We start from the raw sequence: 137,824 nt of genomic DNA on the forward strand, positions 1-137,824 counted from the left end.
CTGCCCGTCAAAGTTGCTGCTACATCATTTTTATTATTTTTTATGATGTGCAGCATAAGCAAGAACAGTTTGCTGGAAATTGGGGGTGGGGGTGGGGGGGCAGTAGTTCACATTTGTAGGTGGTCTTTCAAGCCACCAAAAAGAGGCACAAACGGTGACAAAGATACGCGAAATTATTCAAAGCAGAACAACAGCAAACTGCAAGAAAATTTAAATGAAAATGTAACAAGGAGACTCAAATCAATTACAAAGAGAGTAGAAATTACTAGAGAGAGAAATAAAATAAACGCAAACACACTGTTTCAAAAAATGTCAAAACGATCATAGATCAAAATATCGCCTAAAAGAGTCTAACAGACACACAACAGCCATAGACAATCAAAGTATCGCGTCTCTTTCAGATTGAATGTGCTTGTGTATTCGGGCGTGGGGCCCTTTGCACGTCTGTGCACAGGGTCATGCTGTTAGTTTTAGTCTCTGTTTACCAGCAGCTTCTTCTAAAGCAATTGTGGTGATTTAAAATGGCTTTATGTCCACTCTCAGATGTATGATTTTGTCAGACCAGGGACTGAGTCAATGGTTTTTTTCTTTTCTTTTCTTTTTTTTCGTTCAAAGGTATCACATGTCACCACTGGGCCATGCGTCTTACAGTCGGGGAAGTAGAGGCACTTCCTTCTTCCCACCTCACTGGTCGTGCTGAAACTAGTCACTTTAACAGAGCGCCTGACATTAGTAGCAATGGGGAACCTGAAGCCCGTCAGAGCCTGTTTCCTCTGACTTTCCAGCTTGTTTGTGGCGTTTCACAGCGGCGGGTAATGTCACCAGGTTTGACAGAGTAAGCCACTCCATTTTAGTGCGTAAAAGTGATCGGTGTACGACTCGATCTGCCACAATGGCTGCGACGTAGAGCAACTTTGGATCTACGGTTTGATGATCGACAGTGCCGCAAACTTTTCCAGACTTGAAGGAGACGCCGAGAGGACGCAAACATGAAGAAGCAGTTTAACCGCATGAAGCAACTCGCCAACCAGACTGTTGGAAGGTGGGTGTTAGATTTGTGACCGAATACTCCTGCAGGTTTATGTCATACTGTTGTCTCCCTTAATTTGTATGTTTTATTGTCATCTGTGTTCTTGTTGTGGGCGGCGTCGGAAGGGCTGGGCCATGTTTTGTTATAGGAAATACCTGAAGAGATTTCCTTTTAGGAAATCTGAGCATTTGTTTCCAATTTAGTAGTTTCAGAAATATAGTAACCTTGTGTATTGTATTTTTTTTTCAACATCAGGGAGGCCAAGAAAGCAATAGATGCTCCTCTACATGTAGCTTTAAAACTGATGGGTTATTTAAATGATCCAGAGTTGCAGTGCAGTGGTAACTCCATTAGATTTCTACAGCTAAACACCCTGATTAATCTGGCATTAATCTTATTTTTCAGAGTCAATGTTTATTCTGTTGACTCTATATCCATCAGATTTATTTTGATACTGAAGAAAAAAGTTTTCTGTTATAATGAAATGACTGAAGTATATTTTCTGTTGGCCACCTATCTAACTGCAATGGCTCCAACTGGAGTCGTTTCCTAATTTTCTTATCTGGGATCAGCACTTTTGAGCTATTTAATGAATTTGAACGTCTGATCTATCTCACTGCCCACTTTTGACTACACTATCTAGATGTTATGCACTTGTGGAATTGCTGTGGAATTTCTTAAGATGTAAGCTTGGACGTATGATGGCATAAACGATAAGATCGTCCTCTGCCCTTCCCTCCTCTCCCTTCATCTTCGTTCCCACGGGGCCGTCCAGCCCTGCTCTCCATCAGCAGCCACCACAGAGACAATGTCTTTGAGGATCACTTTATCAGTGAATCGATCTACAGTCCTCACAGGGTTTCTTTAAAATGCCTTTCTGACCGATACCCTGTGGGTTCTAGTCGTGGATTGCTCTGTGACATTGTTCCACAGGTTGTGCAAGAGCAGTAAAAGTCAACAGAGCAGCTTGACAGCTTGGTTTCTGAAAAGCAAATGTGTTTGCAAACACGCTGACACCCTGGATTATAGCTGGATAGCGTTTAACATGCCAGAAATGCTCAGGTGTCATTTATGGCATTGCTGAAATAACATGAGAGTTAGAAGAGCTTGGCTTTTAAATATATATATATATATATATTCAACAAATAATGCTGTCAAGAAGCGACTGGTTCAGTAACATGTTTGTCCATGTCTGTACTGGTTAGCGTCTTTATGTATAATAAACCGTAAACCATTGTCATTGAGTACATGTAAATGGGATCTGACGACAAATACACTTAATGCAGCAGGGGCCAAATAAAGTATAAGCTGCTTTCAACAGAGAAGATCTGGTGGACAAAGTAGAGCAGGCCAGTTTGTGATGATTTGCTGTTCTGTTTGGCCCGTGAAGGGAAGGGCAGATAGGGATTTTGTGGAGTAAGCATTTCCACAATTGTTGACGGGGAGGCAGCCACAGAGGAGTGCTTTCACAAAAAAAGGAAGCCAGTTTGATTTGCATGGGATTAATATGAGGAAGCAGCTTGAATCACATACAGTTGCATTGTGGTAAAAGACTGCAGGGTAGTAGCACTCACAAATCTGTTCACTTTTGGAGAACCGTGGAGTAAAAAGATCTTCACAGAACCATTTCACTAAAAACCTCAACAATGATGTAAAACATGATAATATGAACAGGCTGTGGTTGATTGATTTTCATACAAGTTAAGTCTGTAATCTGCACACAATGTACACACTGATTTTGTGCTTTTTTGAACATATGCTATTTGTACTGTAAGTTTCTTTCAGCTTGTGGTTCTCCAGCATTGAGGGAGTCTATTCTAAGAACAAAAGCTGCTGGCCAGAGCCAAACCATACTCCAGTCAAATCAATGCTAATTCACTATTGATAAGACTCTAATGATTGCTCATGTATCTTTTACCTTCAGAGGCGAGCCACTAAAGCCTGACATGTAATGCAATCATGAGGATCACTATGATGGTTTTCTGATAGCAGATCATATATCTAAAGTCAAAACAAACTGCTCATTTCAACTATTGTGTAATGTGTTTACTATATTTCACTTATTCAGTACAGATTGAGTCCTTCGCATCCATTTTTCTACCCCCCAAAATCCTGTGTTGCTCAGATCATGCCTGAAACCAGCCGTTCAGTATTGTTTCTTATAATTTGTTCTAATGATGAAACGCAGTTCCTGTAACAATAGCATATGTTAGACAGTTTCTTTAAGAAACAAAACCAAAAAAGAGTCCACAGCTGTCCAAACACAAATTGAAATTTATTTAAAGTCCATATCCAACAATTATTAATCTGCTAAAAAAAAGTCTTTCTACGCTATACGCTCTTTAGCAATATTGTTGCGATTAAGGCATTTAAATGTTTGACCCAGAGTGTTATTTTCAAGAAGAGGAAAGCTAGATTGTACCAACTTGCAGGCAATTGGACGTATGGGAGAGGATTCACTTTCTACTGCTTTCAACAAGATTAGAGATTCACCAGTTGGTCCTCACAGCTTTCTGTGCCTTTGCAGCTCCCGTGGCTGTCCTGGTCACTTATGACTGAGAGCCGTGGCACCTTTTTCAGCCTTGCTTTTCCTGTTTTCCCCACCTAGCTTGTGCTAACTTCTCCTCTCGCTTGCTCCTCATTTAATTTGTTCCTCATAGCATGTGCAAAAGCTCACAAGTTGTCTGGATTGATTCTTTGAATGTTTTACGTGGAACATTCAGGCTGTCTCGCTGTTCTGAGACTTATAGGTGCTTCTCTGCAAATTCAAAGCAAAAGTCTTCAGCTATAGCATTGATGGCTGATTTAGCAGGACAACTTGCTAAATTTTCAATGGAATAAATCTGAGATAGCAATAATGGATTTTGACCAGATTTTGATGGCAGCTTGGCTTCAGCATATTGACAGAAAACTAATTGGCCATCTAAAGATTCTTGGCACCATGCAAGTGATCTGAGCCTCCAAAAACAGTGTTTTCGTTACGTTAAAATGGCTATTTTTGTATGTACAGATGGCACAGGTCCTTTTTTCGCAGTCCAACATATTACACTTCCACTTCTCTGCAATAGCCCCGGACGGACAAACAAAACATGGACTTAATTTGCCATTTATTGACCGAATACTGTATCAGCTCGTTCAATATTTAATCCTTCAATAGTTTTCATGCCCAGTTCTGGTTGTATCTTTCAAGTAAGTTTGACTTGTTCTCATGTGGAGTGCTGTTCAGTGCAGTTCTCAGTAAAACATTTCTGCACAATCACAAAAGCAAGAGTCTCTACTTTTCACCATTGCAAAGCTACGAAATAGTCTGCTGTCAGTTTAGCCTTTGACCAGCTGAATTAAAATCTCCCCTCATGGTCTGCAGACTACACCCTGGGGCGTTTTCGATTAACTGTGAGGATATTTCAGGCATGAGTGAGGTAAGCCTGTGCTGTATGTGAACTGTGCAACAAGAATACCTTATTCCTGAGGCTTGTGATGGTATTAGGTAATAACTCATGCGTGGGAGAGGGTTAATTGATCCCTCTGAGATAGTGTGGACCTGAGCTGGGAGACAGACAGAAGAGATCTACTGGGATTTATGTGTGGAGACACGATGCATGTGTGCAATGGTGTATTTGTTACATATTGATGATACAGTTGGATATCGAGTGTAATTACTTAATTTTTTTCAGCTCACTTGCTCAGCAAGATTCAAAACAAAGAACTGAAAAAAAGAGTGACCAACCTCTATTTTTTTTACTTCTGATGTTTGTGGGCTGACGTTGGCATTTAGTCAACATTTCCTTGAAGCTTTGAGGTGATGTCATGGCAGAATGTTCCTGCAAAGTCTGTCACAGCTGTGTTGTGTGTCTCCACATCAGGAGGCATCTTGGCAACTCTGACCCTGACACACACACACAGATAAACACACACCTTTCCCTGTTGCCATAACAAATGAGGTGCAGGCAGATGACTCAAGGAGAAGTGTGTTTTCAGACAGAGGGGAGGAATCTCACAGGTTCAGCAAGGCCATTCGTACACACATGTTGACTGTGTGTTTACAAATGCTACTCGGTATCTCATAATGCTCATGTGCATCCTGTCAAGTATATGTAAAGGTAAAACTTTATTCTGCATTTCAGTTTGCTGCAGGCACACAGAGCAAATTGCATATAGGTTTGGTTGGATAAACTGAACTGCTGTGCTCCGAAGCTGAAGCTTCTTTCACTGCAAGTGTAACATTAGATGTGCACAAGTTAATTTGGCTTCCAGAAAATAGTCGATAATTGGATGAAAATACAACAGTAAATGGACTTTGTACATACACACAAAAAAAGAAGCATTTCACCACACAAACGTTACAAAACACCCGCACTGTCACAGAATATAGTAGCAGGTTAGTTTGAAGCTCTACAGGCTGTATGCACAGTCTGTCACTTTCATATGCTGGCTGCTTTATAAGGGTGTATGATGAATATATGTTGAAGATGTGTTTTTCATTGTTTTCAGCTTTTGACTGTTTGCCTTTCTGTTTCTCTTCACAGGGCCGAGAAAACTGAGGTCCTGAGTGATGACCTCCTTCAGGTAAATATCACATGCTGGTGTTCATTCTGTATGACATAAATTGTGTGATTATCTGACTGAATTCATTGCAGTGGTGTTGAAATTATATCGAAAGCTGGTACTTTCCTAAAAACAGAAAATGACCGACAATGATTCCCATAATTCCGGTGCGAGCTGTGTGGAGTTGCTCGTGCCCGTGGGACAGTGTAAACACAAGGCCAAATGTCACCACATGCTTTTTGGAAATGCAGGCATTTTAATGATATTTGAGAAGTGTTCACCATGCTATTTCTCTTTTTTGTCATCACGGTTGTAAATTAAATGTGTTTGGAAAGCTGCAACCTGAAAACATTCTGTCTACCTCTTTGTACCACCTACTTGTGAGAAGTAAGGGACATTTTTGCATTTCACTGTAAAATTCTTCTTATAAAAATCGCTGACGTAAGAGCTGACTGTGGTTTTACTCCCCTAGCAGCTAAAGTTGTGTCTGCCTGAAACTGCGCAAACTGCACGGTTCTAATTCTGTCACTCGCAAAGGGTGTCTTCAGCAGAGTTTACACCAGCTTATACGAAACTAATCTGCATGGAAACAGTTCCTTTAAAGCACATTTGTCGGGTGATAGAATACGAAAGTTACCAAAAGGGCTTACAAGATCTTCTCAAAAGCTCTGTTAAAGCCATCATGTCTTTGCAGCTTGTTGCTGCCAAGTCTCTGCAGGCTTGGTGTAAAACTGCTGGCATAAAAACATTACTGGTTAGTTTTTCATTCAGTCATGCCTCGCCAGCTCAAGGTTGGCATTGCAGGAGAAGTGCCTCATGGTTTTCCTCTCAAAGCGAACTCTGGCTGTGTTCTGTTATCATAAAATTACTGTGGATGCACACTGAAGAGTGTGACTGTGTGTATGTGCATGTTGGTGGGGGATGGGAACACTTTGCCTTGTGAAACTGTGAGATCACTTTTAGTAAAAGTGTGTGAATAAATATGACGAGCACGAAGAAAGACGGAGCACGTTTGGAGAACAAGGGAACTTTTGTGGAAGGAGCGTAAAGGTAAACGAGTGAAAGGAAAAACTCCTGCAGGCTTCACAGAGGTCAAAGTTTTATGACCCGCAGCAGTGAACTATGAACCTGGTGTGGGGTACGCTCAGTAATGCACCACACACCAGCAGGCTAAGCAGAAATATCTCGTACTGAACATGAACAAATGCATATAGACTCTTATTTTTAGACTTCTCTTTAACAGTTTTTTTTTTTTTTTTTTTTTTTTTTAACCATAAGCACATATCAGAAACAGACACAGCCCTTCCCCAGAATGCATTTACTCTTCTTTGGTGCTGAACGACAGGAACTTTGTGCTGCTTTAGACATTCCTTAAGCTCCAGCTCCCAGTGAGGAATGTGATTGTCAGGAGGTCAGCGTTGTGAAAGCGGTTTGGATATTTTTTGGCAACTTGAGCCTGTCAGAATCTGTGTTTTTTAAAAACGACAAAAGGACATCAGATACTCAGTCACATGCGGCTAATAGTCAGTTTTCACATCTGCTGCCTGACAACGGTCATCTTTGTCAAATGTGTAGTTGACTGATTCATAGACGAGTGAATCATTATCAGCATTGTGATTTAATCACACTGCCTGGAAAAGTTTTTCTCCCTCTTTCCAAACATAAGCTGAGGAAGAATAATTTTTCCTAACCCCCTCCCCACAAGCCCCTACAGCCCCCTTGTGGGAACAGTCCAACTTGAAATTTGACACTATGATTTCCATTCTGTCACAGTAATCTTTTCTCTTCCATTTTCCATAGTGCTTTGCATTGGGTAAAGTATTTATCTTGTTTGGGCACGTCCTCACTCAGTGCGAGAGTTTAGAAGGCTGTCAGACGAGATTGTATCTGTGCCTGCCTGGTCTCACACTGCAGAGACTTAGGCTGGAACTGGTTCCATATCTCAGTATTTGAATACAAATGACGATAAGATGGACCGGTATTATGGTAGGTATAATCGGTTATATCTGTTGCTGTGTATTATCAGTGGACCAGCTGAAGCGAAACTTCCAAGTCTTCTTCAACTGTTCGATGAGATAAGACTTAAATCACATGTGTACGTATGTGAAATATGAAGCAGCTTCTAAACTTAGTATTAAAACCTGAACTGGGAGAAATGGTTTGAAAGTTACGTGGTGGATGTAGCCAGTGCAGAAGTTTCCTTCCGTTTTCATTCTTTTTGCTAAGCTAAGCAGCTGTGGAAATGGCAAAAACTGCAGTTCTTTAGTTGGCCACTTAGAGGTGCTTTCAAAGGCGAATTAGTCAGCACATTTACACAAAACTAGTAAAAAACTTAGCAAAGATTAGTCACATGGGATAATGGCATATTGATGTGAAACAGTAAAGTGTACAGTATTTACAAAATATACAGAGCTCTAAAGGCGTCGGATTCATCTCTTGACATGGTATCAACTTGCTTGTCAACCAGAAGAATGCTACCAACCAAAAATGATTGAATGGTTTGGGTGAGAGGTGAATTCTTTTGTCACAACCTGAAGGACATACTGTTCTCATGTTCTTGATCATCAATCACTTGCACATCACTCATGGCTCTAAAAGTCCAAGACTGCAGCTGCCAAATAACAAACTCAAGTCAAACTAAAAGTTCATCATCCAGTGTGACGCCACACAGTCTGTGTATTGGCTTTATATTTAAAGCTCCAGTGAAAGACCAGCAAAGAGCTGCTCACAGCAAATTTAGAATTTCCTGTAAAAACAGAAGCTACGAGGCCTCCCCTTCTCAACAAGTCCAGTCTGTTCTGATTTGGCCTACTCAGGGTTTGCCTACAATTTCATATCAGCTCTTCTAAAGAGTCAAATTTTAGGAAAGTTTTCAATGACAAACTCTAAAATATGACTAAGAATAGCTACAGTAGTACCTTATTTCTAAGGGCGAGGTATTCAAGTTTAGAATGATCCAAGGCAGGTCACATAAAACACCAATTCATGGCTTTTAGGGAAAATATTAGTAGCAAGGGTTTGCATCTAGAGTTGTCTATTTTCCAACTTGTTGCAAGTATTTCTTACGGTAAACATTACTACATTTGAATCCTGTTTCTGCTTCATCATCATTTAGTCAGACGGTTAGCAGTCCTGCCAACAAGGCCAGCCCTCTAGTTTTGTTGCTGCCAGTTGCCCAGCTATTCAGTCAGTGGGAGCAACTCCAAGCCAGAAAACAAAACCCACCCATCCGCACGGTTCCTGTGTGACTCACTGAACATTCCATATTTTTGACTGTCGCAGGTCAGAGGTCGTCGGCTTGCTGTTCACTTTTTCTTTTTACTGCTGTCTTGGGGAAAAAAAAAAGAAGTTTGCAATAAGTGGCTGGTAAACCTTTGGACAGCGCTGCAACAGGGGAGTGGAAGGGATAGTCTGTTCTGTTCATTTTCACATGTACGTGTGTGTGTGTGTGTGTGTGTGGGCTTATTATCAGGGAGTTTTCTCTTATTTTTTTCTCTCTTTTCTACTATTTGGCCACTGTTGGTCAGGGTGTTCCTCTCTGTCTGTGCTGGTGTTTGTGTGTATCAGTCTCAGTTTATTAAATTGAGGTAAATTCTCAGAGAAAAGTCATGTGAGCACAATTAAATGTGCAGTTTGAGATTTGAAACTAAGACTTCAGATCATTAAACTCTTGCTTTTTTCTTTTCTTTTTTCTTTGGTTGTTGATAAGGGCTTCACCCATTTTGTGCCCTTCTTTTGTTGAGGTACCATTGATGTTTATCTGATTTGCAGAAAAATTGTTAGCTAGTGGTCTTAGAAAACAAACAAAAACAAAGCTTTGTTTCATAGCACTTTCTGCTTCTGAGTGTTCCCACACTTCCCTCGAAATACAATATTTCTATGATGTGCAGTCAAAAATAATATAGGATTTTGCTGTTTTTGTTAACACATCAAAATATTAAATGATGATACAAATACATTATGGGGGGGCTCCAATACCATATGAGATCATATTTCCAGTCAGCATCTTTATGTGGAAATGGAAAAAGTAGTGTTAAATTCCTTAAATAATCTTTTCCACCTTGTGGCCTGGGCGTAATGGCAAATCTGAAAAAGCTGTGACTAAATGACATTTGTATCAATCAAATCACAGTGTTGCTAAGGAGAGGCAGAGGAGCGTGTTACAACTTTGACAACTTGTTGTTGCTGTAGATTGTGTGCATCAACACATGCTTTATGTATTCTGTGTGTCTCCTGAGAGTCTTCTGTTGTACCCTCGGGGGGAAAAAGGAAAAAAAGAATTCACTTTCTACAGACATTAACTGAGATTGTCAAGTGTATCCAGTCCTCAGCTGTACCGCCCACACTGCAGGCACTCAGGCCTCCTTCTCTCCTTCTTGGCACATAGTGTTGGAAAGCCGCTTCCAGTCGAGCCATCACCAGATAGTGCGACGCTTCCATGTATTAATCAGAGTTAGGGATCAGCCAAAAGGAGGAAGCCAAATCCAGCTGTGGTGTGGCATGAGGGAGAAACGTCTATCCAGTGATGCGAAGGGAACAGTGAATTAGTAACGATAAAAGCGAAGGAAGAAGATGGGATCATATAGCGAATGAGCTCAGACTTCAGGGCATAGCTGGATGTTTACACTGAAGCAGGAAGCGGAAGTTCATACTTCGCTTCACAGACAGGCAGCTAGTTTGGTACAAAAACAAGAAATATTTGAAGAAATTTGACTTTATAGCGTTTGTGATACCATAAATGTCTTACTTCATTCACAATTTTGTTTTCAAATATGGCACATGCTATTTCCTACAGTCTGAGCACAACAATGTTATTGCATTCTTTCAAGTAGCCTGACGATACATTCTGCAGTTTACCCTTGATGATGATTACTTTTTTAGTTGCTTGGTTTTTAAAAAGCAGATGTTTCTTGGGATTTGATATAATCAGCAAATTTAGCACATACAACTCTTCTATTAAACTATATTATTCTGTGGAAGATAGGCCCTGGTATTGTAATCTATACTGCATAGCTTGTAGTTAAAGGGTTAGGACATGCAAAAGCACCAGGAAAATCTCCTTAATACCTGCCTAAGAAGTATAACCTGAAGACCAGGGCTGCAGTCAAAATGACTTGTGAATTTTCCTTGGCTGTATCTCATATCTCCTGTAAGAAAAAGTGTTCCCTCTGGTCAGTAAAGACCACAATCCATCAGTCTGTGTTGACACAGACTCTTTCCATCTGTCTGTCTGAGCTGCCTCTGCTGGACAGAACTAGACAAAGGGTGCCTCCACCCAGGGAGTGGGAGGGTATTTCAGGGACCGCTTTTAAGTGCTTCTCATCGTATCTTTCTGGAGGGTCTTTTTCAGTAAATGTTTGTATTTTTCAATTAGCCCCTGAACCTGTGTCATGTTATTTATTAAGTACATTTAAAGGTGTATCCTATCACTGTCACTCGGATGTTATTCATTTAGATTTTTTTTTTTAAACCTGGTGAAGTTTAAGAGACATCTGTCCCTCTGAGCCTCATGCAGTCTGTAAAAGATTATATGGCCAACAGCTTTATTGAACTAAACACCAAAAACACTGAGGTGCTTGTTTCAGTTCCAGCTGGTTTTGGCCACAAGTTGATAAAGATTCTTGATTTAATGCCAGCTTAAGGGAAAACCATCTTTGTGTAATCTTGGAGTTTGTATGAATCAGGATTTGAGACTGGGTCCGCAGACTGGGTCAAAATAGTTTAGTTCTCTCCTGTTTTTAGCAGCTGAACTAAACTCAGGCCTGTTGTATCCCTCCTCACTGAAATGATTATCTATAATTTTGTTTCATCTTGTCTGGATTATTGTAATTATTTTTTCTCTTGCCAATTCTCTCTTCACAATGCATCTCTGCACTGCCTACAACTGCTCCAGAATGCAGCTCCCAGGCTGCCGACAAAGACATCCAAAAGGTCCCGTGTAACACCAGTTTTGATTTCTTTTCATTGGCTCCCCATCAGGTTGAGAATCTAGCATTCAGAGCATTGCATGGCCAAGCCCTTTTTCATTTGTCAGACTTGCTGAAACCGAACAACAGCTGTAGAAACCTCAGGGTCCTCTGATCAGGGGTTGTTGGTTGTAGCTCGATCACAGCTCAGAACAAAAGTGCTTTTGAGATTGTAGCTCCCAAACTTTGGAACTCTCTCCTATTAAACTTAAGATCTGTGAACAATGTGGATACCTTTAAGAAGCAGCTCGAGACTCATTTGGTTGAACTGGCTTTTGTTAAATCGTGGTTTGATTGCCTTTTATTTTGATTGTCTTGTTTTATGTGTTTATCTCAACCTCTCTTTTTATTTTTGTTATTATGAAGCACTTTGTGACAGTTGCTCTTGAAAAGTGCTATGTAAATACACTTTCCTTTCCTTTACTACATCCTTCACCATCTTTCAATAACAAAAGCAGGATGATAAGATTGCATATGAGTGTGCATCTGTGTTTTGATTTGTAGCCCTCACCTGGGTGGTTTCCGTTGAACAGGAAGATGGAACAGTCATTACGCTGCTTCCTTTGTTCCAGTTTAAATCAGTTAACTGACTGCCATTGATGGCATGTCATTTTGGTTTGACTTTTAAAACATTTTGTGTCTCATTTGGATACACAGATCGAGAGGAGAATGGAGCTGGTGCGCTTGGTGTCGCACAATACGCAAAAGCGGCTGGTGTCCTGTCTGCAGGGTCAGCTGGGCACAGACACGGAGAAGAGACATGTAAGAAAAAACTTTTTTTTTTAACTGACCTTTGACTTGGTCTGCTTTACCCTGACTTTGCCATCCCATTATATTGGCGACAGGCCACATTTTGCTGTATGTCACTCAGAGAGGCTCCTGTCACATATAGCTTGTGCACAAATTAAAACACGATGACTCAAGCTGTCAGTATTACCGTAGTTAGGAGCTGGCATCTTGTGTTGTGAACACGTAGCATATTTTCTTGAGAGACTCAGTGGAAAGATATTCAGCCCTGGCCTCCTGCCAGCGTGACAGTCCCTGCTTAGCAGCCCCAGTCCACACAGCCAGTACATTTGACACAACTCTAAAGGAAACACTGTTCTGTTGCATTGCCACACTTTTCTGTTCTTTTTCACATAAATCTTCCTGACATTGTTTGACTCCCCTGCATTTACTACTGTATTTTTCTTCAACCAAATCGGTCCTATTCAAATCATGTTTTCTTAAGATGCTGACATTTCACTTACCGGTCTTGTTGCAGAAAAAGCTGCCATTGACGGCGCTGTCCCAGACCATGGTGGAGGGAGGCGGTCAGCTGGGAGACGAGAGTCTGATCGGGTGAGGGTTCATTACACACAGAGGCTGATATCGGCGGGATTTATCAGCAACCCGTATTACATTTATTTGAATATGCAAATCTGAAAAACAAAAAAATCCCATTCACCCTGGTTAACACAAAACAAGCTCTTCTTTGTTTGTGTGGTTTATTTATCTTTTTTGTGTTTTGATTTTATTCGCTTTGAGAGAAGTAGTGTTAACTGTCATATTTGCATACATTTGTGTGCGTGTGTGTGTCTGTGTGCGTGTGTGTGTGTGTGTGCAGCAAAATGATGGACGTATGTGGGGAGGCAGAAAACCGGTTAGCCACAGAACTGATGCAACATGAATTACAGCTCGAGAGAGATATTCTGGAGCCTCTCAATCAACTAGCAGAGGTAAAATCCCACGCTATCACTCTTCGAATTCCCTCATGACCTGCATGCAGCTGTATTAAAGTATATATATTTATATATTTGTATATATACAATAATTTGTAATGATTATAATAATCAAATTAAGCATTTCCAAGTCCTGTCTTGGATCTGTTTATGTGCATACTGTCTTTGATGGCCTTCAACATTAAATAATTTTTTTCAAACATTCTGTTTAATTCATATTGACAAAATGTTCTCATGGGAAAGTTGATCCCAGTGTTGAGATGCATGTCAGTCTGATGATCCTCGCCGATTCTCCCACAGGTAGAGATCCCCAATATCCTTAAACAGAGAAAGCATCTTGCAAAGCTGGTTCTTGACTATGACTCAGCAAAGACAAGGTACTTTTCCAGGCTAAAGATAATGCAGATTTTATCAAGCCTTGTGATAGGTTTGTCCTTTTCACTGTGTGAAGATTAATATAGATTATTTCTTGCTTTTTCCTATAAATGTTCTTGAATGTATGGCCTCCAGGTGGTACCAGGCAACAAAGTCCAGCAACCAGGCTATGGCAGCTAAAGTTGATTCGCTCAAAGACGAGATGGATGAAGCTCTCAATAGAGTAGAGATATGCAAGGTACTTGAAAAGAAAATATCTCTCCTTCAGTGCACAGTTTTTAAATTTTTTATTTTTTTTAGTAACTAGTCAAAGTACAGGTGGAATACAACAGAGTAGCAATTACAGTAATTTAATATACTATATATACATACTTTAATGGAAGCATGTCTAAACTAATAGCCACACATTCCAGTGTGGACCTCTGCTTAATGTCAGGATCGTGTTTGATTAACTGGCTGAACAAAATAAGCCTTGTGGCAGGAATGGATCAGTACAGTCATGCCAGGCACATTATTAGAACGATGTAATGAAAGGGCATTGCTTTCCCATCTGGACTTCATCTGTGTTTTAATGAGGATTTTATTGGCAATGCACAGCAGATAGGTTAAGGTGTGCCATCATCTTTGCTGTGATTTTATCCTGCAGGACCAGCTCTCTGCAGACATGTACAACTTCGCTTCAAAAGAGGGAGAATACGCACGCTACTATGTCATGGTGAGTTCACTTTAGTTTACACATCAAAATGTGATTCAAATGTGGTCAGTGTTTCATAAATGTATATATTTTTTTGTATGTGGTCTGTGCTAATGCTCGTGTGCTCATGCCAGCTATTAGAGGCCCAGGCAGATTACCACAAGAGGTCTCTGGCTGCTCTGGAGGCAACTCTACCATCCATCCAAATACAACAAGGTGAAGAACAGACATTTGTTAACTGTGCAAACATTACTCTATAATACAGAGAGAACTCTGATGCTCAGAATGCAGGCGGGTTTGTCATTTCTTGCTGCCTTGCATATGTCGTGGTTATCAGTGCTGAAAAGTCCAAAATAATCAGTTCAGCTGAGTAAAGACAAACAATTTCACACTATGGTTGTATTTAAAAAAAATCCACAGTACAGTAGTGTCTCAAGGTATTGTTTTCCAATCTTGCTTTGTATCTAATTTCAGTTGCTCAGCAGCTTAGAGCTTCGTTCATATTGAGTAATATTATTTTTGAATTGTTGGACTATTTAGCCCACACCGCAATTTGGAAGCAGTAGAAAGTCTTGAACGTTTTCTCACAAGTTGGTACACTGAACATACTGAAGTCAATGGGTCGATTCTGCTCTTGTGCGTGCAAACAATTATAAGGATATAATTAGGTGGCTTGTACAAGATGTGGCTCGACACTGTACATGTAACCGTACCGACTGTAACAAGAGCTGAGAATGACACCTTAAAAAGGATTTATTTCGGGGAAAACCCAGGGAAAACCGGTTTCCTGGTGACTCTTTATATCTATGCATGAGCATGACAAAGAAAGGAAAAGTATCACAACAGAGAAATAGAATGAAATGAGAGATCACGTAAAAATAATCCAGCCATCCAAGTCTGACTAATACTCACAAAAGATGACCACTGTTACTTACCGTTTTAAAATGTAGACATATTTGTAACACATGTGAGTACTAAGACAGCTCACGGATGAAACTCCGTTCTTCTAGACTCCTGGATGGAGAAGCCAGCATTTGGCACGGCCCTGGACGAGCACCTGAAGAGGAGCAACCGTGAGATCGCTCTGCCCATAGAGGCCTGCGTCATGATGCTGCTGGAGACCGGCATGAAGGAGGAGGTATGGATGTGTGAGTGGGAGTGTTGCCTGGAAGAAAAAAGGGGAGAAATCTTTCCAAAGTAGGGCAAAGTTGATGGTTAATTGACCAGAATCTGCATATAAATTTGTGCATAGAAAAATACTCCTCCCTGTTTGAGTTGGAAGGATATGTGGGTCATGTGGAAAGCTTTCTAGAAATGATGCAGCTTACAGTTTGGAAACATCTGTGGCCAAGTTGTGGTCAGCGGCCTGCGGGCATTAAAACTCTGTGTGTGTGTAGACATCTGTTACCTATTAACGTGTTCACTGTTGAACTCTTTAAATGTAACAGAATCAACTGGACTTCCTATGGTGTGGGATTTAAGGCATTTTTATAAAAGGAAACAAAACTCTTCTGCTTTGTGTCTGACTAGTGCTTCTCTTGAAAGAGGATGAGCACCTATTGGTACCAGAACAATTCCTATCTTAACTCTACCAGACACTTCTCCTTTCCTGTTACCAACCCAGACTCACTTCTTTCATTCTAGGTTATGAACCAGTTTAGTTGTGTTTAGTTACTGAAGAGTATTCATTCTCTGTATCTTCCTTCCAGGGTCTCTTTCGGATAGCTGCCGGAGCTTCAAAACTGAAGAAGCTGAAAGCAGCGCTGGACTGCTCCACCTCGCAGCTCGAAGAGTTCTACTCTGATCCCCACGCCGTCGCTGGTACGGCCTCCTCTGCAAATTCAGGAAATGTGAACCCATCTGCTCCAGATCTTTTTCTCATAGTATTTTTTTTTCTTTTAACACAGGAGCCCTGAAGTCCTACCTGAGGGAACTTCCTGAACCGCTAATGACCTTTAGTATGTATGAAGAGTGGATACAGGCCTCCAAGTAAGACGGCACACACACAGATGTGACTTTTAATATTTGGCAAAAAGACACACTCTCACAGAGCTACTATAGTTTAAATGCATGCGTAAAGTAGTATATACAGACAGGCCGTGGTTCTAATGTAATAGGCAAATGTTGCTTATATATATGTATGTATATATATATCAGTGTGTGTGTGTTTGTGTTTTCAGTGTGGCTGACCCTGACACAAGGCTTCAGGCTTTGTGGGTGACGTGTAACAATTTGCCAAAGTCTCACAAAGCCAACTTCAGGTATGAGCACCTTCAGATATTTTACTGAAGTGAATTTTGTGTATGTTTAAAAGATGATGCAATACACAATTTTGCTGAAACAGCAGAAGTCTAAGCTTTGTTTCTAAAAGTACATCAACAGAACTGAATGTGAGGAGATTGTCCTAGTTCCTCTTTTTGACTTGGATAATGCCAGTATGTCGGATATAATGTTGGTCTCTTAAGGCCAGTTCATGATTCTGTTTCAACATGCACAGGCTGACAGGCACTTTGGGGTTCTATTATCACCACACTTTGGGTTTGTGTCGCTCTGTAATGTCAGCACATTCCACTTTCATGCAATAGAAAGGGAAAAAAAAAGTGCCATGTGAAAACGGCAACAAAAGAAGAAGAGATGAAATAATGTAAAAAAATAACGAGTAGGAAAGGAGTGTATAATGGCCAATTTCCACACACAAACTCTCCTCAAAACAAGTCAAGTATGTACTAATCAAACTGGGGTTTGATTAGTGGCATGTTTGCAGTGCAAACATTTGTTTCTGCCAAGAGGCAGTTATTGATGAAATGTATGTTTTAAGGAAGTTTGCCAACGGACAGATGCAGAAAGCATGAAGTGGCCCATAGATGCCTCATTAGAGTGTTCCCCTTGGTCAGCACGGGAGTCATGAAATAAATCTGAGGAATGAAATATGATTCCTGAATATGATTCCTGAATATGAATGAATATGAAAAAAAGAGTTGTTTTTTTCCCACTTGTGAAATCCTTGAGGTTTTTCTGTGAGAATAAAAACAAAACAAAGCTTCATCTAAATCAATCTGAGAGTGAGAAGTTTTGCCAGTTTAAATGCTCAGAAATCACATCCAGACAATAGCTTTAAAGTTCCACTGTGTTGGATGCAGTGTCGTCATGTGGCCACATTGCAGACTGCAACCAACTGTACGTGTATAAAATGTACACAAGCTCACCCTACCTGTCCAAGGGTGTAGTATGCTGTAGAAAACCTGAAAAGCCCACTCTCAGATGAATGTTTGTGGTGGAGGGTTAGGAGGAGGACTGCAGATGTTAATTGCTTGCTTGAGGGTTAATAACTCAACAATTCTAATTTGCTTGCAGTGAAATTTCTACTTATTTTCTACCAAAAGAAAAAAGAACAAAAAGAACTTAATTAGCTTGTGATACAAATCAGTTTCTTGGACTTTTTAAGGCAACCTGAGTCTATGTCGCAGGTATCTGGTGAAGTTCCTGGCTAAACTGGCTCAGGACAGTGACGTCAATAAAATGACTCCCAGCAACATTGCCATAGTCTTAGGGCCCAACCTGCTCTGGGCAAAGACCGAAGGGTGAGTAAACTGTATATTATGCCTCATACCTATATTGCTCACTTGAATGCAAAGTGAATGGGCTAATTAAGCTGGTCGATCCTCTTCTTCTTCTTGACTATCTTGTTTTGCTTTTATACGCAGGACGCTGGCAGAGATGGCTGCAGCTACATCAGTCCACGTCGTAGCCATCATTGAGCCCATAATCCAACATGCAGATTGGTTCTTCCCTGATGGTAAAACATGTTTGTTGTATTTCTAATAATTCAACTTCTCTCTGTCTTATCCAAAATAAGTCTTATTCTGGAGCATAACTTTATTTGTAGTGCACTGAACATGTTTAGTAGGCTGCTCCCTAAAGATAAAAGCTTAAACTTCTATCGTGTTCTTCTATTTTTTTTGTTGTTGTTGCTTTTTGTCCATTGCATGCAGCTGAAACAAATTATTAGCAGTATTTTACACTGACTGTTAACTAGAAAACAATGATTTCCTCTTACTTTAGTCTCCCAACTGCCCTGCCTTTCTCTAACAACATATGTAATACATCATCTCATCCTTTCTGTGTTGCCAGTGGGCATTCTGGTAAATGTTGAGAACCATGTGGCATTTTGAGGAAGTGCAGTGTTTTGGCTTGCTAATACTATAACTGAGCCCTAAACGCATCAATGCAAGTGAGGGTGGTCACCAGTGGGTGGACTTCATAGCTTGTGTTTCATTGCTAACCCTTTTCATATTTAGCACTGTCAATTGTTATAAATCAATTTTAACTTTACCATTTTCCCTCTCCTCCAGAGGTGGAGTTCAATGTTTCAGGCATGTTTTCCATGCCTTCTCATCCACCCACCCCAGACCCCGAACACGGCCTGGACAGGAAACGCCCCAGCAGCCTGGGGCAGGACGGGGACAGTCACACTCCCCGTAAAGACAGGTACCTGTCTCGCCCCAACCTCAGCCTCAGCCTGCCCCTCACCCTCCCATCCCGCCCCAAGACACTAAGCAGGCAGGAGTCGCGGGGACCAGCTGTGTCAGCCCTTTATGTAGTGGCCAACGAGTCCATCACAGTCACTGAAACACCCACTGAAGATCTGCCCAGTCCAGACTTCAAAGCTTTGCCATAGTCTAATGTAGCTTTCTTTCATTTACTCCCTAATGAGGGAAAGATGGGAGGATGTTATGTGTGATTTTTGTGCACTAAATTATGTTTTACATGGGGGATTTTATCATAAGCTAATCAACTATGTTTTACTCAAGGTCGGTACAGAGCATGAAAAATATTTCTCTTTCAGATATCTTCATGAAACACAAACCACTTTTATTATTGTTGGGACACCATTTTGTCTATTTCTTTATGTTACTGTTGTGTACTATTATGTTATCTCCTTAATGTCCAATTAAAGCTAAGGCTACACTGTAGGTTGCTGGTTTTATGTTTTGTGTGGCCTTCCTGTGTTGCATTTTGTTTGTATGGTGTGGCATCTGTTTCTTTATTCCTGCAGTGACATTGCAGTCCAAAGTTGCTCTCTTTAGAAGGTGACTGTCATGTGGTTTTATGTCTTGTTTGGGTTCTTCTTTCTGGGCTGGTTTCACTTAACTCCGGAAGTGCCGTCTCTCTCTGTCTGTCGCAGCGTCTGTCACTGCTCTCGCTCTTCTTCAGTCTCTCTCGGTCTCCCGCTCCATCAGTCTGTTCAATGGCGTGTGGTTTGCCCTCCTGAACTCTCTCCCCTCTCCCCCACTTTATAGCCCTGTTAACAAACAGCCGGAGCCCCTTCCACGCAGAGGCAACACTGTAAAAAAAAAGCAGACACCACTAACCTCACCCACCTTCCAACCCCTTCTATCCCCTCTGGAAGCCGGGCGTCCCAGCCAACTTGAGCCACAGCCACAGGTTTTGTCCCCGGCTACAGAGGTGGAGCAGCCTGACCTGACTGTTGCTGGTATTGGTGGTGGTGCTCTTGGGGGTGGGGTCCAGGTAGCCACAGTGCAGCCTCAGGTTGTAACCCAGCTCAGCGCAGAGGACAGCAGGTAAGGAGCGAGCTGAGGTAGCAACAATACTCCCACCGTCTGCTCGCAGCCAATCAACCAATCCGGAGCCCACCCACCTTTTTATATGTGTTGTGTGTTTTATTGGTTTTAAATTTACAGCTCTCATTCTGGATGTTGAGAATGACACTCATAATATGCACAACATTAAGTTTGGCTTCATTAATTGAAAATGTATTGCAATGATAATCTTTAAATGTTCTGTCCGTGCAACTTTAACTCTTTCTTCTACTAGTGATGATCAACTAAGCCCAATGTTTTTTTAAAGATGTGCCGTCCCTCCTTTTTGCCTGCATATCAGTCTGTTTGTCTGGTTGTTTGACTACTTTGTGGACTTGTTTGATTTCTGCATGCAACGCCTTACTGAAAATTCCTGATTTTGCATCTTTTTCTTGTCTTTACATCGCTCTTTTTTTTTAATTCATTCTTCTTGTGATTAACTTAACTGTGATTGGTCCTTGAATTAAAAGTTGTTTGTTCTATAAGTGATGCATGAGTTTTTAAACCCGTGCAGCTGTTACTCGTTGAATGTAAAGGACAAATGATGTGGTTTAACGTTTGGACTTGTTGTATTTTCACAGCCCAGCCCGTGAGCTCATGTCCACCCCCCCTCCACAGAGGAACGGGTCAGTTCATCTTACAGTAGGAACCCCGCACTCTCAGGGTGGGTCAAGAGGTCCTAGTCCACATATGAGCCGCAGAGGTGAGAACTTATACTTTCCTATTCCAGTTCTTGACTATCAAGTTATGTTTTAGATGACGTCTTTTTTTGATGTTCTGCTTTTAAGGCACCAAAAAGCAGGCACCAGCTCCCCCCAAACTGGCCAGCCCCTTCACCTCTCAGTCCAGTAACACCCAGACACCTGGCTCTCCCCATTACCCCCCCATCATGCCTCGTCGTCATGCCAGCAGAGAGAGCATCCAAGCCCCGAGCCATCCGCCGCCACAGCCTCCTCAATCCCACAACGTCCAGGGGGAGCCAGAGCCATCTCCTCCAAGCACTCCCACCCCTCCTGACACTCCGCCTCATGATGGCTCACACTCCAACTTGCTCCCCTCACACCACTCTGGATCTCTGCCTCGTCCCTCTAAGCCGACTCCAAAGCCACGTCTGCGACCCAACATGCCGCCGCCCCCACAGCCTGCAGCAGATGACGCTGGTAATGGCATCTGCAGCTCTGCCTCCAAGATCATAACAGGTAAACCGCTCTTTCTGTTGGTTTATATATGTTGGTATGTAAGATAAGCAGGAATTAGGAGCAGTTTTGTGTTTTAATAGTAACAGTAATGCAGCAGTAAATCAACGAAAGTTAGTTTCTGTGTGCCGTCAGAAAAATATTTGAAGAGAATTTACAGGGATTTATTTTTTTCATCATGTCCAATAGTTCAGTGTAACAAATTGTATATTTAAAAAGCCACTCAAGTGAAGATTCAGTGTTGTGTTGTATATTTTAGTGTTCGTTGGTTATCATTATTTTTTTGCCGGCATTTCTGATAAAAAAGGATCTTTCAGTTCAAGCTTCTAGGAAGGGGAACATTTCATCTCAAGGATGTGCGACTATTTGTCAAAACCTGGTTTCCTTTCGATGGCATTTCAACAACTGAAATCACTTTCTGCTTATCTGCTGACACAGTCTTCACTTCAGCATTGAGGGATTTGAGCTTCCTCTCAGGGCCTTGCTGTATTTAGCTCTCTGGCTTTCTGGTTTCACTGTCTCGTACTGTATCACACACTATATGAAGCTATGGTGATCTGAAGCATGACAGGAAATGTGTAAATATTGCAGATGTCTGAGCTGCCGGCCTGCCTCTAAGATGAGCTTTGCAAGGCAGGTAATGGTAAGGATCTGACTGGCTGGTGCATTCGCCTTGCTTCTATGTTCTGTGCATGTTTGTGTGTCGTCTTTGATGGGAAAACAAATAGTTCTCCTTTTAGTGTGTAACTGTTCGTTTACACATGTCCTTTACATGCTGTTTTTTGTATGTATAATGACATGTGCTTGTGTGTTACTTATGCCTAACACGCTTGTGTTTAAGTGAAATGGCTTTCGGCTACTAACCTTTTTGCTGTGAAAACTCACATTTGACAAAATACTGTGAACAAGTCTGTGTAAAAAGAAAAAAAAAACAGTTGTTGCATTTAAAAAAAAAATAACACACCAAGGAAACTCTCCTCTAAGAATGTACACAAATTGCATTGACATGATTCAATACTGAGAGCAATCCTTGGTGTCTTACCAAGTGTGGAAAGGTGGCACGTGTGTTTGCTCCCCAGTTTGCAGTGTTGTACGTGCAGCTTTGTGTTTTTTTGCTTATTTATTTGTTTGTTTGCTGACTGGTTCCCCTAACTGTCATGTGCAGATGGAGGTTTGGTTTTGAAGGGGATTGGAAGAGCTTTCATCCCCCAGGTGACTGAGAACCGAGAAGAGGTGGGCTCTGCTGGTCAAGAGCCCGCCTCCATCCCAGAACCTCACATCCGGACGGAGAGCACTGCTCTGTGAAGACACGCACAGCTGGCCCAGATTTAAATGTTTAACCTCAAATATCAGACAGGTAACTCGCACTGCATCGGTTCACTCTAGATGCCAGGTTGCTCTCCGGGGGGGAAAAATACGGCTGCCTTTTCACCTGTTTATACTGACCCAAACCAGAAGCCTTGTCTTAGAGCAGTGGCTGAAACCACCACTTTAAACCACAGCCAACACTTCATACTGAACTTTTTTTTTGCTCTTTTTAAACTTCTGCGTATTTCAAGACTGGACTGCAGAGCCTTGTTAGACTCGAGGCTAAAGGGACCTTAACATAGCAGCTGAACTCAAAGAGTGCTGGAGTTTGTTTTTTTTTCTCTCTCCCATTACATTTTTAATCTCACCTTTGATGCTAAAGATTACAATTATAGGAATTATTTCAGAGACAGAAATCTGAGTCTGTCTTTTGGAATGTTTTACTTTAGACCCTTTTAATTTGCTTTTCTTGTTCCTCAATTGTGTAAAGATTTGAGCCACTTCTATATATCCTTATTTCACGTTCCTTCACTTTCCAAAGCATCAGTTTCAGCTGGTTAAAAGTGATGTTCAAGAAGGACCCAAAGAATGACTATAGGCCAACGAAAATTAAGAGCTTTTCAGCACATTGTGGTTGCTAAAGACCAAATATTTTGGCGAGAGTGCAATATCCTCCAGTGGTGTCCCATCCACAGCATGTAAACTTGATACTTTTTTACATCATTATATTTTGTGGTTCAGTGGAGTGGAATTTAATTGTTTTTCAAGTGGATTTTATCTGATTTCCTATGAGATAATCTACGAGCTGAAATCTGTCTCTGATGCTCAAAGACTTGCTTTTATAATTCAAAGGGAGTATATTTCCTACAAATTTGATGATCAGTCCCCCTCAAAGCTCTGACCAAATGCAACAAAACTATTCAAATAATCTTGAATAAGTGAATAATTCTTACTAAAAGTTTTGTCCTTTTTTTTCTTCTTTTTATTCTCAGCATTTTTATGGTGGTTCTTCTGCACATAATGCATCATACAATGCATCATTACCCTTAATAATTAAAGATTGTTCGACAGTGTTTCATGTTGTTTTTCATTCGAGTTTTTTGTCATTTTGTTCAAATGTTCAAACTAAGCTGTATAAAATGATCCTTTTCAGTTGGTCATTGTCAGTTTGAAATTGTTTTGGGCTATGATGTAAAAACAAAAAATAAAAAAACAAAAAAACCTGCATAAAAGTTTCTATCACCATTTTATTTTCCCATGTGTGACCAAAAGATGATAAAAGACTTGATTTCATAAAGGACTTAAGATAAAACTGTTCACAATTTAAGTGCATTTTTCATAGAATTCATTTTACAAATAAAACATCGTCAGCAACTTTTTACAAACAATATTGTCACTGTATGGACATGTTTAAGATTTAAGACTGACTAGATTGCAGCATTCAAATCTGTATACAATATTATTCACAACCCATATATCAGGGTGCTGCCACCCTTTCAGGCCCAGTAGCCAATGATGAAGGCAGTCGCTGAGAGGCAAATGATGAGGTTAATGTCCACCACTCGTCGTAGACTCGGCTTTTCTTCCAGACTACAAATAGCCTGCTCAGGTGCAGGAAGAGCCACATGATCGCTGTCTTCCTCCCTCTTTCTCTCCATCCCACACAGCCAGTAGAAGACAGTCATAAATCTGGACTGACCGTGAGCACTGGATACAGACGACACCGAGTCTAGAGAGTTCAAGGAGAAAGAGAAAACGCGTTTTAATAATTCAGATTTGTGTTCACCAGTAACCCTGACAAATGGCCAAAGAGGAAAGAGTCATTAGACGTAGGGCAGAGTCCCACCGCTCCTGTGATGACAAGCTTGTCCTCTGCTGCTCTCTTGCTCTCTTCCTGCCGCAGTTGTCTCATTCCTTTGAGTAGTAATCACGTCCAAGTTTGTGCTTCTTTGGTCCACTTTAGGTTTCACTGGGTCAAACCTTGTAAACCATGTAAGACGACTTATCTGCTCAAAAGAAGAGGAAAACAAACATGGAAAGTTACAAAAAGGTGTTAAATAGACATCGCAGGAGTATAACTGAAGTCTGCATTGCATTCATCTTTATGCATCATTGACACCTAGTGTTGCTGGAGGGTGGCAGTTTGAAGCACTTAAAGCAAATCTGTTTGATTAAATCTGAGTGAAAAGTAAGTGAGCCAACAGAGATTGGGTCTGACAGTGGCCTCACCTGCTCCGGAGTAGGCTCCTCAGTAGCCAGGCTGACTACAACCACCACAATTAGGGTGATGATGGACAGCAACATGGAGAAGTAGAGGTAATGGACATATTTCAGAACTGTAGGTCTATCATCCTCTTCATAACACAGGGGAGCAGGGTAAATGAAGTCCAACAACATGCGTATGCAGCCCACTGTGAGGCCAATAGCTAGCCCCCAGAATGCACCCTACAGGACAGAGAATCCCACATTAAATCATGTCCAAGAACTGAATTTACTGAAGTAATTGTTCAGTCACAAGTGCACTGTCGATGAGCCGCCTTACCTTCTCATTAGTCCTCTTCCAGAAGCACCCCAGGAGGAAGATGATGGAGACGGGCGGCTGCAAGTAGGTGCTGATAGACTGGATGTAGATGAAGAGCTGGCCACCCTGACTGGCCTGGACAACGGGAATCCACAGCACTGACACCACCACCAACACGAGCACAAACATCCTGCAGAGAAACATTAAGTCTTTGAGATGCTAAATAGGGCAGTTTAGTTCTGCACAGACATGCAATGCTGAACTAAAAGTAAAATCTTTATGGCACTTTGCTTTTATGTCAGCAACCAGTTTCTAGAGGTCAGACAAAATCTGGAGAAACCGTTGCTTTGGAACATGGGAGAGAAGGCTTATAAATTGGATGAGCATGACAAAAAAAATAATATATAGCAAGCAATTATAATGCCAGGCACGATGATTTTTCAAATGTAAACAGTACAAGTGGGAATAGAATATTAGTCACTGTATAATCTTTAACTTGAGAACTGTGGAAAAAGGCAAAAGCAAAGTTGCTTTCTCTAAAAGTCCTTTCAGCTCTCCTCCAAAAATATAAAACTTTCCTTTTCTTTTATCATTTAGTGCTTCAGTGCCAGTCACATGTTTTGGGCTCTGCCTACACATGTTCACATACCTGCCCACAAGCATGAGCTCCCACTCAGAAGGACGGGATCGGAAACTCTTCCATAAGTCCATGGTGAAAATGGTGCTGGCACTGTTGAAGATGGACGTCAGAGATGACATGAGAGCAGCAATCATCACAGCCATCATTAGACCCCGCAGTCCTGGGAGGAATGACACAGATTTTCATGAAAGAGACACTATGTATGTCTGCGTAAGAGCATATGGCCAGACGGAGGATGTAGCAGCAGAAAAAGTCTCTTACCTACAGGCAGCAGCTCCATGACCAGTTTGACATAGGCGATATCGGAACAACCCACTGGGTTGCCACAAATCTGTTTGCACTTGTCTGGGTCTGCACACGCCACTTCATCTAATCACAATATTTCACAATGAAAAGGCATTAGTGTAACTGAAATATCTGCAATCTCTCTTTCTCTGTCATCTATTTTTCCTAAATTTTTAACATGTCAAAGGTCAAAATAACAATATTGCCTTAAGGCAGTCATATGTTATCAAGTATTCAGGACCGATGGGTAATTCCTGTAGTAGGCCTGAATTTCAAAACAGAGCAACGAAACCAAAAGTTCTGCAGTTTCATAAAATATGGTAAATGTCGTGTTTTCTGACATGTCATTGTCTTTATACTTCAGCTCCACATTTCGTGTTAAAAACATACATTGTACATACAGTGTACCTGTGTAGAGAATCCTGCTGATCATGCCGGGGAGCATGATGGCAAAGAAAGGCAGGATCTTGATGTATGCAGCCAGCAGGGAGCCACCTTTTGCGTGGGTCAGGTTCTTGGCAGCCAGAGAGCGCTGCACAATGACCTGCAGAGAATCCCAACCAAAACTCTCAGTGGGCTGTGGTTTATAAGTAGTTTAGAATATTCAGAATTGTGTAATTACTTATTAAAGAGAGCATTTATCATGAATCAGAATGGAAATAATCATACAGGTTACTGTTATCTCTCAGGTATCAGGGGTGAAGGTTTTGGTTGCTGAGATTACTGTAGATGCAATTTCTGAACTGATAACACAAGGAAATGACAGTAAAACTACCCATTCTTCCTGTCTCAAACTCTCAGAGGAGCAAAACATGCCAAGTTAGCATGCCGAGGATTTTATAAATTAGCTCTTTTCTGTCTAGGCTCAGAGAAAATTGTAGATTAACAAAAAAAAGCAAAGATTCCCTGAATTTTCACAAATAAAGCCAATAAAAATATTCGTTTTTCAACTGTCTTCACTTCAGAAATCATGATAAGCATCATTTAAATACCCTTGGATGCACCTTTCAATTAATCTTTTTTTTTTTTTCTTTTCAAATATGGACAGCCTGTTTTATAAAGAATTATGTGTTGATACATAAAACCTTAAAAGTTTAATTTTCACTCGTATAGTTTAACAGGTGTGTCACAAATGATTTACTCTAGTACCTGATCAGAGCACCAGTACCACATGGAGGGGATGGACATGCCAATGATAACCCCGGGCCAAGGCAAGTCAGAATTCACCGGGTCTCTGAATATATGGAAGGCATCATCTCGAGGGATGCCACAGGTCGAGTTAAGCACACGTAATGAGGGAATGGCATTGCCGTATCCTTCCATCAGAGCATTCCATCCTCCTACCTCCGCAAAGCCTGAATGTGGGGACAATATGGTCCGGTAAACTGGAACAAGAAGCACTTGTGATGGGAGGGCAAGATGCTCAGTGCCATATGACTTACTGAAGCCCATGAGGATGAGAGCTCCCACTAGCATGATAGCAGTCTGAGCTGCATCAGTGTAGATGACTGCGGCCAGACCACCTAGGACACAAAATACAGTACATAATGTACTTTCAACAGCTGGTGAAACTCAGAAAAAGCAACGTGGAGGACTCCTATGTCTTACATGTTTGTTTTTGTTTCCTTTTTTCTAAGAGGAGAATGCAAATGTTGTGTTTTGTCATTTTATTTCATTTCACTGTGTAAAGAACAGGTTTTTAAAACGGCTATGGAAGGTGAAAACAAATCACCTGCCACAGTGTAGAGAGCAGTGACTGACAGGAGCAGCACCACAGCCAGGTAGATGTTCATTTGCAGGGCAAGCTGAATGAACAATGCACCTGCATACATGTCCACCTGGCCAGAAGCACACAACAGAGAAGTGAATCCCGCACGCTTTTCATTCCCATGACCTATAAAATCACAAGAGAATTGCCGGGGGTTGTGACATACCGATATTTTTGTAAAGATGTAAATGAATAAGTATAAGACAGCTATAAATAACTGGGTTCTTCTTCCACCGAATCGCCTCTGCAAATATTCCGGCATGGTCGTCACCTATAGAGGAGTGAGAGCAGGTGTTGAATTAGCAAAGCCAGTTCTCACATGCAACTGTGGGATGGATTTGTGCAGACAACGCACCCCAGAGGAAATATAAATGGGCAGGAAGAGCCATCCCAGAAGCAGCACCATCAGCATCCCCTATTTTCCAACACAAAACAACATGTTGAAAAGGATTAGTTTCTCATATCAAACTTTTTTGTTTTTTTATTAATTCATTTTCTTCAATCTTACATTCCATTCATATGCAATTGCCCCAATTCCTGCAGCAGCTCCTGAGCCTGCTAGACCGATGAAATGCCCACTGCCAATGTTGCTGGCAAAGAGTGAAGCTCCCACCTAAATATAGATATAGGAGTCAAATCTGGATTAATTTAGCATGTCAACATTGCACTGATTACATCTTGCTATAATCAAAGTGACTATTAAATTGCCTAACAATTGGACAACATGGCTGATTTAAAGCACTTGAAATCTTGTTTTGATCAGGAAATCAGTCTTTGTGAAGATATGCCCTCCTCCCATGATGCCGTTTCACTTACTGGCCACCAGGTCATACTTTTCCCAGCCAAAAAGTATCCATCCACAGTGCTGCGTTTCGTCTTCCACATAGACTGGTAAAATTATAGGAAATGTTAGAGAATCTATTACAGATAGAAGTGAAGGGGAAAAAAAAGTATCTGTTTTCAGATAATCATGTCTGACTGTAAAAAATAACAGTGTTGAAGAATTTTCTAAACATAACAGACAATGACTGTCTGTGCAAAGACACAACCCATTATTCATTATCTTTCATTTTTGCTTTTCCCTTTTGGTCAGTAACACACTACAAAAATCTATTTTCTTTTTTCCTTTTCAAACTGCTTTTCAATTCAATTAAGTTCAATTTCACTTCCGGTTCAATATCGCTTGGGGGGTAATTTATGTTTTACAGTTACAGAAGAGTTTAAAAAATTTTCGAGCTCAAAGGTTGCGAACGTTTGTGTTTTTAAACAGAGTTTGTGCAGTGGATTACGGCTCTTTTGCTGCTGTGTTCATCCTAAACATCCGAAAATCTTTGCTGCATTGTTTGTCTTACATGTGCTGCACGACTGACCGCAGCATGCGGTGTTGCGTTTTTTTTCTCCTGAAACTTTATGCTAAAGGGTGTTTCTGTTGCTGTTATATAACTAGAAATAATCAGCAAAGTTAGTTTATTTGCATACATTTCCAAAGTTAGAGTTTTTTTTTTATTGGTTGTGGGGGCAAAAAGAAGAAATGCTGAACCAAATAAGCTACTAAGTTGGATAGTATGCTCTTTTGCTCTTTATGCACTGTCAGTATGATTGCATCACCACTTCCATTTGAATTTAATAGAATCGGCACAAAAAAATTATATTCCGGTAGCCTGAAGAGAAAATACATTTTAGAATGATCGATGCAGGATAACAAACACCAAGTAGGCAGTTGTGGAAAGGAAGGCTGCAAAGGGGTTTGCTGAAAAGGTGGAATTCATCTTTAATAAAACCAGTATGATTAAGACTAATCATGTCCCTGCTGAACAACAAATAGTGGCATTTGTTGAAAGCACATATGGAAAAAGACATAGGTGCACTAAAGTGTGTGCAGTATAGCTGCCATTTCCTCGCAGTTCATAGAGACATCAAAGCAGTCTTTCGTTTACTTCCGTTTTCTTTTCTTTTAACTATTTCTTCCAACAAGAAAGAGCTTCTTATTGTAAAAAAAACAAAGAAAACAATAGTACTGCTCTTCTTACCCAGAAACCAACTGCCAGCACCAAAAGAAAGTAGACTACCAGCACCACTATGTCCACAGTGGCCAGGGTATTACTGCCCCCTGAAACTGGCAACTGAGTTGGCGGCACATTGGTGCTCGGTGTTCCTTGGTGGCCATCTGCAAAGTTGAAGGTCATCTGGAATCCAAGAAGTTTTACAAAGTCTGTCTTGTGCAGATATGCAGATTACAGTAGAAATTGTGTTAGTTGAACTACAAATAGCTGATTTTAATCCAAACTATATTCTATAGTTTCAGCATTACTGTTTGCTAGATATTCATCTGTGTATGATACTTAATTACAATCTTTCATTTGTTACTTCCTAATTTTTGGTTACTTTGTCCGACCTTTAAAACTTGTAAGCCAATACTTACTATAGGTATAAACTCACTTTCCAAGAAAATCTTTTGAATGTTTTTTAAAATGCAACAAAAAAAATGTTTTTTTTTTTTTTATTTTCTTGAAGCTTTATTCAACAAGTGCAAGTATAACATGAGTTTTTGTCCATGTACTGACCAACTTCATTATATTTGATGCCAGCAACTCACTCTAAACAAGTTGGAACTCTCTTCCAGAGAAAGGTACACTTCTCTGGAAGCTTCCAGAATTACCAGAATATTTGGTGAGGGTGTCAGGATTGGATATAAAAGACGCATTCACCAAAGATTTTGTCTTTTTCAAGCAAGGATGGGTCATGTCTTGTCACTTTGTGTCCAACTTGATCAGATAATCAACAGGAAGTTCCAAAAAAACATTTATAAATGCAAAATTGAAAAGACTTTTAGTCTTTTAGCATCTACATTGCATAATATTGGAAAAATATTCAGTGAGTCTCTGGAAATTTCAGTCTGTAAAGGACAGAAATAATTGTTGCATGCAAGAGACGTTGAAGCTCTCAGTGGTTCTGCATGAGAAACCAACAAGCCACCCTGATAAATATAACTACAAAGGCATGGGGATACCACTGTAAATCTTTTTTATTCAACACAGTCTGCTGCTGCACCTTGAAAGGTAACCTAAAACTCAGTTCCACAAGCAAGAAGCCACAAATCAAATCTGTGCAGAGATGCTGCCAAGTTCAGTGGTTACAAGCTCCTTTCAGATGGAGAGAAAGACAATTGAGACATTTTCTGTGGTCAGATGAGTCCACATGTCAGCTGTTATTGGGGAAAACAGAGATTTACTCTACATACCAAAGAATCAGAGGCTATTTCATCATGAGTGGAGTCATATTCCTCTTTCAAAACTCTAACATTTACCATTTCCAGCTCATAAATTATAAAAAAAATTGTAATTATGAGGAAGTGTGATGTCACATACTGGTCTGGTTAACTTAACTGTTCCAACTTTTGAGCTCGTTGCAAGAATCAAAGTATAAATTTGTTTAGATTTTCTATATACACAGTGGTTCAGCAAAGACACTGAAAAGCATTTCCTTTGTACTGGCGTCTGTTAAATAAACAAATTAAAGACTTAGGTTTTGTTAAATTATTTGAAAACCTTTCAAAACACATGAAAATGGTGTTTGTACTATGATTAAAATAAAAAGTTGACTGCAATGGAGTTCTGAATACAGCAATCACTGACTAGATGACCACTGAGTTACCTATTACTGGTTTACATCAGTTGAGTTACACTCATTATTGGATGGGACCAGAAAAACAAACAAAGGAAAAAAATCTCCTTTACTATTATCGGAAAAGACAACTGTAAAGTTGCAACTGTAATTGCCAAATCAGCAGTAACAGCTACGACCTCGTCTCTCGCTTTCTTCGGCTTTGTGTTGGGTCGTATCATTGTGTAAAACAGACTCACCTTTCAGCTAGATGTCACTCCCTTTATCGTTCCAGTTGGGCTGCCTCGAGCTGACTTCTCTGGTCCAAACAATACAGCATGTCACAAATTACCTAAAGACGATCTCAGGAATCTGACGTTTATCTGGAATCTTTTTCCCCACACCAAGAGATCAAACTCCACTCTTCATGTGTGTACTACAAGGTTTAGTTAAAATGTGCGAGAGATTTATTACCCTTTAAGGGGAGGCGTTGTCCTGCTGCCAGCAAAATAGTTAAATGATTGCTGAATGAGGAACAAATTCACCCAATCTATGCAGAGGACCTGGGCAGAGATGAGCTCAAATTAAAGCAGAGTAAGTGGAACCCCTGCATGACAGCGCGTTCATGTCGGGAACAGAAAGATACAGACGGGGTCTTATCTCACAAAGACAATTCATCTCAGTTTTCACAGCAGCAGGACAGATAAACATGTCGGAGCAATAGCAGGAGTGTCAACAGCAGTTGTAAAGGCATACAACGTGTACACAAGTGCCTTTGATGTGATGCAACATCAACAGATTTCACAGCAGTGCACTCTATGCAGTGTTGGACAAATAATTTCCAGATGTCCTAAAAAAAAACACAAATGCACGAAGCAGAGGCAGACCTCATATAACTATATTTGTCAGCATTAAGTTACAATACAAAATACAGACTTGACACTTTATAGGCCTTAAATAAAGAATATTGCTTTAACGTTTCCATTCTGTAATCTAAGCAGAAAAAAAAACAACTTATACCTTTAGAAAACAGAGCTTAAACTGGTTGCACACATTGATCTTACAATAATTTGCCTTAAAAATAGCACTTGAAGCTTTGTTGTTTTTACAAAGCACTGGCCTATCTGAGAAGCTGTATAATCAGTTGTTTGGATATTACAATAAATCTGCTACACCATAAACTTAAGGATATTGCTGACCTCTCAGTGATTTAACTCTAAATTCAGTCCAGACAACACGTTAAATAAAATAAATACCAGGTAACACATTATAGCTATCAAAGTGTTTCATGTTTCGTAGCGTATATATATTCTTTACACTCTCTCTCTCATTATGTACAGTGCACACACAACACGTCTCTGTTCCACATTAAAGAGTGAAATATCTAACAGTGGAATGCCGCTTGCTGTTCACATATTGCACAGTGCCCCCTGTAAGATCCACTGGATCACACTGCAATCTGTTAGTAGTGTCTTAATGACTAGAGCCAAATGAGAATGAAAAAAAACAATGCACACTGAAAACGTTGTATATGTACAAACTGGTAGTATTGTAAGTTAAGTGTCACACGAGAACACAGATTGGGAACCGAAGCATATGCACAATGCATGGAGGGGAAAGTCTGTTAAAGTCTTGAGGAAAACAAGTGACGCTTAGTTAAGAATCTATGTTACATTCAATGTGGTGGGTGCTTGGCAAAAATACAGAACATGTAAACTATTCGAAAAACAGATTTCATGGTTTCAGATGAACCACATTTAATTATATATCTATTTTGGGACAAAATGTATAACTCTATGTCTTAGTTGCACATATGCCACAAAGATTTTCTTATATAATTGTCATACCACGCTACACAGGTGCTTAGAGAAATATACCTTAAACTACTGGATGCTACTGAGTAACTATCTTTCAAACAGTCAAGATATCTTGAAAACCAGTGATGTTAATGATTGGTTTTCAATGCAGGATTATACATACAATACAACACTGTCAGTATTGCACATAGAATATGTGAGTCTGTGTTTGTGCTTCTTGTGCATTGTGTGTTATCATGTGTGTGATACTGTTGCACTGAATGTTGTCGTCCTCGTATTTAAATGCGTGTTACCAGGCCAGTGGGGAGGCCAATCTCGGACTCCTAGGGCTCCTTGGGTTTTCTGCAGCTTGTTGATCACCGAGAGCTCTCTGTGGTGAAGAAAAGAAAAGAAAACTGTAATTAATCAATTATATTATTTTGTTGCATGTGTCAAATCATTTTTAGTGCAAATTCTGTGGATTTGGCATTGATTTTGATTTCAATAACAGACAAACAGATCTGGAAACTATTTATCAGTAATAAAAGGGGAACAAATACTTGCAACAACAGCTTTTAAAAAATCTTCATGATATCGTATCAATGACAAACTTTTATGCTTTTTAAGTAAAGCTAAACTGCTCGGCTTGGAGACTCACAGATTGCTTTCTTGCTGCTTCCTTGATGTAGTGCAGGGTGGGCTCAGTACATTGCTTTTTAAAAACAAAACTCTGGCTCTGGTATGAAGCAATGAGGCAGTCACTACACTCTACCACATTGCACCTGCTTATCTGTAACCATTTAGGTTATGTTACAAGTGGTCAGGGGAAAGAAAGTGTGTTTTATTTTGTTTTGGACAACATGCATAGTTTTAACTGCACAAATGTACAGTCATCATCTGAGTAACAAATGGTTGCATGTCAGTTACTCACCTCAAACTTGTTCGTGAACTCGGCAAAGATGCAGAAGAAAGCCTCGGTGTTGGTGGATTTGCTGTCCTCGCCAAAGAAAGAGGCAGTTTTGCTGAATTCTTCCATTGCTCTCTGTTGGAGAGATTCCAGGGACTGGACTGCTGGATGACTGTTCTCCAGGAAGTTCTGATCAGCTCGAAGTCAAGGGACAAAAAGCTTTAATCATATCCGGTACAACATATTTCTCTGTGCTCTCTTCCTTTCTCCAGCTGTTTCTGAAGGATACGCTCATGACGACAGCAAAGCGATCCTCGGCAGTCGCCGGCATCTTTTGACAGGCAGAGCGGATATCCTGGATGTTTGTATGGAGGTCATTTAGATCTGATGTGATAGTCCTCTGATTCACTATAGACGTGGGAGAGTTTGTGCGTGTGAAACAGGAAAGCAAAGGGAAGAGGAGAAGAACGTTTCAAACCAGAAACAAATGGGAGAAACATGAAAGCAGCTACTACAACTTAAATGAGTACATTCTAAAGTATTCCTAAGGTTTGGTACGAGAAATAAAAAATACATCTTTTACCTTTTGCTGCAAGAGGAACCATGGTAAGATCTTTGGAAAAATCCAACACATCGGGAAAGTGTTGACACAACGACTTGACCAGTATATGCAGGAATGTCGACTTCCCGTCAACGGTTTTTGTTGTGCTCAGCTGCACGGGATACAGTTGAGTTAATGAATGAAAGAACGACAGAAATAAAAAAACATGCAAATATTTGGTAATCTGACAGATATCTAGAGGTGCATAACATACAGTACCTCTGTCAGAAAGTTGATTTTGAAGCCTGTTGTCTTGTTGGTTTTAGGCTGGCTGTTATTCAAATAGTTCCCCATTGCCAAAACAAACTATAGAAAGTCAAAAACCAAGACAAAAAAACAAGACATAGCATTCAGGTGGTTTAGTCCTATTTCAATTCATAGAAAAGACTGAACAGTTCTCCGTTTTACATTTCTGATAACAAACACAACCTCGTCACTGCGGTATGAGAGTATTGTGACAGAAAATACTTTTACATCTCCAATGAATTTTAGAAATTTTCACACAGCACAGAATATATATTTTGTCTTATCAATTTCCTCACAGGGCAGCAGGTTACCTCCAGTATCTTAGCAAGCTTCTTGCTGGTCCTCAGCTCCATGGAGGCCTTGTAGATGCAATCGTACGCTCCCCTCAGCTCTTCAGTCTTCTCCTGAAGAGAACACTTGAAGAGGAGGCTCTGCAGACGCGTCTTGTACTCTGGTATTGATAACATCTGATAGAAATGTGCAATGACATAGATCTCAGGTCACCCACGTAATGATTTGTACACATGTACAAATGAACAAAAACTAACCCCTTCACTACCATGGCTGTACCTGCAACACAAACTGGTCTGGTTCACTGAGTTTGCTGGGCTCTTGTCTGTACTCTTCATACTTTTTCACCTCCTCTGCATCGGGGGCATACAGCAGCAACTGTTTGATGTGAGATGGCTCCAGTCTATCTGTGGTCATGTTCATCAATAACTGACGGAGTTCCCCAGAAGACAGCTTCAGGTGGGCTATCAGGATGGCTAGTAGTTCAGCAAACAAAAAAAGCTAATTATTGGATAGAAAAATGCTCATGGCTGTGGTTATTATGGTCACCTTGATATTTCAATAGCTAATAAAAGTTTGAACATAATAAAAGCTACGTAGAACAATGAATTATGAAATAATTATACTCACAGGCATTGTAAGCCTTCTTATGGGACAATATTTCTACAACGTCTTTCTTCTTAAAGGGTTCTAGCTGGGGAGATGGCTCTGGAGCAGGCACTAAAAATGGGACCAGCCTTAGTTAAATGCCAAATGTCATCGGGATTTGTGCAAGGACATGGACAAACAAAGACAGATACACATTTACCCAACTGTGTACAGGTCCTCAGCCACTCGTTTATTTTTGTAGTGCAAGAAAAACAGGAAATAGGTCCAGCAATTTATTTAAATAAGCAAACATGAATATCAGTATATCAGGCAAAAACAGTTTGTACAACTCTAACAAGCTGAAAAGTAAATATTTGGTATGAGCACCTTTACTCTTCAACACAGCCTGAACCCTTTTAGACTATCTTTCTTGTAATATCCTTAAGTAGTCTTCAGGAATAGTTCTCCAATTTTCTCGAAGGACTTTCTAAAGCTCTTCTTTGGATGTTGGCTGCCTTGTGTCCTGTTCTCTGTCATGATGATCCCAACACTGCATCAATAATGTTGAGGTCAGAGTTCGGGTGAGGAGCACTCCATCCCTCCTTAAGACCCGTTGCCACCTATTTTCATTTGAGTTCTTGTGTCATTTGGCACACCTCAGCCTTTTCTCCCTGTTTCCCTTCCTCAAGAATGGCTTCTTGGCAGCCACCCTTCCATGGAGACCATTTCTGATGAGGCTTCAGTGAACAGAAGATGGATCAACTGCAGGTCCAGTTGCATCTCTCAGGTCCTGTGTCAGGTCTTTGCTGAATTTGTGTCTTTTTTCAAGTACATCCCTTTCAGATAGTGTCCATCCACTGTAGATAGGTTTTTAGACCTGACACCATGTCTTTTGTCCAGTTTCCCAAAAATATTCTATGAACATGCTTCACACAATGCTAAATTTCCAAAGCTATTTGGCAAACACCTTGTTGCATCGAAAACACTCTTTTATGAGTGTCAAACTGCGATACTGCATTTTATTGATGCAACTGAAGAAAATGGAGTAAATACTGTGTCTTTGTGACAGGATGCTGGTTAAAAAGTGCCAAAAGATACAATTAAAAACAGGTTATTTGCTAAGTTGTGTGTTATGTGTAGACACAATACTGGTTCATCTCTTGAGTTAGTTGCCTATCCTTCAATAATTCATAGGTACGTGTTAAGTGGTTTAAAAAAAATTAAAAAAAAACAACAACACATTCCTCTTTTCTGAAAATTAGTGAAAAAGGAGTCAATGTCCAAAGATTAACTTTGAAAAACCTGTAGAAAGCCTGGAGAACCATTGATGAAGACCATTTAAAAAATAATACAGTTTTACATTGATTATATGAAACAAAAAGCAAAGAGTAAAATGGCAGACTAAACTTAGTCCCCCGAATTGTATACGAGAAATACACTGCACTCAGGGTAAGAATGGATTCTGTGATTGGTACCTCTCAAATCAACTGCTGATTAAAGTTTTTGTCATATACTGCATGGACAGGACTTAGATTAACCCAAAACATATTGTAAATATGTACTCACTGGAGCTCTTCTGTGTCCCGAAGTGAAGCTCCAGATCCAAATACTTCACCATGTCATGCAGTTTGTCATAGTCAGAATTTGCACCCAGCTACAAAAAGACATGCAAAATTAAAAAAAAAAAAAAAAAAAAGTTAAATTTTTATAGTCTTACATATCTTTTATTTGAAATCTGTTGCACCTCTGGAAGCCTTAGTCTCACATGTCTGAATTCCACACAACCTCACCTGTCCCCATATAGTTCCTTCTGAGTTTTCCACCTGCTCCCAGCGCAGCCGCTTCACGCTCATGTGATTGGAGTCCATCCTGGACAGACTGGGTCTTGGCAGTGGTGGAGGGGAGGAGGGGGGTGGGAGGGGTGGAGGTGGAGGTAGCTCGAGATGTTCTGTAGGATCAGAGAGAGAGTGAGGGAGGGACTGGGGCTGACCCTGGTTTTGGGATTGCTTGTGGTGGGCCTGGGATTGCGGCTGGTTTTGGGACTGCAGCAGGTGGTGTGACGGCTGCGAATGTGGACGAGCCGTTTGGGTGGAGGACTGGACCTGGTGCTGCGGTTGGGGGTGTTGGGGAAGAGGCTGGAAGCTGGAGAGGGTGGGCTGGTGTGGTTGAAGGGGTTGAAAAGTGGAAAGAAGTGGCTGGGGCCTGTGGGGCTGCTGAGGAGGATGGATGACATGGATCTGGTGCTGGTAATCCTGAGGAGGGGGCTGTGGGGTCATGTGGTGGATGTGGTGGATCTGAGGTGTGCTGGAATGGTGGTGGGTCTGCTGTATAGAGTGTGGTCTCTGGGGAGAGGGTTTGGTGGGCTGGGGGTGATGGGTTTGATGGATCTGCTGCTCGTGGTGCCTCCCCTGCAGTGACACTTCAGTCTGATGATGACCTTTAAGACTTCTGCGGCTCTGATGGGAGTGACTGTCCCGGTTTAGCTGAACTGGGAGGGAGGCAGGCTCTTGCTGGACTTGATGCAGAATCTCTGTGGAGGAGTGATGGGGCTTGGGTTGATGCATCTGATGGACTTGATGGAGAAGCTCCGTGGATGAGTGATGAGACTTGGGTGGGTGCATTTGATGGAGCAGCTCAGTTGATGAATGGTGAGGTTGTCCCCGATGCATCTGGTGAGCTTGATTGAGCAGTTCGGTTGAAGAATGATGGGCCTTAGATTTGTGCATTTGGTGGAGCATTTCTGATGATGAGTAGTGGGCTTGGACTTGCTGCATCTGCTGGAGCATCTCAGCAGAAGCGTGGTGAGCCTGGGATTGTTGCATCTGCTGGAGCATCTCAGTAGAAGCATGGTGGGCCTGGGACTGCTGCAACTGGTGGAGCATCTCAGCAGAGGAATGGTGGGCAGGGGCTTGGTGCATCTGGTGGAGCATCTCTGTTGAGGAATGGTGGGGTTGGGGTCTAACGCCTTTATGACTTTGGTAGATGCCCTCAGTGTATTGACCTTGTTGGCTTGGGTGGACTGTTGGTTGGGGTGATGGCTGGCGTGGGGGTGGGGCTGAACGAGACAGCCGTCGGTGATGATGACTCTGGTGGGCCTGTTGCTGCTGTGCTTGGTGCATCATATAAAGAGGGTGGTTAGCATGGGTGGAGTCTGGGGAGGGAAGTGGGGGTAAGGACTGGTGTAGTTGTTGGAGAGGCAGAGGTGAATGGGCTTTTTGCTGTGTTGGCTGGGCAGGCATTGATTGATGGCTTTGGTAGATCTGCTGCATCTGTTGCTCTTGATACGCTTGTTGCTCCTCGTAGGCTTTTTGCTCCTCGTAAGCTTTACGCTCCTCATAGGCTTTACGCTCCTCATAGGCTTTACGCTCCTCATAGGCTTTTTGTTCCTGGTAGGCTTGAAGCTCTTCAAATGCTTTTTGTTCCTTGTAGGCTTGACGCTGCTCGTATGCTTTTTGCTCCTGGTAGGCCTGCTCATACGCTTGTCTGTCTTGGTAAGCTTGCTGCTCCTGGTATATTTGTTGCTCCTCAAAAGCTTTCTGCTCCTCGTATGCTTTCTGCTCCTCATAAGCCTGTCTCTCTTTGAAGATTTTCTCCTGATAGGCCTGTTGCTCTTGGAAAAGTTGTTGTTCCTCGTAGGCTTTTTGCTCTTCATATGCCTGCCTCTCCTTGTATGCTTGTTGCTCCTCATAAGTCTGTCTTCCCTGGTAGGCTTGTTCTTGGTATGCTTTCAGCTCTTGTATGGTAGCATGGACCTGAAGATCCTCTCTTGTAGGGAGGACTTTATGTAATGAGTGGCGCTTAGGTGGTGGATTACTGCGAGGAGGAGGTGGCGGAGGAGGGCCGGATTTACGGCGAATGGGAACATATGCCCTCGGTGAGTGCTCAGGGGTGTAGGTCAGTGGTTGTTGCTGTTGTTGAGGTTGCGTCTGTGCAGGTGGTGGAGGGGGAGGAGGCGGGTCATTGAACTGAACAGGTGGGGGTGGAGGAGGGGTCATGGGGGGAGGAGGGATATGATCAGAGGAGGAGGAATAGGTGAGGGAAGAGGCGTTCTCTTCTCCGCTGCTGCTTTGGACATCACTTGGGCTGCTGAGCTCTGGAGCCACAAATCCTCCATTTTCGTCATCATCCACCCCCAGCTCATCTTCATTATCCTCATCGTCCTCATCTGGGAAGCCCATCTGCACAACATCCTGGCATTAACACCAATTACACTTCATTAGATCTTTAATGTCAGATTGGAATGTTAGGAAAACTTAAGATACTAAACTGGAAACACTTTATGTCACCAATGGTCATTTCAAACTTTAAATCATGTCTTAATGGGATGTTTCTTTTGAAAAAAAAAAACCTCAGAGCATGCAGACACAAAAGCACTGTTTTTCAATCATCCTTCTCAATCATCTAATATGAATATTAAGTAGAGTGTGGCTCTCTGCAGATGCACTGTCCACTGGAGTATTTCCATTCTTGCTTCGTATTTCTTGATGTTCAAGAGGTTTCTGTGTTGCAACCCTGGGACACGTAGGTAATATTGAACTCAATCTTTCTTGTTGAGAATCTCAATAAAGAATTTACCTGGCAGCAGATTTTAATGGCGTTTCAAATGTTGGTGGGAATGATGCTCTTCCTTTTAGATCTGAATCGCACATTGTGTTTTTAAACACCATTAAAGATCACAATGAAAAAATACAAAACTTAATTAAGAAAAAACTGACATTCCTCACTAAGTATCAGCTTCTAAATCTGCTTTTGTTCTCCTACAAAGCTTCCACTGGTGGACAAGAGGGAATTAGCCCACTGTCACAAGAACCTATGGAATCATGGGTATGTTGATTTTAGTAATATGACAAAAATCAGGCTTTATTTGGACATTTGCATGGTTATGCACTATTGTTACAAACTGTTTGAAACCTAATTGTAATCTGCATTGTTCATCTGTTTTTTCATAGAAACAACTGTGACTGTCATATATTTAGCAGAATACTGTTAGGTGACAAAAAGCAGTTTGATTTTAGATTTTTACTGTGTTACGTTGACTCTACCTCTTCATAGTCATTTTCAGGTGTCAAGAAGTCATCAACGATGGCCACCCTCTGTCCCAGCTGCTCGCTCAGTGCATCCAGAAAGCGATCCGTGTCTTCTGAACGAGGAGGTTTGGAGAAGGTGTAACGCCGCTTGCTGCTGCGGTGGACAGGTGGGCTAGATGGGAAGTCTGGTTCAAGAGGTGAGGGAGGCGGGCTGTCCAGGCTGATGTACGGGTTAGACTCCCCACTAGTCTGGCTTGTTAACCCAGATGGGTAGAACTGGGCCAGAGGTGGACTGGGCAGAGGATCCGGCCAAGACGAATGGGGTGAGGGCCCTTTACGGTTACCTAAGACAAAGAACGGACACGTACAGCAGCTACACACTGAGAGCTAAATCTCAGCTTTATTCATTTCTTGGAGTGTCTAACAAATATTGCTTCAAGTTAAAAGAGTGTTTATGGTTTATATCCGTTCACACAAATTCCAGTAATTAACTGGCAATAACAGTAATCTATTTTTGATTCAAGGCTGTTTTTAATTGTGTGTTTTCAAGTTCCACCTCCACCATCACCAGGTGGTTATGTGCATCTGTGTTTGAGAATAAAAAATGTGTCATTGTGAATTTCCCCACTGTGGAACTAAAAAAGGCTCATCTTACCTTATCTTAAAATCCCTGCTTTTCTGTGCGTTTATGTACAGCATATTTCATAGAAATACAGTTTTAAATACAGTTACACAGAACTGAGTCAAAAATGGTTTATGTTTATCATTCATGAATTATTTTACAATCTGAATTTCCTTATTTTTCTTTTTAACATACCACTACAAATACACACACAATCACTGATGCACACAATAGATTAAATAGAAACTCGTTTTACACAGCATATAATCGTAACTGACTTTAATTGCAGCTGCTATGGATTTATTGAAACTTTCAGCTACCTGTGTTGCCGTGTACTGTAGGAGAGGCAGTGCGTGAAGGAGGTTCCAAATCCAGCAAACTCTCTGGGGCAGGAGGAGGGCGACTCTTCAGAGACTTGGACCTCTTGGATGAGTACATATTCTCCAGTTCAGCGTACACTGCTGACAGCTTGTATGGTGAAAATATACAAAGAAATCGGAGTGAGTCTTTCTGTCCTAACTGCTGTGATATTTGTATTTTCCCCAAAGATAAGGCCCGGCCACATACATTGGTGAGGTTGTTGGGAGTTTCAGGGAGAGAGGTACCATCTCCTGACTGTCTTTCTCCTGGAGCCAACCTCATCCCTGTCTCATGTGCAGGCTCGGTACGGAGGCCTATGGTGATACACCCATCAGAATGACTTAAACACAACAGAGGCAGCTGATTTAACTAAATTAATTCTAGTTTTTCTTTTCTTTTTTTTTTCATTTATTCTTTTGATATAAGATTAGGCTTAATTGGGGTGATTCTTGCACTGCTTCAGAAAAAAAGAAACTACTGTACTGAGCCTGGGATTTGACTAAAGCTATTTTGGCAACATAGGAATATGTAATACTATAACTTCAGCCATGTAAAAGAGATTGGAGGCCAGAAGAAGAAAACTTATTCTATGTGCTAACAAAACAGGACAAAGATCCCAGTCATAATAAGAATAATATGAGTGCTCATGGATGCAAAGATAATGATAGCGATGAGAATTGAGGGTGCTGTCGAGGTTATAATTAGTGTTGCTACTGATGATGTCAAAGACAATACATTTCAGTACCCATGCCCAAGTGTGTGCCGATGACCAGGTCATCAGAGCTACGCCCCCTCACACTGCTCCTGTACGTGGTCCCCGTCACCCTCATGGAGCTGCTACGACGATGAGGCTCGGGGGCAGATTCAGGCTCCGAAGGAGGGGGAGGTGGTGGTGGTGGTGGAACTGGAACACACACACATACATATTTGCAATGCAGAGCAAGAGGAAAAGGAGTGTGAGGGCCAACAATGGCCGTGTAGACTTAATTTCAGTGATCCCACCGATTTAAGTCACGATTTCAATGATGGCCCATAATATTCTCATGACAGTGTGCATGAGCCACATTGCAAATGCTAATTTCAAGGAATGTTAAAGGAGAGAAGTGTGCACAAACCTGGTGCTTTGTATCCAAGAAAACGGGAGATCTTGTTCTGGCAGTGTTCTTGTTCTTCATACGTCAGCAGCTGGTAAACAAACTGCCAGATCACCTGCTTGGCTGGGGTATCCAGCACCGGGAACACATCCACGATCAGCGTGTCTACATTCCTGTGGCCATGGAAACGCAGGCAAGGTGACAAAGATCACCTCGGTTTCCAGTCAGAGGTCACATGAATAAGTGGAATTTAGGAAAAGTTGAGCTTAAATGTGTGACCAGCCATATACATACTTTTTGATTTGTGTAACTATAACAAGAGTTGCCTGTGCCAAGCAACACTAAATGAGCTTGTGTACCCATCACTTACTGAGCAGGGATTCTTAATGATGTGTTTGTACGTGCTTCAATAACCAAACAGACTTAAATTCTAATTGTCTCCAAGAAATCACATTTAGGCACATATAGGGTGGTTTACACCTCCAGATCACAAAAAGCCCTCTAATGGTCTCGTGGTACCACTGCCAGTCTAATAAATCACTGTCAGTTTGTATAAAATCAATTTGCATTGAGTAGAACAAAATAACACAACACTGATTGTTCCATAATAATCATTTTTATCACTGCTCATCCATCTATGCTGTCTCCACACACTCTCTCCTTCTCTCTTCCCACCCTCCACGACCCACAGCTTACCTGTGCTGAAAGAAGTTCTCCAAAGCCTTGCAGATAGTGTACCTCTCCTGGATTGTCAGCAGGTGCTCCAGTTGTTGTCCAAAGGTGCGACCCTGAACCCTGATACTGGGAGGCAGGATTTCTGCCACCCACTGCAGGGAACTGAGCACTGGCGAGCGGGCACGTTCTGGGGGAACGCTGCCTCCTGGGAGGTCCTGCTCAGCTAACGTAAAAGTAGCTGAACCATCCTCAACTACCAGGGTGGGCATGGCACCACTTCCTTGCAGCATGGACACCACTTTCTCATGAGAGGAGGTCCTGCAGCGAGACACAAGGTACACAAAGGGACATATGCAGACACATACTGACTGCTAACTTAACACAATTCTATCATGAGGCAATAATTAATTTTTTGCTATGATCATGTTTAAACAAGCAACCAAGACATGGCAAGCTCTGTACTCTATGTACTAGACATTACATGTGCAAGTGTGCAAACACTTAAGTCTCTGTGGTACTTCCTTATAGTTCTCTTTTAACTTATTTTTAGAATCAAATCAGGTCCATCTGAAGTTGGATGTCTAACTCCCTTCAGTGATTTTGAGCTCTACAAACACAAAACATCTTCAACAACAAAACTACAGTGACATATTTATGTTTATAGGAAATCTATTTTCTGCATCTTATCTAGTTTCCGCTCATCTGTACAGTTAGTGTGGGTGAGAGCTCAACCTCATATCCAGTCCATTGAGAAAAAGGATCCGGTCTCCTGGTTTTAATCCTGCCTTGTCTGCAGGGCTTCCTGCAGAGCAGAAAACAAGTGAGAGAAGGAGATCTTTAATACAACCTTTGGAGAACTAGAGCGAATTTTGAGCTTTGTAGAGCCAATACTGGGTTTTGTTAACTGTTATTGCAACATATTAAGTGAACATGTATGGGCACAAGCCTTCCTAAGTTACCAGGGATCACAGAGTCAATCCACACTGGAGCGTGGCCTCTCAAAGTGAAGCCAAAACTCATGTTGCCCTTGCATACTCGTACTGTCCTAAAGAGACAGATTTGAGCTGTGATTAATAACAAAGTAATTCCATGCCGTCACAAAATAAAAAAATAAACATGCATTATGATAAAAATCCTTAAAAAAAAAGAAAATAAGTCATTATAAATAAACAGTAATTATGTGTGGTAGAGCTAATTCATTACTAGGCGAATAACTGACAAGTAGCGGAGTCCAAAAGAGGCCACCCAACAGAGCGCCATGTTCAACTTTTTAAGAGTCACATCTTGCTTGAACAACCCTACTAAATATGGACAGTGTATCCCCAGGGAACTGAAGAACATCCTCAGAGCTATAGAAGAGATCGTCACTTCTTAGAGGTGCTTCATCTCCTGTAAGTTTAGGAGGTGGTGACAGGTTGTTTAAAATCATCTTGTGCGTTACATTCATGTGAATATTTCAACATAAAAGTAGAGAAACATCGAACAGTTCATGTTCAGAAACATCACAGAAAAGGAGGAGATTAGGACAACCAGGTTGAGTATCTAAACACATCTTTTTACCACTGGCTTTACCACAAGAGGGTCTATTTCCCACTTAAATCCTGCATGCTGCCGCATCATTTCTTACTGACATACGTGTCTTTTGTACAGTGCTAATAGATTTGATCAAACAAACAGGAGACGTTATTTAGAGGAACACTTTTGTGTTTTGTTCCCATTAAAAAATAACATGCAGATTGGAAATAACAGCTGTGACTCCTGCTGAATGAAGTCTCCTACTCATCTTTTTTGCACATATATGTGAACTGACCTGCTGTCATTAATTGCGTCAAATAAAATTGAGAAACAAAAGAGAAATGACAGATGATTGTCACGTAATACAGACCTGCAGTTAGTGGTGCTGCCACCGGAGTGGCCGGCAATGAGTGAGGTGGTCTTGCGCATGCCTCTGGCAGGAGGGACCACGCCTTCCTCTGCGTGGGTGCGTGGCACTGAGCTGGCACGGGTGGAAACAAGGAGGCGTTCAGGGTGATCCTCGCTCCGGCTGCGGCGAAGGTGGCTACGACTGGGGTCACTGAAGCTCCGCCCTTTCAGCCGGCTCATCAAGCTCTGAGAGACCACCTCGTCAAAACGCTCCCGGTGCTTCTTGGGAATGAAGATTCTGGCAAACATTGTGGAATCAGAGAAAACCTCAAAGTGAGAAGAAAAACTCTGCAGGACAGAAAATGAGGGGCATTTTCTACATCACAGAATTAAAAACGAAACCACAGCAAAGCAGCCTTTCGGTCGTTTCAACCCCAGTGATCCAAATACTTTCTTTATCTTAATCTTTCAAAATATCCATCGTCCACAGCAGCCAAAGAACAGAGGAATTCTTGTTCTGATGATGTATTGCTCAAGCTACAAGATCCACTTAATTGGGTCAAAAATAGTTCAGTCCATGCCGTCTCATGGGAGAGTTGAAGCAGGTAGTAGAGCTGCCTCCAACATTTGTGTGTTTTTAATGACAAAGAAAAGAGATGAGCTCTGTTGTGTGATCACATTTGCAGCTGTAGGTGCAGTATCAGCAGTAACTGTAGAGTGTTCAGTATCAGTGACAGCTCACAGCTAAAAAAAACAAAAAGGAGGGAGCTTAGTGCCAGATCCACCTCTGGGAGAAAGCACTCCACTCCACTCCACTCCCCCCATTAGTGCAGTTTTCCTCTCCAATTATTCACTATGTTTTCTTCCTCTTAAGACAAAACCCTGCTATCAGGTACTCATAAACTGCATTTTAATTTGCGATATTTTGTGTTTTTCAACAGGGCTTTTATGAGCGTGCTCTATCCACTTTCATCTCATCCTCCATTGTGCTGCATGCATGGAGTCCAGAGAGAAAAAAGTAGTGCTAATAGGGACTTAAATTCTGCATCAAACCTATGAAATATGGCTTATACTTCAGAAACCTAACCTCTGAGCCTTGATGTGAAAAAATAGTAATGTTTCCTTCTATGACAGCTTTATTCTTGAAATGATCAAACATCAGCAGGAAACCGAAAGAACGATCAATCCTGTCTGTCTCATGTGACTAACACTCAAACATGACATCTACCACTGTCAAGTCTTAAGACTGCTTGAAATGTTTATTCCCACTAAATTCCCTCTGCTGTATGAAATTTATATTTGGCCAGTTCTTTGCAGGAGGAAGATGAATATACAAAAACGTAACAGAGATGGAATGGAAAAATAATTGTCAGTAACAGTTTTAAGTGCTCACGGGTGAGTCTTTAATAAAATAAAATATAGAGTGCACACCTAACCCAATTTCTTCCAATCTATCTTTTGCATATCTTTCTCTTCATCCCTCCCACAAAATGGCACTGCCTTGATCCTCAACACAACACTATCTCTCTGCCTCCTTGTCCCTTGGGTATTTTCACTGAGCAGAGGAGAAAAACATGCCTTAGTTTTCCAGAATGCCTCCATACAAGCAGAACAACTCCTTATTCAAATGCCACTGTTGAGAATGAGCCTCAGCAGTGCAGCTTGACTTTCAGAGGTGTCACAGCGACTTCACGGGTACATTTGGGAACACTGTAAGAATGCAAAGATCATATCATTCTCAATGTGATGCGATATAAAAAATTCTGAGCAAGAATTGAATTTGAAGGGTGACACATAATCTGAGCTTCCTCCAATCCATGGAAAGTTTTTTTTTCTCTACTGGATATTTCTTACCAAGAAGAAAATTCAGACTCAGCTGAAGTTCATGAGTTTATACGCGCATGCACCCACATGAAGAAGAACCCTGTCCTGAAAGCTAACTCAGACACTTCACGTGAGTCAAGTTTATATGGACGAATATTTCTTCAATCAGACTGAAATCCCTCTGAATAAAGATGTAAATGTAAATTATTGCTAAAGAAGAAACTAGTTTGTTTTCCCAACTTCATTGTTTCGATTATATTGATATTGTATCACACTTCATTTACCAATTAAGACCGGGCAGCGTAAAACATGTCGTTAAGATGTTGAAACTGAAACAGTGGACGTCAAGTTATGTTTAGCTGCAGCCGTGTTTGTACCCAGAGAAAAACTACTCATATACATGCAGCAAAAGACAAATCGATTAGGCGCAAATGTGCTAGTATTTTTCTACCGATCAGATGATCTAAAAGTTTACACAAACCCTGTTGATTTGATTCAAATTTGATTCCGACTGAGTCGGATGGGATCAGTGTGATCTGACCGAGGTGTTTAAATACGACATTTTAATTATCATTACACCATTGTTTTGATTATATGCTGCAAACACAGCTATTGACTTAAGGGAATTTTTTTTAAGGGAATCTTTTCTCTTTTTTTAAGTGGGGTTATGTGAAGTACTTATGGGACTCAGCTATCTGCGGCAGACAGCTGTCAGTTTACCCTCTGTTTAGTTTGGTGAGTCAGAGAGGAATTATCACAGAGAAGTGAAGCTAAAGGCCACTCACAACAGGGCTACAGAAGCTGTTTGAGGAAATGCTATATATAGCGATTTTTACACCACATCCCTTCTGCATCAGACAGTTGGTAGCTGTCACCATTTTTTCAACCACAATCAGTTTATGCATGATGGCTGGTTAATATATTCTGCCTCTGATGAGCTCAGTTTGTCAGGAGTTTAATCCTTTGCAAAGATTAACCGTTTTTTTCGTAGTTGGTATCTTGGGATTAGACAAGCAGAAATCACAACTAGTGACTGGTGACAAAATAAAAATAAATAAATAACTGATGCAAAAATGATGAGATGTAAAATTCACTAAATATAGTAGTTTTTGTTCATGAAAACAAAGCTCCCACGTAATAATTCTCTCTGATTCAAGTCACAAGCCGACTTCAAACCAAAATATCCCTTTAACTGTGTCAAAATTAAACCATCAATAGATGTTAGAATGCACTCTCCAAGTCTTTTAGACTATAAGGCTCCTTTTACTGTAAATTCAGAGTTCGATTTTGCTTATTGTATTTACACTATAGTTTGGAAATATACGGATTTAAATTTCTGCCTGGCTGTCAATTGCGTGCAAAGATTACAAATACCAAAAAGCTGATTATGTTGTCATATCCGTGTGCCAAACAGTATAAAGTTCTGCAGCTCTGCAGTAACGCTACAGTTTGTTACTTCAACAATTTCCGCTGGTTTGGAGTGAAACATAATCATCACAATCAGATAAAGGAAATCTTTAAAAAAAAAAAATGCTGAATCACAGTGAGTATTTCTGCCACCTCACTGATGAGTCTTCCTTGTTAACTGGCCCAAAAGTGGGCGACGTCAGATGGTGCAATGCAATCTATTACAACGTTGAAAATAAGATTGAAATCTTATGTATTGATCTTTTAGACTAACAACTGCATGTGTGAGCTTGTCGTTGCTCAGTTTTGTGTTAATGTGGGTACATGTAAATTAAGAACCAAGGGAGGAAGACTGTATGTAGGTGACAGTGATAAAGTGCTTGGTGGAGCCATGCAGCAAACAGTCCACACTTCCCCAGAGGCCTGAGGGCTGCTCGTCTGTGAAACCGGGCCACCCTGCACAGTTATCTACAGAGCCTGTATTGTATGAAAAAGTGAAGTTGTCTCAACCCACTTAAAGCCATAGTGAGTCAAAAACAAGTGAAAAATGCACATGCTATCGGAGCTGATGAGCTGACAGTATAAGAAACAAAGTGGCAGAAACATATACGAGATACAAACAGTAAAATCTGAGCGATGAGACTGGAAAAGAGAGAAAGCCGAGAATTGGAGCTCTTTCTAGGCCAAGTTCACGCAACTGCTGGGAATGAAGCTGTGTCGTCTGTTGCTTAGAGCTTAAATAGGCCACAAAACTTTCCTGAAGATCATTCATCCCTATGGCTGCTTGGACAACTGGCAGATAGGGAAACATAATGGGGCCATTCACTGTGCACGTCACAATGTTCTGACTCCATTTCATTCTCTGGGTATCTACCGCTGTCATCACCTAAATCACCTTGGTAGCGCCTTGTAACATCAACAAAATACATTTTCTGTTGTAAAATATTGTAACCTGGCAAAAAAGAAATCAGCAAAAAACTTAAGAGCTTTCCTGCAGTAAAGTTAGATGTAGGCCTTGGGTTGCCCTCAATTATAAGGAGGGCGAGAGGCGTCTATAATTGGGTCTGAAGGAGGGGTGGATCAGGGACACAATGCACAGAGGGATGAATGACAACTCCAATCAGCTGGGAAACTCATTGCAAGAACCATTATTATCAGACCCACTTCTGATCAGCCAATTTGACAGCTGGGCTAAGCATGAATTTGCAAAGACAGAGTACAACTTGAGAAAAGGAGGAGTACAAAGAATGGAATCAAATAACAACAAATGATTTAAACAAATAACTATCGTTAGTATCGTTTTCAGAGAGTAGTAATAGAGGACAGTCATAATCAGAGAGTAAATATATTTTCTCACTGAAACCCAGGTGTACAATTATCATCAAAACAAATCTTGATTTACGAAGTTGCACAACACAGCCGTTTCACTACTTCAAACGAAACCCAGAATAAACAACACGAAGTACAGTCAGCACTGCTTAGATTGAAGGAAAAGTGTCATACCGAAAATGTCTGGAAAGGTTCCTATCCCTTCCCATGGCTCTTGGAGGCTTTGAGGAAGTGCTTGAGCTCAGTTAAGCAACGCAAATGCCTCCCATCTAACACGGCGAGTCTCCATCTAGTTTAAACAACTCTCCTGGACAAAAAACAAGAAGAGGAGAAAAAGGAAGGTGTCCTGGATCTCAAAAGTGCTCGCTGCGGGCTCGGAAAGCAGCCAAATGAAGAAAGAGCACACATGAGACAGAAGCAGGGAGCAAACTATAAGAGCAGCTGGGCTTTACATCCCTCCACACCTCCAAAACATCCTCAGGCAGCATCAACAGCTGTTCTCCAACTTCATTTTTGGGGAAGGATTCTTTATTTGTTCCCATCTTCTACTCCTTTACCAGAGATGCAAGGGTCAGGGTCAACACGGGGCAGTCTTCTTGCTCAGTTAAAAGATAATCCTCATCACTGAGTTGTCCATCATTCAGCAGGCTGAGGAGGTAGTAAGTGACAAATCCTCTGGTCCCTCAGAAGAGGAAGAAAAGAATGAGATGAACAGAGGAGTAAGTGAGGAGGGAGTGAGGAGAGAAGTGGAAAAAGGAGGAGAGCCCCAGTGGAATTTCATAGGCAGGTCAGCACAATGAGTGAATGCGAGCAGGAAACGGTAATATGCATACAGGAGTATACAGGAGCTTTGAAAACTGCAGCCCAATCCCAATACTTTCCATTGGCCTTACAATCTCCTATTTACTGGGATATGGTGACCATTTTCCTTTTGGAGTCAAAGAGTAGTAGTCATCTAGCCTTTCAACCAGGGCGTTGGTGGCCATTTGGGTAGTAGATGAACACTACACTTTGACCCCCAAAAGAGAAGGGGCACCTCGACCCAGCAGAAAGGAGCCAAGAGCCAAGTGGTTGGACCAAGGGGAGGAGTTGGGATTGTGTCTAAATTTCTGTGACTTGCATGGTTGCTCTCCAAGTGTCAAACACTTTCCACCTAAAATCCCCAAATGACTTATTAATGATGCAGAAACATTATTATATTGACTTTACTGCATACTTTAAAAGTATGTACACAGACACTTTGTCAGATTGTAATTCAATTCAATTCAATTAATCACAACACAATGAAACGGTTGAAAAAGGTTATAGTTTTCTAAGTTTGTCTCTGAATCCTCTCCAAATGCACAATCTTTTGCATAACTTTCAAGCTCTTGCTGACCCCTGGGCTTCACAGCCATTTAAGAATTGACACCGTCAAGTGCGTCAGAAACCTAAAAGAGAATGTATTCAAAGAAGTAGGCTGCTTAAAAATAGCACACGTCCCGTGGGACGGTGAGGCAAAACGGCAGGAGGGGGACAGAGGCAGACCTGAGCAAGGCGAGGCCCAGCTGGTCAAGTCATGAACAACAAGAAGTTACTAACAAGCTGTTAAGCACACCTCACATCCCTTGATACACGACCTCTAACTATGAGAATGAGGCGGCGCGGGTAGCGAGCTTTAACGATTGTGTGACTGAGGAAGTGACAGTGATTGAGACGGAGGAACTGACAGACCGTGCAGCACAAATAATAAGAGACGAAGAGAAAATAATAGCTGTGATGCTATTATGCGTCAGGCAGACACATTGATTCTCCACATCTTCCACACCATTCTAAGATGAATGGTACCCAGCTCCTGATAAAGCACATCAGTATTCTTCCAGTGTTGTGTCTGATTTCTAAATCTTTTAGCCAGTGTTGATCGTTTAAAAACAGGAAATTGGTATGAACAAATTTAGACTAAGTCTCTTTATGGGTTATAACTTCAACAAGGCTGACAGCTCTAACAGTGAAGTTGCTCTGGGGTACATTAACATTACAACCTCGTTTAGCTTCCTCGCATTCTACCCCAGGATAATTAGCACAATAGATAAAGCACAAGCTAAGTTTATGCAGTTATTAGTCAATGATCAAAGATGAACATAAATGAGTGCATGAGTTCATTAAGCCCCATCGAATTCTCAATTGAGTTTTCACTCAAAACCTCCAGACTAAATTCAGAATATTGTGTCGAGTCATTACGCAGCTGTTCAAATATCTAATAACTATAAATAATAAATTAGGCAGTAACCACACGGAGATTACTTCATTGGGAAACCATGTGCAACATTTTCAAGGCAATCCATTCCAAACTTATAATGAAATATCTAAGCCTTGATCAAAGTGATTAACAGACTATTAGACAACATCTTTACGGCCACAGTGCCCACGAGATGCATAATCAGCCCCAGAACCTGAGTACTGCCAAACCATTTACAGAACAATCTGACGCATGACTTGTGAGCAACCAAGATGCCCAGCTTCCTACAGCTGATTAAAATGATCCCAACATCCTGCTGGAAACATCAAAAATAATTCTCCATTTTCAAGATTTATACTTAATGATAGTAGATGCATACTGCTTATTGAGTCCTCACCTGAGCTAAACACACCAAGATATCTGATGATATCAAGGACTTCTTTAAAGACTGATTTAGATTTTTACAAGGACAGTTGCTCTACTTTCCAACCACCCAATGGGGAGCTAAACAGCAGCAACAACAAAAAAAGACCATTTGTTTTGTTGGTCACAGCTAATGGCTTGTTAACAGACTCATGTGCGGAACAAACATTACAAAGCATTTTTTCAGGTAGTTTTCTAAGGAGGGGGAAAGGTTCCATCAAAGCTATGAAAGTGATGGGATGTAGGAAAGTGAGATGACTGGACAATAGCTCTGTCCTTTAGCTTGAGGAATAACACATTACTCAACAAAAAATTAACCACTGGATCTCTAACTGACTTCTTAAAAGAACTGACTTCTTAAAGCCAACCTTAAATGGACACGGACAACAAAGAAAGCCTTGATAGGAATCTTAATGATCAGTTACGTGCTCGTACTGCTAGATAATGTGAAAACAAACAATGCCAAATTGTTTTTCACTACTCACCTGAGGCAGCAGTTCATAATTTCCTCCAGCATTGAAGTTCAAAGCAAGTTTGAGTGAGAGAAACTGTGCATGGAGATGAAGCATCTGCGTGATTCTGTGGTCGTATGTGTGCCTATCTCAACCACCAGCAGCAAACTGGCTGTAGCAGCTATGAGCTGTATGCAGAGGAGGGAATAAAGAGCATTCAGTGATGAGATCCAGTTGCAAAAAGATGGTGCGTGCATCAAAGAGAGAATCACAGCTGACAGGGAGAAATGGGAAAGAAAGCGATCAATGGGGAGAAAGTCAAAGTGAGATGACAAACAGAGGGGAACTGACAAAAATGTGCTAGTGTGAGCAGTGGTATTGTGTGTTGGGTTTTGGTTTTCTGATCAATGCTGAGGAGGAGGAAATGCAATATGCAACTATTCCCTCGGATATGGTACCTGTGAGGGGAGAAACAGAAAAGCACCCAAGGGAAGGAGCCAGAGACTGATATCAGATCAAACTAGTTTACTTGTGCTCTTGATGTACACCTTTCTTACATTTCACAGTAGGTGTGAAGAGTTGCCTTTGTTGAATACTGAGATTCCCTCAGAGCAAAAAAAGAACCAACAATGAAAGTATGATTGTTTCCCACTGGATGGAGATTAATCTAAACAGTTTTGGATTTGTATGCGTTTCAGAAAAGGTGAACTATTCATTAAGAAACACTGTGGATTACCTGGAACTCGTCACTGGAGTGTTAAAAAAAACAAAAACTACTCGGCATGTTTAGTGAATGTTTTACAGCTAAGTGTGAAACCATTTACCAATGGTTGTAGTACAGCTCGTGTAAAAATGCAGCTCAAAACAAAATGGACAAAGCCAAAATGGAGATCAGGCCACTTTGCTTCCAATAATCTACTTAGTTACTTCCTGTAATACACCTCTTAAATCTACACACTCTTTAAGATTTTTTTAAAAGTCACTTTTTATTGCTCAAGAGCATATATTTGGTTGTCTGACATCATGACCAACTCAAAAACTAAGACATGATACAACCCTGTCCCTTTGTTTGGGACAACATACGACTGATGAAATCTCATTCTGCTGGAAGCGCAGATTGCAGAGTACCGTTATGTCAACTTATAGTGGTATCATAATGTTTTTTCACCTTTATCTCAAACCTTTCGCTTTTTTCGCTTTGCTATCAAAGTGCCAGTAAACTCTCATCAGCAGTTACACTGATCATCCATAGCTTTAAAACCACTGACAGGTCAAATGTGGAACACACACTGAATCAGGAGTGCAACACCAGAACAGTGAAACATTGGCCACAAATACACAGTTCTTAACATAGACTCACAAGGAGATTGTGCCTTAAAAAAGGAACCAATACCAAGTGTCTGCGACCAAACTGCAGACGAGAGAAATTACCAATCAAGTACTGTTAGGTCGGTGTGGTTGTCTTTAGTTTAGTTTACTGCATGTACTAGTTTGCTTTCTTGCATGATAATTAGCATAAAGCTGGAATTGCAGCTTCTCATTAACGTGATACAAACTTGATATGTAAATGGAAGTCTGTCTCTGAGTGTACATGTGAGGAAATGATTGGCTACCTGACACTGTCAATCAGCTGCTGATGCTCCTCTGTGATCAAAATGTCGGGCAGGGCTTCAGCCAGACTCTCCACATCTCTCTCAGAGGCGTATTGCTTTAGCACCTCAAACAGCTGTTCTTTCACATCCTGCTCCTCTCCGAGCACTTCCTCCACCTGAGGGACACATAAAAGGTGAATAATTCAACAAAACAACACTGTAAAAATGCAGCAACTTGGTGAAATCCCCTCAGGATAGAAACGCTCACTTTTTTATTGAACTCCATGGCCTTGTGGGCACGACTTTCCCTGACGCTGTCTCCGCTCTGTGACAGCACCCTCATGCTGCTGCTCAGTCGTTTGGGTCTGCGAGCCATGCTGAGCACACCCAGACGCAGAGGTCGACCCTGCGCCGCTTTGATCATGGCCGCTGCCGTTTCATGATGCTTTACTGGGATGCCATTGACCTCCATGACATAGTCGCCAACTTTGAGACCACTCCGCCCAGCTGGACCACCAGGCATGCATTCCTCAACCATCAGAGGGCTGTCTCCGATGATGGTGAAACCAAAACGACCGTCAGGACCTGGGGTGATATCAATCTAAAGAAGGGGAAATTAATACTGGCCATGGCCACAATATCTTAAAACTTCAATCTTAAAAAGAATATTGGGCGTCAGCAGACCTGTTCAATCCGTGACACCACACCAATGCTGGGGGGTACCGTCTTGAGGGTTTGAGCCAAAGCAATCAGTGCTGGCGTGCTGAGGTTGGTCACATCTTGGCCCTCAATGTCCACCACCTGGTCACCGGGCTGCAAGCCAGCAAGGTAGGCACTACTGCCCTCCACCACAGACAGGATGTAGCTGGGTCCGGTGCCTCCCAGCCGGAAGCCAAACGCCTCTGGCCAATTCTGATTGGTGGCTGGGAGGCCGAGGTCTGAAAGACAGGCGAAAGTTGGGTTCAAAATATTAAGTGATTAACAAGCTTTTTGAAAGACATTAGCACCTTAACAAATCCCAAGGTCACCGAAGGGCAGCAGTGTTACTTTATAAACCTGGATTTTTATGAGGCGAAAAGGGTCCACTGGTTTAAAAATAACCTTCTGTGATGGAGCTCTGGCAAAAGGTTCAATTAACGCACCGTAAAAACAAAAAAAGGTTTAATGCATTTTTTTTTTTTAATTGAACAAATCAGAGGAAAAACTGACCAAAGGAGGTTATATGAGACTGTTAGTATCTAGCCCACATGTTGAACCGCTGGCCTTCCCCTGGCCACTGGCCTCATTCTTCTGCTGCAGAAAATGTCCCACTGGACTCACTTGACTTCATCTCTACAGTCATCTGGATACATCAAAGATCTACAGGATGTAGGCCAATAGAGGGACTGCTGAATGCACTTCATATTTTTGTGTATTAAAGAACTGGTTCATACTGAAAATCTGTCTAAAGTGCTTACAAATCTTAATCTTGTGTTCTAGGCTGTTTAGTTTCTTCTATCTTTCTATCTTCTATCTATCATTAAAAAAAGGCAGAGAACAGTTCAGAGAATGTGCTTTTTATCTATGTCAGATGTACAACAAACAAGTGAAGGATGAGTGACTGGACAACTGGATCACAGTTTGCTTTGAGTCACAAACCCCTTACATTGGAAACAATGTGAAAATGTAGCTGCACAAAGTGTATGCAGCAGTTTTTTCTTTTTGTAACTGATCAGAGGCAGAGAGAGAGAGAGAGAGAAACAAAGGAAAGTACAGGTGGAGAAAGGCTAAATTAAGACATCCCCTACCCCACCCACCCCCCAAAAATCTGACTAAAAAGTGTCAGAAAAAAGAGAATAAAAGCCTGGACTTTTTTGCAAGATTTTGTAAGAAATGTCACGACTGCAAAAAAAAAAAAAAACAATTCGGCGCTCGCTGGAGCACTTATTATATATTCAGGGTGAGGGGAGGCTCAGTGAATAAAACATCATATTCAAAGAATCAAAGAGTCCCAGAACTTGGTGTCAGGCAGTTGAAAGGGATCATCAAACCAAAGGACATTATTGATCTAAAATAGATTGAGAAATCAGTGAAATGGAGCCATGGATCGCGGCTTTGCCTGAGCCGAACACAAACCATTCTGTCAGGACTTCTTTGTGTCCTGCACTCTCCAGTCTGCGACCCAGATAGTTTTCTCTTGCCGATTTTAGCTTCTCTCTGGCAGATGAAACAGTTCAGGAACATCATGTAAAAATGATTAATTCAGAGGAACAGACTTACAGAAATCTTTGGAGGCACTCCGGGTCCCGGACTTGCTCTGGCGCAGGGAGAAGCGGCCCTTTCTGCTCAGAAAACGCCTCATCCTCGCCCGGCTTGCGGCAGGGCACGTTCCAGCCAGCCTATCTTCGCCCCCGGCCTGGGGGTAGAAGCAGCCAAAGAGTGCCCTCGGACACCCTTTTGCTGCTCCTCACCTGAGCTCACCGCCTCCAAAAGCCACCACACCCAGCTAAGCAAATGAAGTGCACTTTGAAAGTCACATCTGTGGGGTGTGAGGGCCAGTGCCTCGCCTGCTCTAAATCTGAGAACCAGCAGTAACGAGAAGAGGGAGGTCAGAGGAGAGGGGAGAGCGTCTGAGAGTCAGGCTCTCCATCCCGGGTGAGGCTGTCCAGCCTCAGCCTCGGTCTAAACCCTATGGCTGAGCGACTAACAGAAAACTGGGACAAACTCACTTGGTCTTGAAATGGTTCATTGCAAGAAAAGGTACTGCGAAGCCCCATTTTTCTATAAATACCTTTCCCTCTCTCTCACTCCCACCCTCTCTCACTGTCTCCCTCTGTTGCTCATGTGGTTGAGGCCCTCAAAGGGCTCAGGAATGACCCAGAAACTGTGTGGTGTACCAGCCAGGGACAGTTCTCTGATTATAGCGTCTGCGGTAACCTCAGTGCTGAAGCACCAGTTACAGAGATGCTGCCTGCAGATCAGCTCAAGGTTACACGCACCACATCCAGCAGTCTTTGAGCTAGGCCAATCAGATGTGGCGCATTTAGTGCAGAGAAGCAAATGCAAGGTTGACGGACTTATTTTTCCTGTGCACCTATTACAGCAAACACAATTAGGCTTCAGCGTTTTACCTGACGGGTGCCTGCTCTCAAAGCTTTTTCATGCTAACCCAATGAGCTCACGACAGATGGAAACTACCAAATGCAAGAACAGAAAATTGAAAACTCTTAGTCACATATGTAAGAAAATAGCATTTATTTGATGCAAAGTGTTTGGGGAGCACATTTCCCCATCTCTCTGGTATTTGTATCATGCTGAAGGATGCATTATGACCGCACAGCTCAGAACTGCAACATTACGTCATGGATGGCCTTACACAGGCAGGGGAGCATGTCTGCCTGTGAAGGGCTTCGCACCACGGATAAAAAGTTTAAAAACGTGACTGCAGCTCAGCCAGACTTCACGGACCTAAAGGGGACAATGCGATTGAATTATGCCATGCTGCGTAGTAAAACACAGGTAGAATTTCCTCTTCTTTTGTCCGCAGAAAACAAAAGTTTAGGCTACGTCAGATCAAGGTAAAAAACAGGCAGAGCTTGTACCTTAAAAAAAAAAAATCTGCTACCATTCAGGCCAAATGTTTAACTGAAACCTAATCTTAAAGTGAATCTAGTCTGCAGGGTTCACATATTGGCTTCGACACTGAACGCACAGATTAGTTTTGGCAAAGAAATCAACAGAAACACATGACGGAGCTAATCCTCATTATTCCATTATGGTAACCATAAACCTCATGAACACTTTGGCCTTAGTTTTGCAGTTAGTTGATGCGCACGTGAAGCTCATAAAAAGTCTACAGTAACTCACTACACAGTTACAGCTGAAGCCACGGCCACTACAGTTCATGGTGACCAAACCCTTTGATCATACAACAACAGTCTGAATCTCCACCTCCTCTGGGGAAGTGATGACATACTCCTCTTGCTGCTGCACCATCTGTATTCCCTCCTCTGCGGCTTCCTCCTCTGTGGTAACCATGGTAACGGTCCCCTCAGCTGCCTCCACGGTACCTGCCGTGGCCAGGAGCGTGCCGTCACTGATGGCGGAGGCCAGCGTCATAGCAACCTGCTCCGTCAGGCTCTCGGGTGTAGCGATGGTGATGGTGTCGCCACAGTCGGAGATGGACGCGCCGTCTTCGTTCACCGCCACATTCTGTACAATAATCTGGTGGCCGCCCGTGCCATGCGACTGGCTGACAATCCGTTGAACGACTTTCACAATCTGGTTTTCCATCTGTGAGGGAGAGATTTTATGGAAGAGTTCAAGGCGGACTTGTAGGATAAGCCAACTATAATGAATTTATGTTCGTATTAAGTTAAGTTCATCAGCCTGCATTTTAGCATCACTGTCAATCTGTAGCTGCTGTAATTTGTACATATTGCCTCCTATGTGCTCAGTCTGTGTGCATACTGACCTCATTTTGGCTGTCCTGAATAAGCGTAACTTCTTCCTGCATTTCCCCCTCAGTCTGGGTCTAAAAGATAAGAGAGAAGCAGAGCGAGTGAATGACTTGGATGTAATTTTCATGTAAAACCCTCAGGAAGAAACAAGACTCTTACATTAAGTAATCTCTGAAAAGTATCAGGATTTAAAGAAGGTATAAAACATTTTTTCACAGCCAATTACCAGTTTTTGATAACTGGAAGCGGGACCGGCCACTTCAGTTTACCACACACAGGGTGTGTTTGAAGCCTTAGATTCAGCGTGTAACATTTACTAGTTTAACCATTTTCAACATTGCGTTTTTAGAGGGTATCATGATTTGGAAACTGTTGATTCATTGTCGAATAACATAAATAAATAAATAAATGTGCATCATATTCCTCTCACAGCAGAAGCCTTAGATTCCGTGTACATCAACACCTCAACTATCCTACTGCAGAAATAACTCCGGCCAGCAGGGGGCGATAACGTCTGCATGAACAACGCATCAAAATAAAAGCAAACAACATCCCGAACATACACAGTGAGCAGATTGTTTGTGCGCTCGGACAATGAAACACAGTTGTGGTTCAATGTAAAGTTACACACAAAGGCAATGAAAGCCCATCACACAGGCGCCATTGTTGTTATGGTTTCCAGCCCGTGCATGAAGTAGGCTGATACGTCCAAAACCTGCTAGTCTCATACATGTGGATACAAAAAGAGAAGTTGTTTTTGGTTTTTTAAATATTCATTCTGGAGGGTGTTTAGAAAAAACAAAAGAAGCCGTTTTTATGGTTAAAAACATATTTTGTATGATGACAGGCTCAGGTGTCACTCTTCAGCCTCATGAGAGCATCTACTAATTACTCTACTTCCAATAGCCAAGGGTTTAAAAGTACTAAAGTACTAAAGTACTGCTTTAAAATGACGTCAGGGCTAAAGATTGTAATTTGGCGACATTAAATTCCAGCAGGTCACAGAGCAGCAACACTCTCCCTACCCAAAAGCTTTAACGAGCTCAAATCTTCTCTTAACCTCGCTCTCCATGTTGCTCCCACCTTGATAATATACTCCTGAGTGTCTGCCACCACTGAGGAGAACTCAACCAAGACAGCGTGAGGATCCTCTGAGATGATGGCTGCTGTGGCGAGGCTGTCCACAGAGGCCTGCTCCTCTGTTACAACACCTTGTTGCTCGCCGGATTCATCCCTTTGGCAACCCCCTGGTGGGAAAACATGTTATTCGTCTGCCCGTATACCTGCGGCATATTTTTGCTGCTTTAATTTTGAGTTCTGTCCATTACCCTGACCTTTAGCACGCATATGCCGATTGAGAGTCCCGTGTTCAGCAAAGCCCCGGCCACACCGTGGGCACTTGAAAGGCTTCTCCCCAGTGTGATGACGGATGTGTCGTACCAGAGAGCCTTTCTCTCTAAAGCCTCTAAAGCAGAACTCACACACGTAGGGTTTCTCATCACCGTGAGTCCGCTGGTGCACTTGTAAGGCATTCTGAGCAAAAGAAATGGCAGAAAAAAAACGCTTTTATAACTTCATATAAATACCAACGCAACAAAAAGACGAATATCTTTAATAACACTGGTCATTTCACCTTGGTCTTGTATCCTTTGTTGCATCTGTTACAGTGGTACGGTCTCTCATCTGAGTGGGCCCTCATGTGTTCACGTACATGTCCAATGGTTTTGTACAGCTTCCCACACTCACCACACTTATATCGCCTCTCACTGACATGCACTTCCATGTGTTTCTTCAGCAGGTAACCAGTAAGAAACTCTTTGTGACACAATGTGCACTTAAAGGGTTTGTAACCTGCGCAAAGAGGAACAGAGAGACGGAGAGCATGAAATGTTTTTCTGGCCCCCCACTCTTTAATGTACCCGCGTATGTGTGCCAAGTGTAAAGTGGTGGCTTACCTAAATGACCTTTGACATGAAAACGGAAATAATTCAAGCCCTTGAATGATCGGTTACAATGTGGACAAGTGTACAGTTTTGTGGATATCCGATCATCACCTATTTCCTTGGGAGGGAGGAAAAGAAGAATATTATCTAATCACCCCTCATTGGTTAAAGAATGCACATGCCAGTCGACTCCCAACACTTTTGCTCTCACCTCCTCCATCTCTACAAACTCTTCTTTAACTTGGATCTCAATGACACTCTGATCAGCATCAGGACGTTCAGAAACCACTTTTTCCATCTCCTCAGATGTCTGCGAGACTTCCTCCACCACCGTTTCCTCTGTCCCCAGAGCAATGCCAGAGTTGATGATGGCCTGGCAGATGAGATTGTCTCCTGCTGCAGCGGCCAGAGCTTCTGCCTGCGACTGTTCGACCACCACCTGGTCAGGGCCAGAGCGACAGTTCAACACGACACTACGGGCTGGAATGACGAGCAAAACTGTACAGGACCCTGAAATGCACGTCCTCACCTGTTGCTCCTCGGTTGTTCTGTCCACCTCCATTGTGAAGTGGACCTGGCTGAGGACCTCTTGGGAATCAGCTTCTACCACACTAACGACAGCAGTCTGAGCCTCCTCCATATCCTGAGCCTCCTCCATCTCCTGAGCCTCCACCATCTCCTGAGCCTCCACCATCTCCTGAGCCTCCACCATCTCCTGAGCCTCCACCATCTCCTGTTCCTCTGGCTGATGCTCCAGGACTACCACCTCTTGTTGGGCCACCACTGAACCTTGTTCAGAGTCAACACCTAAATAATTTGCACAGATTCAATCTTATTTTCTACTTTTAAACCTAGCTTTAACACCACAAAATGTTTTTTCTACATTAAATTGATGCTGGATTGGTAAATATAAAACAATAATTATAATAATATATAATAATTACTACTCAACTGACCTTTCTGTACTCCATCCTTGCTGACAAGGATTTCCTTGTACTGGACAAAACGGATCTTTTCTGTGCAGGGAGTCAGTGCTTTAAGGTGTCTGGTGAGAGCCCCTGACTCTCTGAAGGACTGGCCACACAGGGTACATCTATACGGCCGCTCGTCTGCAAAAGGAAATGAAAAAAGACTTACAATTACGTTTATTTTCTGAGGAAACACCAGACCGACAACTCGAACAGCGCTGTGTAACTTCAGCTCATTCTCAATACCAGTGTGACGACGGTTGTGCCGTATCAGGGAGCCTTTGGTACGGAACGACGTCCCACATAGCTCGCATGAGAAGTTCTTCTGGTCACTGTGAGTTTTCATGTGCGTTCTCAAGATGTTCGTCTGTGGAAAGAAATAGAAATATCCATTGGATGGGCAGGATTAGAGACAAACCATTACAAACAGGTGCCATTTTCTAAATTACCGCACGCACACAAATCAAACGGATTACTCACAGTTTTAAATGTCTTTTCACAAAGGTGACAAATATAACGGCCCTCTTGGTTGACTTTGAACGTCAGCTTGTCACTGTCGGTGTCGTCAGATACGAAACCTTCAGCTCCATCAGACTGATCTGTGACTTTAACTGAGGCCATTTTCTTCCTGCGACCTCGACCCATCAGTCCACTGCTTTCATCTTCGTGAAAAACAGGCCAAATAATGATTTTGTGCAATATGAAAAATAATGATTTTGTGCAATATGAAGCCTTAAAGTAACTATGTCACCAGACGGAAGGTTGGGTATATGTTTTTCAAGGTTTTTCAAAGTTTTATGGATTAAGAAAATAAGAAAAAATAAACAACTGGCAGTTTAAAGTTATTGACTCACCATCAGTGTTCTTCACAAGTTTATTCAATGATGCATCCTCAGCTGATTTCACCTCTGAGGAAGAGCTGGCTGCAGTAACCTGGGGAAATTAAGATATGTATAAATATGTATATATTCTACTTCTAGCAACCATCTGTTTGGAGTGGCTCCTTAATGTAAACCCATAAAGCTTAGCACGTACCTCATGAGTGGCATCCTGACCAGCCTCCCGTGCTTCCAAGCGCTTGCAACTTTGGTGCAGCTTGTGCTGAATGAAAGCGTCAAGCGTTGAGAACTCCGACTGACAGCGTCCACACTTGTGCACATCATCTAAAAGCACAGACACAACACGTATCAGCACGCGCTAACTTCACTTATCAGCATGAGCTAACTTCACTTATTTTCTCGCGTTGCTAACTGCCACCGGTTTACCATACACCTTCCAAAATACCGCAGCCTGCCCACCCGTCCAACTTGGGAGAAACTGCAGCAAAACAGCAAACAAGCTGATGTTGCTAATGGCAGTTAGCCGCTAGCAACAATTCACGATGGAGGAAGTTAGCCAGGCCCAAACACAATAACCGATAAACATTTCAGACTTGTTTTAGCCGGTGGGGGGACTAACCGTCATCTCCCAGTGTGGTTTGAATGGTGATGGTCTCGTTGCCGTTCTTCGTTTGCTCTTTCTCTGTTTCTGCCGTATGATTATTTTCTACATTCATGTCGCTTGACTTCTCCGTCTCTGTCGCAACGCTGCATCGGGGAGGGAAAACATGGCGGATTTACGACCCCGTAGTCATAACAACAAAAGGGCGCGTGCACGTTTGTCTGTCATTGGCAAGGAGTTGGAAACGTGTTGATTAAATTTTGATCATAAATAACGCTACCATTCGGCTCGGTATAGTTAATATCTGATTATCTGGTCACAATCAGTTAATTAAATCAAACAGTGACCATACAAAGACAATTCTTTGGCTTTCCTATCTGCACAACGTTGATGGTTTATAAAGTAGGCTGTATGAAGTTAGACCTACCATCTTCAACATCGGACACTTATTCAGAATGAAAAATAATTGCAACTTTTTCACTGAATTTATTCAAGCATGTCTATATTTACATGATCGTGGCCTCTGAAAGTAGTCACGTGTGAAGAACAGGTTCACACATCTTTTACCCACTTAAGTCGTGAATTTTGCACAACTGATCAACATCAGAGGTCACTCAGAAATGTCAATGTCCAAGTCAAGTTGCTTTAACGTCAATATAGTCCGATCAATTCCATCACATTCAAGTGTCATCCAACTGCAGCTGGAGGGAATAAATAAATGTGGGAGACCTGAGTCACAGTGCCTTTCTCTGCCGGTTTTGGTATTAAGCTGTCTGTTCTTCCTCACAGTGACCCAAGTATAAAAGTATAATTTCAGGAAAGGAAACTTGTCTGTTGTAACATCTACTGCTGTGATGTCTATATAAATTCGTGTTTCGAATGAGCCCGCCTTTTGTTCATGCTCCCATGTGTTGCCTCACTGTAACCCCCCCTCCCCAAAAAAACCCAACTCAGAATATGGGTTTCCATTTTCTATCTTCATGATATAAAGTCTTACGTGCTATTTGGGCCTGTCAGCTTCCACTACTTTAGTTTTGGTTGAATTTTGGGTGTCTCGTGCCAACATTTGAACACATGTTAGGTTTGCGCTTGTGAGGCAAATTATTCACGACACAAGAGTAAACAATGACTTTACGGCAGTAAAAATGGCCTCTCACTTCAGCGGTGTCCTACAACTGACGGATCTAGACGATTTTATCACCCCCTCTCAGGTCGGTTTCTAAAACTACTATGACATGACATTATGTCCAATTAATTCCGGAAGGTCACGGTAAATACCGACGATTGTCTTGTCATATAACAGCAGTTAACAGTGGAAAAGGTCGTACGGTAGCTAGCATACTTTGTAGTGGTTCGTAGTAGTGCTGCTGTGTAATAACCCAAAAAACAACAGTGACATTTAGTGTTTTTGTATGAAAAAAATCCCCACAAAGTGATGCTCATTTGTTAGTTTAGCTGTTAACCTATCACAGGGCGTAAGATATTACTTTACAACTATTCGACGCGTGCCACGGCTAGCTTCTGGCTAACGATGGCGATGATGCAATACCGATGAAATAAGTCTTTACATTTCGGTTGTTGGCAATGTTACTGGCACCCCTGAATACAACAACAGAATCAAGAATTTCCTCAGAGGAAAAAGCACATGAACCAATTAGATAAAAGTACAGATTGGTGTTAAGTGTCCAAAGTTGATCAAATGAAAAAGGAAGGCATTGAATATTCGTTGAATACATTTGTTAGCAATGCCATTTTTTTACCATAACACTTTAGCCTTCTTATATTAGGACAACAACCCAAAGCACACAGCAATGGAACAAAAGCATGATTCAAAAGGAAAGTATTTCATGCTTTTTTTTTTTAGCTGGCCACAACTGAGTCTTGACCTAAATCCCATTGAAAACCTTGAAAAAAGAGCTGAAATCTTCCATCGAAAAAGAACTCGTGAAAAGTTGGTTGCTTGGTTGACGTGTTTTGTGTCTGTTCTTAAGGAATGTGTCAAACCAGTCAAAGTAGAGAAGAAACAAGGGAAATCGGTGGCACGAATACAGATAGAAGATGATGGCAGTTATGTTCAAGTCAACCTGGTGGGTATCAAGGCTTTATCCCTAATCTGTGTGTGAATTATTAAAAAAAAAATATTGCACCACTAAAGAGTCAATCCACCTTGTCTTTGAAGGATGGTGGGAAGCAAAAGCTGGAGAGAGCAAAGATATCGCTGAATGACTGTTTGGCTTGCAGTGGCTGCATCACCTCAGCGGAGAGCGTCCTCATCACGCAGCAGAGTCACGAGGAACTTTTAAAAGTGCTGCAGAGCAACAAGGTTTAAAGATCTCTCAGGACTTCTGTGTGGTGCATCTTGTTGCAGTTGTTTTTTTTCAGCTTCTGTATTGCGAGAGTGTTGATTTTGAGTGCTTCTGCGCATTCACCTTTTACATCATGTGGACTTCTTGCACAGACCGATGAGGCAGAGCAGAAGACGGTGGTTGTGTCGGTGTCACCACAGTCCAGAGCCTCCCTCGCCGCGCGCTATGACCTCAGTAGTAGTGAGACAGGCAGCAGACTCACTTCTTTCTTTAAACGCCTGGGTATGAGCCTTTTTCCTTTCTGTTTTTTGAATCGCAGAACAAAAATATGGGCAGACGCACGCAAACCTCTGACCATTATCGCTGTTTTATGCAGGGGTCCATCATGTGTTTGACACCAGCTTTAGTCGGAGTTTCAGTCTGCTGGAGAGTCAGAGAGAGTTTGTTGAGCGGTTCCAGAGGAGGGAGCAGGACAGCAAGGCCCTGCCCATGCTGACATCTGCCTGTCCAGGTATCTCACAAAAGAAATAAAGGGAAAAAAACCCACTCATGAACACAAAGTAAAATGCATTGTGTGAGAGTGTGCTAACTGTGCCAGGAAGCTTTATTTATCAGCCTCATTTCTCTTCTCTAATATCCTGTCGGAACGCTATAGTCCAGGATTGAATAAAACCAAAATCATTAAACTTTCAAACTTTCCAAAATGTAGAAAAAAGCTGCTTAAGGAAGCTTTCGTTTTATCAACTGCTTGGTTCATTAATTCGTTATTTTGAGCTGTGGAAGTGAAATTACTCTGTTCAATTCAGTCCAGGATGAGTAGAATAAGGTGTTAGTATTTGCAGTTCAGCTGAAGGAGGGACCTTCTTTATACTGAAGGTCGACCATGTAAGTGTTTCAATGTCTGTTCACAGATCATTTTTGGGATGATTACCTCTGTGTGCGTTTGCAGGTTGGATCTGCTATGCAGAGAAGACACACGGGGAGTATATTCTTCCATATATCAGTACCACCCGCTCCCCACAGCAGGTGATGGGTTCTCTAGTTAAAGGCTATTTTGCAGAAAAACAGGTTCGGTTCAAGTTTGTCCTGGAAGGTTCGACTACTACGAATGTCAGTGGATGTATAGTTATTCACAGAGAGAGTCTGAGCTGTGTGTTGTGTGTGTTGGCAGGGGTTGAGTCCACAGCAGATCTACCATGTGGCAGTGATGCCTTGCTTTGATAAGAAACTCGAGGCCTCTCGCTCGGATTTCTTCTTAAACAAAGCTGAGACCCGAGAAGTGGATTGTGTCATCACTTCTGGTACATCAGCTACACTTCGAAATTCTTCTTGTGCGTGTGGATGTCCAGCATTTTCATTCTCATGTACTTTCTTGTCTACTGCAGGAGAGGTTCAGAAAATGCTGGAGGAGGAAAATGTTTCTCTTAATGATGTTGATCCCGTAGCCCTGGATACAATGTCAGTTCTGAACAATTTGAGCTTTTTTTTTTTTTTTTTTGTCAGCAAACTTCACTGAAAAGTTATAAAGTTTTTTTAAATTTTTTTATTCACCCAGGTTCAGCAGTGTGTGTGGGGATCAGTTCCTGAGCCATGCTGGCAGTGGGTCCGGTGGTTACCTCCATCATGTCTTCACTTATGCTGCCAAGCAGCTCTTTGGAGAGGAGGTGAAGGAGCTCACCTACAAGACACTCAGGTGAGTATGCTTCTGTGACAGTGTGTGGTAAAGGGTCATTATACTTCCATGGCCTCTCGAGCTTGAATTCATCATGAATGAAAGGTCATGGGCTGATGAAGTACATTCAAAGCAGTTTAACCTTTCAGTATTAGCCTCTTCTCAAAACACAGTGAAATTGTAATGCCACATGATCTAATCTGCATAGTGGGGCCTGCTTCAGAGGCCTTGTATCTGCAGGGAGAAACTTTTATTAAAACATTAATACAAATGTGTGCCACATCAATAAATTGCAAATTAACTGCACCTGCTCACTGTCTCCTCCTACCTGACGGTTCAGGAACAAAGACTTCCAGGAGGTGAGACTGGAGAAAGATGGCGAAGTCCTGCTTTGCTTTGCCTCAACCTACGGTTTCCGCAACATTCAGAACCTTGTGCAGAAACTCAAGAGGGGAAAGTCGCCGTACCACTTCGTGGAAGTTATGGCCTGTCCATCAGGTAAAGTGACGAATGCTTCCTCACGGAGTGGCAACCGTGTCAGAACCTGTCACAAATGGCGTGCTTCTCGGATCATGCGTACAAATCACGCAGAGGTTTTTCAGCCCCTTTAGGAGTTTCTGCTGTTTTATATGTTTTAGACTCATCCTATAATGGATTCAGTTAACTTTCCTCAATGACAAAGCAGACACACGCTTCTGTTTATTCACTGAGATCGTTTACTTTGTTCAGAATTTTTCAAACACTTGCATTTGAGCTCCGGCTTGATGCTTCTAAAAACTTCTCTGGACTCCACTTGTTCCTACTTGAATTCATTTGACACCATTAAGATTATTTCTGTTAGATTGATGAGAAAAAAAAGACCCAAATCTGTTCTAAGGCAAATATGAGACGACAAAATGTAGAAAACTTTCAATCTGGGGGATAACTGTCTGCGTTGTCCGGAAAATGTTCTGGAAAAAAAACACAGTAGTCATATACTAACTTCTCAGTTTGCATCATTTGAGCAAGTAGTTCAAAGTAAATAGCACGTTTCCCTTGTTAACTCTCAGGATGTCTGAATGGCGGCGGGCAGGTGAAGCCTGAGACCGGTCAGAACCAGAAGGAGTTTCTCCAGAAAGTTGAGCAGCTCTACAAGGCAGAGCGCCCCCTGCTGCCAGAAGATGACGCTCAAGTAGCCGAGTTGTACCAGTCCTGGCTGCTCAGCGTGGGGGAGGAAAGAGCCAAAGAGCTGCTGCACACACAGTACCACGCAGTGGAGAAGATGAGCAACGGCCTCACGATGAAGTGGTGATCGCGTTGCTCGGCAACGTGTTTCGCAGGTTTTCGAACACTTTTCAACAGACCCAGCCGTCCACTTAACTGTGACTGTTTGTGTGTCTTTAAAGAGGCGAGGGTTTTGTTGCCAAAGTCTGCCATATGCCATCGTAACTTTAAAACGCTTTTCCACGGTGTGCCTGCTGAGGTGAGTGAGCAGGCGTGATCAAATTATGTGAACATGAGCGGATAGTTTGCCCTTTTACTGCAGATTGTCTTTGTAAATGGTAAATAATTGTTAGCTAGAATAATACATGCCAAAATGTGATCATTCCTTGTTTATTTAAGGATTAGATATATGTATATATACATTTTGAAAAATAAAAACTTAATTTGTCTGTTATTTTATTTTTCTTTTAACATAAACAGTTTGTCCAGACCATCGATTCAGACCAATACGTTTATTACATCACTTTCATGTGCAGTTATAGGCTCTTGTACAGTGCGAGAGTACACTTTAAGTTGAAAAGCAGCAATTTACATTCACTGTAATGTACACTGCATGTTACAGTTTATAATAAAGTGGATAACGGTCCCATAATACTTATATTATGGGACCATTATGGGAATAAATGAACAAACTGGACTCGACGGTAAATTAGATCTCAAGCTTTTAAGTGCTAAAGTAAAAAAAAGACAGAAACACACATTTATAAGTACTGAAATAGAACATAATCAAAATGAGACACAAATAAATCATGAAGCATTTGATTGTATTGAATGTAATACATTGTGCATAAGAGATTAGCCGTAACATTCAGTTCAGTTATATCTTTTTTCTCTACACAATCAAACCTAATATTTCCATGTTCACATAGGCTTAGTCTTGCTCTTTACACCATATATACAGAAGCATATGGCTCAACCACGACAAAAAGTATTTTTGAAGGGAGTTTTAACAGTTTTTTGGGGGATGTTACCAGCATCCCGAACGTCTGTGCGGGCCTCTGCATGTGGACTATAATGAAAGCAGCTTTACACTGGTCTCATTGTGAAATCATGGTTTCAGAACAATTAAGAGTTAAAGCAATAAATGCTACCCTCTACAATCCTGCGTCTTGCTGCATTCAGTCACTCTTCATGAAAACTGATTAAATCCTCTCAGAAACTAGATGTCAGGGTCTGAGCAGCCCCCACTCCAAAGCCAACATGGCGTGAGGAGGAAGCCTTTCCTTGGGCTTCTTAAACCGGTCCTTCTCCTTCCGCAGGACCCTCATCACCTCTATGGGGTCCGTCTTCCCTGTGAACCTTTGCACTGCTTCCTCTCTGCAGGAATGAGGATTAGAAGAAGGGCAAATGCAAGCTCACCAAATGTGCTTGTTCAAGCCGGCCCCGCCCTGTTACGTTTCACACAAACAAATCAAAACTCACGAGAGGCGAAGAAAAGGGTTATATTCAAATTCCTCCATCAGGGTGGATGGGACTGTGGGTTTGTCATCATCATCTCGTGCCTGTGGACATAAATAAAGTGCTCAAAAAATAAATAAGACTTTTTTGACTTCATACTCTAAATGAAATAATCCTCCCCCCCCCCCCCCCCCCCCCTCACTCCTAATACAACACGGCAACATACAACATACTACAGGGATTTGCAGGTTTATGTAAAGACTTTGCCTCATTTTTTTTTAAATATTCATGTCAGAAGAGCGGTGTCTGAGCTCCAAGGGAAGCTAGATACGCTCTTTAAGATTTTGGTGTTTTGTGTGTTTGTATTGCTCACCCTGGCCCAGCTCAGCATCTCTTTAACCTTTTCATTCTCAGGCTCCACAAGCATGGCAAACTTCAGGTTCTTGATGGTGTACTCATGTCCGCAAAACACTTTCTACAGATGAAGAAAGCCTCGGTTAGAGTACAGATTAGATCACATCACAGCTTCAGTAATGTTGTCACTCAGGATTTAAGATGTTGAAGAGAGCCAGACAGGGCTCAACCCTTTCATTGTATGTGTGTTTCACCACCACTGTGACTCAGAGTTATCGGAGGTCCTGCTGGCAGCTGTTGATCCTGCATGACAAATGTCTCTCTGCGCCTCCCTTACCGTGTCTTGAGGGAGGGAACCAAGCACCTTGGTAAGGTTGTGATACATCTGTTCTGCTGTGCCTTCAATAAACCGCCCACATCCACCGATAAACAGCGTATCCCCTGACAACCAAAAGAAAGGTTCGCAGAGGACAGTGGTCAGTCAACGCCACAGCCAACAATAAGAAAAACTGTCACTGTGCCACTCAAAATGTAGTCATTGATTGATGCAACAGACAAAGACCTGTGAACACAGCAGGGGCGTCAGCGCACTCATCCTCCCAAACAAAGTAGCACATGTGCCCAGAAGTATGGCAAGGAGTAAACAGGCACCTCACATTGATGGAACCAAACTGCAAAGGGAGAAAGGAAAACTTTAAAAAGACAAGAAGGGGAGAACAAATAAACAGTTGTTGTTTTCTTCAAGTTAAGATGTTCAATTTCTGTCACTGTGAGGCCACCTTCAGTTCCTGAGCATCTGTGACTTTATCCGTCAGACCCCCGATCCGGTCATCTCCCCCGTACACCATCAGGCCAGGAACGTCCTTCAGCAGAGCCTCGTTCCCACGGGCGTGGTCCCTGTAAGGAAATAAAGCCAAGCTGCCTGATAAAGTGTGACCTGCCTGGGTGTTAGTGACACATTTAAGAGGCGTCTTATGCCAAAGATTGCTCTTACCAGTGATGGTGTGTTGTGAGAACAGCAGTCAGAGACAAGCCCTCTCTCTTCACTATTTCTAACAACTGAAAAAAAAACAAAAAACACATATTTAACAAACTTTAGAGTTTATAGACCAAATGATCAACCTAAAAACATAGTGCAGATGGCCCATAATGTTGTTGGATAACAACAAAACAACACAAACAGGCAAACAACAAGAAGAACAAGGATGACTGGCTTAGATGACATAAATTTGTCCACAAATGCTGCGTTTTTAACCAAGAACAAACACGAAAATATCTTGTGACAAGTGTGGGTTCAAAAGCAAATGCGTATATAATAATTTTTGTGCGATAGACTGTGGCTGCATTTCAGTTCATTTTCCAAAGTGCAGCCCTTTGACTGCTTCAACTAAATATGGCCTGATAGCATTAAATCCCTCTGTATTTATTCAGTTTTGTGCTTTAAGAATGTGATTTATTTCCGTTACTTGTTTCTTCTTTCATTAACTGTTCTGTTCCATATCAATTTCATTCTTCGTTTTTCTTTAATCTCACTTGTACAAATGACTTTTTCAACACTTCATTATGATTTGTAACATTTGCAAAAAAATAAGAGGTTAAAAAAGAAGTTTCAGTATATCAACTTCCAATGTGAATAGAACACTAATATCTGCCTCTCACCCGGTGCGGTACCGCAGGGTCCACAGCTATGGCCTGTTTGCTCTGCTCCTCTATCACCAGGTACATGTAGTTGTCCTCCAGGATGGAGATCACCTTTACTTTCATGGCACTCACACACGCATGCGCAACACAACGAGCGACGCTTCGGGAAGACTTTTAATTGGTCAACGGAATTGACAATTAGGCACCTGTACGTTAACAAAGCATTGTTAGTACGTAGGCATTGACAGTTAGCTTAGAAAAGCACGCTTTGTTTATTTCAACACTGTGGAGCTGGACGCTTTCTGCAGCTTTGAAATGAAAGATTTTATCTAAAATGATCGATTTCTAAAAAAATAAATAAAATAAAAAAAGTTTACGTACCTCACCTTCGCTGTTGTCCGTGTGTTTCTGCCCGACTGTGATTCAAAATTATTATTCCACATTTCTGCTTTGAGACCGAGAAGTTATCGCGACATCATCGAGGCAAAGTGTCGTTTCACAACACAGGCATTTTAATCGAGCCGGAATCATCCACCTTGGTCATTATCAAGAGAAATATTTGTCATGTTTTACTCTGAAGTCACAAGTATAAACACTAGTGTTTGGTTCAGATGGTCCTTGTTGTGTTAACAATTTTAGTTAAGAATGCAAATTCGAATTTGCTGCAGCACTTTTAACAAACCTATGCAACTAATGCAGTTGTAGTTAGAAGTTCACTTACTTGCCTTGTGAGGACTAATCAACAATTATATTCTTGAAATGATCCACAAATATATTACATGTCAATGAAACACTCAAGTGAAAGCTGACATTTGCTTTTATTTAATAACAATGATGTGTTTTATTGCTTTTAGCAAAGAACGTCATGCAAAGTCCTTTCAAAGACTGAATAAGCATTGGAGCTCTCACAATCTCTAAGATGTAAAGCAAATACACAAACAAGAAGAGCTAACTGTGCTCACCTGATGCTTTTAAATAAAACCAGAAAGAAAAAAAAAAGCAGGTGCGTTGTCTTTTAGCAAAAATGAAAATTAATGACAAGAAGAGACATTCTGATCAGAGTAAAACATCAATACAAATCTTTACAGAATGAAAAATAACCACTTTTTATTATTAAGATTTGATACTCGAGTGGCTCCCTGCTTTGTTAAATGCTAAATCTAATCACTGAACCAAACTGTTCAATACATCAACAAATTATACTAAATAAACTTAAATATTTCCAGAGTTAAAATTCATTTCTCCTTTAAAGCATTTTTTTAAATGGCCATATATTCCTTATTACCATTTCACCAATATGAGCCAAAGACACCAAATACAACAGATATGTTAGAGTCTTATAAACAGCTAAAGCTGGTGGTAAAAGTGTGTACCGTCACTGGGAGTTAATGTGTAAATCTATTTCAAATGGATTGGAGGACGAGTTATCTTCATTAATATTTAATGTGCAGCTTGCAGCGTTGTGAGCACTTGAAAAAGTCAACATGAACACACTGGACTTTACTCCTTAGGGACTCGGAAACTGTCTTTTTCTTTCCGGAGGCTTCTCATGGTTTCAACTGGGTCCGTCTGCTTCACGTGGTCCTGAACAGACTTCTCTCTAAATTAAAACAGCGAAAGAGGACAAGAGGAAGTCAAAACGGCACCACAGCAGTGAGTAGCTCTTGACAAACTACAGACTCCTCTGAGGTGACCAGCGTTCAGTCGACTTGCACGTACTTCACTCTCATAAAGGGATTGAACGTAAATTCGTCTGCCAGAGTGGATGGAATCGTCGGCTCCCCGTTGCTGCACTTCTCCTATGGAAAAAAAAGAAGAAGACACGCGTGCAAGACAGTTCTTATTTTCAATGGTTTTGATTTTTGATCGTCTGATTGCAAAGAAAACCCAAAATACCTTTGCCCACGCCAGCTTCTTCTGAATGACCTCATTCTGGGGTTCCACATGACGTGCAAATTTCAGATTGCTGACGGTGTACTCATGTCCGCAGTAAACACGCTTTAACACAAATAAACACATTCTGTCATAATAGGCCCTCATAATAGGAAAGTATATTTTCCTACTGACTGGTAGAGATTTTCATGAAGACTCTTTCTTTTCTGAGCTATCACAGAAGGGGCGTGTGCGCATTTACCGTTTCAGGAGGTAGGCGTCCCAGAATTTCTATCAAGGCTCTGTACATCTGCTCGGCGGTGCCCTCAAAGAATTTGCCACAGCCAGCCACAAACAGCGTATCACCTGCACGGGAAGACAGAAGAGAGTCCTCGGGGCATGAAAAGCTGTAACACAAGGCGGAGTGCTGACTTCTGTCCCATCATGTTAACGCCATTCGACAAACCTGTGAAAACAGCTGGAGGCTCAGAGCTGTTTTCCTTGGTTACAAAGTAGCAGATGTGACCAGTTGTGTGACAAGGAGTAAACAGGCATTTAACGCTGAGTGATCCAACCTTAAAAAATAAAAAACATGAAACAGCATGAGTCATTTGGGTAATGTTGAATATCTTAATTGTGCAAAAGACCGATGGTCTCACTTTGAAAGTGTTGGAGTGAGACACTTTCTTCGTAATGGCATCGACTCGGTCATCACCTCCATAGACCCTCAGCCCTGGCATTAGCTTCACCATCTTCTCATTCCCACTGGCATGATCCCTGCAACAGAAAAAAAAAAAAAAAAAAGCGGAAAGTTACTGCACTTTGTTTCCATAGAAAAGGTATAAAACTTTCTTAGCGCGCTACACTAGAAATGTAAGTGTTTTAGGTGTGAGTGCTGTCGAGCTCGCTGTATCTGCGGTAGCCAAAGCAGATTTGTGAATGGTAAAACAACAGGCAAGCATACCAATGGTGATGAGTGGTCAGAACTGTTGTGAGTTTAACGCCATGTTTCCTTACAGCTTCCACAACCTGTTGAAAGCACAAAAGAGTCCCAACTGAGGTCGTCCCTCTAAAATGCTCGCTGGTTAGTCGATAAAAATGTAAATGAAAAAAATAAAACAATAATTACTCATTCAAGCTGTTAATCAAGAAAGGTAGAGTTGTTGGTTGCAGGTTTTATATGTGGGGATTTGCAGTTTCTGACTCTCTCAGTCGACTTTGGTTTTTTAGTTTGATAACATGATATATCCAGAAACTACGACTTAATGTATTACCGCCGTTTGTTAAGTCTGTACATCTCAAGCAAATATATAGATGGGGAGAGAAAAGTTTCAAATGAAACCAACAAACTGTCTTCAGACCACCGCGGCACTGAATCGACACGTTTCTGGAACTTTAATGGATCGATGGCGCAGCATTCCCACGTGTCGTTTTCTCATGTCTTGTTGTTTTAATGATGGTGCTGGACGGCAGTGTTGGAAATACGCGCTGCGACTGCAAGGGCCACAATGTGCGATTCACATGCTTTTAAAGCCACTTCGTCAGTTGCATGCACAGTTGAGTTGAGGTGCAGTTACGGCTTCGGGGGATTTTGTCAAATGATGCTGCAGCTATAATAATAATAAAAAAATAAAATTGAATTAAGAAAAAAAAAAAGGGCTGATTTTGAAATGACAATTTGTGAAGCGTTCAACCGTCTGACAAAATAAACAAAGATATGTGAAGGTGAGCTGCTTTAGTAGGAATTCAGTTGAATTATATATACGCTTAGACGTGAATGTTTTCATAAAAATATGCAAAAGATGGAAATTTGGAGCATGTGTGGTGTGCCTATGTCCATTCAAGTCTAATGCAAAGGGCATTATGTGGATGTGTTTATCTGGTTTTGATAAGCTCAATTTCATACAATTTTGGCCATATTAATGCGCCTACCTTCATTCTAAAAGTCTGATTTTGGTCAGACTAAAACAATAATTGTGTTTTTTCTACCTCAAGTGAACATGCCAAGTGACCCTTCAATGACCTATGGATTGATAGAAAATGCCAAGTTGATGTCACGCTCCACTGAATTTTGGGTAACTGGATGTGTGTTAAAGCAGCCTACTGTAAGGATCCAACAAACACCAAGGCTGTATATATATATATATATATATATATATATATATATATATATATATATAAGAAGAGAGAGAGAGAGAGAGAGAGAGAGAGAGAGACTCAACATATCAACCTCCTGGATAATATTTTACTCCAAAACCGCAATAAAAATTCATGTTTACTTAATTTCTACTCAGGATAGCCAATTAAAAACATATCTGAGCATTGGAAGTAAAAGCAAAAGGTATTTTTAACAATATAGGGACCAAAAACCCTCACTGAACACAACACCCTAAAAATCAACATACAAATCACCCGGGGACCAACAATGGCAGGCCTACGTATGAGGAAATCGTTCCTCTGTAGATGGTGCTCTCATCCCAACATCTGTACATTCTCTCCTGGGGTAGAGCTATTTCATCATAGGATGAATGTCATCATTCAAAAGGTGACTTTTCCATAGCGGAGATGTGGACCTAAAGATTGACAGCGAAATGCCACCTACAGCATAACAGAGGAACTGAGGGGCAAGAGAAATGTTTTTCCTTTAATTAATCAGCCATCTGAATCAGCAAAGCATACAAAATATAATGAGTCAAAGTACAAAATTGTTAATCTTGTGTAATCAAATTCAATATTGGAATCGTGATTATTTTAGATTGTTGACCACTTGTAAACGGCATCTTGGTGTTGCAGCTCTTTAGCTAGATTTCTGGGTAATACACAGCGATGTAATACACACAGACCTTAATGGGCTCCACAGGATCAACAATAGCTGCTTCTCTGGAGTCTTCGTCAATCAGTAGGTACATGTAGTTGTCACTAAGTGCTGGGAGAAGTTCGACCCTCATATTAGCTTGTTCCACCAGGTGAGATTTTCTCACTGTGCTGTGAAGGAGAGCGGCTGCCTGGACCTTGACTTCCACAGGTGCTTCAGAAAAGGGATACAAGTCAATGTAAGTATACAAGTCAATATGTGCCCGGCGGAAAAGTAACATGAAGTAAAAACACACTCAGTAAAGCCTATTTTGATTTCGTTCTCCTAACTTCTCCTAAAATGTCATTAACACCATGACACTGAAAAACACAGCACACTGACCGCTGGATGGAAGTGTTTAACCCGCGATCTGATGCGACACTAAAGGTAAACAACGTCAGCTTTTGTGAAACCCGTTTTTCCAGAAACCATCACGCCACTGTTACTTTTCATTGAGCAGATTAAACGCTGGTCAAACAAGTCTGTCACTGAGCATATTGTGCTACAGGTCAGCTGTACTCATCTGACAGCCTTCACGTTAACAACGACACAAACACATCAACATAAACACATCAGCAATATGTCGCTGCTTGACATTGAAGTAACAGGCTAACGTGCTACATATTAGCATGTACACAGAAACGGAGTGGACGTACCAAATTTTAAGACTGCGGCAGTTCCTACTAGAGTGCAGGCACTCCCTATTAGAGACTTGAATAACATAACAGTAGCTAATATCTTATCACGTTAGAATAAACCAGTAAAGTTTGGTTTTAGTTCCGCCTCCGCCCCTTTTTCAACGTAACCCTCCCAGACATTAATAATCGATTCTCGGGTCGTTGATTGTGGACGGTCACTGAAACAGGTGGTTAATTTGAGCAAAAGTTGGCAAAGAATACAAATAAATTAGTATGTTGTAGACAACATTTTGGATTACTTTAGACTGCCATATACAGAGATAATCGTATCTAATTAGACGATATATCCATATTCATTTGACGTCTGAATTCTGAGAATGTCCCTTCAGACTTGCCATAGGTTAACGATCCAGTACCGGTCAGCGGTATCGGTCAAAGTTTAGTCAATCTAGTGCTGACTGCTTCGTTGCGGCTGAAACCACAGACACTAACTCGCGTTATTCCACGATGACGGCACGGAATATATCTCGGTTTTGGGAGTGGGGGAGGAAGATAATTTGCGTAGGGAGAAACTATGCAGACCACGCAAAGGAGCTGAAAAATGCTATCCCCACTGAGCCTCTGTTGTTCCTCAAGCCTCCTTCTGCATATGTAAGAGAGGGATCTCCTATTCTGGTGCCTCTGTACACCAGCAACCTGCACCACGAAGTGGAGTTAGGGGTGGTCATCGGGAAAGGGGGAACAGCCATCCCACAGTCCGCCGCTATGGAGCATGTGGCAGGCTACGCTCTGTGCTTGGACATGACAGCTCGGGACATTCAGGACGAGTGTAAATCCAAGGGTTTACCCTGGACCATGGCCAAAGCTTTCAACACCTCCTGCCCCGTCAGCGAGTTTATCCCCAAAGAGCGCATTGCTGACCCGGGGAACGTCAAGCTGTGGCTCAAAGTGAACGACCAGCTGCGGCAGAGCGGCTGCACCTCTCAGATGATATTCTCCATCCCTTATCTGATCAGCTACATCAGCGACTTCATCAGCCTGGAGGAGGGGGACCTCATTCTGACCGGGACCCCCAAAGGAGTCTCCGCCGTGCAGGAGCACGATGAGCTGCAGGCAGGGATCGAGGACGTTGTTACCATGAGCTTCAAAGTAGACAGACCTGACCACTAGTGACGCCAAAAACACCTAAAAGGAAGACTTGGAGAGACTTGGAGATTCATGGAAAGTCAGCAGGTGGCAGTGAGGTGCCACCAAACAAATATGATTCTTTGCTGCCCCGTTTCAGAGGTTTACCGTTCACCACTTGGTTGTATCGATCCAAATAACCTCTTCATTCTCGCGATCAGTTTTACTGATTTTTACTGATTTTACTTTACAGTAAAATGCAAAAAAAAAAAAAAAAATCATGCACTGTCACTGTTCTGATCACCAGTTGTGGAGATGTATTCACAACTTTTCAATAAAAAGTATGGTACTGTGTTGACTATTATTTTTTTCTTTAAAGCAGAAGTCTAACTTTTAAAATGTTAACAAAAACACCAATAAGGAAAACAAGGATCAAGATGATTAAAAATATGATAATACATATATAAGGCCTATAATCCTCTACATGGGAAATTAATATCAGTATGTTTGAGGCTTGTATCCATATGATTATAAAACCTTCTTTGTAATGTGTGACAGATTTCTCAACACAAACTGTCTCTGACAGTATTTGGATGCTGTTGAATAAACGTACATAAAACCAGAAAACGGGTTTTCAAATATTTTAAACCTATGTTTAACTGAAAATAGCATGAAGACCACGTATTGGGACTCACAACATTGGGAAAATATGCGATATAGTTCAAAATAGTTCAGTACATGTTAATCCCAGATGTGTTGGGGGGCTGTATTCCACGTTTGTATCTGTCCATGCTAGTTAGCCGTTGAAGTCGCATAAAAAAAAACACGAAACTTCCTACATATTTTGTCTGTTTGTGCAGCCCTACAGTTAAATGTTGAAAGTGAGACTTCTACAGTTTTTATGTTCATTTTGTGTTTGGTTTGTCAGTTTTTTTGTCTTATTGAGCCCAAAAATATCTTCTGTAGGTGACAAGCATGCACTGCGGGCAGGACAGTTTAGCACTTGCCATGCCGCTGGAATACATGTAGGATGCGGTTTGGCGGTGCCTTGCTGAAATAAACAAGGCCGTAGTTTGGATGGAAGCAGTTGCTCCAAAACATCTGGCTATATATTCTTCAGCATGAATTATACTTTCACAGGTGTGCAAGCAGCTACATGACATGAATGGACCACCATGCCATCACAATGCTGGCTCTTGAACTGTGCACTGATAACAAGCCAGATGGTCCCCCGGTCCTCTTCCAACTACCAGACACAGCGACCATGATTTTCCAAAGTTTAGGTGCACCTCTTTGAACTTTATATAGGCTAAACACATGATATACAAATATATACACACATATACATATTTATGTTTAGTAGCATCAAATTCAAAATGAGCATATATTCTTTCAAAAAGACACTCAAATTTGTTTGTGTGCAGCATTTTTAATTCAACGCAGGGTTTCAATTTTGACAAATAAGCTATTATCTTCTGTTATAGAGCAAATGAGAAATCAAGGAAACAAGTGCACCAGAAACATTAGTTTCACATATTCATGTACCGTTTCATATGTTTCTATTAGAATTTGATCATTATTACAAGAAAGCGTGAGTAGCTTTTTATGCAATTCAATGTAGAGCTGGAAGGTACTTTGGTGCCGGTTACATTTAACTGGCTTATATTGTGTATTTATTGCGTATGATGTGCAAAAAAGCTTAATTTTTCCGTTTATGTTTAAGATGATCTTAACTACAAATATCTATGCGCATGTCTGGTACCTCACAATGAGCAGAGTCTATGACTGCAGATATCACAGTCCCACAGATAGTCTTACAGTACAACATCAGCTCAATCTAGTATGATGAATTACTAATATAGTCATGTATGATGTAAATATTTAGGTAAACGTGCTGTAAAAATGAAAGTTTGAATGCTGATATAATGATCACAGTATAAAGGACAAAAAACGTGGCATTTGAGCTCTCCACTCCATAGAAATTCCTGTCCTGCAGCTGTTGTTTTTCAAATATGTGCACTTCTGAAGAAAGCCATGTTACATAAGAGGATGCAATCACTTTAAACAGTACAGTCAGGATTTTGATGTATCCTTTAGAAGCCTTAAAGTTATAGAGTTTACTCCGGATGAGTTCCAGTTGAAAAAATGGTCTTATTAGTGAAGGAGTTTAGAGGACATAGGTTTGGCACCGTCCTCCTGTGGTTGTGCTGGGGCTTGGAACATATTCTGCTTCTTGTTGGATCAGCTCAGATGTGTGCTCCTCTGAGAGTTTGATGAGATCACACTCAGATGCCACGACCGTGTTAAAAATAAAAGTTTTAGTAGGTGCGTTTCACTCACAGTGACTTCAGCCATACTAGCACGTATTCTCTGTCTCGTCTCTAAGGCTGCCAATGCCAACTACATTTTTTTGTGTCATCAACAAGTATTTCTATTGATAGAGTGTAATTTTGACTTCCAGGCTGTGTAGCTTTAGCATGACCACATTGTTAACGTTAATGTCTGTTTCAGGTTCAGGTACAATACTCCCAAAGGCCTCTCTGTGTTCAGGATCAATCAAAGCTTCCATCAGTCCGTCCCAGACTGGTCTGCTGTAACTTGAGTGAAAGCACATCATCATTCCACACCTGCAGGGCATGTTTTTACTCCAAGACTCACAAGCCCTGGCCCTCAGGGATCTGAGAGGTTACACATGTCAATCTTTAGAACAGTTATGACAGATTTAATTAGACTTGGAAGCTGGGAAATGTTGTCACGGTCTGCTTTTTTTTTTCCCACAACAGGGTCAAAGCAGTGTACTTTGAGCACGCTCACTGGTGTCATCTTTTATGAGACATGAATCATACCATTCATTGTTCCTGTGTGACCGAAGGTATTACACTCTCACAGGTTTTAACAATGACCTCAAAGCTCAAGCTCAGCTCTGGTTTAACGTTCACAGTGTTAGCTGTCGTGTTGTCATCAAGCAGGAGTCTGAGGAGGTACATTTGATGCTCTCAAAGGAGGGGATTACATGGAGACCACAGGCTTCCGATCTAACACACCAACAGTGATGTCACTTATGACATGAAATGAAGCCGGGTGATAACTGAGCCAAACAGCAGAGCTTTAAGGGGAATGCTTGTGTGAACTGTTGAGATCAGAGTACATTTACACACAGGCACCTGCAAGTTTTTTGTTCTATACAGTACTGCGATCAAAAATACCCAGGATTCCATCAACTAAATGGGTTTTATTTTACGTCCAAAACATACAAAAAAAAACAAAAAAACCTCAACTACAATAAGCAAATCAAGTGGATAATTAGTATCCACAATCCAAAAATACTACTTTCAAAATAAAACCAGCAAACAGACCAAAACATTAACGACTTCTTATTAGGTGGGAAAGCAGACATGCACATGTAATCAAAGAAATAAAACTGAATTGAATACAATTTAAATCTACAATAGCATGCCATCTGGGATATATATTTAGAGGCAATTTCATTTTTTTATTTTCAAGTAATTTTCTCATAGTAAAGTTAATCTAGCCGTTCTGTGAGGATGCAATAGCACTTAAAATTAAATGAAGAAATAAAAAAAAACATCTAATTTTGATCAGAGAATGTGCAAATGCTGCACTGCAACCTTGAAAACCATCTGAAAATCACTAAAGGATTTTGCACTGTTCATTTTTGGTGGAATTAAGCGTATACCTGGAATGCAAGACGGTCCAACATGTGTGAGTGTTTAACAGCTTGGCAGTCTGTGTCTTTTCTGCCTGCTCGGTCAGAAAATCACCATTCGTGATGCCTGGCTTTGCGTGCTGCACTGTATGTCACCAGACGGGCCTGTGGTGTAGCTATTCTGAGAAAACAACCACCAACACACAGACGCTTTGGAGGGACTGAGTCAGAGAGGAGGCATGTGACATATCACATCAAAGAGAAACACACTCACATGGTAAGGAAATTGACATAATTGAATTTTTGGAAATGCAGAGGGGCTGCTCTGTGTGTCGGGACGATATGTATGTGTGTGATACTTGCACGGTAACCCTCTGCTCTGCCTTGTCTTCCTCATATTTGCCCTAAAACGCTGACAAATATTGACCGACTTTCATGAGCATGTAATAACATATTCAGTCGACTGGAAAAAAAACATGAACCAATGTGTTATATTTTTGCTGTCCAAAGTGTACCACTGTACCGCTCTCTCAAAATAATGAATGGGATCTTCAACAAATAAAAATGAACCGTGTGTGAAGCACAGGTGCATAACCTCTTTGATTCAATGGATTAACGACATGTAGCCTGTTAACATTTTAAAGCTGAAGATGAGTTAGTCCTGTGGAGCATACTGTGGTTTTAACGTCCAAGAAGCAGACATTTGATTTAATTCACAAATGTGGACACAGACATATGGAAATGAATGCCCCTCCAAAAGTGTTTCCAGAAGTTTTATTTTTAGTGTGAAAGCTCTCCCACTGTTTGGCAGCGGGAGCTCAGTTTATACCTCATAAACCAAGTGCGAGCCTCTCTATAAATTTTCATCCTTCGAGTTTTCCAATCGAGGCCCAATAAGCAGGCTTGTGTTTTGGAGGCTAAAACAACAGTGGAAACCTGTGCTGCAATGTGTCCACAAAAACAATGTTATAAAGTGCTGTTGTAAAAGTTCTATATCCCATATTCCTAAAACAGGCCCTATTTGCACTGAACTACGAAGACCAATATCTCTCCGGTCCAAATCTCTCTCCCTCATCAATTGAAGCTGGAGTCACAATTTTACAAGATTTGGGGAGACCTAACCACAAAGAAGAAGATAAATCCCTGTGGTTTGGTTCTCTGAATCAAGTGAGACTAAGCATGGAATATGTGTGGAGTCCTGAATATGAACCATTTTCGCTTATTGCTGCTCAAAGGAAAGCAGCACTTCCATTCTCATCTAACTTGAAATCTGCCCACTTTGCCTCAGCCTTTTGTATAGTTTGTTGAGCTCTTTGTGACTGGTTTGCCACGTGCCCGCTGTTTAGAAACAAGAGTTATTGTACAAAATAAACATCCCAATCATGCTTAATCTCAAAGAGTGACAGTGGCTTGTAACTCCATCCACACAAGACGATTTTCACTCTCGCAAACAAATCCACAGTGTAAACAATTTATAGCAAGCATTAAATTGCGGGTTCAAACCATGGGAAGCGGCATGCCAACCGAGGCTAAACAAATTACTGTTACCATGACAAGAGATGATGAGATTATGAACCTTTAATTTATTGTCTCATTGTTGTGTCTAGCAGCTACAAAACAGAGTGCCCTGCTTGTAACAAATATAGAAAAGCTACATCACTTTTGTGTGCTTTGTCTGTGCTTTAATTTTTTCAAACATTCATTTGCATCTAACAAAAAGACAAAAAAAAACTAAATTTTCCCGGTATCATGGATCAACACAGTCTCAGCAAAATGGGAAATGGTCTGATAATGAGAATTTCTCTGATGGACATCAACTTTAACTTTGAAAAAGGTATACCAGCGGAAGGTTTCAGTCATGTCTCCTCCATAATTTTGATCGTTTACTGCGGGACTGTAACTTGACAACTTGTGCTCCAGGAAAAGGAAATTCTTATGCGGTACATTTTCATATCTGTTTTAACATGGGCCATGGTGTTTTTCTAAACCTAACCAACGGCCTTCTAATATCTAAACCTAACCACATGCACCGAGTGAAAAAGGTCAGCATTTGGAAGATAAAATCCCTGCTCACCACTGGAAACAAACTATGTTCTGGATGAAGGCAGGCATGTGTTTTTTCATTCTTGTGTCAGTGCTCTGACTCTCTGATCTGAGGAGAGTAGACCTTTTGGATCTCATCAGGGGATTTCTCTTCATAGCAGATCAAAGGTTTTCAACCCCAGGTACGGATGAACGTACACCCTCCTTCATTCAGATTGTGTTTAACTTCCGACAGTGAACAGGGATTTCAGGTGAGTGGATGCTGACGTTTCCACTGAGGTAGTTTTTAATCTCCAAATAAGGATTTTTGCCTTTTAAAGCTGATGATCACTCTTTACATGAAAGTTTTGCAAAATACCCAGAGACTATAACAAACTGGCTTTACCAAAAATCAGTAAATAAAATGTCTTGACCTTCTCAAAAAATTCTACAAGACTGTGTTGCATGATCGACCGCATCCAACTGCAACATCAAAAAAAGTATGCTTGTCCCTGCATGTCTAAAACTCGCTTGGCAGGGGAGAACCGAGAGGCTTTACTCTATCAACAGATAAATATAAAAACAAACCCTCAGGTGTTCTCTTGCTGGCAACGCAGTCTCACGGGATTTTGCAGCACTGTCACAAAACGTAATCCACTGATTCTGTTCGTGTATATAACCATCCTTTCTTGTACTTTAAAATGGTTACATAGAGAGGGAGAACAACCTTTTGTGAAACTCCCACAAAAAGACTGTTAACAGATAAAAAGATCTACATGTGGTGGGTGTGGCAGTGGAGACAAACTCAATTATCATCCACTGAATCCAGGTGTGTCCTGCATAAAACTCTTTACACTTGTTGTAAACTTCTCTTTTGTTTTGCCTTTCTCGTGCTGTTTTCTTTATTTAAGTCAGATCCAGTCACCTAAAGTATCTCGTGAATCTCTTTTTTCTGGCTTATGGGATGGCAAACAACCCCCCGTCTGCAACAGACAGCAATGTGGTGTGTGCACAAAAGAAATCTCCAATTGAAATGCAATGTTTTCAGCAGTGTGCTGGATATAAAAAGAAAATGTACAAATCGTGTCCACTCATTTGACTTTCAAATGATACTTTTTGTCATGCTTATTTCACGCTTCACCATTAGATAGGCTTGGCATAAGAAGTTCATCGTAGATCATTCATAAAAGCAGTTCATCCACTAATGTGAAGGTTGGTTGTATCATCCACAACTCCATCTATCTGCATATGGAACCTTTAAAAAAACTGCTAAAATTTCGATCAGAACACGCAAATGTTATGTCAGTGGATTCCTATAATAACTTAGTTACATACATTTAAAGGGCATTCGTGTATAATTTTAGTATGTTTCAAATGTGTGTTTAAATTTGTTACCCCCATATTAAATTGGTGCTAATCAGTCCATAAATTTCCTGAATTGCCATCCGCCTAAAATATCAATAGCAGTCAGAAAATGTGACTAGATGCTGCGGTTTCCTGTGGACTGATGTGGTGGCCACAAGTCAAGGGTTTATTTTCACAAGCTCATATCCAGATGCAGGGCTGTAAGGTTTGTTTGTGTTACATTAAGTTCTACTCAAGTACAGTGCAATAGATCTTCATACATCTCAAAATCCTACTTTAAACCCTGAATCAATCCTCCATTTGATTTGCAAACCCTTCCTTCACCTCCGGTGGATTTCTCACATCATCACAAATGTGTAGGCTAAATGTTATGCCGCTATTCTGATTTAATGAAAGTTTACCACAGAGCAACTCCTCTGAGCGTACTCACATATTTCCCAGATGGCCGAATGGGATATTGGTTATCTTTTAATGCCCGCTGCTGAGCTGGCACTGCAGTGTCCTATCAGCACGGCCAGTAATGCAGAGTAATAAAAGCTGGCATAGATGGAGTGAGCCTTGCATGTTTAAAATTTTAGAGAGGCCCTCTAAAAAATAATGCCAGACATATAAAACTGAGGGGAATGTGACAGAAATACTGACTTGAATTAGAAGAGGCAAGCATTATGGAAAGAGCCAATGCAGTGGGTGTGTGTGGATTTATACTTGCACAAATACACACGCCAACAATCAGTGCAAGCGGTCAACTATCTCATTCACAAACCACTGACTTTTCCACAAACAAAGCTCAATCTTAATCCGATTTATGTCATTTGTTTTGTTTGCTTTAGCCAGTATTGGTCAGGCATATTTTGTGCATTGTGTGCAGCTTGATGTATTTTTCATTTCTCAAGTTGATTTCCCGTTTTAATTTTTTCCACCAGCACAAATGTTTTTTTTTTTTGTTTTTTTTTCTACCGTACAGAAAAATACACCATGACCGAAAAATAAATTGCTGTTAATTGGTATCCCAGAGAGGAGGGAGCAGGGTTTCCGAGGGAGCTGACATCTCTTGTAATTAAAGGCCTCACACATGGAGGCCTCAGACTGTACATGTGGTCACCCTGTGTGGAAGTGGTGAGTACAAGCAGTGGGGAGGACAGTGAGATTTCTCTCTAGCGATGGCAGGAAATGAAAAAAGACACAGAGAATGGTAGCATTAAGGTTATTGTGGAAGAACTTCATAATCTAGTCAATGAGAAGAGACAAGAATGGAGGCCACCTACATGTTTGACAAAATTTGAAACTGGTTGTCAACAGCAGCAGCATCTCAGACCAAATCAAACAGAGCTAAAGTTTACACCGAAGCCCTTTATTACCACTAAAAAGGCCTTTTTAGCTAAAGAATGGTTGTTTGGTTGCAAAAAGTCCAAATTTTCACCTTCAGTTGATGACATGCACTGCAAATGGACTGGCTGCCACAAGAGAAGCTCAGATTACAGCACACACAGATGGAGTGTGTCATGCCTTTTTTCACTACTCCATATCTATTTGGTACCTTGAATTTTCAAGAGAAATGATAACTAATTATACAAGACAATAAAACCCCAACTGCAGAAAAGAAAGGGGTTCAGGCAGATGAATTCTCCTTCACGCCCTTGCTCGTCATAATTTACAGCAGTTTTTAATGGCGTGGTGATGCACTTTTCACTTGACGAGTCAGCAGGTTTATGGTCACAACAAATATGAGTGACCTGTCATGAGGAGAAGTGTACGCCCAGAAATATGACACATATTTTGCTTTCCAAAAAATAGCTACAAACCCCATTTCCAAAAGTAACTCCCAAAAGGGAGTTTTTCTAAACAATAACTGATCATTTCAACTTTATCCAACAGACGCAAGTACGAAAGGAAATTATCTTTGTTGTCTTTCATTGACCAACTTCGTTGTATCTTGAAAGTTTTAGTAATTCCATACTCTGATGGCAGAAACACGCTCAAAAATGTTGGGAGAGAAGTAAAGAATTGGTATCTTTCTTTTAGAGAATTTCTGGAAAATTCTGCAATCAGTACATTTATTGGTGACAGGTAAGGATGTCGGGATTGGGTATAAAAGGTGCATTCACCAAAGATTTAGCCTTCCTAAGCATGGCTCACCACTTTGCACCAAATTCAATCAGAAAACCATTTCAGCCAATCAGTTACAAAAACACACATTTTTTAATGCAAAGTTGAAGAAGAACTTTGGTCTTTTAACATCTGGAGAGTATAATAATGTGAGAGCTTCAAGACCTCAGATGCATCGCATGAGATCACTATAGCAGCATGGGCTTTTCATCACTAGGAAAAGCATTTTTACACAACACATGCTTGTAGAAATGTAACCTAAAACTGCATCACACAAGGAAGAAGCTTTTATATCAAGTCAGCAGAGAAACCACGTCTAATTCTCAAGACACGAGCTCATTTCAAGTGGACAGAAAGACATCTGAAATGTTTTAATATTCAAAATTGTAAACATTTAATGTTACATTTCTATGTCTGTTTGTGACATAGAGTTGTGCTCAGGAGGGAGAAGGATTCTTTTTTTTTTTAACATGACCTGTAACCTGCAAAACTGATATGGCTCAAATGATTATCACTCTTGTAGTCCAGTCCACGCCATTTTTAAAAGGTAGAAAAGCTGTAAATAAAAGGAATAGCTCAAACACATTAAATGAAGAGAGATTAAAGTGTACGTCCTTGTAGATAAAACTTTACTTCACAACACAGAGAATCAGTCAAATCAGCTTTTTCATACACATCACTGTGCCTTGCATTGGATAAAAACTGGTTAAAAATAACCACTAATCTAAAAGCAATTTAGCAATGAGTGATTAATAGCTGATACAGTTCCTGTTATCCAAGGCAATGAAAATACAGATGTAATGCAGCTCTGAGGGGAAAAATATCGACAATTTACTATAAAAGGAAAGTGTGTTTGTATGCTTTGAATTGCATATTTACAGATGAGGTATCATTTTGGTGTACCAACTGCAATGAACAGGAAAATATTCTGCAACATCGAACTAATTACATAAACATAAATGTATTAAAGTATTGTAGGAGTATGACATTAAGATCAATGTCCTGTCAGTTAAAATGACGGTTTTATGTCTTTTCTTGTCATGTAATAAATACGTTTCTTTAATAAAATAGAAAATGTAAATGTTGTATCTTATAAAAACATAAACTATAAATATGAGCTCATCTTATAAACAAAATATTGAAGACGACAAAAAGAAAATGTATTGAAACCAAGAGAACATGCCGTATAAGCAAGAGAATGGTTTAATCAGTAAGTCATTATGTGTGTATATTTTGCATATTAGCAGCACTGTGTCCATCTCAGCTCTTAACCGTGGCAGGTCACGAGTGCTGCATGTCATCATGCTGATTGCAAACACAGAATGGACGTTGTCTCTACTCCTCCCTGAGAATGTTGGCACTGTGGAAACAGTGGATGAACCAAAGTATGACGCTTGCCTGTATCTGGGCTGATACAATCCCGCACTGTTAGTCCCAGCCAAAGTCTTGTCCACTCATCTGGTAGAAACGGTGGTTGAACGGCCTGTAGAAGTCTCTCAGTCTCTGCAGTACGTCAGACGGGATCTCTGGATGAGGTCGGCCCTTAGACTTTCCAAGGCAGCGAGGTCTGCTGCTTCCCTCTGGCTTCTTCAAGCAGGGAAAACCTTTAGTCTGGTTGAAATAGAAGTGTTTGTCTGAAATGACCCTTTTCAGACCCAGGAAGTCCTGAACGCGGCCCATCTCCCCAGCTGGATCGGACACTAGGCGCTCGCCACTAACAAACAGTAAATGAGACAAAGGGAAGTACTGAAGCCAGTTCTCCAGGTGCTTGGCGTAGAGGCCGATGCGCACAGCGCTCCACGTAGTATCAATCAGACCTGTGGAGGAGTTTTTCAAGGCGAGACTCTGGAAAGATGGAAGGCCTGGGTTCTTGGACAGTGTCTGGGTGTAGTCAGACACAGCACGTGTTACCGGATCCCTGACCACCACAATTAGTTTGGTTTGGCAGTTCATTGTGCAGACACGGCTGGGAGCCTCCTTCGTGACGAAGTAGCTGGGGGTCTTCTCCATGGTAATCTGCCCGTCCAGTGTCCGAGGCATCAGGTTCCTAAATCAAAAGAAGATACTATCAGATAAAGAATTGGGATTTGTCACAGCAACCGTGAAAGTTCCATTAATACACCAACAGGTTTGGAGCTTCGTTAGCTGCCCCTCAGTCTCTCCCGATTTTTGTTCAAATCTATAAACAAATATTTGCATCCGATCAAGTAGAAATCTGTTAGCAAGGTACAAGATTTTTGTAGTGTTGACTGAACATGTTTGCATTGGCTTTGGTTATGTGCAGAAAAACGTGGACACCAATAGAACAGAGTATCCTGGCTACAAAATCTGCCATCAACTATCGTCTGACAACCACTTAGCTCTTTATTCACTTTTTGTAATATTTCATTTCAACGGTGACTAGCGTTTGGAACAGGAAGCATTGTCCCAGGTATCCTATAATTAGGTATATGTTAGCTACACTAGAAGCCTTGAATGTTGCAGCTGCCCCAAGAGACATAATCATAAGATTTCAGTTTTATGTATGTTTTTTTTTCTCAAGACTGTAGCTGTAAACACAATTTTGACAAACCAGTGCCTTTCAAGGTCCCTAATCAACATGTTATCAGCATTTCACTATACCCAGCAGATACAAGGTGACATTAGCATTTATAGTAAGTTCCTGAGGCTCCTGAGCTGGCACAGGAGCTGGCTCCTGAGTTAAAAATCTGAATACTGAGTAGATAACTGCTTGAGTCTCTTCCTTGCATAGTTGTCTTTTTATTGTTTATAGGCTAAACCAACAGATTTTTTTTCTTTTTTTCAGAAAACAAATGTATGCTGCATTTACAAGCGTGTTTAGATACAGCAAAAGTAATAAAAGCGAATCCAAAACAGTGAGCTGAGAGATTCTAAACCTTAAATCTGAGTAGTAGATGTATTGAACCTACAGTATATTTCACCCCTCTTATTTGACTGGTAGGTTTTGATTAATGCATCTTCAGAGAGCCCAGTTGTATCGTCACTTCACATTTGGGCAAAACTACTACATCGGAGAGAATTTAAATGAAAGTTTAAATATTTGACTTCCAAACATAAGCAAGCAAAAACCCATACTCCCATTTGCCAATTTAAGCACATACTAACTCCAGTGAAAAGAACATCAAAAGATAATGTAAACACATTACTTCCACTCCCCATTAAAGCCCTGCGAAATCTGGATGATTAAAGCTTCAGACACTGTACTGTGTTATTGTTCCAGAGCTCCAGACAGCCCCTCTGAGTCGTGTTGTAAGGTCTGCAGAGCAGGACCATCCGCTCACTATGGGCCTGATGAGTCAAAACCACAAAGCCTCAAGAACCACTTAACAGCAATTTCCTACAGACCCCCACCCCCCTTCTTCCTACAAGAGCAAAGCACCCACCCCTCCGCCCCCTCACCTCCGCCTTCCCTACAGGTTTCTACAAGGACTCAAACAGACCAAAGTCTGGAGGAAGTGCGACCACGCTGGCAAGTTGCTGAGCTCAGCTAGTGTGTTAAACATGTGGCTGCAATGAGGAAAGATGCTCTGCAGAATATTTCACCAGACATGTGCGCTGCATTATGTATGCATTAATCTATGACTAAAGCATACTCTGCTGATTTACCTTCTTGCATTAACTGCGACTTTACCAACTGCATTCTGTATGTATAGCTGCTTTCCAGTAATGTTTGTGTAAGATTTTTTTTTCCCCCTGTTTTGATTGAATTCAACCTACCTGATAAACCGACTTGCTTTACTTCTGCATTATCTGTCAAACAGACAAGGTGGGTAATACGATATTAAGGGTTCAGAAGTGTTTGCGTGCTTGTGTTTGACAGGCCGACTGTGTGAGACCGACCTGTGGCAGAAATAGATTTCAGAAGCAAGCTGTATTGCATGACAAATGGGCGATGAGCAATGTTCGAAACAGCAAACGAATTGTTTGGAGTTCATTTACTCAACACATCCCTTAGTGCGTTACTGGAAACAGAGAGAATTCATGTGGTTTCCCATAAAATAAACAAGTAATGGAGCATATGTGCTCTATTTGATTCACATTGGGACTTCTCATTAAGCCCAAATGTCTGTGACAAAAGGCCATTCAGTAGGTAAATGACTTCGGAGGAAATGTTTTTCTCATTTTCCCACTGAGATCGTTCGTTATCATGCTTTGAACTAATAATGTTATAGTTTGCTCTCATATGTTGGTACAAAAATTACAGCTGGCTGCTGTAGAATCAAAGATCAGCAGTAAGAGCAAGAATCTAATAAATAGAGAAAAATAAATACTTTGCAATATTGAATAATTTGCTTGCCAATTTTGTTTTTCCTGTCATTTCGACACATTTGTGAGCAAAACATAATTAGACCCTCGCAACAGCTTTAAAGCAGCAATTTACTGTGGCCAAAAATAGCTGTCAGGATCCTTTAGTCAAAGGCTGCGCAGCATCTTTCGACATTTTCAAAGATAGCTTATGTATCAGGATGAATAATGGAGACATGTGATCATGTGCAAGAAATTGAGAATTCTGGTGCACAAGACCCTTTTATCAGATACTCTTGTCCACTTTGGGGCTGCTTATCAAGCTATAAACATGAGCAGTATCTATTTACCTTTTGAAACCAGCTTTCATTTGTTTTTGTTTTTTTAGTCCAACACTCCTCTTAACTCTGGTTTGATGCCTACAACCTCAGGAAACTGCATTGTGTGGCGATCTGATCAACTGTTTACATTTTTTTTCAAAAAGTTCATCACGACAATTTTGAAGGAAAACAAAAAGCTGAAGTTAAATCAAGAGAGAAGAATTTCCTGGTGAGCTGTTTTGATAAACAAAGAAATGACCAAGAAAACTTCTATGGAGTTGTTCCAAAGTGAGTTTCAATTCTTTCTTCTCTATTTGAAGGTAAATCGTTTCAACCCTCCCCCACATTAAATGATCCCCATAATAAAAGATCTTTAATTGATCACTATCCAATTGCAAGAGCTGCAAACAGCCTATCACTGCCTGCCTGCCCCCTGTCTGTCCCCTTATCTGTGTCTGATCAATACGTCTGTCTCGATATGACAGATTACTCTCAGGGTGTGAGTGTGTTTGTAACATACACACATTGGAGCAGGGAGATGTCTGGGTTTACTGATGAGTAACTGAGCACCTGTCCCCCTCTCTATCCTCAGCTTCCTCGTCCATAGTCTTGGATTTGTCCTTCACTCCTTCATATAAGTGGCACTTCAGTAATTGACCATAAGCTGTCTCTCCATACTCATGAATACGTAATGAATTGTGGCTTTTACCTCACTTTAGCTCCCTATCGCCCTCATCACAATCAGTCTCATTATCAGAGGATCAATAATGTCCATTTTCTATCATAAATCAGTCTATGTGTGGTATCAGGAAAAACTGTAAACACAACAGAAATTGTTAATCTAAACTGATATGTCTCACATACAACTTTCTCATTTAACCAAAAGAAAACTGCCTTTAAGTCTTCTGTTTTAGTATCTGGAACTCTGGGTGCAAATATGTTTTCTATTTAGTCGAGTATAAGGGAGCCTTGTAGACACAAATCATGAGCTCCCTGCTGGTAAAAGGATGTGGCACTTTTCCTCCCTGAACTGCTACACAGTTGATTACACTACTGATATGTTCTAGGCAGTCTGGATCACGAGATTAAATAAAACCCCTGGCAACAAGGATGTGGCCAAGAGACTTCCTGCCCCTGAGATTATGGTTCTCCCACCAAAGTGGGGCAGCTACACCCCCGCAGTGTCTTAACAAAAGCCATTCTGCATCGAAAGTGGAGCTGATTGGATAAAATAATATCCTAAAAATCCCATTATCATGTCTCTTTCTCAATCAAAAACAGATCTATTTATTTTTATTTATTCTATTATAGTCATTTAATGGACCATCAACGCAAAAGACGCAAAAGACACAAAAGACGCAAAAGACGCAAAAGACACAAAAGACGCAAAAGACGCAAGAGACTGAATCTCGACATCCAAAACCTTTTTTAGCTGAGACCCAATTAAAGAGCTGGTGGAAAATAAGGGCCATAAAATATGAAAGAGCCCAAACGACAAACTGAGGGAAAACATTTCCCGGCAATGTTGCTATGCTCACAGAGTGACAGATGCAGCCCGAAGGCCATGGACTGCCTGTCAGGCCAGCAAGATGAGTGCGAGCCTCGAATCACTCTTGCATGCGTGGCTGAAACATATGGTTCTAGAAATAATAAATACAAGAACTATAGTAAGTTCAGAAGGGATCAGTGTGGAATAGTTTGACATTTTGGGAAATGCACTTGTTTGTTTTTTTGCCTGGACTTTGATGAAGAGATTTATACAACATCCTGTCCAGGCTTCAGCTAATAGCTGGTCAGCTTACCTTAGTATAAAGACTCGTAAAATTGAGAGATACAGGAAGTCAAACTTAAACGGGTCTTGTTCGAATAAAATCCAAAACTGTTCGTGTTGTCATTTCCAGTATCTGTGTTGTGTCATTCTGGTCAATCACCCCTCGCTTTAGAGAGAGCAAGCAAGTCCTAAATTCACTGTATTTATTGGAGTGGGAAAAGAGAACATGACCCCAGAATCTGACAGATAATTTTGCCTCATTGTCTCTGAAGGAGGCCACAACCCATTGAGATTAATTGGAATTTTGCAGATTGACAAACTGGGATAGAAATAACTCAATTTGAGGTTATTTCTTGAATAGGGCTCTACTTCATGGTCATGACAAAAGTTAACCCAGTAAAAACAGTGACAGCTGTCAGGGGAGCATGCTGCATTCACACTCTTTATTCAAACAGTCACCCAATCAAGTGTCAAGGCCTCAAAATGTCACACTTTTACATAGTTGTAAAGAAACACACATACATGTGCATTTGCCGGAGGATGTATTGACTGGCAGCATTATAAATATTACTCAATAATGCACAAGACACCAAAAGGCTCTCTTTCTGTGAGCCAGGACGCGAGTGCTTGAATTCTATCTGATGATGCTTTACCCCTGTGAATAATGATGGAGCGGGGGGGGGGGGTAAGTGAAGGGTTTTCTCAACACGAGGCTCACTGAAGTGCAAAAATTCCACAGACACTGCCATTACAATTAATGTGTGTGTCTGTGTGTGTGTGTGACAGAGCGCATGTGGGTTCAATGAGGTATAATCATTTGAGTGTGTGCGTGTTTGCATGAAAGCAGGAGGGGTACGAAGGATTGCTGGGGGTGGTCGTCTATAAAACAATCAAATACTTAATGCATGTCTAGGCCTAATTAGTGACAATGTCCAGTTATAATTAGGAGTCTTCACAGGGTGTGAGGTCCACAAAGCTTTGCATGGAAGTTCAATAATGGCTTCAGCATTTTTGGCCCATTAAACTAGGTATATTATTACATACTCACGAGGAAAGAAACGGGGATAAATAAAGGTTGGAAGTAGATTCAAACAAGGACAGTAATTCCTTTACTAACATGTAAATATTTTTTTCAAACTTTCTTACTTTTTAACTTGTCTTTTGATATACATTTATATTTTTCTGAAAGACACGTGTGAAGTAAGCGGCCAATCACGTCTAAGCATTTCCAGTTTGAAACTGCTTTGCAGAAGTGACAACGTCCAAATACCAAATTCAAATTGCCAAATGAAAAAAGGGTTCAATTTGAATTAAGATGATTCCCTGAAATTGTGGCACTGTGACGTTGACATTTGTAGTTTAAAGTCTGTGTTGCAGTGACTGCACACATGTTCACTTCCTGCTCAGGGTGAACTGTAAAACCTTGGTGATCTCTGAACTTTTACTCTAACACCACCATTAAGTCCAAATTTAAATCAATTCTTTGGTTTATTATCAAATAACTGCAATGATTCAATTGTTCTCCACCAAACTTGTAAGAGTGCTTGCACTCTAAACTAAGACAGTGAATATAGTACAAAACATGAGCATTATTAAGCTTTTGATGGCAGCTTTGAATACTCTCTGCCTTTAATAACCAACACACAATTTGAATCCACACTGTGCTACATTGTGTGATCTCTGTATTCAGTGGTGGAGAATGTGTTGTTGGACTAACACTAACTTTTGTCCAGTGGATGCGAATTTATCTTCCTTCTGTCTTCACATGTTTTCCACTTTATTTCATATTGAAACTTACTTGTTGTTTATTTTCACTTTCCGCTTTGGTTATAAGCACATCTGCACAAACACAGAGGTTTTCATTTTGAACCTCCTTCTTCATTTATCACTAGACTATCCAATCATTTCAATTTAAATCATTTAAACTGTTGACTATATATGTGACGAAGCAACTGCATTTTGTTTTTTCAGCCTCACATTATTTTTTTCTCCGTAAAATGGAAGCACAATTGAGCACGACTACCAAGCACTAGAAACGTTTAATTTTGGTCAGCTGGAACACAACCATTATTTCTTCACACACTAATTTTCTCACTTGCTAACTGCAGCACAGAGCGGGAACGACTCAGCTGAAACCTCCCCAAGATTTTACAGGCGCCCCAAAATGAACCACAATACGCCTCAAATTATTATAATTCTCACCATATGGGGTGTGAGTGAGGGCTTTTTCAACCCTTATAACACCACCTAGACCCAGCTCCAGCCAAGGCCCACCATCATTAAAACACAATACTATTCAGCACTACAGAGACCACTTCCTGGTCTGCTACACCAATCAGCCACGCTGAGCCTCTAGCGCTAATGGCCTCGGAGCTGGACACGGAATGAGGTGTCAAGAAAATCCCCCTCGCTCTGGAAAACATCGCCCCATTCACATTAGAGTCCGCTTTCACCATCTCAGCTGTCAAAGATGCTGACTGACAGGTTATGGATTTGAATCTGACCTCCTGGACTGGACTGAAATAAAACGCACACTGAGGTAGCTCTAAAGTAGGGTGATTTTGAGGTTAAAAGCACAGCCTCAGTAAGCCGATGAAGCGTGTAGATACATTTTAATAACTTACAATAAAGCTGAAACAAATGTGTCTTAGTGTTATTTGATGTGTTTTCATATATTGCTGTGATACTGATAACAAAGTTCAGTATTTCATTCTGTCATGTTCTTTTACGTGGTTGAATAACAATTAATCAATTTCAATTACACATATTCGTTTATCCTGAAACACAGCAAAAATTAAATAGAAATCACGAAATCATTAAATATTGTTGACTTACTCATCTCTAATGTTCCGAAAAATGATCGCAAAGAAGCTAAAACTTGACAGCAGACTACCTAAACTGTGACAATACAAATATTTTTTCTGAAATCCCATAATATTAAAAAAAATTGTTTTAAAATATATCATCCAACTTTGTATATTAGAAATCTGTCAAACACTCTTAGATGTCCCATTACCTGTTGTCATCACTTTACATTCGTATTTGCATAAATCAATGTCCTCTATCTAAGACCGATGTCATATTCAGCGATGCTGGCATTTCTGCTCGCCCTTGTACTGCTGCCCTTAAATGATTTATGCTACTATGTAATAGCAATCCGATCAGATGCAGCCTTTGATGTCAAGACTGTACATCAGTCAATTGATAAGCTCTAAAAAGATTGATGAGACTTGTGATCTATATATTTTTTCCCCCACAAATTAAATGACTGTTCCATAAAGGAAAAAAAAAGATCTTTCTTGGATGTTCTTTTGGTCCTTCTGTCCATCTGACTTATAATAAAAGTTTTTCCGACTGGAACTTAACAAAAATAAATATATAAACTTTTACATCAGGAAAGAAAAAAGGGCGGAATTTACTCAATACTTATTCATCTGTGTCCTGCTGACAAAGCCATGACAATCAGAACCATTGTGCCATGAAAAGCTGAGGTTTTTCAGTTTTCTGTGGCGGCTCTCAAGTCCCATATGTTAGCTATCACTCCATGAAAGCCATAAAACAACACAAAATCATTAAATCTCTGCCTCATTTTTAATGCACTGTTTGTGGCTTTCCATTCCCGTAATGGGTTCACATGCACGCATGCAAACGGGAGAATGGGATGAAGAGACAGACAGGGTGGAGATGGAAGAGAGAGTTATCCCTCAGATAAAAGCAATGGAAAACAAACATGAATAAGGTCTGAGCTCGACTCACAGAAGACAATGATGTTGGAACAACATGCACGGGACGGTACTGCTGAGTATATGAAGTGTCTCCAGCATGCAGCTCACCCCCAGATTCATCCAGCATATGACAGCAACGACTCAAAATATGACGTGCAAATCTCATCCATCTGCTACACTCTCCTTCAGTTCGTGCTTGTTTCTGCATCCAAGACATGTGGAAGCAAGCGGAATATGACAATGCACAAACTGTCCTCAGATATGCTCATGTGCATCTGTAAGTCTTTGAACAGCTGTTATTTATTGTGAGATTTCTTTTCTCGCTTACAAAATGACAAGTAACATGCTGGTATGACGCTTGAATAGTTTCGCACTGATTATGCCTGATGCATAAGAATGCAAAAGATCATTTGTGTCTAAATGCGTGAGTCACAAAAGCTAGAGGATAAGAACACTAAGACTGAAAAATGATCCAGTGAAATATCTACTGTACATCTCATAATAATCCAACTGACCTGAAAATATTGATGAGACTGGAAACTTCAGCGAGACAAACTGCAGAAGCAGAAGTTGCATTTTCAAAAACTGTCCAAAATAACCTAACCTAAAAACCTAAAAAAAAAACAGCCTTCACCCTAAACCACCCCTTTAAACTGGTAGGGTCCAGAATTTTGGTCTCCACAAAGCTGTCTGACCTAAAAGAATGGATTTTGGGCCTCACGACTGTAGAAAAACAATAACACACAAGCATACTCGCACGCAGTCTTGCTTCCTGTCTCACCCAGCAGCTTTTGTGTGGGTCACTGCAGATGACAGCAAACAGATTTTCCCAATTTTTTGAGATTTAGTGACAACTAAGGAATCACCTTTCAGTGATTTCACCCAGTATCATGTTACTGTTGCCTCCTTCTATTGTTGTACTGATCACTGAAATTCTTCTCTACTTCAGCTTTCAGTTATGTTCACGTAAGTGATTCATTCATAAAACATTCACGTGAATGACGTAATGATCTTTTTTTAAAAAGCCAGTGTCCATGTCATTATACATAATTTAATTAGACCACCTGTCTTGCAGTTATACCCACCTTGGTGACAACATTTATAACTCTTTAAACTAAATTGTAAAATGCATTTTCAAACTGACAGGTTCCCATTTGACATCACAACCAAAAGAATGTATTAATACATTTTGCATGCTGCAATGTTTTATTGTTGTTGTTTTAGATGCGTCACTGCATGGCTGATCTGTTTTATTGGTCCTGCTAGTGATGCTGCTGAGTTACAGCACCAACAAAACGACAACCTGAAAGCACAACTGATTTAAAGCCTCAGTCAGGCTAATTAAAACACACAGAAACGCACGTAAAAAACATGCCCTCAAAGCCCCAAGTCCACCACAGGTATTTACACATAAAAACATCCCTTTTTCCAACTCTAACAATAATAGTGAGTCGAGTCAGGGAGAGGAAAGAAGAGTGGCAGAGAGGGATGAATATATGAGAATGAACAATGTGTGAGAAAGATGGGATGCAAATGAGCCAATGAAAGAGAGCAGAAAGTGTAAAAGACGAGTAGTACGCAGGGGAGAAAAGTGCTAACATGCACAGGAGAGAAAGCAAGAGGAAGAAAATCTAACAGCATGCTAAAATCATCATTGGTGAAACTGTTTCCATGTGGCCTTATGTTCCCAGTTAAAACACAGCGAAGAGGGTAACAAGGGGCAGCTAAAGAGGATGAAATTACATCTCAGAGTCAAAGAAGGTCTTGTTTATCAGTTTGTTTTCATCCTGTCAAACCTCTTTCTCTCCTTATGGCACCTTTCCCATTCAGAGGTCTCAGAATAGTATTGTCTTGTCACAGCGATGAGAGCTCAGCTGGGACCATGTTCATAAACCTGAAGAACATCTGGAGGTGATCAGGACCAGTTTCATCCAGACCTAAATCCTTTTTAAGGGCCTTAACTGCACCCAAATATAAATGATAGCTTTGGTCAGCGGGGTGGCCCAAAATCAGCTGCTGCCACTGCAACAGAAGCTAGAACAGTCAAGGTCATTACATCTAATGTGAGCTGACAACGTCATTCCCGTTTATATCCTTTTGGTCATCATATTGAAGTGATCACTGTGAGATTTGCATGCTTTCCTCTGCAGAACACATTCAGGGCAAAGTGGACATGCTAATGCAGCACGTCATGTTGAAGTGTTGCTTGTAAATGGTGTTTAGATAACTGTCAAGATGATGAACTACTCCTCTGAGGCCTCACTGGCCCTTTGATCTACAGTGCTGCACAGAGGGAAAGTACTGTCTAATGCCGATCTGAATACATCAGTCTCCCAGTGTTATGGTTGTCTCGTTTATTGATAGAAGACATCAGCAAATCCGCCAGGTGACTGGAAGTCTCCAGGGACATCACTGCTGCTTCAGCCCGACATCACATACATCACCCTGTTTTGTCTGAAATTTCATCCAAAGCTGCAGAAATGATTAAACGAATACTGGGGCACAGGATAAACTATCTGTGTTTGACAGGTTCAAATTGTTCTTCGTGTGTGTTTGAAAAGTTTGGGATTTGCGAAAAAAATAAATCATAGCCTGATGACTTGTATAAATAGGCTCAAAATTCCATCTAGTTTTCCTTTCGCTGTAAATCTTGGTCAACCACAACCTGCATCTGCATGTGTGTGTGTACGCCTACCTGTACCACTCCAGCCCTTTCTCATAGAACCTGTCGAAGAAGTGCGGCTCTGCGCCAAAAGCCCTCACGTCCGGGTGGATGCGGAGAAACTCCAGCAGGGCACGGGTTCCACCTTTCTTCACGCCGATTATTATCGCCTGCGGAAACCTTTTAGTCCCGAAAGTGTTGGAAACGGGGATGCCGTTGCCAAGCGCATGCTGAGGCAGCTGTCCATCCGCGTCCACCTGCTGTGCGTCTGCTGAGGCTGAGCGGTTAAACTGAGAAGGCGCGTCCGGGTAAGGACGCGGAGGTGGTCGCAGGTCTTCCAAAATGCGGCGGCGATCATCCGAAATGTCATAGTCCTCGTCTGAAGTTTGTTGTCTGTACAAAGCTCTTGGAGCCGAATCACAAAATCCCGTGAGACAGTAGAAGAAGTAGGTAAAGATTAGGACCATGGTAAAGAACACCGAGACTTTGGAAAGCACCTTTCCAAAGTTGAACCTGACTCTGCATCCACTACATCCCATGAGTTGATCTCCTGCAGGATGTCAAAGCGCCAGAACGGTGACAACATGCTTCTTCTTCATACACTGATCGGAGTTAACACGGTTGAATGTATGTAGCAGAACCTGTTGCGCAAATGTGAGGCATCATAAGAAAATATTCTCTCAACGGTGGGACGGCACGGCAAAACTGTCAAAAGTTGTCTTCATAATCTTTGTCTACTTAAAAAAAATATTAGTAACGCACGTTGTCTAATCTTTTAAAAGTACAAAAATCTTCAATGTAACTAGTTTTTATGCCGTCAGCTGAGACCCTTCAGCCTCTTGTAGTTGTGCGCTCTTGAGTGTCCTCCCCTCCTCTTCTTCTCCTCACCCCACCCCTGTACGCCTTACTAGTCTCCACCCTTCCCTCCTCTTGTTATATGACAAGCATGTCTCATATAGAAACTCATAGGGTATCGAAAATATTTAGTTCACTGTGGCAAAATATAGATTTACATGAGAAATCGATCATGGTTTGCAAAGAAATAGTAATATGTCCCAAAAAAAAAACCGAATTACTTTTTTTTATTAGTAACAGATTCTGTGATGTCATGCAAGCAGCACAAATCTTATTTTCTGTGGGAGCTTAGCATCATTAAAAAAAAAAAGAAAAGAAAAAAATCTAAAGCCGCATTTTACAAATGTAAACTGACCCCACTGAAGAAAAGCCTTGCCCCTCTGAACCCTGATAGATGTCTCATGCAGCTCTGTGAACGACAGATGCCCCGAGGATGTCTATCTAAAACCTCTTGTACTCTCGCTGCATCCTGAGACTTGACACTAAACCAACACAGAGACAATTCTCTTGAAGCAAACCTCTCAAAGAAAGGGCCTGTAGTGATGAAGGGATCCTGCTGCAACTGCGATTCCCCTGTTCCCATAAGTACAGTGTGAGAGTTTGAGTGTGTCACCTTTGGGGCTGTACAGGAGGGATCAGCACTGGGATGATCCCCTGACGCTGTAAAGCTGCAGCAGGTGTAGAGTTTCCTATGGCAGTCAGACGAAGTTCAGACTTTGAACCTGACTAACACACCAAGGGCATCTGTTTGAAAGGATGAGAGGACAGAAAAAGAGGGTGGAGAAGTAAAGGGTGGATAATCTGTCAAAAAGAGAAGTGCATACACACACACACACACACACACAGCCCTGGAGCACAGTGTGTTTCAGACTGAGATAAAGAATCCGCTTGGCAATCTAACTGTGTTGGCTAATTGAGAATTTTGCATTTTTAATCTTTACTCAGCTCAATTCTTTAATATCCTCAGAGAAACCAGAAATGGTCTTGCATGAAAAAAATGAAGAAAAAAAAGGAGAAAAAGGTTTTTCTTAGTTCTTTCCAATAGCTGTCCATAGAGTAAAAATTTTGCTACATCCTGCAGCCTTCTAACTTACATGGAAGACAATACAGTCGGCTTACTAAAAAAGAAATGTAAAAATGTAAAAGGCACTGTTTGATGTGTTAACGTGTGTATGAGATCATTTTTCAGATCAGGAATCCTCCCAATCAAGAAACAGTCCAGCACATATGTACCTGAGTTTGTAGGCATACAATGTCATCATATTTTAAGACAAGACTTAACAGTAGATGAAGAAAACTCAACTGAATAAATGACACAGACTATAGTTATTTGTTCATTTAGGAAAACTTTTCAAAGTATGTGAGCTTTTTCTAGAATCTGATGTAACAACTTTGTGAATAACAACTGCAAGCGTGATGTTTCTTAAAGCTATTGATCAGTCCTGAACATCATCTTTGAGGATTTTATGCACATGAAATGCTTACTTCAGGTCAGAGCTCCAAAAGATTAAGAAACATTTTCTTTAGTTCAGGAATCATTGTTGTGTCAGTGGTGGCAAGAATCCATGGCCAACATGCAGTGATACAAGCCAAACCACAATATCACCACCATCATGTTTCATTGATGGGGGGGGAATTTAAGTTTAAGTTATATTTTGTTGTTATCCACAAAGGATCTGTCCAACACCTTTTGTGATCTTTAGCAATTTTCTCTCTTGTTGTTTATCATTCTCGTACTAGTGGAGTAAAACACACCAATGTTAGCCAATGTCGGACAGACCTTTATTTACTTAGAAGCTATCATTATTTAGTTTTTTTCTGGGACCTCACAAACTACTTCACACCTTGTTTTTTGAGTGATTTTTGTTGGTTGGGATTGTAACAATGTCCTTTATTTAACCTCTATTCCTGACTCTATTCTTGTTGGAGTGTAGAAAAAGGTTTTGTAACCTTTTCCTGACATGTATAAATGACTTTTGTTTGAGAGCTCAGACTTTCAAAGATCCATCCACATTTCCATCTATTTCCTACTGCTTAACTGTGACCAGATCAAGGAAGCAGTCTGAGCAGAAAACCTCAGACCTCCCTCTCCCCATCCACCTCCTCCAGCTCATACACGAGGACTGGGAGGCGTTTCCATGCCAGTCAACACAATCTATCCATCAGATTCTGGATCAGCCCCAAGGCCTCCTACTGGTTGAACATGCCCAAAACACGTCCCCTGGGAGATGTCTGGAAGGGATCACCTCACATTTGTATTCATTTCTTTATTTTTTTGATGCAGAGAAGCTGTGAGTTCTTCCCAGATGACCAAACTCCTCTCACTGTCCCTAAGGGTGAGGCACCACTTGTATACATAATTTCAACATTTTTGCCTGTTATTTAGATTTTTTAAAAAGTCACCCATGCACACCTGATTGTCCTGATTTGAGAAACCTTTAAATTAGGTGCTAATTCTAGAGATTCAAAACTCACTCTCAGATCATTTCCCCCATTGAATAAATTACCAAATCAATTATTCCAGTCATTTGTATAGGTGAATTTTCTCTATACACTTTTAGGACTTGTTAAAACATCTTAATGATAATCCAGATATATCAATTCTAACACATTCACTAACCACTTTCAACCACTGTTTTTCACTTCAGTTTCTGCGCTGGCTAAACAAGAAAGACATAAGAATGTTAATTAGTGAGCTTTAGTGATCCTGGTAGGTGGATTATGTTACATTTGGACAGAGCCAGGCTTGCTGTTTCCCCATTTTTAGGAGTATTAGCTCTAAGTGTCTTCAGCACCAAGATATGAGGGCAGCATAAAATCTTTTCATCTAAATCTTGACAAATCTGTGAATAAGCATGTGTCCAAATCTGTCAAACCGTTCCTTAGAGAAATATATAAACTTTTCAAAGTTAAGCATCACAAAGCCAGTGATTGCTGTTTCCGTCCTCTGCTCGAACAAAGCTCTCTGTGGATTCTTAAATGACCCAGGCAAATATAGAATAATGATATGTTTTGAAATACAAACAGCCTTTGTAAATCCGTTGAAACAAGGCCAGCTTGGCACTGAGGAATTCACAGCTTTGAAAATGACTGTCTGCTGGCTAGCGGCAGATTCTGTAACGAGGTCAGGATCCAAGCCTTGCATTCATGAGAAATTTTATTTGCTTTTCTGCCCATGCAAATTGCTCCAGTTGGAGTAATACTGACAGGTTTGGACCTAGAAATATAAACAGTGAGATTAAAGAAGCAAACAGGCTCTAGCGTCGTTGAGGAAACAAATGCGACATTCAATTTGTGAACTGCATCTGCAGATGTGGGACTGAGGTTGGATGACTCTCAGTGTGGGTATTTATGCACGCATGTGTGCAGTTCAAACTGTATTTCCAACTGTTGTGCCTGCAGGTGTGTTCTGGTGCTGCATCCCTGTGTGTGCCATAGATAGAGGTTCCCACTGCCAGAGGCCTGCTGATGGTGTGTACATGTGTCAGCCATTACAGTAAATTACAAATCCTCCCCTGCATGAGATGAATGTTCCACTCCCTTTTTGTAATTTCCAGTACGAGGAAGAAGCTGTTGCCCATTTGCAATGCCCAGCAGAACCCTTGCAGCCATTGGAGAAGCAATTTGAAACCACCACTCAGAACATACCAATTTAGCAGCGCAGAAGCATGTGCTTTCATTCAAATGGAACCCCAACACTTCAGTTGTGTCTGAACTGAATTTCAATGAGGTTCTGACAAATTTTAATTAGATATGACTGATAAATAAATTCCTTTCCATAAACTTTTTTAAGATATGGCGTTTTAAAGGGGGATCATGGCAAAAAAAAAAGGAATTGCAAAACTCATGTTGTTGTGTCTCAACTGTGACTCTTTGAAGAAATAACAGATGCTACGTACCCTCTCCTTGACATGAAAGATATTCATGGCCGAGCCCTCAGGTAGTGAGGTTCAGAGAATACAAAAGCCAACAACAAAGCAATAGCAAAGCCCCGCCTTCCCAACTTTTATCTGCAAATGTAAGCAAAGTCAGTAAGTAGGACTGATAGATAAAGGACTGAACATAATCACTCTGATCTCTCCATCCACACTCAGTTTTCTGCCCCACCTCTTCCTCTTCTCCTCCTACCTCCCATCCCTTGTGTCTCGCCACCTTCACACAGGTGCATCGTATTTTCCGCCTCCAGTCTGACTTTTAGACTCTCAGACTTGCCCTGCAGCTTTATAGAGGCATCACTGAATGGATCAGTGTAGCAAAGATCAGAGAGGAGAGATGTTCAGAGTTTTTGCAACACTCAAGGGCCTTGAAAGCAGATCCACATCAAGCCTCAAGTACAACATGGAAGTAATTTATGTCTGAGGAATATTCGTAGACTTTCATTCCAACTTTATGAGGCTTAGATTTGGGTATTAGCCAAAACCAGAAGGTCCGGTTCTGCGAATGATATAATTGTATTGAGATGTAAGCCCATAGATATGTTTTCACATAAACAAAAATGCATGTGAGGCCTCTCCAACTATGAGAAGCCAGCTGCCGAGAACGATTTTCAATATGTCTTTCATCTTGACAATAAAAACTTAAATACCTTTCCAGAGAGCATGTCTGTGCAGGAGCCTCGCATTTTTTAAAACTCTTATTTACTGTTTCTCTGTGCCTTATTGTAGCAGCAGAATCAGGCAAGAGGGAATCTGAAGGGAATTAAAGTGGATGACAATCATGTCATCACATAAGCCGCAGACCATTCGGGAAGTGCCTCCTTTTCTAATCCACAGCTCTGTGGTGAAAAATGTGGGATCTGGTGGTTGGCTCCAAAGTGATATTGGGTGTGTTAAGGAGGGTGGAGGAGCAGAGACGTGGGTGTGAGGGTTGCATGTATGTGTCTGTGCCTGCATGATGAGTGTGAGAGACAGAAAGAGAGTTACAGAAGAGATGTTGAAGAGGAGGCCTGTGTGATTAGTTGAGGATGTCATTCAATGCCTCCCAGCTAATTTTGGGAGTTTTTAATTGTGTTGATGCAAATCTGACAGAACTGCAAAGGTACTCTGTGTCGTAGCAAGTGTTTGGATATGCAGAGATGACGCAAAAGGCTAGATATCACTTCATAACACATTGAACTCAAACTGTCCAAACCCAGTTCAAGTCACTCGTGCTTGTCTGTGGAGTGTTTATGGGGTCTCGTTCTCAGCCACTGCAATTCTCTCAGAAATATCACATGGCGTTGCCATCTATAAACACAAGACAGGCTCAATCCAAATTCTTTTTATTTGAGGTTCCACAATGAACTACCACTGTACCTTCAAGAATTCCGTTCAGACTAATCTCTTCTGAAAATACCTCTGAGAGCTCATGTTGCTGTGTTTCCTCACGTCGCCAGTGTCTGTGCAAACACTACAGCACTTGAACACATCACGACTTTGCAGTGTGCTCAAGTACCAACCAGGATGTATAATCTATGCCTGCACAAAAATACAGAAATAATCCAGCAGCTAGTTATCGCTGCCTACCTCTTTCTTGTGCACTTATTCACTTCGAAGCGGAGGCAGTGAGCTCTCTCGAACATTGAAATAAAATTTGGATTTACTGAAAAAAACGTCAGCAGGGCCTGTCAATGCCAGTGGTGTGTAGCACACCAAAATAAAAGAGAGACAGATGTTCGCTGATGCTCCAGACGTGCCTGACGTCTGACTGTCAGTATATACTATCTAACACCTTTTGAATCTTTTCCCCTTCTATTCCATCATGTAATTAGATTTTATTAGATTTAGCACTTAATGAGTATAGTCAGAGTTTCTTACTGTACTGAAGCTTGAGCTTTACTTACTTCTAATTCACTTTGGAGAAAAGTATCTGCTAAATTACTAAATGCAATATAATGTCTTGCATACATCCTTGTGCCTGTGGAGACTTATTGTTCCACTCCTGCATGCACACAAACCACTTGTGGTCCCCAAAGCCAGACTTTTCCTCAGTGAAATGTTTGTGGGTTGCTCTGTATGGCTTCAATTCATCAAAAGGCCTCGTCGTCTTAAATGTTGATTGCTGTGACGTCAGCTCCAAACCTCAGCCCTGCCTTTTATGTGTCACTGTCACCATCTATTTCCGGCCAGTGTGTGAAAAACGGCTTTCTTTCCATCGCTGTGTTTCCCCGACATGGACGGTTGGACTGAACACTGCGCTACTGTTACTGGGTCAGTGCCACGACAGAAACTGAGAGACTTGTTCATTTTCACACTTACTCTGCTTGTACAAAAACTATTGAAGTGACTAAGAAGTCATGTGAATACACATGTGGTGTATTTCCCATTATTAAACGGGAGGCTATGTGTTCATTTATGTAAACAAGTCAAACCTGGTCCCTGCAAACAAAAACACAAACAGTGATCAGATGGGTGTTAACTGACTGTAATTACTAGTGTGAAACCACAGCAGTTTGTCTCTCTACTTTCTGGAGTTTCCCATGTTTTTCAAATTCCAATCTGTCACAGCAGCTGTGAGAAAAAGAAGCTGTCATCTTGGGGGAAAAAAAAAGGAGAGGGGGGGGGGGGGGGAGGAAGAGGGGGGAAAAAACTCTCCTGTCCATCGCCTCACAGTTGAGTCAGGTCTGCTAAAATAGTATCACCTGTCCTGTGAGATCCTGCAGGGAGCATGTGTCAAACTGCCTCATGCTGCAGAAACTGGAGATATGCTTCTTCCCTTTGGGGTCTGTCTGACTTTAACAGGAATGCAAAATTGTGTGTGACTCAAACAAGCAAACCAACATTTAAGGTACTGATGGTTGCTTTTGGCCAAGAGGGACAGGAGTGCACCAAATATGTGACCTACCGGTGAAAAAGGCAGACTGACTGGGTGATAAATGAGGTGCAGAATTGGATATTTTACTTTTGGGGTTGACATTTTGATTAGTTTTTGTCAGCTGAGCCAAAATTTGTGGAATGTTTACATTGCTTTGGCACTCCAAAGTCAGCATGATTTTTTCACCATTCACTTTGTTCACTCTCAGATGAAGTTCAGATAAATACAGCAAGAGTTGTCAAAGATGAGGAAACACTTAAAACAGCTCAATATTGGCAAATATTGGTTTTACTTTCTTGCTGGGAGTTACAGAACATCCCTCCCACTCTTGCAAGTGTGAAAATTTCTTAGCGACTTTAAACGGCTGATAAAGATTATCAAAAAAGATTACAGTACAGAGGGACAGTAGTTTGGCTATTTCCAGAGTTAACATTTTCTATGCACCTACCCCAAAACACTAAATAATGAATTGCCTTTTATTGAATTATAAACTTTCCAAAGACAACATATCAAACTATGAAATTGCATTTCTTTAGAAAAATAGATGCCAATAGATCTTTTGTTTGATTCTGGCAACAAAAAAGTTGGGACCGATCCAACAAACGACCAGAAAAGGTGTGTAAAATTTTAGACAGTCACGCTGTGGATCAGTTCATCGGGAGTAGCTCAAAAGCAAGACTTTCAAACTTTCAAATGAATGTATTTCAGTGGCGAATTGTTTTTTTCATCCTTGTTTTTAATGAGGCCGGAGTCACCTGGCAAGATAAACAGGAGATTTCAACATGTTAAAGACAACATTAGACAATCTATTTCATGGCAAGCTTTATTTCATGATAATCTTCTAACTTTAACCATGTAGTTTTTAAAGCCTAAACCTAACCAGCTGCTTCAGCTTCTTAAACCTAACAACCAAACAAAATAAACCGTAGAATGTACATGGATGAACAGGAGACAAACAGGGGTCTCTTGTACATCTCCACGACCACAACCTGCAGCTCCCAACATGCTCATTTTTTGCTTTTTTTAATATTGTACATAATGTCATGATACCATATTCCTGTATGTAGTTTATCACGTTTCTGAAAACAATAAAGATTAAGTTATATCCCAGGACATTATTCAATATATCACATTTCTGTGGCACTGTGTTTAAAGGTACATTCCAGAGAGGCTGACTTTTCTAGTAGAATAGATGAAGAGAGATTCACCTTTCTGTGTAAGTTTATGAGGAAACTGTTAAACATTTCGAAAGATGCATTTTGGCGACATAACACTGTAAAAACTTTGGGGCTTTAATCATCTATGTTACATGATATCGTTAAAAGATTCAGAAAATCTTTGGGCACTAAAAAGTCTTTTGTGGATATCTGCACATCTGAAACCCATTGTCAGTGAACACAACTTTTGAATCCATGAATACAAGTCAAAATTGTACTATGAGATTAAAAAAGAAAACATTCACAAACAAAAGAGGAGGGACATCACCCTGCCAGTTATCAGCCCAGTTCAAAAGTCACCATTTGTGGTGTTATGGGAGTGCTTTAGCGCTTTAGTGAACATGGCACTGCAAACGTGCGCATCTACAAAGGCACCAGTGACGCTGAAGGACATTTACTGTTAAAGTCCTATTTGTCTCTGCAAGACAATGTCAAACCACTGTCAGTTTACAACATTCTGGCTTTGTAGTAGAAGTTGTTATAGGCTATATTTCCCAACACATTTTAAAAGAGCGCATATTTTTGGGAAGCATTCGAAAAATGTTGCATTATTTTCAGTTTATTGTGGTGAAAATAATTACATTCTGGGTTTATTTGCATTTTACACAGCAAGACTGACTAAAAACAAGTAGTGAGGACATACAATCTTTTTGCATTTGGTCTATGAATTATTTCCACTCTGACTTTATTTGTCATTTAAAAGATCTGTGCAGGTTCGTAATTTTTAGTTTTGGTCATGTAAAGCCACATATCTGTCCTCTGTCTTTAAAACATCACCACCACACCCTCACTTTGTCGTAGGCCTTACAATCATACTGGGTCGTCTACAAGCCTCATTCCTGTGGGAATGTATTCTGAGACCTCTTCTTTTTCAATCATCTGTACCAGCACACATACAGTCACGCACATACACACAAACTGTCCTCTTCCTGTAGCTCTCATCTGGTCTCACTTTAGGTTTTGAGGTCTGTGTTTCTTGGGGACACAACAGAGCCCCTGATCCAAATGAGAGCAGGAAAGCTTTTCTGTGGACTTGCCCAAAACACATTTAAAATCAATTTGGATCCTGAAGACTCTCTCTGTCGTCAGTGCCTTTAATATTCTTTTCTGCTCATCAAGCCAATAAGGACAGGCTGACAGATCGATAATGACGCTTACTGCAAAATCAGTGACAGGCAAGATTAAGGGGGTATTACATTTTCTGGCACAAACACCGATGAATGAAAGGCAAATATGAAGAATAAAAGTCAGCGTGACAGTAAAAGTTATATAGATAATGTGTTAAAGGATTATATTTGATATGACGTGAAATGAGTGAAAAAAGATAGCTGACTCTGATGTTGAAGAGTTGCCATCAAAAGGTAAATGTGTCTGTGTGTATTTGCACAATAAAGGTGCTGAGGGGCATAAACTTGAAGAGGTATGTGGAATTTCCCTAAGTCTTGCAAAAAGGATCCAGATATCAAACAAACACACGCTGTAAATGTTTTTTTTTTCCTTTACAGTTCACTATGCAAGAAGCTACATGTGTTTTAAAGAAATACTCTCTCCTTAGGGGATTTTCTGTTTATACAAGTTCAGTGAAAAATAAAAAATAGTGTGCTGCCTCCTTCCGCCTCAACTTTCACAATATCATTGAGAAAAAAACAAGCCATAACACCCCCTTCACCGTCTCTTAATGCTGGGAGTCAAGTCGTTTATAGGTTCGTGATTGGTTCATAATCACTTAGTAGTTAAAGGGGCTTGGGCACCTCTGAGTTTTTTTCTGCACAGGAGTTAGCAATCAGCAGGACCAAAGGAGCAATTTTGACTATTAAGACCACCCATCAGGGGTCTGTGGGGAGTTACTGGGTTCACAAGGTCTATACAGCACCATATGTGCATTGCAACAACCCGCAGACACCAAGAGAAAAATGCAGGATCACATAAGAAAAAATTATGCACGATGCTTGCAGTCTTGTTTAGCAAGAACGCAACCGGAATCTTCGTGATCTCATATGAGGCAAGCAAGGATTAGTTTTAGAGAGGATGAGCAGCGAAAGCTGGTTAGCTGAGTAGGTGGGTTTAGTTTGTGATTTCTTTGGAGGGGGAAAGAATGAGGTAATTAGCTTCTTCTCCACATTCAGTCTCTGTCTTTAAAAAAAAATTGTTTTAACTTGCCATAAACCTCTCAAGGGCCTCAGATGTCTCTCGACATGCGTTGACAGTATGGCATTTTCCGCAGTCCATCATTGCTCTGACTATCTGTGGGTCGAGCCTCCTTTTAAATCAGTCATCTGATATTTCCATGCTCCAAAGACAGAGCGCCTGAAATGTTTCCTGGCCTCTGCCACCCTTTTATCTCAGGCCTCATTTCATCATTTTTTAGCATGGCCTCTGATGCTGAGAATCAAACAGAAAACTCAAAGTTGAAGCGAATATTTATGGGACATGATGAGCACAGCATGTCCAGTTTCTTTTTAGCTTACTGAGGCTTTTTAGCCCCCTCCGACAGTCCCATATCAGACATGTGGGTCCACAATCAGCCTCTCTTTTTCTCCTTCTTCAAAACTTTGCTCTTATCCCTCACTCTGCATCCCCGAAACAAGGACCCCTCTTCTTGAGGTGTGCAAACAATAACAGTGTCACACACCTCAAATATTCCTTTGAAGCTTTGAGACAAAACTGTGCTTCTGTCTGCAGGGTCCTCTCTCCCTGAAACTGATCATAGTGCAGATAGTGAGCGATGTTTGCAAACACATGTATGTTCAAAACCAACCTGCGTTATTGAAGCCAGCGGCGCTGAGAAACAGAAAAGTGATCGTGTGATAAAGATGACAATAAAGTGGCAGAAGCCGTCGAGATTCCTCCCATTGTTTGTTTTCACACTGGGAGCCCTCATGCTCTCACAGGGAGCTTTTTGGAGTTTGTATTCTGCACCATCTCACGCAAGTTTAAGCTGATGAAACTTTGTTGAAAGGACTAGAAATGTTCCCATTGTTTCTGCCTTCACACAACTACATTTCTATCTCTCCTTGTTTCGCCTTGTCTCTGTTTAGAACCAAGGCACGTTGCGCTAAACACACTAAAGAAAGTGAAAAGGACAGAAAAGTGTTTTAAGTGTTGTCTTTTGTGTTTTTGTAGTGCAAAATGTTTCCCAAAATGTTGCATATTTCTTATCTCTCGTGTTCTTTGCAGTGGTTTCTGTTCTGCTGTTGTGTTTCCTATAATTGTGATGAGTTTTTGGTTTTGCTGTTGTGTTTTGAACTTCGGGGCTTCTGTAAATATGTACCATGATTATAGGCATCTGATACACCCACACCTCATAAAATCTGTTTATACACTCAATACACAATACACATCAGTTCATGTTGCAGCTCGCTACTCAGACTTTTAGTAAAGATGAGCCAAAATCCTTTCCATTTTGCCTTACATCAGCTTTGTCCTGTTTAAATGCACCCACTGTCTTGACTCTTCAAAGAACTGTAACAATGCCCAGTCTGGACAGTCTAGTGGACAGTCGTGGACTCTTTTGATGCATTCTGGAAATCACATTTCATCGTTTCGCATAAAGGCTTTATTTATTCCCCCAGTCGTTACACAGAGGGAGACAGACGCTTGGCTAGCATGTGTGCAGCACTTCTGCAACATGTGCAGGGCAGCCCTGCCATGTATGGATGAAGACATCTTATAGAGGTGGCTAACTCACATACTGCAGATATTAGGCTGTGATGAAAGGAAATTTTCTGTATTTCTGTTGCAGTCACGCATTAAGGAGCTTTACTCTCTTACAAAGTGGTCGCAGCTTCTGCGGTGAATGAAGCAGATGCTGGCTAGCAGATGTTTCTTGGGAATACCACCTTGATGAACTCGGATATAATGTCATGGCGTGTGGATGTACAATGAGACACTATTTTTTTTGTGGCTAAAAACAGAAGCAGGTGGTGTTCCTGTAAACATCCAAATCCAAGCAACAGGCTCATATATGTTTCAATTAAAACAAGATGTCCTGTGTATGAGTCAGTGGCACACACACAAATGGTTGGTAAAACCTTGAGCCTCTGTCTATGGGACCATCGAAGACTTTGGAGTGGCAATGGTTTAATGTAATTAAGGATCCCATTTGCTTACGAGCAGGATGAGCCCCAGAGGTCAGTGGAGGAGTGATTCTATCAGAGGATTACCACTTCCTCCTTCATGTTTGCTTCCTCTTGGCCATACAGCTGCAGTCAGTTGCCAGCCAGAAAGACTGCTCTTGCAGATAGCAAATGCTAATTACAGCCCTGTGTTTTGGGCAACTTCCTCTTCCTCTCCCTTCATCCCTCATTCTCACATCTGGTTTATCTTTTTTTAAGTTGCTGTCTGTTCTCGAGGATGTCACCCTTCCACTTTCAAACTCTCTCGCTCCCACTCCCGCAGTCCCCACACGGAGGAAAGTTTGGTCTGCGGTCCAGCTGGCGGCATTACACAGAACACATCATAGTCCAGATTTCTAATCAGACACATGGAAGTTATCGGTTAATTAATGGAGGCTTGAGGTGAAGTCAAAGGCAGCATTGGGGCTGGAACTGACAGTTCGAGGGATTAGGCTCAGTGAGGCTGTGCGTGGTAAAAAATAAAACTGAGCATCAATTTAGACAGTAAAGTAAAACAACACTGTTCTTTGAATACAAGAGGCTGGATCCCTTCATATGCACATATTTGCCCCAGGTGCTCTGTCCAAAGTAAAGGTAGGACTTTTGATCATACCTTAAAAAAAACATCACATCACACATCAAATCTGCAAAATAGTCTTTGCTTTAAATGCTTAAGCATTTTTCTCTGTGAATGTTTGCACTTCCTGTCTTAATCCTCTGGCTGACACCAATGCTTTCATCTCCCCCTCTGATCTCCCAGCCTTTGAAACGAGCAGCCCCACACCTGCTCATCTCAGACACTTAAACAGCATGAAAGCCGGTGAACGTGCCCCCCACATCCATGGCTTTGTTAAAAATTCCACTGCTCTTTCGACCAAGAGGCGCTGCTTACTGGGATGTATAGAAAACCTTGCTGTGTGCAAAAAACACAAGATCCCCTTGCATTTGTAACACGGACTGAAGTGAGTTTAACTCAGGAGTGTTTTCCACATAACTGCACGTCTTTCTCTTGAAACGGTACAGAGAAACAGCACCGCACAGTGGAGAAGCCGTTGTTCCCGTCATGTTAGAGAACTCGACATGGAGTTGGGGTTACAGGACAGGACAAAGGAAAAAAAAAAATGGGAGTTGGGGTTACAGACCGGCTATCACAGTGCTCCACGATTCTCTTGAGGCTGCAGATAATTCTGTACGGTTTGGTTGTATGTCTGGGGTTACGGTGGTGCAGAATGAATTAGGCAGCAGTTAGAAACCTCTCTGATGATGCTACTAATCCAAACCTCTAAAGTTCCACAAACTGTACAGTGCTGCATATCTTTACTTTTTACACACACACAAAAAAAACAATCAATGGCCATAGCAAAGCACATGTTGAGAGAACAGCACCATCAACTGATGAGAGCATGTAATTACACTTCTGAAAAAGAACACAATGTTTACAGTACAACAGTCAGCAGCACATTTTAGCACAGGTGGGTTCATTTGAACTGAGTAACTCTTTAAGATCCTTAAATGCACAGTCAATGTCTCAATGTGCATGGTTTAAAAACAGTTGAGATGTTCCTGCTGTCCAGTGTGGCCACGGTCCCTCAGTGCCCAGGACATCCATGTGGCTTTATCCCAGAGCACTTCATCCACCGTGGACACCTTCAGCAGCAGGAAGGGTTTCTCTTTTACTGCTCACTCTTCGGTCCACTAACCTCTTCTGTGGATAAACAACTCAAAACAGTGAGTCCCGAGTGACTTGTGTTCAGGCTGAACAACGGAAACCAAAGATAGACTCACTTTTAGGTAGAAACGTCAGTGAGCTGCTGAAGATTCAGAAGCGTGACAGCCCTTCTTTTGGGCCATCGTATAAGAACTCATGGCCCAATCCATTGCCACACTTCCCACAACAAACCTGAAGATTTTAAACCCAAAAGACGATGATGAGAAAACATCATTAATAATAGAAGGACTTTTACAATCGTGTCTGTCTACCTTTAATGGTCCCCATGCCTCAGGGTACTTAGAGACACTGTCCTCATGGATTGTCTCTGAGAAGGCAGGCCATGGGGATGAGTGCTCGAACTTTGAAGTGCTGGAAAATAACTCATGGCCACACTCAGAACACACGTATATTCCTGAGAACAAGAAAAGACACACGTGCCTCTACTTTCACAAGTGTTTCACCTTTGCATGCAGCCCCGTGCTTCTCTCGACACTCACCAGGCTGGAAGTGACTTTTATAAACTTCTCCTCCCGAAAAAGAGCAATAGGACATTTCATCCACGTCAGACATAGCAGTTCCTTACTGTCAGAGTGCAAATCTCTGCACTGAGTTTAGAAATGTTTCTTCAAGGGTCACCCAGCTTAAACTAGAGAAGGCCAGTCTGTGTCGATCAAGTGTCAACAGCTCTGCTGCACTTGTGTAACGCCCGACCTTGTTGTTGTCACTGCCTCCACCTAGTGGTAGCAGCCCTCCTCACAAACTGGTTTCACCAACATTGCATTATGGTTTCCATGTGTAGTAATATTTTTATTAGCTAATATGTTTAATAATTGGGTATCCTGTGTAACAAAAATAGCTGACTTTTATTATCTTTAACCTTAAAAATGTCTAAAAATCCTGTCAAACAATCATTTATCTGATGGTGTTTTATTACATTAACACTTGTATGATGGACTGGAAGTCTTTAAAATATATTGAAACAAAATTAAATCACTCTGCTGATCAACAAAATATATAGACAACACTGAGTCAATTCAAAATATCTTTATTTTCTTTCTTTACATATCAATCATCGTGCTTCGTTTACTTAAAAGATGTTTTTTTTTAAACTCCTGTATTTCACATCAGTATGTTTTAATCAATTTTTTTTTTTAAATGTATGTTTTACCACTTACTCCCAGCATTCAGCACATCAAACACTCCAGGCCACATGTTTTTAAAGAAATAGAAATGAAAAAGAGTGATCTCCAGAAATGATTTCCCTACTCTTAGATGCAGTGTTTCTCTTCTGACAGACTGACACTGGCAGCACTGTTTCATACACATTCACTCAATAAGAAATACCTTAATAAGTCTATTTGTACCATGAGATTATCCCACATCTAATTGTTTGATGTCAATCAATAAAAACACAGATGAGAGAGCGGTGCTGTGATTCTTGAGATTAAGCAAGTTGCTGAGCCTGTAGTGACTGCATATTAAATATTAAAGGGTGTTGCCACCAGTCCTCTGCCCATGCTGTCCAGTGAGGTCACCATTCATCAGAGTCCTGGTGTTCCCAGACTGGGCTTTGCCCCAGGACACTTCATTCACTGTCCACACCTTCAGCTGTGCAGAGAAACTTCTAATCCTGCCATGTTTCCTTCTCACAGCTCACCTTACTGCCCATCAACCTTATCTGCAGACAACAGAAGGAGGTGTAGTTAACATTAAAGAAGCATTTCAATTCCACATCTGGAAGACTATTTGCATCTCTTGGAAGAAACTTTGGAAAGCAACTGTACATTATCATTAGCATGTTGTCTGCTTGTTGGTCAAATGTTATCTGCAACACAACTGTTAGCTGCACATTCTCCGAGCTCAGTGATGTAATCAGGCCGTACCTTTAGGGACGAACTTCAGTGAGCTGCTGAATATTCAGAAGCGAGACAGCCCTTTACCTGGACCATCGTTCACAAACTCGTGGCCCAGTCCATTTCCACACTTCCCACACCGCACCTGAAACAAGACAACGTACAGCATCTGGCTCTGAAAACAAGTCCTTCGCAGGGGTAACTTCAGCATGCATCACTCATTCATAGCGATTTATATGCACCCATTTCTGCTTTTTTGGAAGACAGAATACAGTGCGCTGACACGGAGCTCACTTTTGCAGGTACAGTAAATAAATGACTGAAAGAAACTGTGCTCCTGACTGCACCTTGTATGCTCCGGGTCTCTCCTGGTGTTTAGACACACTGTCCTCATGGACGGTCTCTGTGAAGGCTGGCCAAGGAGATGAGTGCTCGTACTTGGAGCGACTGGAAAACAACTGGTGATCACACTTGGAGCACACATACATCCCTGAGAGGGCAAGGATGAGAGATGGTTGTATGTGACGTAAAATAAGAACAACACAGCACAACTCCTACTGAAGTTAATGCTGACTTGACTCTTTCAATCTTGGCAATCTTTTAAAACAGAGAACAGATAGGATCATGTTTGTTCTCATCGGTGGGTTCACTTTAACATTTTAAGAATATTTACTTTTTTCCTAAATAACAATAACAGCACAGTAAGTACATTTTAAACTGATTGCCAGTATGTTTTTTTTTAAGTGACATCATAACCTTTTCATTATGAAGCTAAATCCAGTTTTGTAAGCTGTTGTGTAACCTGAACACTGGTTACCAAAGTTTACCAACTGACAAGTTTTTGAATTATTTTGGTCTACGATTGTAAATCCTGTGAGCACATTAACATCAGCAGCTCTTCCTTCAGGTGTGTACACCATTAAAAGCGTACATTTCACACTTTTAAAGTTATTTTGTCCTACATTTGTTAGCAAACAGTAGCTACTTGGCTCTGCCAAACACCAGCCGAAATTGAGAAAAGTTTAAAACGTTACTCGAACAAAGCTCAAGTCACGGACAAACCTGTTTTGAAGTGGTCTTTAAAGACCTCTCCGCCGAAGAAGGAGCAGAACGACATGACTTTCGGCGTTACGTGTTTAATATGCCTCTCTGTTTACAGGCGAACTGGAAAAAATCGAAGCAAACAACATACTTCCGGTGTTAATGTGAGATTTCAAAATAAAACCCGCGACTTCTAACGTTTGAAGTGTATGGTGCTACAACGTAAATAAGTGAAAAAAAATTGACTGCCATTAAAATTATGCACTGAATTACTTTAACATTACAAATTACAATATGTTTACACTCATTGACCATTTATAAGGCACACTCGTACCTATAAGTACAAAGGATAACTTTCTCCATATGAATCAAAAGTGCATTTTGTTTTATCTTGCTGTAGGCTGCCATTCATCTTTAGAATCTCAGAACAAAAAATGAAAGAAAACACTCCATTTTCAAAAGCTACCATTTATGATAACATTTTACTAACTCATAGTGGGTAATCTAACGGTGAACTTTCTCTTCCTGAGACTGTGGAGCTCTTCAGGGATCCTCACATGCCATCTTTCTGGCATTTTAAGATTTGTTGAGATTCTGTTGAAACATTTTTTCAAATTTCCAAGACTGCCTAAACTAAATTATTTTTGCCTGAATGCCTACTCATTGACATTGTTATTAAGATGATAATTTGGTAGTTTAGGGCAGAAGGCTTAATCCCCGGCAGTATTGCGCCACTGCATCATATTCAAAGTAATTTCTCTATGGTTAGCTGACTATTCCCACCTGTGAAGGTGCCCATTCTTCGACAACCGTACCTGCTGCGGAAAAAATAAATAAATTTGGGTTTAAAATGTAAACCTAATTAGTTTATTTCTGAACACTTGGCAATTATACATTTCACACAAGACAAGTTTGTCCTGAACATCCCTGAAACCATAAAAGTAAGAAACACTGATTAGTTTTACTGTGATATACTTATACATAACAAACAAAATTAACAAAATTACTTTAAACTCCCCAAAACTCGTAATTCAGTAATTCCATTTTAATTGCTAATTTGATATATATTTCACCACGTATTGTGATAGTAAAATTTAATTACTTTCGAACGATTTTTCGGGGAATGTGGCTTCACACACGTTCACCTTTTGAAGTACTTTAGAATCAAAGCTTTTATTTTGAACAACCCAAACCAGAAGTACGATTGTGGATTTTTTTTTTCCAAATGGATCATATTGCAGGATTTGGCTTACACGTTTAAAATCTCTTTATCCATCTATCGATATTCATAAATCTACTCTCTGAATGCCTCACGAGACATGGACGCCACCGTGTTTCAGCTGAGGCTGTTTGCAGCTCGAAGCAGGAGAGGAGATCCTCGGAGAAGTGCAGAAAAACCATCCCGATAGCTGTGAACGCAGCGTAAATTAGTCAATCCAAGAGTAGGTTGAAGGTATGGGAAATCGGATTGGTCAGCTGAGAGAGAAGTCGGATCCAGGGCGCTAGTTTAACCTGGTTTCAAGTGTGGTTCTGTTACTTGCATCCCAGGATTGTAGTGGTGAATGGACAGGTGCTGGGAGATGTGAGTTTTGGTCACCGTTTACGCATGCGCACACCTACACACATAATGACTGCGGAACGTTTGTGGCGTTGGTTTACGGCAGGTATGTCCAAAGTCGGTCCTCGAGGGGCGCTGTCCTGCAGGTTTTAGATGTTTCCCTGCTTCAACACCCCTGGTTTAGATTAAATTAATATCTTCAAAAGATTGTTCAGTTCTACACAAGCCTGCTAATGATGCATTGATCTGAATCAGGTGTGTTGTACTACTTGTGTACTACTACTACTTGTGTTGTAATACTGCTGTATCCACTGTTGTGAATATCTTCTGTGTTTGCAGGGATTCCATTAATCAGCAGCACCATAGAGCATGGAAATGAGTGTGAAGCCTCGGTGCTGCACGACAACCAAGATCCCTCAGCAGCAGAGGAGCCAGATGTCCATCTGGACCATGAACGGCCAGGACCCGCACATTCCAGCGCAGACCTGGATAGTAACAACTGGAGCTATTGATTGGTTAAGACAGACTTCCAAAATGTCCCGAGATAAAAGAGAAGCAAGAAGATCTCATGGATGAAAGCCAAACTCATTAAATTGTTTTTCCTTCTGCTGACGTTATAAAAATGTGAACGAGATCAGGCAGAGCCTCCAGCATAATACGATAGCATAATAGTTTCCTCAACCTGCTTTTCAGCTCAGAAGATCAAACCAAAACAAAGATTTTGCCAGGCATTGACTGTGAGAACAATGAAGCAGCACCACAGAATGAGGGTTCTTCAGGTAAAATGTCATCTAAAACGTTCCCCCTATGAGGAATATTTTTGTGGTAAGACTTCTGGACAGTAACGGTTTTCTCTGGCCACATGAGAAAACACACAGGCATATGGGAGACAAAGTGTCAAAAACGTGGCAAAACATTTAACCCCGAGGATGGTCTCATTGCGCATGTGAGGGTTCCCTCTGGGGAGAAATCATATCCCTGTGATATTTGCAGAGCAGCTTTCAGTCAGAGCCGGAGCCCAACGATTCACAAAAGAAGTCACACAGGTGAGAAACTCTATCATTGTGGCCTGTGTGGTGAACCTTTTAATACAAGCTCTAAACTCAAGCTACACACTCAATACCACTCAGGAGAAAGGCCCCGTCTGTGTGATTTATTTTTTTTTTGGAGTAGATGGTTTACACGGAAAGCAGAGGTGGAGAGTCTGAGGCCCATATATAGAAAAGCCCTTTGCCTGCTGTGTCTGTGGTGCAAGATACGGGTTTGCAACCAGTCTTAAAGGACTCATGAAGGAGCTAAAACAGAATGATGACGTTTATCAGACATATTTTGTTGTTTGTTTGTTCCTAAAACTTTTGTACAGAGTGCTTGCTTCTCTGCATACGATCAGATGTTTCTGCTGCTCTGTACTTTGACACCCCCAAACACAAGGGCTCTTTGACGTTAGTTTAAACACTTGAAAATCCCATGTGGCATCTTAATAAATCATTGTAGCTCAGGCTGCCTCTGCAGTTTTTTTTTTGTGTGTCTCTCTTCTGTAACGTCTTCCTGTTTTTAGACTTTAGATAAAGTTTGAGAAGCTGTCATATCACCAGACTGCTGTGCTAATGTTATTGTTTATTGTATATGTCATAAGGCTGCTTCAGATGCACAAGGGAGGAGAAATTTGTTCTCCTGCAGCTTTCCAGCAGGAGACACCAGTCAAACTGAGAAGACTGGCTGAATAAGTCCTGCTCGTTATGTCATTAGCACATATAAAACATTGTTAAATACCTTTTCACTTTGCAGCAGTACAACCCGTGGCTAGGTCTAGTCTAGTTTCATAGCTTAAAATGAAGTACTAACAGAGGACTTACATTAAAGAATTAGACAAAGACAGTGGCTCATCCGTCTGGAACTGGATTACCTGGCTATTTGGGGTAAACTGGTATCAACTTAATAAAAAAAAGCCTACTTTTAGAGTTTTTTTTTAATCATTTGTTTTCTTATGTCTTGCCTAGTGAACAAGACTCAATCATGTAAATCTGTATTTTACAAAGACTTTTAAAAAACAGGCATCCTGTGTACAATATGAAGAGAAATCCTAATTTGAATATTCTTTTTTTAATTGTGGCCAGTAGTTTGGCCTGTCTACATATTTTCATTTAGTTGCATTATTTCACTGTGCAGCCTCAACCCTCCATTGACCTTTTTCTTGTTGTTCCTGTTGTATCTGGGTTTTTTTTTTTTCATTTAAATAAATTGATTACTACAGTGACAACAGTAGAAAATGCAGCCAGCTGTCAAATGTCAGGATGTAGGAAATATTTTCTTCCCGCTCTGTATTGGCATGTTGTGAGTCTTTAACACTGTGATTTTACAATAGTAACCCCGGCCTGAGTAGCCAGGTTGTGCAATTACATAAGAGTGCATACAGGACTGCGGTGTCGGAGAGTTAAAGCCAGTATGTGTTTTGACGTTGAGCTCAGGGCAGGGAGGAGGAGTCGCTCCGTCAACTCTTGGCCTCTCACATCTAATCTGGATTAAAGTGTCCACTCTGCAACCAGGAACCCAGTGTTAGCTTTGCACTGACCTGGGTCGACACCTCCCGAAGTGAGGAACGAGCAGCGATGTCCAACGGTGCGCCGCTGCTGTGCGGGTTATTTAACATCGGATACTATGTTTAAGCGAGTTTGGGGGATTTTTGAGACGAGGACCAACAGTCGTGATGGTAAAGTTGGGTGAATATTGCTTGCCAGCGGTCGGCGGATGCATCCCGGTGTGCAGCACAACGCGCTCTGCAGCATTCAGACTGAGCACTGCAGCCTGCGCTTGAAGCAGGTTTCTGCAGAAAACGATGCGCTCCAATCCCACCTCTGCCAACGATACTTCAAGGAGCATCTTGTCAAACATGCCAAATTCGGGTAAGTTGCTCTTGTTTTAATGACTGCAGCAAATTCCAGGTCAGACCAAATGAGGTTTTATCTAAATGATAGCCTTAGATTAAGTTCAGCTGCTGTATTACTGACCATATGATACCCAAACAAACACTTAACCCTGTGCCAATTGTGTCAGACATTAGATCAAATGGCACTTTGATCAAACACAGGGATCATGGATAAAAATGACCTGGCTCTTTGTTTTCTGTGTTTGTTGCCAAGCTGCAGTCTTCATCTGAACCCAAAAGGCAAACTCATTGTATTTTGTGAATTTTCGCTCCTACAGAAAGAAATACCATTGTGTCTCCATGGTTTTTTTTTTGTTGTTGTTGTTGTTGCTTTTTTAAATGCTATTACCCTTTTTAATCAGAATAAACAGACCAAGAGGTGTACAGAGCATGAAAGACATGATCTTTTGGCAGATTTCAAAACATTGACGTCAAGATTAAAAGTGGGATTTTTCTTCCCGTTTCCATCCCGTTTTGTTCTTCATTTTAATCCATTTAAGGCGATCTACTACTGCATTAATCTGGGAATCGGGTGGCCAACTGAGTCAGGTAGGATGAGGCTATGTCACACGGCTTTGTTCTGGCACTGGCTCACTATAAGTACACCTGGTCCAGTTATGGTTGCCAGATTTTAGATTCTGAGTAAACGATGAGGCAATTTGAAGTCTAATTCAGGGAGAATCTGGTGTCCAAAATTCTGTCGGGATTCAGACCTGTTTTAGATACAACACCTGGACGGGGGCCAGTACTTCATTCATACCGTACCTCGACCAAGTTGTTTAAAGGCTATTCTGTTGTTCTAAGAAAGTTTGCATGACTGACAGCTTGTCATGGGGCTTACTTTTGTGTTGTTACTTCCTTTTTGTCTTGATAGGTTTAACTGAAGAGTGTCTGCACCCACATTATTTACTTCTCTCTGCATAGTGAGTGGCCTGAACTCTTTTTGGGGTCTATAAACCTGTTGTGTAGATTTGTTGACATTCACCTTTTTAATAGACAGTTTCATGTGATAAACTGGCAACCCGGGGTGTACCCTGCAACTATTTTGAAGTTCTACTCACTATTTTTGTCCACTGTAAGCCCAAAACACCAATCCCCCTCTGTTTTTGGAGGTTCTCATTGTCAACTATCAACTGTATTTTAGTTTTTCACAGCGTGTTGAATAAAACAAAAAGCTTAAAAATTTTTTGCCATTTAGATGAGAGATCAATAATTAGTGTAGACGGTAAGTAATATTTAAGATCACTTATAGATTACTGTGGAATGAGATGTCTAATTCTTATATCACTGAATGTAAAGAAAAATATCTGCACCATTTTCCATTCCCAGGGGACAAAACATGAACAGGGGGTCTGGGCTTCTCCAGGTTTACATCAGTTCTCTGACATTCCCCGCCCCCCCACTTACTTGTGTAAAATATAGTCCATAGACCTGACTGGAAAGGTGCCAAATCCCTGCTGACTTTGTGTTTCACTGAGCAGCAGAGACTTTCCTCTCCCTGTCAGCACAAACTGATTCCAAATTGACCCCCCCCCCCCCTCAAACAGAAATTGATCAGGGTAATTCAGAAGCAACTTAACCACTGGTGGAGCAGCACTTTTTGGTTAATTAGATTTGACAAGCTGCCCTGGTGCTAAAATGAATAACTTTGCAGATGAACACTGCGCAGAGAGGTGGAGACTAGAAGTGGGAGCCAAAAGCATGTCTTAGTAATGCGAGCAGCACATTAACAGATTTCAGGTTGAGGAAAATGGTTTCAGCCGGTAATACACCGGACCAATCACCGCTCAGCTTTTGTGTTTTCTGTTGCTTGTGTGACAAACTGGTTCAGTGTGTGGGAGGAACCCTTAAAGGTCGAGAGAGTGAATGACAATATGTCTGAAATGGAAGGACACCTTGCTTCAGCAAATATAATCTTTTGTCCCAAAGGGTCTTGACTTTTTGGTTAAAAGTATTTAGAATGATAGATTATTGTTAATCCACTCTTAGCCTGGATAGTGTAGCTTTGTTGACTCTCAGTGTATTAGGCTGTGCAGCCTGCCTGCTATGATGCATGTATGTGACTGTAAACAAGCTGTGAGAGGCATGTTATAGAGCCACATGCTCTCAAAGGTCATGTCTAATTGCTGGTAAAAAGCAGAATTATATTTGCAGAGTTATATTTGTGACTTTGATAAAGCTTCAGTCTTACTGAAGAGATTACTTAGATTGTCTCTATCTGAACAATGAAAGAAAAAAGGAATGAAAAACCAGAACAGAGTTTAGCTGTGTGTGGAGACAAAATGAGAGTTTTAGACAGGAAAGAAATAGAGGTCTTGTTAAAGATTTGTTTAGACTGCTTTTGTAACAACATTTTAATGCATTTTCTTATTCCTTGTTACATTTTCAGAGTCCAACATGATGGAGTACACAGTACCAGAGACGTTTACATGCAGTTACTGGCTCTCAGCTAGCACCGTGCTTCACATGTCAACATACTGCAGCTTCATTTGTTTGACCAGCCTCTCACCTTAGCTCCCGGTTTGTTGTCATCATGGAGGAGAGTAAGCTCATCTTCAGTCTGGACTGCCAAGACGAGGGTCCCTCTGTGGCTTTTACTAAAGACAAACCACAAACCGAGGAGTGCCAAACTGACCTCAGCCTAGGGATGAATCTGGACCTGAACCAAAGCCACCGCTCACAGCCCCTCTTCCTACCTCACTCCCCCTCGTCTCCCGGCTCTTTATCTGATCTGTCAGCATCAACAGCAGGCCCACCCATCACTGGCGGCCTGGTCAAATCTTCCTCCATTGACCTAGAGCCAAGAGAGAGCAACACCGTCAGAGGCAAACCTCTCCTTAGCCTGGTCAAGTCTCTGAGCACAGAAATCTCCCGCCGGGTTGAGCCTGAGGTCAATCTGTCCAAGTCGGACTCCAAGCTTCATATGCATCCCTGGAAGCAGCTCACACATCCAAAGATTCTAGAGTCCAGGCCAGAAGCAGGGGTCCTGAAGAAGAGTGATGACTGGGTATCACCTCCATCCTCCAGCAGCATGTCTCCTACTGAACCTCTGGGCAGTTCACTGATTGCTGAACTGGAAGACACAAGGAGGAAGTTTTCGGAAGCCATGCAGGATCCACTCAGCATGCTGAGTAAGATAATGGGGGATGAGAGTTCTGGAAGCCCCAAGCAGGGGAAGGTTTCCGGTGCAGGGGACTCTCCTGCCTCCCAGGTCAGTTGTGGAAGAGATGGGAGCAATGAAGATTCAGATCTTAGGTGCAGAAGGAGAACAGACAGTGAGCACAGAAGTGTATGTGATACTCCTCTTCGAAGACCCCAAAAAGATTCATTAGACAAATTCACCACCTCTCCAGAACACCACACCCACTGCAGAGAGAGCAATCTAGAAATCTGCACCTATGGGGATGTGATTCAGGTGGTGGAGCTCCAGAGCAGATCCAGGGAAGCACATCAAAGAACTTACCCCCAGTCTGGAGTCACAGTATCGGGTTCATCTTTGCCATTTCACTGGCTACTCCCTGTGGGCCTCCTAGCGTACGGGTTCTTTGTGTTACCCCTGCCGCCATATGTGACAGGTCTGTCTGTGGGGGTTGCATGTGGCTTTATGTTGGGCTTGGTGATGGTGTTCATGTTTGCCCCACAGCATACAGGTGCCAGAAGCAAAAAGAGTTCTCAAAGAAAATCCAGTCCCATTAGCATGGATCCACTGGACGGACAGGTCACCCATCCAGACATCCTAGAGGTAAAAACTGAGAAAAGATTAAAATATAGAGAAGCAGAGGTAAACATTTGAGTAATAGGCTGACAGTTATATGCTCACAGTGAGCAAGAGGCCAGCCGCAAGCGAACCCAGTTTGATGTGCAGGCACTGCCTACAGCACTTCAATAATTAAACCACAATGCAGCAATTTACTCTAATAGAATTGTGCTTTTTTTCTGCAGTAATGTGAGAGGTTCCTTTATTGAAATGTTATAAATGGCATCCACATTTATTAAAAATGAACCAGTGAATGGCAGAGTGGCTCTCATTCTGACCTAAACCTTTCTCACTGTTTGTTTGACCATTTGTCTATGGCCTAAATATTTGCAAAACTCTCTTCAAAGCCTCCAAATGTTTGCACTGTCACCATTAACATGCTGACATTAGCATTAAAGCTGCGCATAACCTCTCAGAGCCATTAGTACAGCTGCACACTCCTCAGTCTCACTCCACACACAGGGAAGCCTATGCAGCTGCTCTTTAATGCTTTGTTCTCCTATTGATGATTTGGCTACATGGAAATGACCTTCCAGCTCCAGTTTTTGCTTTGCAGGATGACAGATCGAAACAAACAGCAGCAGCCGTGTAAGGCGCTGAACCCTACCACAGAAAGATAGTGCTATCAGTGGATCTCAATGGATTAGTTTTGATTAAACTGCTGAATAAAAAAAAAAAAAAAAACTGCCTTCAGGCACAGCATGTTCAGCAGTGTAGAAAGGGCCGTGTTGATAAAAGCTTTTTCAAAGCAGTTCCTGACAGCTCTGCTGAGAGAGTCGGTCTGGCAGTTACAATAAATGCAATGTTATCAGGATAAATAAGGGGACGTTTACGAGGATGTAGGACCTACTAACAGTGAGCTATGGGCTTTTTAGACAAATCCGCTGTTAAATGAGACAGATGTAGTCTGCTGTAGCTCATGTTTCCCCTCCTGCTTCGCTGTATTTTCACTTTGCATCATTTACATACAGCGTTATTATAGCACTCAGTGTAGTTCTACTCAAATAAGAAAATATCCAATAATGATAAAATTATGTAACCTTTTAGATAAAACAACCTCTTTGTTTTTTAAATTTTTTATGCAGGGCTGGATGAATGAAACACACAGCTACGACCCTGAGACTTTCCACCCTTCCATCACACACTCTGTCTATGTGACACTGGCTGGTAGCCGGCTGCGACTGGCATACCCACGTGCCAACATCCCCCGGTGGGCAGCTTTTGATGAGCCACTCCATGGGGCCGTGTTTTTGCATACCCACACTTACGAGCTGGCTAACAGTAAGGTCAGTGTCTTGCCAACAAAGAACAAACAAACAAAAAAAAGGATCTCATTTGTCGGTCGCAGGGGAGTGCGCCTGTCTCTCAGAGGGGAGTGAAAGAGAAAGCCAAGGTGACCTCTTACCTGGGCTCCTCACTCTCATCTCTCTCTGCACCCACTTTGTCATCCAACACGGAGGTGAAAGAGCTGAAGGACTGAGTAATGATGCGCTGAATAAACTTGACCCCATTCATACAATGAGGCAGGCTACAGTGACTTTGAGTTTGATGGCAGAATCAAGCCAACAGACGGTGTAACAATTTCTACCTGCCAGCATCTCTTTTTGACATCCAGTAGAATAGATAAGAATACATTTTTTTTTATAAATAAATTAAATCAATTCATCATTCCTTAATGCTAACTCTTCCCCAGGTGTCTCTCGTGCCTCTGGGTTTGGCTCGTAAGAGAGTGTGGAACAAGAAGTACCCCATCTGCATCGCTCTGGCTGAGGGAGAGGTGGGGGAGGAGAGCCTGCTTGATGGACAGGGAGAGGAAGAGATGTCAGAGAAACACTCGTTCCAGAGCCTCCAGTGTCCTGTAAACCTTTACCTGTTTGGCCGCACAGGAAGAGAGAAGGAGGAGTGGTTCCAGCACTTCATGTTGGCTTCCAGGGCTGGCGTGTATAGCAGTGTGAGCGGTGAGGAGAACTTAGGTATGAAGATGTGCTGGTTTGCGATTATTTGGAGATATTCACCAGGTGGAAACATACCTTCTTCCAGTTGACATGCACACATGGGAAACACTGAAAGTAATTAGGGTTTTATTAACACCCTTCTGCTCACTGACTTCCCGCCTATCATTTCTCTGTGACTCAGAAACACCAAGTGGTGGAGAGGCTGTTAAAGAAAGCACAGAGGAGCTGCCCGACTTGCCGATTAAAACGAGAACTCTATTGGACTACAGCACCTACATGATTCAACTAATTGGCTCAGAAAGATGCGGTCGCACCCCCAGCCCCTGCCACAGTAACAAAGGAAGCCCCTCAACTTGCAAAAAGGTAAATAAACAGCATTCACTCACATCACAAGATATTTTAAACTCTTAAGAGAGCTCCCCATCATCACTGTTCCATTATTTTGCTCTGTGTTCAAATCAGCCTTCTCTTGTACATTGACTTGTTGAAACATATCTATGCTGATGAGACCAAATGTTAATGTTCAGAATCATCAGACATCACCAGGCTGAAAGAATGATAATAGTAACTGACTGGTGCATCTGCTGCGTACCAGATTTAGCTCCTACTTTTGGCTTGGGAGAGCATCTCACATGGAAACAATCTGTCTAGATGTCTTGAGGAGGAAGTGCAGAATCAGCATGTCATATTATCCGCTTGTGTAAGCAAATATGCAAACGTATATACCTCCCAATGACAAATTCTTTATCATTCCCTGCAGATTTATAGTGAAGAGCACAGTTCCAGAGGTGAAGCTGGAGGTGACTCCGGTGCAGCAACTGGGTCAGGAGGATGCTCTGAAGAGGATCAGCCCACATGGGTGAACTCCCTCGTGGGCAGAATTTTCTGGGACTTTCTCAGAGAGAAATACTGGTCTGATCAGGTGGCTCACAAGATCCAGAAGAAACTCGGCAAGATCAAGGTGAGAGTAGCTAAGATTGTGTATGGATTTGGTGTTTCTGAGTCCGATAACCAGTCAATAGAAAAGCTATTTTCAAGAATTTCAAGGAAGTTACTTAAAATGATGGTGGTAGGCAAAATGAGAATAGATCATCAGCAGGAGTGTCAAGCCTGTGACAATAACCAGCGACATGGCTCCTTTATGACTTAGCAGCTCAGAATAAAGAGAAGGATGTCTCAATATACTGTTTCTCTGAATGGAACAACAGGAACATCAGGTATGGTTTGCCAGGTTAAAAGACATGACATCTGCTTCATAAAAACTGCAGCTCTTCCTACGTATGTTTGTGAGAGCGAGTCGGCTGCTAATGCTCCACCTCACAGGCACGAGGTGGGAGAATAAATGAGCACTGATTGCACTGCAGCATCCCATTACTCATTTCCTCTCCACATCATCCCTTTACTCCCCCTCACACATACACGTTCATACATGCTGCAGGTACATCTTCTCCCTCATTTGTGTGAGGTAATTAACTACCTCTGTGGGTATTTACGAGTGAAATTCTCTGCCTGTGCTACAGTTGCCGTACTTCATGAACGAGCTGACTCTGGCAGATCTGGACATGGGTACCTGCCTTCCTCAGGTCCTAAGCACATCAAAACCTACGCTGGACCGCAGAGGTACACTGTGGCTGTATTTCAGTACCTGTATTTTCTGAATTAAGTATATATTTAGTCACACAAAAAGTTTACTCAGCAATGTCCACCATGATGCTATAAATATATTTATAGAATATATATAATGAGTTCCTGCTGTGAGAGCAGGCTATAATCTTATTTGTTACATTACAGAGTTTGTCACATCCTCCATTGTGTCTCTTACTGAACCGATTAGCAATCTTCTTAATCTGACTTAACCTTTAATACCATGCCAAAACCTACTTCTACTGATCTAACATCATCTCTGCCACAACATTGTGCCAGACAAGCTCAAACCTCCAAACTGTAGTCAGGATTTAGATCACAACTCATTAAGAAATCTGCTGAACTCCCTCCTACTTTATCTCCAAGGCCTGTGGCTGGAGCTGGAGCTGGTGTACACAGGCTGCCTTCAGATGACCCTGGAGACTAAAATGAACCTGTGTAAGCTGGGTAAAGAAGGAGAGGATGAAGCTCACAACATTCCTGAGACACAGCAAGTTGGGTGAGGCCCATTACACTATAATTCCCTTCAGCAGATAAAGATAGAATGTTGTTGTAAACATGCTTGTGTTTAAGAAGAAACTGATTTGCACACATTTTGTGCGACTGGTCTGTTTTTCAGCTCTAAGCCGAGGCTGTGTATATTGGCTGATAGTGATGAAGAGTCATCCAGTGCAGGTTCATCTGACGAAGAGGAAGTCCCCCCGTCTGAACTACAGGGGCCTCTGGGAGATAAAAGCACTATAGTGGGAGCTGATGGGTAATTTAACAAATTCATATATCTATATATCCTATAGAAATAAATATGCCATCGATCAGAGAGGTCTTAGATAATCTAAACTGCCCTGAACTGTAATCACACCCTGTTAGTGTAATGATGTAACAACGGGTTTGAAAAAGTTTTGAGTTTATCTTCTACAGACATGCAGGTGGAAGCACAGGAAGGAAAATCCTCAGATTTATGGACAAGATAGCAAAATCCAAGTATTTCCAGAAGGCCACAGAAAATGAGTACATCAGGAAGAAGATAGCTGAGGTCTCCAACGTGCCCCTGATGCTCAGTGTCGAGGTCCTGGAGCTCTCTGGAACACTGGCCATCAACATCCCTCCTCCCCCTACTGATAGAATATGGTATTTCTATTCCTTGTTATTTGGCATTTAATTCAAGCGATTTTTACTCAGAATTTGGCTAGAAGCTGCATTGTTTTATTATTTTTCTTCCATCATCCTCCTCACTAATCGTCATTCTGTCTCAGGTACAGTTTCAAAGAGCCGCCCAGGTTAGACCTACATGTGCGTCCCATGCTTGGAGACAGGGAAGTCACCTTCACTCATGTGACTGAGTGGATTGAGAAAAAACTGCAGTGTGAGTTCCAGGTCAGTACAACAGTGCATCTGTTTGTCCTCATAGCACACAAGTGATACACTAATATCTGTGCTGTTACACATAGTTTGTTGCCCTGTGTCTCCCAACAGAAAGTGTTTGTAATGCCCAACATGGACGATATTTATCTGCCCCTAATGACATCTGACCTGGAGAACCCACCTGCATCTCACCAGACCTCAGTACATTCCTCATCCCAACTGTCCTCTATGGAGTCTCAGGACTACCTGTCAGAGTAATGCCCTCCTGAGTACACAGATGGGATTATATTAAGGAAAAGTAGCTGTTGTGCAGCTATTGTAATTCATCTCTGCTGTACTCTGAGGCTTCTGCAGCTTGGCGGTTATCGCGACTATGTTTGTTGTAAACAGTGCATGATAGATGCCTCCTGAAGCCAGACTGAACTCTGCAATGACCTCGAAACTGTGGGAACGGCGCTACAGTGCCCCCTACTGTGAAGTTCATTACTGTCAAAGGAACTCATTTAAAGTGCTGACATACAGTAGATACAAGACTGAAAACACTGTGCTAACTGCACAAAACAAGTTGATGATGATGACCACTCCATTTAAGAACATGCTATTTGAACAAAGCATCCATCCTTTTCTATTTTTTTGAGCAAGTTTGATTAAATCAGAAGGTGAAAATATGGAGATAATAATAAGTTATGTCCAATCAAGCAAATATGGTGCATGATATGTCATGGATTTATCTGTGAATAATAAAACTAACTCAGAAATCTGAATGTGTTACTTGGAAAGTTAGTTTTCTTATTTTGCAAAAGTATGATTCATTCCTTCAAGCTTCTTCTGGTAGAGGTTCTGGCATTGTCTTCAGGGCGTCTTTCTTCAGTGGCCCCTGCAGAAAAACCAGAGGTCTTCTGTTAGGAAAGTGCAGAACAACTGCAGACTGGTTGTGTCAGCACAAATACAAGCTTGTTCATTGTACATTCAAATGTGTCAGTCATAGTTCTCCCTAATTCCTGGTGTTATGGATTCTGTTTCTCTCACTCACCATAAACACCCTCTTCTCTTGGGCAGTTTGGAAGCGCCCGTGACCCAATTTGGAAGTGGTATCGATGAGCTTGAGCTCGATGGCCTCCTTAGCCTTGCGCGATGTGTGCGTGAGCAAAGACTTTGGGAAGGAACATGCACTTACATTACCCGCAACAGTGGATTTCACTTTGAACAGTACTTTAGACATTTGTTCAAGTTTTGAAGTTGGAAGGGTTCAGAGTTCTTTTGCTATAAGTTGTTTGCAAGATTTAAAATGGAAAAATCATACCGTACCTTTCTAAGGGTGAGAACACGTTTCTTAGCCCCGACAACGCAGCCTTTAATCATAACAAAATCATTATTCACTTCACCATAGTGGGGGAAGCCTCCCTACAGAGACAATACAGAAAAAATATAGAAAAGAATGACAAGTTAAATTGAATTGTTCAGGATACATCCAGTTTTAATACTCTTTAACATATACAACATCTACACTTGACATCTAGTACTACAGGATTACAAAAACTGTCAAATTACAAAAGTGATGATAATCATGTGTAATGAAAGTGAAACACATGGTTTTACCATGTCACTAATTCACTACTCTATAAATACTACCGCTTCTTTGAAAGCATGACAAGAATTTACATATGGTGGTAGATCAAAAAGGATTTTCATGAAATTATTTCATTTTATAAAGATGGAGGTACCATGGGAGTGATGGTTTTCTGGCTGACATCGTAGTTAGTGGAGCCGTTGTTTCGGATCACCTTTCCATCCTGGATGTGAACACCCCTTCCAATGCGATAGATCTAAGGACAGTTAGGCCATGAGGACCTCAGACATGGACTTGCAGTAAAACAAAAACAAAAAAATCACAGCACTTGTCATAATACTTCGAATTATTCATTCATGGCTGATTTGGGGAGAAATTTTGAAATTTGACCATCAATGTGATCGATAAGAAATGTTCATTTTCAGATAACCTTCTTGTTGATCTCAGTACGATGGTGATAGCCTTTCTGACCAGCACGAGCTTCAGTGAAGGCCACACGGGCAGGATGCCAGGCTCCAATACAAGCCACCTTCCTCAAGCCCTTGTGAGTCTTCCTGGGAAGCTTCTTTGTGTGCCACCGGCTTGTCACACCTATCAGTTCAAAGAACAAAAACAATATGGTTCAGCTTTTTCTGTAAACCTGACTTTAGTATTCCAGCCTGTTTGTGTTACAACTTGTTGCATGTTTCCAACCTTTGAAGCCACGACCCTTGGTGACACCAATGATATCAATCATCTCATTCTGGTAGAAGACGGCAGATATGGGTATGACACTCTCCAAGTGCTCCTTTGCCCAATCCACTTTGTCCGAGATGCTGCCACCGTTCAGCTGCACTTCCATGATGTGAGCCTTTTTCTGCTTTATGGGCAGCAGTCTTACCTGGAAACAGAAAAGAGAGGCCAGTAAACCAACAAGTGAAGTGAGTTCTAATGTCACAAATTGCTTTGTTGTCTGCCACGGCGATTGAAAGGTATCTTGCTTTGCACCTACTATAATCAGAATATGGACGCAGCGTGCTATCACGTTTGAAGCGATAGAAGTCATATGTAAAGAAGGTTTCAGTCTTATCTCCTATGCACAGAAAAAGCCTGATCTCTGCAGATCTTGGCTGCGTTTCACACAGTCTGGGTCAGCAGCCAAGTTCTGCCCTCAAAAATATTTATAAACGCTATTTGAAACTGCCCTCTGGTGCGCCCCTCCTGGGACTGACTGCTGTGGTCATAATTACTGGCAGCCAACATGTTAAGGATTTGGAGGCTTTCCGTTCTGCTGCATGTCGCAAGGTGGACTTCATCTCTGCCCTTTTACAGGGGAGTAAACAAGAGAAGAAGAAGCAAAGTGTGGCTTTTGTTCATTACACGTGTCACTAAAATCAGATTGATGCAATACAAGACTGCGACCTATGGATTTTGCCTACCTGAGTATGAACAATAACCCTGATGACTGAACAGTATTTCCGCATCAGATTAAAATCCTTGTCCAGCTGTTTCTTTCCTGTCTCATCCTGCCACTTCCTACTGTATTTGGTGAATGCCTTCTTCTTGCTCATGTACCTGCAACATAGACAAACTTAGTTTAGAAATGAGAAACAACTGTATCAGTTAAGCAAGACTGTCTGGGGTCAAAAAGCTTTACATGCAAGAGAACGATGGTTAATCACACACACCAATTTTTGTAAAATCTGCGCTTGCATTCATCACTGAGATGCTCGGCAAAGATGGTTTTCAGGGAGCGCAAGCCGCGGACAGTGTGAATGTATCCCACGATCCCCACCACGATGACAGGCGGAGTCTCAATGATGGTAACTGCTTCAACTTCCTCTCGCTTTGATGTTTCTGTGAAACAGACACGGTAATTAAGGACTAAGCAATATGACTGAAAGTATCAGAAAATTCAAATATGCAAGAAAAACTGTTGCCCAACAGTTGCGATAGCGTTACACTGATGTTAAGTCATGAAGTTTCATACTAGTGTTTCTACAAGTTAATTCTAATTCACAGAGAACATGTAACACCTGATCTCATAGGGCCCACACACACACATGAAATTAAATAAATCAAATTGAATGAAAAAATACTTTATCCACCTCAAAGGGAAATTATATACTATTTTATTATATACTGTAAATAATATATTCTATGTACATCATAATGCTGTTCTATTTAAATGCCATCTATTGCATAAATATGAAGTAGAACTTAAAGTAAAAATTTGATCACGTCTCCTTTGCAGCCCTGATCCAACTGTGCATACTGAGGCCTTGACGCTGCACCTCCCTCAGGGTGTGTGTCATGCCAGCCTTGTATCCCATGAAGGCAGTCAGGTGGACAGGGTGGCTGGGGTTGTCTTTAGGCCATGTTTGCACCCTCCCTCTGTGCCTCTTGCTCCGCTTGCAGGGCAAGAACCCCATGTGCCCGTGGCGAGGGGCATGAAATTTACGATGAGACTGAAAAAGGCACAAACCACACATACTTAGCAGAATCTGATGAAACCACATGGGTTTTTAACAACAGTTTATACAAATATGCAGAGGATATCCATCTGGTATGTTTCGAACAAATTAATTAGTCAAAGTTCCTCTAATATAACGTCAAACAGAAGACTAAAAGTCATGCCATCAAATCCCTTAAGATCTGTTGCCTTCTTATCCAGGGCCAGTGTGTATACTGTTCCAGTGGATTTTTGTCACATTAAACAGGATTTAAAAATCCAGGCCAAATGAAAAGATGAGTTTTTAAATTTCCACATGGTCTTCTCAAGGGCATTCATTACAAGTTTTCATTACATCTCTCTTACAAACGATTATAAATCCAAGAGACCAAACGGAGATAAATCAAAAACATGAATGAGACATAACATGTAGGAAACAAAAACACACAAAAAGTGCCCGACGATATGTTCTTTAAATCAGAGAAAAAAACACTGACCATATCCACACAGCTGTCCCGGCGAAGGATAGAAAGAGAGAGGAATCAGTGCTGCTGTAAGTGTCATACATAAGATGATACACAGAGGTTCTAATTTGGTATTTGGCCCAGGAGAGGGGACGTATTCGCTTTCAAACAAGGCTGCCAAGTAATGACAGAAAAAGATAGGAAGACACAAGAGGGTAAAGTCAAAGGTGGAGGTGGGGAGGTCCAGCAGACTGGAAGCATGCAACCAAAGAAAGGAGAGAGAGGATAAACAAATTTACCAATGTTCACCTGCACGGATAAAACTTGAAATGGTTCGGACCCAGAGTACATCTCAGATCTTCTGATTCTTATGTTATGTACCTTCAAGACACCTCAGGTCATCGGGAACAGGTTTGCTTTTTGTCCTCAGAGTTCAAAGTAAACACGGAGAGGCTGCTGTCAGTTTTTATGGGCTGTGTATGTGGAACAAACTCCCAAATAACTGCACATCTGTGTCAACTCTTGCTTCATGCAAATCAAACCTTGAGACTCAATCTACTATTGTCAAACAGTTAAGTTGAGTATGGATGCTTTCTTGAAGAACACTAGAGTTACTTGTATCTTGGAATTTTAAACCAGAAATTGATTTGTGATTTTATGAACAATAAGAGGTCCTTGTGCCACTGGAGAGCAGTTGTTCCTGCAGTGGAATCTCGCAGCATTTGTACACACTCTATGAAATTGTTTGAAGGTTGTAACAATCGCTCGGCAGTACCATCTACAGCTTTTTCATGGTACAACAGTTCAAACCTGTGACCTTTACCCTTCGACCCTCATGAAAAAAAAAATAATTCTAACGGGTTAGTTCTATTTTGATCTTGTATCAGTTGCATTTACATGCAACAATTACTTTAAAATAAATAAAAGAGTATCTAAACGAGTTTTGAATCGTTTTATTTGACCTTTAATTCGCCATTGTGCGGTTCCTACTACGCATGCGCTACCGCGAAAGGAGACCGGTCGAGGTCGAATTGTAGGATTTCGGTATTCTTGGTCAAAACAAGGCAAAATGCCTTCAGACTACGATAAAGGAGCGTATCCAGAGCCTCCGCGGCAGACTCCGGCTGTGGATAAACAAACAGCACTGCCAAACCCAGCTCTGATTCTATCGAAAGTCTTCTATTACAGCGTGGACCTGCCTGTCACCACATTTAGAGGTAACAGGAGCTAACTGGCCTAACAGGGTAGCTCAAACACACAGGAGCTAAGTGTGCTGCACGGACGTATTGGTGGCATGTTTAATACCGTGCTGTTTTTTTCGGGGACGATATTACCCCTAAATAATTGCAAATCTTTATTTTGTTCCCGTAGTGGTCACGGTTAGCTTGCGACTTTGCACTGTTGTTATGCTAGTTAGCATCGTTTCAAGAGACAGCAGATCACTCTGCAAGCTACGCGGCCTTGATGGTGTTTATTAGTGCTCTGAAACGTGTTTCCTTCCTCATGCAGATGCCGTTGACAGCATTCGGTCGAAAAACAAGCTGGTTTATTACCACCAGAAGTTCCGCCGCGTTCCTGACCTGACTGAGTGCCAGGAGGGGGACTACGTCTGCTACTATGAGGCAGAGATGCAGTGGAGGAGAGACTAGTGAGTAAAGCAAATCTGCATCCAGCCCCTCAGATTTACAGCAGCTGACAAAGCTTGGACATCTATGGTTATCATGTTGTAGATCTAGTTTTAAATTCGTGAAATAATTATTTACCCGTCACTATACAGCCAGTGACTAGAAATGACAAAATGAGAGCAATTTCTAGAAAGCCTTGCAAACTTAAGGGGTTATAACCTTTGCAAAGGTAGTTCATTTAAGTTGGAACGAGAGGTCAGGTGCTGTACATCCTGTTTGCTCTAATTCATCTGGATTCATCTGTCTACAACATGAAAGTGTGTGGGAAATGAAGGTTATTGGACATAACTATTGGATATGGGCAGGTACATGCTTGTAAGGACCCAAAACAAATCTATGTTGCATTCAGGCTAAAGGAACTTAAGTCAAAGGAACTCTAAATAGACCTCCAGGTTATGAATCAGTAAAGCTACGCATTTCAAAAGTTTCTAAATCTTTGTAGTACAAACGTTGCAACATACAAACTCCAAATAATGAAGCACATAGCCACAGGGACATGAAGGC

General features: G+C 41.4%; 13 protein-coding genes and 2 pseudogenes across 20 annotated transcripts in view; 6 read left to right on the forward strand and 9 right to left on the reverse strand.

The window, feature by feature from the left end:
- Positions 1 to 650: 650 nt before the first annotated feature.
- Positions 651 to 23,667, forward strand: arhgap17b (Rho GTPase activating protein 17b). Of its 5 annotated transcripts, none has more exons than XR_011908077.1 (21): positions 651 to 1,042; positions 5,557 to 5,596; positions 12,199 to 12,303; positions 12,806 to 12,882; positions 13,148 to 13,259; positions 13,563 to 13,639; positions 13,773 to 13,875; positions 14,284 to 14,352; positions 14,466 to 14,547; positions 15,342 to 15,469; positions 16,041 to 16,152; positions 16,239 to 16,320; positions 16,512 to 16,592; positions 17,799 to 17,912; positions 18,036 to 18,127; positions 18,684 to 18,819; positions 19,632 to 19,913; positions 20,513 to 20,634; positions 20,720 to 21,130; positions 22,293 to 22,484; positions 23,428 to 23,667. XR_011908077.1 is itself a non-coding variant. In XM_072369749.1 (21 exons), the coding sequence occupies exons 1-20, from the start codon at positions 990 to 992 to the stop codon at positions 21,724 to 21,726; spliced, it is 2,286 nt and encodes a 761-aa protein (XP_072225850.1). In that variant the 5' UTR covers positions 651 to 989; the 3' UTR covers positions 21,727 to 21,770; positions 22,293 to 22,383. The 5 variants fall into 5 exon arrangements, 4 of the variants coding, with proteins under 4 accessions (XP_072225850.1, XP_072225851.1, XP_072225849.1 ...); XM_072369749.1 differs by lacking the exon at positions 23,428 to 23,667 and adding an exon at positions 21,719 to 21,770 and having other exon boundaries at positions 22,293 to 22,383; XM_072369750.1 differs by lacking the exon at positions 23,428 to 23,667 and adding an exon at positions 21,719 to 21,764 and having other exon boundaries at positions 22,293 to 22,378.
- A 57-nt stretch (positions 23,668 to 23,724) lies between these two features.
- slc5a11 (solute carrier family 5 member 11) lies at positions 23,725 to 30,131 on the reverse strand. Its single transcript, XM_072368942.1, has 15 exons — positions 29,680 to 30,131; positions 28,466 to 28,537; positions 28,158 to 28,262; positions 28,005 to 28,064; positions 27,816 to 27,920; positions 27,614 to 27,719; positions 27,324 to 27,404; positions 27,031 to 27,236; positions 26,290 to 26,425; positions 25,858 to 25,965; positions 25,606 to 25,756; positions 24,978 to 25,146; positions 24,665 to 24,880; positions 24,282 to 24,441; positions 23,725 to 24,164 (listed from the first exon to the last, which is right to left on the reverse strand). Exons 1-15 carry the CDS (start codon positions 29,833 to 29,835, stop codon positions 23,932 to 23,934), a joined length of 2,064 nt encoding a protein of 687 aa, XP_072225043.1. The 5' UTR covers positions 29,836 to 30,131; the 3' UTR covers positions 23,725 to 23,931.
- A 1,986-nt stretch (positions 30,132 to 32,117) lies between these two features.
- grid2ipa (glutamate receptor, ionotropic, delta 2 (Grid2) interacting protein, a) lies at positions 32,118 to 57,269 on the reverse strand. 3 transcript variants are annotated; one of them, XM_072368940.1, is made up of 23 exons: positions 56,827 to 57,269; positions 55,252 to 55,505; positions 54,836 to 55,168; positions 54,589 to 54,743; positions 45,345 to 45,620; positions 44,419 to 44,504; positions 44,192 to 44,261; positions 43,481 to 43,777; positions 42,806 to 42,957; positions 42,436 to 42,594; positions 41,898 to 42,004; positions 41,651 to 41,798; positions 40,724 to 41,052; positions 37,472 to 39,859; positions 37,248 to 37,335; positions 35,724 to 35,813; positions 35,373 to 35,569; positions 35,114 to 35,269; positions 34,776 to 34,862; positions 34,539 to 34,668; positions 34,245 to 34,363; positions 33,980 to 34,144; positions 32,118 to 33,439 (listed from the first exon to the last, which is right to left on the reverse strand). In XM_072368940.1, the coding sequence occupies exons 1-23, from the start codon at positions 56,906 to 56,908 to the stop codon at positions 33,359 to 33,361; spliced, it is 5,949 nt and encodes a 1,982-aa protein (XP_072225041.1). In that variant the 5' UTR covers positions 56,909 to 57,269; the 3' UTR covers positions 32,118 to 33,358. The 3 variants fall into 3 exon arrangements, with proteins under 3 accessions (XP_072225041.1, XP_072225040.1, XP_072225042.1); XM_072368939.1 differs by having other exon boundaries at positions 37,472 to 39,871; XM_072368941.1 differs by lacking the exons at positions 54,589 to 54,743; positions 54,836 to 55,168; positions 55,252 to 55,505; positions 56,827 to 57,269 and adding an exon at positions 50,057 to 50,550 and having other exon boundaries at positions 32,126 to 33,439; positions 37,472 to 39,871.
- A 515-nt stretch (positions 57,270 to 57,784) lies between these two features.
- e4f1 (E4F transcription factor 1) lies at positions 57,785 to 63,535 on the reverse strand. The gene is made up of 14 exons (XM_072369153.1): positions 63,376 to 63,535; positions 62,953 to 63,080; positions 62,772 to 62,850; positions 62,398 to 62,579; positions 62,164 to 62,284; positions 61,906 to 62,058; positions 61,479 to 61,756; positions 61,161 to 61,388; positions 60,962 to 61,067; positions 60,640 to 60,857; positions 60,341 to 60,539; positions 60,090 to 60,253; positions 59,021 to 59,080; positions 57,785 to 58,839 (listed from the first exon to the last, which is right to left on the reverse strand). The coding sequence occupies exons 1-14, from the start codon at positions 63,470 to 63,472 to the stop codon at positions 58,471 to 58,473; spliced, it is 2,382 nt and encodes a 793-aa protein (XP_072225254.1). The 5' UTR covers positions 63,473 to 63,535; the 3' UTR covers positions 57,785 to 58,470.
- Positions 63,536 to 64,463: 928 nt separating this feature from the next.
- Positions 64,464 to 68,985, forward strand: narfl (nuclear prelamin A recognition factor-like). The gene is made up of 11 exons (XM_072369136.1): positions 64,464 to 64,568; positions 65,349 to 65,444; positions 65,537 to 65,680; positions 65,816 to 65,945; positions 66,040 to 66,174; positions 66,613 to 66,731; positions 66,835 to 66,964; positions 67,049 to 67,121; positions 67,219 to 67,356; positions 67,676 to 67,833; positions 68,385 to 68,985. Exons 1-11 carry the CDS (start codon positions 64,503 to 64,505, stop codon positions 68,624 to 68,626), a joined length of 1,431 nt encoding a protein of 476 aa, XP_072225237.1. The 5' UTR covers positions 64,464 to 64,502; the 3' UTR covers positions 68,627 to 68,985.
- Positions 68,984 to 72,469, reverse strand: hagh (hydroxyacylglutathione hydrolase). Of its 2 annotated transcripts, none has more exons than XM_072369138.1 (9): positions 72,378 to 72,469; positions 72,010 to 72,197; positions 71,345 to 71,409; positions 71,130 to 71,247; positions 70,913 to 71,021; positions 70,688 to 70,791; positions 70,370 to 70,471; positions 70,021 to 70,100; positions 68,984 to 69,915 (listed from the first exon to the last, which is right to left on the reverse strand). In XM_072369138.1, the coding sequence occupies exons 2-9, from the start codon at positions 72,112 to 72,114 to the stop codon at positions 69,765 to 69,767; spliced, it is 834 nt and encodes a 277-aa protein (XP_072225239.1). In that variant the 5' UTR covers positions 72,115 to 72,197; positions 72,378 to 72,469; the 3' UTR covers positions 68,984 to 69,764. The 2 variants fall into 2 exon arrangements, with proteins under 2 accessions (XP_072225239.1, XP_072225238.1); XM_072369137.1 differs by having other exon boundaries at positions 72,373 to 72,469.
- Positions 72,470 to 73,095: 626 nt separating this feature from the next.
- Positions 73,096 to 77,506, reverse strand: LOC140273499 (hydroxyacylglutathione hydrolase, mitochondrial-like). Its single transcript, XM_072369100.1, has 9 exons — positions 77,374 to 77,506; positions 76,707 to 76,891; positions 74,828 to 74,892; positions 74,523 to 74,640; positions 74,330 to 74,438; positions 74,126 to 74,229; positions 73,888 to 73,989; positions 73,711 to 73,790; positions 73,096 to 73,591 (listed from the first exon to the last, which is right to left on the reverse strand). Exons 1-9 carry the CDS (start codon positions 77,438 to 77,440, stop codon positions 73,492 to 73,494), a joined length of 930 nt encoding a protein of 309 aa, XP_072225201.1. The 5' UTR covers positions 77,441 to 77,506; the 3' UTR covers positions 73,096 to 73,491.
- Positions 77,507 to 77,747: 241 nt separating this feature from the next.
- Positions 77,748 to 78,844, forward strand: fahd1 (fumarylacetoacetate hydrolase domain containing 1). The gene has a single exon (XM_072368413.1). It carries the CDS (start codon positions 77,863 to 77,865, stop codon positions 78,523 to 78,525), a length of 663 nt encoding a protein of 220 aa, XP_072224514.1. The 5' UTR covers positions 77,748 to 77,862; the 3' UTR covers positions 78,526 to 78,844.
- A 9,408-nt stretch (positions 78,845 to 88,252) lies between these two features.
- Positions 88,253 to 101,126, reverse strand: LOC140273073 (heparan sulfate glucosamine 3-O-sulfotransferase 6-like). The gene is made up of 2 exons (XM_072368601.1): positions 100,418 to 101,126; positions 88,253 to 89,687 (listed from the first exon to the last, which is right to left on the reverse strand). The coding sequence occupies exons 1-2, from the start codon at positions 100,921 to 100,923 to the stop codon at positions 89,069 to 89,071; spliced, it is 1,125 nt and encodes a 374-aa protein (XP_072224702.1). The 5' UTR covers positions 100,924 to 101,126; the 3' UTR covers positions 88,253 to 89,068.
- Positions 101,127 to 114,723: 13,597 nt separating this feature from the next.
- LOC140273272 (methionine-R-sulfoxide reductase B1-A-like) lies at positions 114,724 to 115,796 on the reverse strand (annotated as a pseudogene).
- A 321-nt stretch (positions 115,797 to 116,117) lies between these two features.
- On the reverse strand, positions 116,118 to 118,121 carry LOC140273617 (methionine-R-sulfoxide reductase B1-A-like). The gene is made up of 4 exons (XM_072369234.1): positions 117,990 to 118,121; positions 117,275 to 117,417; positions 116,958 to 117,072; positions 116,118 to 116,752 (listed from the first exon to the last, which is right to left on the reverse strand). Exons 1-4 carry the CDS (start codon positions 118,042 to 118,044, stop codon positions 116,733 to 116,735), a joined length of 333 nt encoding a protein of 110 aa, XP_072225335.1. The 5' UTR covers positions 118,045 to 118,121; the 3' UTR covers positions 116,118 to 116,732.
- Positions 118,122 to 119,196: 1,075 nt separating this feature from the next.
- On the forward strand, positions 119,197 to 120,953 carry LOC140273907 (uncharacterized; annotated as a pseudogene).
- A 1,007-nt stretch (positions 120,954 to 121,960) lies between these two features.
- Positions 121,961 to 131,896, forward strand: LOC140273864 (testis-expressed protein 2-like). Its single transcript, XM_072369539.1, has 12 exons — positions 121,961 to 122,429; positions 124,842 to 126,194; positions 127,295 to 127,495; positions 127,903 to 128,182; positions 128,346 to 128,527; positions 128,925 to 129,125; positions 129,685 to 129,784; positions 130,175 to 130,307; positions 130,428 to 130,565; positions 130,727 to 130,936; positions 131,062 to 131,182; positions 131,282 to 131,896. The coding sequence occupies exons 2-12, from the start codon at positions 124,986 to 124,988 to the stop codon at positions 131,426 to 131,428; spliced, it is 2,922 nt and encodes a 973-aa protein (XP_072225640.1). The 5' UTR covers positions 121,961 to 122,429; positions 124,842 to 124,985; the 3' UTR covers positions 131,429 to 131,896.
- Positions 131,897 to 131,987: 91 nt separating this feature from the next.
- LOC140273314 (large ribosomal subunit protein uL3-like) lies at positions 131,988 to 135,735 on the reverse strand. Its single transcript, XM_072368838.1, has 10 exons — positions 135,680 to 135,735; positions 134,995 to 135,212; positions 134,408 to 134,576; positions 134,159 to 134,294; positions 133,434 to 133,620; positions 133,171 to 133,331; positions 132,895 to 132,996; positions 132,479 to 132,574; positions 132,204 to 132,323; positions 131,988 to 132,047 (listed from the first exon to the last, which is right to left on the reverse strand). Exons 1-10 carry the CDS (start codon positions 135,733 to 135,735, stop codon positions 131,988 to 131,990), a joined length of 1,305 nt encoding a protein of 434 aa, XP_072224939.1.
- Positions 135,736 to 136,613: 878 nt separating this feature from the next.
- Positions 136,614 to 137,824, forward strand: part of ndufb10 (NADH:ubiquinone oxidoreductase subunit B10) — a 2,252-nt gene continuing 1,041 nt past the window's right edge. Inside the window, exons 1-2 of the mRNA XM_072368423.1 lie at positions 136,614 to 136,852; positions 137,145 to 137,283. Of these exons, the coding sequence (XP_072224524.1) occupies positions 136,705 to 136,852; positions 137,145 to 137,283 (287 nt within the window). The 5' untranslated portion in view covers positions 136,614 to 136,704. The remainder of the gene's footprint in view (positions 136,853 to 137,144; positions 137,284 to 137,824) is intronic.

The sequence above is a fragment of the Leuresthes tenuis genome, unplaced genomic scaffold (genome assembly GCF_036924035.1).
Source record: "Leuresthes tenuis unplaced genomic scaffold, fLeuTen1.0.hap1 SCAF_17, whole genome shotgun sequence".
Taxonomy (NCBI): domain Eukaryota; kingdom Metazoa; phylum Chordata; class Actinopteri; order Atheriniformes; family Atherinopsidae; genus Leuresthes; species Leuresthes tenuis.

Coding starts and splice junctions, on each gene's coding strand:
- arhgap17b (XM_072369748.1), top strand. CDS start 990: ATGAAGAAGCAGTTTAACCGCATGAAGCAACTCGCCAACCAGACTGTT. Junction 14,548..15,341: donor ATCCATCCAAATACAACAAG/GTGAAGAACAGA, acceptor CCGTTCTTCTAG/ACTCCTGGATGGAGAAGCCA. Junction 16,321..16,511: donor GAGTGGATACAGGCCTCCAA/GTAAGACGGCAC, acceptor TTGTGTTTTCAG/TGTGGCTGACCCTGACACAA.
- slc5a11 (XM_072368942.1), bottom strand. CDS start 29,835: ATGACCTTCAACTTTGCAGATGGCCACCAAGGAACACCGAGCACCAAT. Junction 27,720..27,815: donor ACATCTTTACAAAAATATCG/GTATGTCACAAC, acceptor GCTTCTGGCCAG/GTGGACATGTATGCAGGTGC. Junction 25,147..25,605: donor GAGCTCATGCTTGTGGGCAG/GTATGTGAACAT, acceptor GTTTCTCTGCAG/GATGTTTGTGCTCGTGTTGG.
- grid2ipa (XM_072368939.1), bottom strand. CDS start 56,908: ATGAGGCGTTTTCTGAGCAGAAAGGGCCGCTTCTCCCTGCGCCAGAGC. Junction 42,958..43,480: donor GAGAACTTCTTTCAGCACAG/GTAAGCTGTGGG, acceptor CCATGGCCACAG/GAATGTAGACACGCTGATCG. Junction 42,005..42,435: donor CGGCACACACTTGGGCATGG/GTACTGAAATGT, acceptor GTATCACCATAG/GCCTCCGTACCGAGCCTGCA.
- e4f1 (XM_072369153.1), bottom strand. CDS start 63,472: ATGAATGTAGAAAATAATCATACGGCAGAAACAGAGAAAGAGCAAACG. Junction 62,851..62,952: donor GTCAGGATGCCACTCATGAG/GTACGTGCTAAG, acceptor TAATTTCCCCAG/GTTACTGCAGCCAGCTCTTC. Junction 62,059..62,163: donor GCACAACCGTCGTCACACTG/GTATTGAGAATG, acceptor TTCCTTTTGCAG/ACGAGCGGCCGTATAGATGT.
- narfl (XM_072369136.1), top strand. CDS start 64,503: ATGGCCTCTCACTTCAGCGGTGTCCTACAACTGACGGATCTAGACGAT. Junction 65,946..66,039: donor TTCTTTCTTTAAACGCCTGG/GTATGAGCCTTT, acceptor TGTTTTATGCAG/GGGTCCATCATGTGTTTGAC. Junction 67,357..67,675: donor CTCACCTACAAGACACTCAG/GTGAGTATGCTT, acceptor CTGACGGTTCAG/GAACAAAGACTTCCAGGAGG.
- hagh (XM_072369138.1), bottom strand. CDS start 72,114: ATGAAAGTAAAGGTGATCTCCATCCTGGAGGACAACTACATGTACCTG. Junction 70,472..70,687: donor GTTCCCTCCCTCAAGACACG/GTAAGGGAGGCG, acceptor CTTCATCTGTAG/AAAGTGTTTTGCGGACATGA. Junction 69,916..70,020: donor AACCCTTTTCTTCGCCTCTC/GTGAGTTTTGAT, acceptor TCATTCCTGCAG/AGAGGAAGCAGTGCAAAGGT.
- LOC140273499 (XM_072369100.1), bottom strand. CDS start 77,440: ATGTTATTCAAGTCTCTAATAGGGAGTGCCTGCACTCTAGTAGGAACT. Junction 76,892..77,373: donor TGCCGCAGTCTTAAAATTTG/GTACGTCCACTC, acceptor CCTTTTCTGAAG/CACCTGTGGAAGTCAAGGTC. Junction 73,990..74,125: donor GACGCCTACCTCCTGAAACG/GTAAATGCGCAC, acceptor TTTGTGTTAAAG/CGTGTTTACTGCGGACATGA.
- fahd1 (XM_072368413.1), top strand. CDS start 77,863: ATGACGGCACGGAATATATCTCGGTTTTGGGAGTGGGGGAGGAAGATA.
- LOC140273073 (XM_072368601.1), bottom strand. CDS start 100,923: ATGGGATGTAGTGGATGCAGAGTCAGGTTCAACTTTGGAAAGGTGCTT. Junction 89,688..100,417: donor AAAGGGCTGGAGTGGTACAG/GTAGGCGTACAC, acceptor CTTTTGATTTAG/GAACCTGATGCCTCGGACAC.
- LOC140273864 (XM_072369539.1), top strand. CDS start 124,986: ATGGAGGAGAGTAAGCTCATCTTCAGTCTGGACTGCCAAGACGAGGGT. Junction 128,183..128,345: donor GAGCGGTGAGGAGAACTTAG/GTATGAAGATGT, acceptor TCTGTGACTCAG/AAACACCAAGTGGTGGAGAG. Junction 129,785..130,174: donor ACCTACGCTGGACCGCAGAG/GTACACTGTGGC, acceptor TTTATCTCCAAG/GCCTGTGGCTGGAGCTGGAG.
- LOC140273314 (XM_072368838.1), bottom strand. CDS start 135,735: ATGACACTTACAGCAGCACTGATTCCTCTCTCTTTCTATCCTTCGCCG. Junction 135,213..135,679: donor TATCCTTCGCCGGGACAGCT/GTGTGGATATGG, acceptor GATTCTGCTAAG/TATGTGTGGTTTGTGCCTTT. Junction 134,577..134,994: donor GGTGCAGCGTCAAGGCCTCA/GTATGCACAGTT, acceptor TCTGTTTCACAG/AAACATCAAAGCGAGAGGAA.